At 39.5% G+C, this 136,083-nt stretch overlaps 20 protein-coding genes across 39 annotated transcripts in view; 10 read left to right on the forward strand and 10 right to left on the reverse strand.

Moving 5' to 3' along the window:
• The first annotated feature begins 2,245 nt into the window (after positions 1-2,245).
• On the forward strand, positions 2,246-7,830 carry pmm1 (phosphomannomutase 1). 2 transcript variants are annotated; one of them, XM_087808829.1, is made up of 9 exons: positions 2,246-2,307; positions 2,390-2,492; positions 2,875-2,992; positions 3,496-3,572; positions 3,994-4,085; positions 4,205-4,304; positions 4,534-4,609; positions 6,738-6,853; positions 6,985-7,830. In XM_087808829.1, exons 2-9 carry the CDS (start codon positions 2,409-2,411, stop codon positions 7,102-7,104), a joined length of 783 nt encoding a protein of 260 aa, XP_087664955.1. In that variant the 5' UTR covers positions 2,246-2,307; positions 2,390-2,408; the 3' UTR covers positions 7,105-7,830. The 2 variants fall into 2 exon arrangements, with proteins under 2 accessions (XP_087664955.1, XP_087664953.1); XM_087808827.1 differs by having other exon boundaries at positions 2,291-2,322; positions 2,394-2,492.
• Positions 7,831-8,057: 227 nt separating this feature from the next.
• On the reverse strand, positions 8,058-12,115 carry csdc2b (cold shock domain containing C2, RNA binding b). Of its 2 annotated transcripts, XM_087808831.1 has the most exons (5): positions 11,903-12,115; positions 11,309-11,370; positions 10,032-10,363; positions 9,432-9,554; positions 8,058-9,128 (listed from the first exon to the last, which is right to left on the reverse strand). In XM_087808831.1, the coding sequence occupies exons 3-5, from the start codon at positions 10,211-10,213 to the stop codon at positions 8,966-8,968; spliced, it is 468 nt and encodes a 155-aa protein (XP_087664957.1). In that variant the 5' UTR covers positions 10,214-10,363; positions 11,309-11,370; positions 11,903-12,115; the 3' UTR covers positions 8,058-8,965. The 2 variants fall into 2 exon arrangements, with proteins under 2 accessions (XP_087664957.1, XP_087664956.1); XM_087808830.1 differs by lacking the exon at positions 11,309-11,370.
• Positions 12,116-13,588: 1,473 nt separating this feature from the next.
• Positions 13,589-16,247, reverse strand: polr3h (polymerase (RNA) III (DNA directed) polypeptide H). Its single transcript, XM_087809156.1, has 6 exons — positions 16,008-16,247; positions 15,664-15,760; positions 15,498-15,584; positions 14,574-14,637; positions 14,257-14,485; positions 13,589-14,004 (listed from the first exon to the last, which is right to left on the reverse strand). Exons 1-6 carry the CDS (start codon positions 16,116-16,118, stop codon positions 13,954-13,956), a joined length of 639 nt encoding a protein of 212 aa, XP_087665282.1. The 5' UTR covers positions 16,119-16,247; the 3' UTR covers positions 13,589-13,953.
• A 718-nt stretch (positions 16,248-16,965) lies between these two features.
• spsb3a (splA/ryanodine receptor domain and SOCS box containing 3a) lies at positions 16,966-22,571 on the forward strand. Its single transcript, XM_087809730.1, has 7 exons — positions 16,966-17,054; positions 17,938-18,122; positions 18,195-18,375; positions 18,555-18,739; positions 18,805-18,907; positions 19,010-19,135; positions 20,812-22,571. Exons 2-7 carry the CDS (start codon positions 17,997-17,999, stop codon positions 21,201-21,203), a joined length of 1,113 nt encoding a protein of 370 aa, XP_087665856.1. The 5' UTR covers positions 16,966-17,054; positions 17,938-17,996; the 3' UTR covers positions 21,204-22,571.
• Positions 22,572-23,294: 723 nt separating this feature from the next.
• Positions 23,295-24,780, forward strand: mrps34 (mitochondrial ribosomal protein S34). 2 transcript variants are annotated; one of them, XM_087809302.1, is made up of 4 exons: positions 23,295-23,353; positions 23,745-24,102; positions 24,173-24,215; positions 24,382-24,780. In XM_087809302.1, the coding sequence occupies exons 2-4, from the start codon at positions 23,785-23,787 to the stop codon at positions 24,669-24,671; spliced, it is 651 nt and encodes a 216-aa protein (XP_087665428.1). In that variant the 5' UTR covers positions 23,295-23,353; positions 23,745-23,784; the 3' UTR covers positions 24,672-24,780. The 2 variants fall into 2 exon arrangements, with proteins under 2 accessions (XP_087665428.1, XP_087665429.1); XM_087809303.1 differs by having other exon boundaries at positions 23,311-23,353; positions 23,750-24,102.
• Positions 24,781-25,140: 360 nt separating this feature from the next.
• nme3 (NME/NM23 nucleoside diphosphate kinase 3) lies at positions 25,141-27,269 on the forward strand. The gene is made up of 5 exons (XM_087808798.1): positions 25,141-25,317; positions 25,950-26,080; positions 26,171-26,272; positions 26,583-26,695; positions 26,753-27,269. Exons 1-5 carry the CDS (start codon positions 25,248-25,250, stop codon positions 26,868-26,870), a joined length of 534 nt encoding a protein of 177 aa, XP_087664924.1. The 5' UTR covers positions 25,141-25,247; the 3' UTR covers positions 26,871-27,269.
• Positions 27,270-27,852: 583 nt separating this feature from the next.
• On the reverse strand, positions 27,853-47,040 carry mapk8ip3 (mitogen-activated protein kinase 8 interacting protein 3). 14 transcript variants are annotated; one of them, XM_087808487.1, is made up of 34 exons: positions 46,063-47,040; positions 42,950-43,070; positions 42,726-42,796; positions 42,482-42,573; positions 42,191-42,214; positions 41,043-41,094; positions 40,294-40,528; positions 40,128-40,230; positions 39,142-39,260; positions 38,729-38,740; positions 38,470-38,487; positions 37,360-37,417; positions 37,145-37,297; positions 36,815-36,872; positions 36,596-36,747; positions 36,336-36,392; positions 36,090-36,260; positions 35,036-35,162; positions 34,823-34,873; positions 33,909-33,998; positions 33,673-33,825; positions 33,103-33,268; positions 32,814-33,011; positions 32,563-32,743; positions 32,385-32,498; positions 32,039-32,119; positions 31,863-31,930; positions 31,576-31,724; positions 31,342-31,513; positions 31,164-31,277; positions 30,397-30,435; positions 29,251-29,415; positions 29,037-29,183; positions 27,853-28,761 (listed from the first exon to the last, which is right to left on the reverse strand). In XM_087808487.1, exons 1-34 carry the CDS (start codon positions 46,366-46,368, stop codon positions 28,634-28,636), a joined length of 3,945 nt encoding a protein of 1,314 aa, XP_087664613.1. In that variant the 5' UTR covers positions 46,369-47,040; the 3' UTR covers positions 27,853-28,633. The 14 variants fall into 14 exon arrangements, with proteins under 14 accessions (XP_087664613.1, XP_087664609.1, XP_087664607.1 ...); XM_087808483.1 differs by having other exon boundaries at positions 34,823-34,903; positions 35,036-35,195; XM_087808481.1 differs by having other exon boundaries at positions 34,823-34,903; positions 35,036-35,195; positions 40,989-41,094.
• Positions 47,041-48,681: 1,641 nt separating this feature from the next.
• Positions 48,682-52,188, reverse strand: jpt2 (Jupiter microtubule associated homolog 2). The gene is made up of 5 exons (XM_087809864.1): positions 52,022-52,188; positions 51,132-51,283; positions 50,739-50,890; positions 50,104-50,140; positions 48,682-49,605 (listed from the first exon to the last, which is right to left on the reverse strand). The coding sequence occupies exons 1-5, from the start codon at positions 52,075-52,077 to the stop codon at positions 49,364-49,366; spliced, it is 639 nt and encodes a 212-aa protein (XP_087665990.1). The 5' UTR covers positions 52,078-52,188; the 3' UTR covers positions 48,682-49,363.
• A 582-nt stretch (positions 52,189-52,770) lies between these two features.
• cramp1 (cramped chromatin regulator 1) lies at positions 52,771-64,463 on the forward strand. Of its 2 annotated transcripts, none has more exons than XM_087808344.1 (20): positions 52,771-52,867; positions 54,588-54,955; positions 56,059-56,261; positions 56,779-56,932; positions 57,105-57,188; positions 57,374-57,422; positions 57,551-57,636; positions 57,950-58,073; positions 58,413-58,494; positions 58,579-59,433; positions 59,504-59,681; positions 59,847-60,019; positions 60,093-60,167; positions 60,242-60,323; positions 60,925-61,035; positions 61,149-61,303; positions 61,515-61,704; positions 61,773-61,943; positions 62,132-62,277; positions 63,161-64,463. In XM_087808344.1, the coding sequence occupies exons 2-20, from the start codon at positions 54,589-54,591 to the stop codon at positions 63,272-63,274; spliced, it is 3,399 nt and encodes a 1,132-aa protein (XP_087664470.1). In that variant the 5' UTR covers positions 52,771-52,867; position 54,588; the 3' UTR covers positions 63,275-64,463. The 2 variants fall into 2 exon arrangements, with proteins under 2 accessions (XP_087664470.1, XP_087664469.1); XM_087808343.1 differs by lacking the exon at positions 52,771-52,867 and adding an exon at positions 53,988-54,208.
• Positions 61,997-71,460, reverse strand: LOC148065535 (transmembrane protein 11, mitochondrial). 3 transcript variants are annotated; one of them, XM_087808348.1, is made up of 9 exons: positions 71,313-71,372; positions 70,993-70,994; positions 66,029-66,189; positions 65,846-65,958; positions 65,564-65,774; positions 65,361-65,453; positions 65,147-65,299; positions 64,661-64,879; positions 61,997-62,263 (listed from the first exon to the last, which is right to left on the reverse strand). In XM_087808348.1, exons 1-8 carry the CDS (start codon positions 71,361-71,363, stop codon positions 64,674-64,676), a joined length of 990 nt encoding a protein of 329 aa, XP_087664474.1. In that variant the 5' UTR covers positions 71,364-71,372; the 3' UTR covers positions 61,997-62,263; positions 64,661-64,673. The 3 variants fall into 3 exon arrangements, with proteins under 3 accessions (XP_087664474.1, XP_087664472.1, XP_087664473.1); XM_087808346.1 differs by lacking the exons at positions 70,993-70,994; positions 71,313-71,372 and adding an exon at positions 66,694-66,848; XM_087808347.1 differs by lacking the exons at positions 61,997-62,263; positions 64,661-64,879; positions 65,147-65,299; ... (3 more) ...; positions 66,029-66,189; positions 70,993-70,994 and adding an exon at positions 67,953-69,076 and having other exon boundaries at positions 71,317-71,460.
• A 1,340-nt stretch (positions 71,461-72,800) lies between these two features.
• Positions 72,801-75,741, reverse strand: natd1 (protein NATD1). Its single transcript, XM_087808349.1, has 3 exons — positions 75,549-75,741; positions 74,746-74,864; positions 72,801-73,966 (listed from the first exon to the last, which is right to left on the reverse strand). Exons 1-3 carry the CDS (start codon positions 75,655-75,657, stop codon positions 73,850-73,852), a joined length of 345 nt encoding a protein of 114 aa, XP_087664475.1. The 5' UTR covers positions 75,658-75,741; the 3' UTR covers positions 72,801-73,849.
• Positions 75,742-79,096: 3,355 nt separating this feature from the next.
• On the forward strand, positions 79,097-88,473 carry LOC148065537 (uncharacterized). Its single transcript, XM_087808393.1, has 18 exons — positions 79,097-79,113; positions 79,759-79,840; positions 80,309-80,591; positions 80,657-80,750; positions 80,833-80,941; positions 81,320-81,429; positions 81,536-81,784; positions 81,838-81,857; positions 81,894-82,054; positions 83,091-85,616; positions 86,031-86,145; positions 86,464-86,569; positions 86,674-86,830; positions 86,909-86,995; positions 87,405-87,491; positions 87,627-87,762; positions 88,096-88,187; positions 88,390-88,473. Exons 1-18 carry the CDS (start codon positions 79,097-79,099, stop codon positions 88,447-88,449), a joined length of 4,491 nt encoding a protein of 1,496 aa, XP_087664519.1. The 3' UTR covers positions 88,450-88,473.
• A 4,922-nt stretch (positions 88,474-93,395) lies between these two features.
• On the forward strand, positions 93,396-98,295 carry kcnj12b (potassium inwardly rectifying channel subfamily J member 12b). The gene is made up of 2 exons (XM_087809034.1): positions 93,396-93,744; positions 95,906-98,295. Exon 2 carries the CDS (start codon positions 96,018-96,020, stop codon positions 97,284-97,286), a length of 1,269 nt encoding a protein of 422 aa, XP_087665160.1. The 5' UTR covers positions 93,396-93,744; positions 95,906-96,017; the 3' UTR covers positions 97,287-98,295.
• Positions 98,296-104,662: 6,367 nt separating this feature from the next.
• Positions 104,663-107,735, reverse strand: tufm (Tu translation elongation factor, mitochondrial). The gene is made up of 10 exons (XM_087809906.1): positions 107,681-107,735; positions 107,180-107,226; positions 106,964-107,102; positions 106,618-106,784; positions 106,286-106,555; positions 105,879-106,011; positions 105,573-105,677; positions 105,343-105,494; positions 105,135-105,254; positions 104,663-105,057 (listed from the first exon to the last, which is right to left on the reverse strand). The coding sequence occupies exons 1-10, from the start codon at positions 107,715-107,717 to the stop codon at positions 104,887-104,889; spliced, it is 1,341 nt and encodes a 446-aa protein (XP_087666032.1). The 5' UTR covers positions 107,718-107,735; the 3' UTR covers positions 104,663-104,886.
• A 620-nt stretch (positions 107,736-108,355) lies between these two features.
• On the forward strand, positions 108,356-110,334 carry hspbp1 (HSPA (heat shock 70kDa) binding protein, cytoplasmic cochaperone 1). Its single transcript, XM_087809231.1, has 8 exons — positions 108,356-108,487; positions 108,657-108,781; positions 108,918-109,128; positions 109,203-109,427; positions 109,502-109,657; positions 109,765-109,861; positions 109,938-110,049; positions 110,141-110,334. Exons 2-8 carry the CDS (start codon positions 108,662-108,664, stop codon positions 110,219-110,221), a joined length of 1,002 nt encoding a protein of 333 aa, XP_087665357.1. The 5' UTR covers positions 108,356-108,487; positions 108,657-108,661; the 3' UTR covers positions 110,222-110,334.
• A 1,713-nt stretch (positions 110,335-112,047) lies between these two features.
• On the reverse strand, positions 112,048-113,278 carry tmem86b (transmembrane protein 86B). Its single transcript, XM_087809502.1, has 3 exons — positions 113,216-113,278; positions 112,907-113,150; positions 112,048-112,586 (listed from the first exon to the last, which is right to left on the reverse strand). Exons 1-3 carry the CDS (start codon positions 113,264-113,266, stop codon positions 112,138-112,140), a joined length of 744 nt encoding a protein of 247 aa, XP_087665628.1. The 5' UTR covers positions 113,267-113,278; the 3' UTR covers positions 112,048-112,137.
• A 662-nt stretch (positions 113,279-113,940) lies between these two features.
• Positions 113,941-116,130, forward strand: aspdh (aspartate dehydrogenase domain containing). The gene is made up of 8 exons (XM_087809033.1): positions 113,941-113,969; positions 114,405-114,453; positions 114,509-114,653; positions 114,720-114,804; positions 114,874-115,023; positions 115,087-115,310; positions 115,369-115,508; positions 115,940-116,130. The coding sequence occupies exons 1-8, from the start codon at positions 113,964-113,966 to the stop codon at positions 115,975-115,977; spliced, it is 837 nt and encodes a 278-aa protein (XP_087665159.1). The 5' UTR covers positions 113,941-113,963; the 3' UTR covers positions 115,978-116,130.
• gys1 (glycogen synthase 1 (muscle)) lies at positions 116,042-123,922 on the reverse strand. Its single transcript, XM_087809031.1, has 16 exons — positions 123,814-123,922; positions 122,234-122,352; positions 121,651-121,832; positions 121,027-121,218; positions 120,559-120,744; positions 120,006-120,150; positions 119,232-119,349; positions 118,987-119,107; positions 118,815-118,921; positions 118,694-118,753; positions 118,427-118,619; positions 118,231-118,357; positions 118,067-118,162; positions 117,834-117,997; positions 117,672-117,752; positions 116,042-116,991 (listed from the first exon to the last, which is right to left on the reverse strand). Exons 2-16 carry the CDS (start codon positions 122,349-122,351, stop codon positions 116,746-116,748), a joined length of 2,136 nt encoding a protein of 711 aa, XP_087665157.1. The 5' UTR covers position 122,352; positions 123,814-123,922; the 3' UTR covers positions 116,042-116,745.
• A 1,706-nt stretch (positions 123,923-125,628) lies between these two features.
• Positions 125,629-135,172, forward strand: pold1 (polymerase (DNA directed), delta 1, catalytic subunit). Its single transcript, XM_087810015.1, has 27 exons — positions 125,629-125,765; positions 126,801-126,989; positions 127,066-127,179; positions 127,260-127,400; positions 127,473-127,598; positions 127,688-127,856; positions 127,973-128,087; positions 128,181-128,310; positions 128,428-128,594; positions 128,660-128,764; positions 128,828-128,968; positions 129,965-130,075; positions 130,142-130,333; positions 130,423-130,511; positions 130,825-130,941; positions 132,171-132,284; positions 132,350-132,497; positions 132,859-132,954; positions 133,022-133,159; positions 133,590-133,765; positions 133,920-134,072; positions 134,133-134,235; positions 134,301-134,433; positions 134,496-134,609; positions 134,677-134,729; positions 134,809-134,906; positions 134,967-135,172. The coding sequence occupies exons 2-27, from the start codon at positions 126,803-126,805 to the stop codon at positions 135,052-135,054; spliced, it is 3,318 nt and encodes a 1,105-aa protein (XP_087666141.1). The 5' UTR covers positions 125,629-125,765; positions 126,801-126,802; the 3' UTR covers positions 135,055-135,172.
• Positions 135,173-135,449: 277 nt separating this feature from the next.
• The window catches only part of LOC148065545 (GTPase KRas), a 3,241-nt gene continuing 2,607 nt past the window's right edge, over positions 135,450-136,083 (reverse strand). The window contains exon 5 of the mRNA XM_087810018.1: positions 135,450-136,083. This exon is cut by the window's right edge and continues 19 nt beyond it. Coding sequence (XP_087666144.1) covers positions 135,989-136,083 — 95 coding nt within the window. The 3' untranslated portion in view covers positions 135,450-135,988.

Genomic DNA, 136,083 nt, shown 5'->3' on the forward strand with positions numbered 1-136,083 from the left:
AGAATTTTAAAGTTGATCCTGAAAGAAACTGGAAGCCAGTGAAGAGTTTTAAGGATCTGACAAATGTGAGTTCTTCTACTAGAGCGGGTCAGAACTCTCTCGAGTTCTGAATCAGTCAAAACAAACTGTTGCAATAGTCCAGATGAGAAGACACAAATGCATGGATTAAATCATTATATAAAATATAAATAAATATAAATATTAAATTATATCTGTGTGTTCCAGAGACGGACGTTATTCAGACAGAGACGACTGAAACCGTCTCTCATTCCTCCTCAAATTTAATCTTCCAAGATTGACCACATGAGACCCCCTCTGGTGAAGCATAACATGACGTTGCCATGACAATGGGCTGGACACTCACCTCTGGAATAAAACAGCCACAACAACTCGCAAATAGAACAAAACTGTGAGGTAGATCAAACTCTGACAAGGCAAGCTCTGAATGCCATAGGCTTCATATTTGGACATTCAGAAAGCCGGAGAATGAACATCTTGAGTTATCCCGCAAGACTTTTGAGACCCAGACTCCTTTAATCCAGAGATCTGAGACAAACGATGGATTGAGACAATTTGTCAAGACAAGGATTGTTCAACAGACCAAATGGAGACTATTGATCTCTTGAGTCGAAGGAACACAAGAAAACACCTGATTAAAAGTCAACTGATTACATTCTTCAGAAGCCTTATTGGTTCAACTATATGTGGTTTGGATCCATAACCTGCACCATCCTGGCCCTTTGAGGACAAAGGCAATCGTAGTATGACTTGTTAAGAAACTAATGAAATTAAGATCCATAAAACCTAAAGCTCAAACTTATGTACGTAAAAAAACATCTCTTTGTGTCAATCAATAATCATGTTTTAAATTCGGAGATTGTCAAGGTCAAAATAAGTCTTATTTGTATTTGTTAAGGGGTATAAAAAAGTTTCTGATATATTTTATTGTAATATGGTACTGTAACATGTTTGTATAGAATCTATACGGCAAATAAGGACACACACAATCTATAGTATAGATTGTGTGTGTCCTTATTTGTCGACAGGGGTTCAAATATATATAAGTTAATGAATATTAAGGGACTAGCTTTTACCATTCTGTCATCTGTTAATGTCAGATTTATTTATCATTGATTTGTTTTTATAGTTACTGATTATAACATCATTACGTACCCACAGACTTAGGACCTGGTCAAAGTAGGACAAAGTGGATATAATTGATCACAGGAACTAACTGTTTGCCTTTTAAATCTTCAACAAGATCAGCTACAATAACAAGGAAATTGAAGCTTGTCAACTGAATAAAGGTTAAAGTTGTCTGCCGTCCGTGGAGAAGACATCGACTGAGGTCAGCACTAGATAAGCATGCAGGCACTAATGTAGCTAATGATTAGTCTCTTTACTATATCTCAACCAAATCAATTGGTGGGTTACTAATAACTTCCGCAACTAGCTGAGTCACTTATTGACCAGGACGACACCTGACTAGACTGTTTGGCCTTTGCAACAATGATGATTTGTCATTGGGGCCGAATATCTCCGTCATCAGCACTCCCTCGCACAGACGTAAAAACAAAGATAACCTACATTTACCAGCATAAGTTGGCCATAAATTAGCCTCCAGTGATTAAGTTTCACAACACTGATAACACTAAGCACATTATTTTTGTAAACTGCAGGTATAGTGAAAGTATCATGATGTTCTATTCTATGTTAGTCTTTGTATCCTTTGTCGTTGTTATTTTCTATGTTCTTTATCTTTAGACTTAGATTGTATCATCTTTTTCTTTCTCTGTATTTCTCTTTGTTCTTGTTCTTATTTTTATGAATAGTTGCTGTATTGCTATGTCTAATTGGAAAAACAATTTAATATCAACCTATTAAATCCAAAGAGGTTTGTGGTTCCTCATGTAATCTTTATAAATAATAAAAGTCGTTTAGTATGATTGTTTAACACGTTGAACATGTAGAAATGACAAGTTATCCATAAAGCTCCTTAAACACTGCCACCTTGTGGATATTTATATAATTGCGTGAAAAATAATCCAATATTGAAGGAGATTTTTCCTTTTTCCGTTAATGAATGAATGAATTAATTTAATTTTCCATCAATATCGACGACACATTCAGTTTTAGGTTAAATTCAACTCATGCTGCAGAGCGTGAGTTGTCCCTCCCATTTCTCTACGTCATGATATTCGCCACCTGTGATTGGCTGGCTATTAGTTGTCGCAAAAGACACGTGACTCGTTCACTACACGCTGTGACTGAAGAGCAGCTGTTATGCAGCCAAACCCGACCCGGTAAACAGGAAAGTCGCAGGTCCTATAGGAAGAGCTCTCAGAAGCTGGTCGTATCGTTTTTATTTATTAATATGTTTATTGTATATACAGCGTCTACAGTAAGGCATGGAGGCATCAAAGTTATTTCCTTCTGATCGCAAAACGCTGTGTTTGTTTGACGTGGACGGAACCCTGACGCCACCAAGAGAGGTGAGCTTCATCATTGCACGTGTTTTAGGATCATATTCTATGATAAACCTCTCCATTCGTCCTCGACCACAACATAACCTGTCGTTTATTTTGTCAGCGATGAGATCAGGTTTTGTCATTTCATCTGGGGTGAGGGGTGTGTGTTTTCAAAAGATTGCAACTGTGCAACGCATTTTGAAAAAGAACACACTGTCTTCATACACATCATGCAATCTGTGTTTGAGTGTGTAGTTCCTTGTCTAAGATCGCTAGTTTTTTTTCAATTTAATTTCAATTGTTTTCTGAAATACAAGTCTACTGCAGATTCTGTTTGCAGGCTTGGTTTGTTCTCTTTCAGATATAACCCAATATTTTCTAAGCTGTGCCTTTTGTTGTTCTTCAGAAAATAGACCCGGTCTTGGATGACTTCTTTCAAACTTTGAGGAGGAAAGTGAAGATCGGTGTAGTGGGAGGATCAGACTACTGCAAGATAGCAGAGCAGCTTGGAGATGGTGATGACGGTGAGCAGGAACATATTCAAGATCCTCATGAACGCCAGAGGATTTATGCAACGGTCATCGTCTACTGTTGGCCTCTGTCTTCAATGGAAAAACATCCAAAGGGTGGACAGAGATGCTCACCATGTGGCATAGATAAGAAGAAAACTCACAGATGAACCTCTGCTTAAGCCACTAAAAAGTGTCAACGTTGACGACAGGCTGGGCCTGACCTGGTGAACTATTCAGCAGTTTTTAATGGTTAAACATGTTACTAAGTAATGCAAGTAACTGCAGGCATAACAACCTCCTCCAAGTTAAAACAGGGAAATCAAATGAATAAATAGTTGGTTCCGAGAGAAATGCAGATATATTTTCTGGCCAGCGGGTAACTCATGTTTGTCTGCAGGAGCTTTGAGCCGTAGATAGGAGTCTTTTAGAAATGCAATGACTTGACGACTTTAATATTTTTACAATCTGTGTTATAAATGCAGATGCAAAGTAACAAGCGAGTTCTAATTTCTCAGTCATACAGAAGTTCGACTATGTTTTTGCTGAGAATGGGACAGTTCAGTACAAAGATGGAAGTCTCTTCTCAAAACATGTAAGTAAGCATTTTAATGATTACAATTACTCTTCATTCGTCCTCGACTACATCACACCGCTCGTTTATTTTGTCAGCAATGAGATCCGGTTTTGGGACATATAAGTTCATCTGGGGTGACGGGTGTGTGTTTCCAAAATATATCGTTCTTTGAACCTGTTTAGAAAGAAAAGTGCCTCGTCAACCTCATCAACATGTTGGATGTCCGATCTCAATCAAAATAATTCAGACCTAAAAAAAACCTATAGACCGTGGAACAATTAATTATGACCAATGCATAGATATCTGTATTGTGTTAGCTTTAGCAAAAAACATGAACTAATCTATTATATCTTTTTTAACTGTCTATGGGGGGGTAACATAAATCATGACAACTGTGTTACTTAAGTCTTAAATCTGTGGTTTATTGATCCTTCGGCAGGCCATACAGAACCAGTTGGGTGAGGAGCTGCTGCAAGATTTGATCAACTTCTGTCTCAGTTACATGGGGCTCATAAAACTACCCAAAAAGAGGTCAAGACACACGCATGCAAACAAACTACAGGAATGCTGAATCTTTCAATCCATGTGCATGTTTGAACAGTGGAGTGGTAAATACATGTGAAAAGAATTCCATTGTCTGTGACCTGCAGGGGAACGTTCATCGAGTTCAGGAATGGGATGCTTAACATATCGCCCATTGGACGCAGCTGCACCCTCGAGGAACGGATAGAATTCTCTGAAATCGACAAGGTAGTTTTTAAAAGCGCATTATTGCTACTTCAGCTGATAATTTGTGGAAAACATAGTATCAAAACAAAAGAATGTACATAATGTTCAGCACTTGATGTTCTTGAAGTCCATGCTAAACTCCTGTTAAAGCTGTTTCAAAGAAGCTGTTAAGAAGGGGAAAAAAGGAATTGCAACCTGACCGATGGCTCTATAGCAATTTAAGACCTGGCTTAAAATTCAATTCCCACAGAGGGAGAAAATCAGGGAGAAGTTTGTCGCCGCCTTGAAGGAGAAGTTTGCAGGAAAAGGCCTCCGGTTTACTCGAGGTAAGAGATCTTGACTCATGTTTTTAATAGGACACCAGGCTTTAAAACGAGGAAATCAATTATCATTAAGGTACACTAAAGTTTTTAAGGATTACATAAATAATATTGAGATTAGCTGATACTTTATGTTTATATCCTATTTGAGCAGTTTGTTTGACTGCGAAATACCTTCAAGTAATGGATCATCTTGTCTTACTCTTGCAAAATAGACGTGTGCATGTCAGACACTCGGCTACTCATATTTACACCAACACAAATATGACCTTCACTCGGAATAACAGCATGAAGTCTTAGTGAGTGCTCTCATGTTTGTCCACGTGCCGGACAAGGTGTTATCCTCCACCGATGACGTAGAAGCTTCACAATCAGGAAAAACAAGCGGCACAGATGTGCTTGTTTTTTTCCAGGAAGGGTTTTAAGAAAAGTTCCCTGAATAGTGTCTCATTACTGTCATGGTTTGTATTTACAGGATCTTCTTCTTATCTCCTATTATATCATTTTCTCTTTTTCTTTAATGAGGTTGTGACTTCATATTGAGATTAATTTGTAGTCTATACTTTTATCTTCGGTGTATCATGTTAACATACAGTATTCAGTTAGTAGCAGCAGCAGCAGCTAGTTTGAATTACTGTCAGAGCTCCATGAACATTTATGTTTTGTATGTTATTATTTATTGATTGTTTTTACATGTATTTATTTATGAATGTTTTTTTTGATGGATGTATTATTGATGCTGGACAAAAATAATTGATCGATCGATCCAGTCATTTATTTAGGCCTGCCCTGTTTGAGAGAATGACAGGAGTATGAATGTCATGTGACTGAGATGGTTAAAATATGAAGATTCAATTATACATTTCTCTAAACGTCTACATGGAAATGTTATTGTATTTTGCAGCGGGTTAGTAGTCTACATCTTCTAGAAAAGATCAATTGCAGTGATTTGATGTAACTTGATAATTATGGATTTATAGCATCATGGACCTGCACCTTTGACAATCACATTTTTGAATCACAGCTAAAATATTATGTATTAATTGCTCTATATTTCAAAATGTAACGTTCAAAAGATGATATTTTAATATTTTGCATCTTAAAATTTAAATGATCTATAACCTTTTATCTAGATAAAAACCAAGACGTGATTCAAACAATCTATATGGAACAAAATAAGTAAAGTAATGAAGCAACTGTCTACAGAAACTATAACCGTTTACAAAAGTTAACTTCAGATAGCTCATATGTAGCAAATGTAGGAGAGAAGAAAGAACGTACAGTATGTGGATGATTTTTGGCTAATCTCATTAGATTTTAGAAGAGTAACATGAACGTTTTGACAATACACTTTTCTAAATAATCTTGATAATCTGCTAGATTGTTGGAGGTAGAAAGTCCTGTTTAGCAAGATCAGGGAAATGAAAACACTGACACTTTAATAGAGGTGAATATTGAAGAACAACAGACTACATACAGAACAGTTTTAATTGTATTTTCTTCTAAACATGAGAAGGGATCATTTTAGGCATCATGGATTGTCATCTGACACGGAACATTTCGGTGAACACAGCTGGTTGACAGTGATGTGATCAAGATACTTTACTGTGGTCATGGGAATATTCTACTAATGTTAATGTGTAGCTGGTTGCGCGTGTGGTTGTTTGTCCGCAAATGTGCTGAAGCCCAGATGAGTAAAGAGACTGAAGGTGTCAGGAGGCCGTGTGCGGCAGACTGGACTCTGATCGGCTTAATGCTTTTGTTGTCTCTACATCTGACCGTTTAAAGGGAGAGAGGACTTAAATGTCCAAATCAGGGGGTTGTTGGCTAAGGACTTTGTAAAGACAGATTCCAAGGTTCAAAGATGATTGTTGACATTTGGCTGAGTGGAAAACAAAACACCATTAAATGCTACCTAAAAACAACAATTCAAGCACTGATTGTGGAATACTTTGGCAGATTAGAGAGGACTCATGTCAATAACTGGAAACACAAATATAGATGGACAGCCTTAAACGAATATTTAAGTCATTTTTACAAACCTGCCCATTTGACCTGATGGCGAGCGAGCTTGACCTTCTCAGTCAGAATTGTCCAGAGAGGAAGTGTACAATGATGAATTGTATTCATTCAGGTGGTCTCATCAGTTTCGACGTGTTCCCGGAGGGCTGGGACAAGAGACTGTGTTTGGAGCTGCTTGAGAGCGAAGGTCTGGATGCCATCTACTTTTTTGGCAATGAGACATCAAATGTGAGTTCTTGTTTAATATATGATTTAGCTTCCCTATGCTTCACAAAATCTTTATTTGCATTATTGAATTTCTCTACATTGTGACGGAAAAACCATTCATTCCAGAAATAATGGTGTGAAACTCTCCTCAGGGCGGAAACGATTATGAAATCTTCAACGACCCACGAACCATCGGCTTCACCGTCTACTCTCCCGATGACACGGCACGACTCTGTCGACAGCTTTTCTTTGACACTTCTCCACCCAAATGATAGTGTTGAGGACTGGACCCTTAGAGTTGCGCAGACACATGAGACCTTGATGCAAGTTAGCAGCCTCTGCTGTGAGTTACTACTGCTGATTTTTACATAGTTTTTTTTTAATGTTCTTATCAAATACAGGGAGATAACATTTTCCTTATTTCACATATATACATATTTTAATTGTGAAATGGTGGCAAAGGGAAAACGCCTAAAGCATGTATATGTGTGTGTGTGTATATATATATATATATATATATACATACATACATACATACATACACACACACACACACACACACACACATTTATTTTTAATTACCACAATATGATATACTGCTGTGGAATTGTATATTTTACTGTTTGACTAGTAGTGTTTAACCGCACAACAGAATATTCATATTTCATTATTGCAGAATCAGAATTACTAAGAGGTTTAGGTTTGTTTTGTAAAGAAGGAGAAACTCTTGAATCGTTATCATGATAATGTACAAACACTGGCTGGGATGTTGTAAAAATGAGTTTTATATTTATTATGTGTATCTTAAGAACTGAATGTTTTGTGTTTGTAACTCTTGCAGAACAGAACTGAATGCCAAATGTGTCATTGCAACTCTCCAGATATGCAAAAACATTTTTGTCATTAGTTTTATAGGGTTTTTTAAGTTTTGATGAAAGGTTGTTTGTGAAATTGTATTTTATTTAATGATGATTAAAAGTGGTAACTCGCTCATCAAATGTATTTGTATTTACATTTCATGTATTTTTTTTTCGGTGATGATTGTATCTCAACTTCCCACCACCACCTACCATTTTAAATGTTTTAACTAGTAGTTCTGAACATTATTTTACAAAATGTGTTTTTTTTTTGTGTTCTTTGATGCTAACTGTGTTTTATAGACTTAATTAACTGGTACAAAATGATGTCAATTAGTAAAGCGGTTCCAAAAAAAGACGACAAAAGGTTGAGAATCAGTTATTGTTTTTAATGTTCTGTCAAGGCTCAGTAGAAGCAGATCATCATCATCATCATCATCAACAACACACGAACGCATCCTTGGCTGTGACAGTATTTCAACAGTGTTAGGCAGTGACACAGAGACGGTGCATTTACAGTACATCATCAAAATAAAAAGACTGATACAACATACAGAGTTACACAGCAAATCTACAAACATTTCTGGGACAGTTGCTGCCAGAAATAAAGTCAAACACATTTTTAAAAATGCTATTTCAATAATCAAACGGTTACATGTTTTAAAAATCCATAAGTGATTTAAATCCTCTTGTAATTTAAAAACATGACACTTTCAGTGCATCTTTCAGTGACTCAAAAAAGTCAAATAAAATACAACTGTGAATATGAGCTTTTGTATTTTAACAATATGTTATATGTTTTTTTGTTTATCTATACATGCTGCATATTGTGCTATAAATATTAGGAATGGACTGAACTTCAAAAGGGAAAATCTAAGCGATTTGATCAACCCTACCGTAATAATGCCGAAAGTTAACTTGCCTCTTGCACACTATATTTATTTCTGAGACGCATTTTGGTGCCAAAACAGTTTGACTTTGAAAGATCATGTGAACAGCTGCTGAACTCATAAACAAGGGCATAACAGAAGGAAAAAAGGGAAGTTCTCAGATTTCGGTTTGTTGATTAGCACATTAACAAAATACACGTATGACCTTTTGAACCCAAAATACAGCTGCCAATCACCTTAAAACCAGCATTGAGAATCTCACCTGAATTGGAAACATACATTGAACTATTCAACAATTCGAGAGGAAGAAACAAGGCCCTCTGAGACGTGATGTCCTCATACAAACTATAAAGACAAATATGAGGATGTGTACCAGTCCTTGAGATCTACGAGTTGATGATCTGTCCAGACCAGGTCTCGTGTTTTGTTACGGGGTTGGGATGGATGATCTTGACTTCCACAGCCTGCACTTTTAAGTTTTTTGGGGGAACCCGGCAAATTTTATATGTGACCTCGTCGCCTTCAGTAGGAACGTACTCCCCCTCAATACTGGAATTGAAAGAACAGACAAATATTAATAAGAAGTAAGAATAAGAATTTTAAAAAGAAAAATAAATAATTGAAATCTTTTTCATGTTGGACGTTCACCCTTTAGTCCCGCATAACCTCAGTGGAACATGAAAAAAGCTATGAAAAGTCAAGTATCAACCTTTTGTTTCAATTTTTTGGGTCACGTATCACGTTTCTTCTCCCAGGAAACCAATGAATTTGCCTTTGGCTTAAACTGAATCCATATCCCAAAAGGTGTTTGCTAGTTAGCTCTCTGTGACCATGGCTGGCACTTGTACTCACTCTGAGATATGAACAAAGATGTCTTCTCCTCCATGCGATGGTTTTAGGAAGCCGTGACCTTGTGACCTGGAGAAGTTCTTACACACACCTTTAAAGACTGGACCTGAGTGGGCTCTCACAGTTCTGCAGGCAAAGAAGAAGAGAGTAAAATGAGTCACATCGAAAATACATTCTAGAAGAAAATGAAAATTGAATTAAAATAAATAAATTTGTAAGTCTTTCTAGTAAGTATTTCGAAATGTTCGTATTTCGGACAACTCTATATCTTCCGCATTTATTTCCCCCTCATGTCAAAATGATTGGTTAGAGTTTTCAGCATGGGAGCGAGCTGAATATCCACCAAATCCCCACATGTGCCGCCGTGTTATTGTGAGGAGGAAATCAATGAGGCTTGAATATTCAAGGAAGTACATAAGGAGGGAATAGACTAGGAGGAAATACACTTCTTGGAAATGTGGAGAATAAGTTCCTTTTCTTTTTTTTAAATATGTATTTCCCATAGCCTTATAAATGTGTGTTTTCATACATCAGTGCCAATCGATTTCTTAACCCCTAAAAGACAGGTATTACAGCATCAAATGAAATAGGAATGCAACTAACGCTGAGTAGGTTCGAGTGCGTTTGGTTGGCAGTGGGCTGGGTAGTTCCCGTGGCAGGGGTTTGTCCTTCTTCTCATCCCAAAGCCCACTCCTTTCCCTCAGAAAGGGAAAGGACACAGTGAGCGGTGCATTCGGAGATCTCAGCGGGGTGTTGGACGGCGAGGTGAGGCCGGGGTCTGCCATGTTCAATGTGACAGGAGGCAAAAAAAAGGCTGTTGATGTTCACTGGTTCCTCTGTAGGTCGGTCTCCTGCAGAGGGTCTGCTCAGTGTGGCCACAAGTTGGGCGGATATTTGGGTCAGCGCTGTCGCGTTGAGTCTATGGAGAGGACTCGCTGTGAGGAGAGAGACGGAGGGAGAACAGAGAGATGTCACATGAGTTCAAATCTGACAGAGGAGCAGAGGTGTCCGGTCTGTGAAAAAGATGCTTGCAAGAGACATGAGTGGTCAGTGAAAAATGAAAAAAGTAAGTAAGTAATATTTGTAGAGCACTTTTTCAGACCAGGCTCACAAAGCGCTTAAACTATCAAAACAATACCCAATAAAATATGTACTTTAAAAGACTAAGACACATAAGAAAAACACAGGAGTCCCAGAGAATCAAGGAAAAGGTCGTCTAGGTTGTGTTAGCAGACGTTGATGGAATAGTTTTTATTATCTAGAGTGTCAGAAACCTTGACCAGGCAATGAGAATTGTTTGAACAAGACCATGCATTGATAAGAATCTGTTTTGTATACCTTCCTATCGTCGCTTTTTTTCTAGAAAGAGTACAACATATATAATAATAATAATAATAATAATAATAATCTCTATTTATATAGCGCCTTTCTAGACCAGGGTCACAAAGCTTAAATTAGGTTTAAAAATTCATTCAAAAATATCTTAGTTTAATCATCATTACTTTGTAGATACGTTCTGTTAATAAAGAGTACTACCTCGTGAAAACAACAAGAAAATGATGGACCAGATGAGTTATCCTTTATACATATACAGCTGAATAAATTGATTCAAAACTACAGAATAGATACTATGGATTTTACAGAGAGTATGCCTACCATTAATTGTATTAATGTTTTGTTATTTTAATTGCCTTTTGCCATTTGTCATTCTAAGATTGGATTGATTGTGTTTAGGTAACGTTGAAACTGTTTAAAATACTGTTGTGCGTATTTCTATTGTGTTATGCGTTTTTTTTTTCTAAAATACTAGCGAACGTCAGAGTGTGTGAGGTTGTGCGCACGGGTGTGTGTGTGTGTGTGTGCACGCCCACTCCACTTACACGCGATGATGCAGAGGTGGCAGGCACGCGCGTGACGTCAGAACAGCTGCAGGAAGCCACCACTGTTGAGTGGGTGTCAGTGACGTCAGAGCATGAAAGCAAACTGATCGATTCCATGATGGTGACGCATCATAGAGCTATAGTAACTTCACTTAAAGACGGATTCAAATACTGACCGAGTCATGGGTCAACGTGACACGGGAGCCAGTTTACACAACATCTGTATGCGCAAGACAATATATATAATATCTAAATCAAGGGACAATTTGTTTTTTAAAATATAAATAACGTTTGGTAATCAAGATAAACCGGACGGGGTTTTACAGCTTTTCTCGCCATTTGAAATATTTATTTTAATGCTAATTTAAAATGAACAACCATAAAATAAAAAATAGACAAAGATATTAAAATATCTAGCTGTTACAACTGGGCAGTTGTGTGCTAGACTGGCTGTGTTTTAGTCATTTGTATGATTCGTCCAAAAACAAAGCACTACAGTGACACACACCTCCTGTGCAGCCACACCACCATCATCATCATCATCCTCACCATCATCCTCATCCTCACACAAACACCCATAGAAACGTCTCTTACCTCGGCTCTGCTAGCAGACAGAGGACATCCAGTTCCGTGCGCGGGTAGCGTGTTGTCAGGCGTTATTATATAACTAGTTAAATAAATAAGTCCAATAAATCCGCGCAGACCCGCGGAAAACCCTGACGTGACGACGTGTGCGCGGCTGAGACTGCGCAGCTGCTGGAGATTCCGATGGCGTGATGCGACTGCGTGTGCGTGTGTGTGTGTGTAAGAAAATGACGTCCATTATTCTCTGTCATGTGGTCTTTCTATATGAGGAACAATTCTTGCTGACGATCCACGATTGATGATCCACACTTCCGGTGATGTGCCAAAGTACCACGTGGTTTGAATTTGTTTCGATGGTTAAATAATAAAGTCGCACTTAACATCTTTGTGCAAACATGAATATATTCAGCCATAGCTAACTAAAGCTAACTAGCTAGCCAACTAATGTTTCTAAAATTATTATTTTTATTGTGTGTGTGTGTGTGTGTGAGTTGACATGGGTCAAGGTTAGATATTGTTGGCAGTATTTCTTGATGAGGGAAATATAGTTGTTGATGTCAATTCTATTTTCATTCAAATGAATAGATTTGAGATAACAGGCCAGAAGTGTCTGTATAATTCCACTGGAAACCCATCTGTACGGATGTCCTCTGGTGATACGGGCCTGTCTAAACAATGTACTTGTTCTCTACAGAGATTTGGCCATTTCAATGCATTAAGGAACTTCATTATGTCCTCTGTGTTTAGATTTACATCTGCACCACAAAGCTATTTATAAAAGTCCATAAATACATGGTTCATCATTCCAGGTCGGGAGGAAGTCATTTTGTGACCTTTCCGGTTTCATTTCACAGTCAAAGAACATAGAGGTTGAACTTGGGGAAATTGTTTGAGGTATGAGTGTGTGTGTGTGATTGGTTGTCCGTCGTTGTGTGCCCTGCGACAGACTGGCATTCTGTCCAGGGTGTCCCCCACCTCTCAACCACCGAATCTGGGAGAGAGATATTTTGGACTTCCCGACACGTTTGTAGGTGGCGTACGTCCTTGTTTACTACTCTGATGGATGTCAGCCTCACTAGTCATGTTCAGATGTTCACATCAGTTACATTAACAATCAATATTTAATCAAAAATTAACACACACACACGTGTTTGTAGTTACACAAGTGGATATTCAATTATTCACTGAAAAAACACTTATGTAAATACACCGTCACATGATTTGTTCTTTTTTGATTCGTAAACAAAACGCTTTATTTTATAAATGTCATAGGACTTTGCATGTGTCTGCAGCTGCGTCAATAGAGGCTCAGACGATCAGACCATCTTCACGTTGTCATCACAGTGCATTAGGTTACTGATTTACAGCTTTATTCTTGTTTAACTCCATTTTAAGATGTTTTAAATAAGCCCCTGGTCGTCTCTGTAAATTAACTATTTACGCCAATAACCCTGCATGTAAAATATAGACTCACAGACTCTGGCTAATCTAAATGATTTAAGTCTGCAATTAATTCCACGTTAACTGGGATGTACAAAGAAAAACTGTTTGCATTTGTGTGCACGTGCAGATTCATCTGAATTTTTTTTTTACATGCACCATCTCCTGGATTTGAGTGTTTGACCATTTTAGTAGAAAATCCACAATCTTCTTTGTATATCAGGCCCCATGTGTAAGAGAATGTAACAATCAGAGTTCTATTAAATCCCATTTAATAATTATATCGATGATGCATTTCTTACATCAAATTAACAGCAAAGGCAAAACATTAAAACGTCAACACATAATTATGAAAAAAAAAGTCCTGTCAAGAAATGTATAGTTCAAATGTCTGTCGTTCACTGTCAGCTTTTACAGTCACTTGATACATTTGGCTTCAACAGACCATCATTTTGTCAGGTTATTAAGTATCTTCTCTGAGGAAGTCACGATTTTCGTTTTTCAGCAACCAAGAGTCTCTGGTTTTTCGACGAGTAGCCTGTTTTTTAAGCCATTATTACACAGAAAGTGGCTTAAAATTAAGGCCTCCTGAGGATTCATTTGCAATCACAAGAGGGGAATCAATTGTTCCACCACGACAGCAGTCCAAGTCCTGGCTCACAAATTGTCCCCTGTCAGAACAGAAAAGAAAGGTCAAAAGTGGACATACCAATTTCATATTAACTAAATACTGCACAGCCAACTTAAAAAATAAAACTAAACCGAAAGGATTCATTAAAGTAGGTTAAGATTTCCCTTATAAATTAAAAAATATTGAATTTATATTGTAATTAAAATCATTTTGCATCATCCCATCCCAGTTGGAACATCAAATCCATGTGGAGTCAAATGAAATTATTGTATTGTAAATGATCTATTCTTACAATCAGAGTAAAGGGTGCCTCTTTTTTCTCTTCCTCTTTTGGCAATGCAACTGTCGATTGTCCTGCTTCGGCAGGAGCAGTAGGATCTGTTGCTGGGCCTGTTGGGGATGTATCCACAAAGATTTCATCCGTCACCCGAAAACGAATTTCCTCCCCTTGGTCCATGTAGAGGTCATGAGCGCCCTCATCCGTCTCATACTCCCAAAGCCAAACCTGCTCAGCTTCATCGCTGAAGATTTGGCTAAGGAAAAGTTTTAATGGTCAATTCTATCTATTTTAGTGTATTAACAATCTCAAAGTAGTCTCTTTCAGGATACAATTTTGCTGGCTGCTGCAGTGACTCTGGCGGGATCAGGATGTCGTCAAAGAAGCCCATCGTCACTGAAACAACAGAAGTGGTGTTAAAGATGTGGTCATATTTGGATCGTATACCTAAATCTAGACACGTGTTGCGCATCTGTGATCATTTTATAATGTTTGAAGCAACTCACAAAAGGGTTAGTTGGACCAAAAATCTAATTTCAGATATTTTCTACTCACAATTATGTTGACTAAGGGTTGGGAATATAGGGAGTTATAAGTATAAATGCAAGTCCATCTCAATGTAGCGACTAGTCCTCTGTTGTCGTATTCATCCAAAGGTACCCAGATAACTCAGTGGTGCTCGTCTGTAACACCAATCTTGTATTGAAGCCTCGACATGAGGAATTTATATATATATATGTATATATATATATATATATATATAGATTGTTTTTAGCAGACCCAGCGAGGCCATCAGCCTAAATCTTGCGCATACACATTGTCACTTGCAATGTGTTTGAAAGAGGAAAGACTACAGGCAGGAGCTGCGAGACTGAACTTCTGCCACAGACAAGCTTAAAATATACAAACTTATTAAAGTCTTCTCAGAACAATTCCTCATGTGAAGGCTTCAGTACAAGATAACATAAATAAGTGCACAATGGAGATATTTGGATGTTTTCAAGTGTGCCAATTTTGATGAAGATGACTGAGTGCCAGTCACTACATTACAATAGAATTGTTTTTGGCTATAATTAAAACAATTAAAGGATTATTCTGTAAATAATACAAACCATTAGTCAACATGAGGGTGAGTAGGAAATCAGTGAAATTTGAATTTAAGTTGAACTACCACTAATAGACTGCTTCTATAATTCAAAAACGTAGATCATAACATGGTAGACACAAAATTATTTAAATGATGAACACATTTTTACCGTGAACTCCCTCTTGACTGCAGTATTTTATCTTCCCCACCAGGATCTCATCAAGGAATGGGTGGAAAACAACATATCTAAAATGAACTGAAATAATTTAGGTTACAATTGAATAATTAACAATAGAAACTTCCCCTTTATATTGACTTGGTGTTGGTTATTCTACCTTTAGTGTGTGAGGCCCCATCTCCAGGGAAGATGTACGAGTCATCCATCTTAGTGATGTCATACAAACAAATGCACAGTCCCACATTGTAGACCACCTGCGAGGAGAAAAAAAAGACTGATCGATTGAAAAAAAGAAAGAAACATACTTACACCCGTAGCTCTTATTGTGACTTCTGTATTAATCAAAATAGTTATGATACATTTTATTTATATCATAGTTTGTTTCCTACATGTTAATGTAATCTTAATGTGGTTCCGTTTGACAGATTTAGTAACCGTATTTAGATACAAGTTCTACCTCAGATTCAATTTATTTGTTGCTACTTTAGGACAAAAACAAACCTTGTTCGCTAGTTTCTTGTTGAGCTCCTCGGCAACAGCATCATTCAGTTTTCTCTCAAAGTCCCTCGGAGGAATCCTGACCGTGTCAACCATCTCCACCAACACAAACATGACGAACACACACGCTTAGACACAGTCCTTCAAGACATTTTGTGTGATGCTATTTTACAACATCCTTCACTTGGTATAGAAAACCCTCAACTTAATTCAAGTTCAAATCGGTATAACAACACTAGTCGACCACCGCGTGACACTATCAGTATGTACGATTTACGACAGGTCGCAAAATTTAAAGGCGCCGCGTCAGAATATTTTTCAATAGATACTCCCAAATAAAACTTTACTTTATCTCTCAAATGCATTCTTCATTAACAAATACCCCTTTTCACTTCATTTTGTTTGTTCAATCATGTTAATGTCAGCATACGTTTAATTTTTTCAACGAAGTTAAACATTTGTTAAATATTATAATTATAGATTATAGATTATATATTTGTTGTTTTTCTAATTAATATATATAAAATAATAAATTTTCAGCAATTATTTTTAGTAAAATAAAACACTTTCTAAAGCTGCATCATATAATGAAGTACATTTAACAGTGTCCCTATGTTCAGCATCTAAATTGAATTGTATTTTCAGCGCAAATATTTTTAAAATATTTAGTTATGTCTACAAAGTTGGACTGTAAATAAAAAATAACACTTCATTATGTGAGATGAACAGTACCATGTGATGTCACATAATGGTTCTCTGCCCTGATCACTTTAAATTCAATATATACTATATTGATCTCACAGTGTATTTCACGCTTAATATTAGTTGTATGGGAACACTTGTTTTTTTGTTGTTGTTTTTTATTAAAAGTGCCAGCAACAGTTGTGACTGTAGATTCCACCAGTGTGATATAAATAAGTTGTGGAGGAGGAGACAGACCTCCTTCTCTCCGCCTGTTTTTGTTTACGCTCACATTCTTGGGAAGTAGGTCGCAGTCAAGACTCTTTCTTCGTTACCTGTCGATGAATCGATACTTCAGCGCCATTGATGGTATTTGTGTTGGTTTATGCGCGTGAATGTTTCTTTCAATAGGTAACGTTGTCACTACTTGTCAATATAGCCGCGCAGCATAAACAAGCTAACTAGCTAGTTATACGCTCTTAGCATCCTTATCGCTTGACCCAGGATATTACTGGCATACTTAACTACACGTAATTGTAATGTACAGAGATCATAGTGTATTAGTTGTGATGTGGAAAATACGACCTTTGCTGACTTATGCTGGTTAGCATTAGCGCGTTTGTTGTATTCTACGAGCGAACAAAACAGCATCATATGTTAGTGAGTCACCACATCTCAGAGCCTCCAGCGATCAGCCTTATGTGTTATTATGTTCAACATGAGTGTCTTGCAGACAGAAAAATAGCTGTTGACTTGACTGGTTAGTTATTTATATAATGAGTGTTTCAATGTCGTGTATATCATCGTCAAGTACATTAGTTCAACTATTAATTGAATTACTCAACAGGCATCTGTGACAGTATTAATCTTCCAAGCTTATGTGTTTTGTTCTTTATGTCTATATGTATATGCACACTTTATAGTCTGATGTCTTTCAGACACCTGGTTGTGCCATCGAGTTAGACTATGAGATGTCTGTCACTCAAAGGTGAAAAGGAATAAGTATAGTGTACATCATGTGACAGTCAAGCTATTCAGATGTCTTGTCAACTGACGTTGTTCATAAAGGTATTTTTGCAAAAGAAACCTTTGTAGCCATTTCTCTGCTTTAATTCAAAAAAAGCTCAAATGATTGTTGTGTCCAGCCAGTTCCATGTATTTGTTTATTTAAGAAGAAAGTTTCCAGATATACAGTATAATATCTCAAAGGGATTCATCAAAAGTCTCATGACTTGAAAAATCTATTTGCCAGATTTTCGGGGGCTATCCAAAATACAGAGTATTGTCTTCCCCTGGTGAGACTGTAAGGAAATGTCAAGAAGAAATCGAAACAGTCGTGCGTGGCGACATGTTTGGGGTGGTTTTCAACGGGATGCCGATGCACGTGCGCTTGTGTTGGCCTCCGAGGCTGAGGATTGGAATCATGGTCGTCTGGAGGTGAGCAGTCTTTTTCAGATTTCTTTTATGCTAAATCTCTGTTAATTAATACTTTTTTTTATTTTTTTTTAGTTCAGTGATTCAGACTCCGAAGCAGATTTCTCCCCAGTGATGGTTCCACCAGTGCCCAGTGCAGTTCCGGTCACTGGAGAGTCTTACTGCCGCTGTGATTCTCAGGCTGAAACCAGCTACAACACTCGTCTCAGAGGATTCTACTTTGTGAAAGATTGTCACTGTGGAGAGGACGACCAAGGTAAGATGCAGCCGAAGACGTTTTAAATGCATTACTAGCGTCAGACAGTATTGCCTCCATGGCTTCATTTTAAACTATAAGAATATAAGAAGCTACCTTCTTACCTGGAGCTTGTGCAGAGTAAACAATTATTATTTGCAGCACAGCAATAACATTAACCTTGAATCTGTATGGTGCAGAGTTTGACTGGGTTTGGGATGTCGGCAGCCGATCGACAGCCTTATTGAGTTGTGACGATCGCAAAGTTAACTTCCACTCAGAGTACAGCTGTGGCACCGCCGCCATCCGAGGGTCCAAAGAACTGGTAGATGGGCAGCACTTCTGGGAGATCAAGATGACTTCATCAGTGTATGGAACAGACATGGTAAAACTGCACTTTCTAACAAAAAAGAAGATTAAAATGCATAAACGTATTCTTTCTCTGTATAGATGATTGGCATCGGTACTTCCGACGTCAATCTGGACAAGTACAGACATGCATTCTGCAGCCTACTGGGAAAAGATGCCAATAGCTGGGGGCTTTCATACACCGGTAACGACAAAAAAATTAAACAACAGCAATAAAGTTTTACCTTACCTTACCTTACTTGTTCAACCTTACTTGCATCAATTTAATTCCACCTCTTCCATCCAGGGTTGCTGCATCATAAAGGAGAAAAGATGAACTTCTCAACACGGTTCGGACAGGGTTCCATCATTGGAGTCCATTTAGACACGTGGCACGGCACACTCACCTTCTTCAAGAATCGCAAATGTATAGGTGAGCAACGTTGTGGTACTGTTTTAATGACCCGAGTCTATTTATCCAACGGCATCTTGAGCTTTTTAAGTAAGTAAGTACATTATATTTATAGAGCGCTTTTCCAGACCAGGGTCACAAAGCGCTTAAACAATCAAAACAAAACTCTAAACTTATCAAGACAACACCGAGAACAACACAGGAGTCTCAGAAAATCAAGGAAAAGCCTGAACAAATAAAAAGGTCTTAATGTTTCTTGAAGGAGTCAGTAGACTCCATCAAGCGCAGAGAGAGGAAGATCGTTCCAAAGCTTAGGAGCAACAGCCTGGAAGGATTTCTCTCCTCTGGTCCTGAACCGTGTGCGAGGAACCATCAGTAGATTCTGCTCCACAGACCTCAGAGCCCGAGCTGGGGTGTAAGGCTGGATCAGATCAGTGATGTAAGGAGGAGCCTGACCCTGAATAGCTCTGAAAGTAAGAACCAGAATTTTTAAGTTGATCCTGAAAGAAACTGGAAGCCAGTGAAGAGATTTAAGGATCGATGTGAGTTCTTCTACTAGAGGGTGTCACAATTCTCGCTGCAGAGTTCTGTATCAACTGCAGACGAGACAGCTCTTTCTTGTTAAGACATGAAAACAAACTGTTACAATAGTCCAGGCGGAAAGACACAAACGCATGGATTATAAGCTCCAGATCATGTTGTGACAACATTTTCATAAGTTTAGAGATTTTTCTCAGTTGAAGGAAACAGAACCAGAACAGTGAATTTACCAGAGTCAGCCGACATCATGATGTCACTGGACACTTTCAGTAAAGCTGTCTCCGTAGAGTGATGTTTACGGAAGCCAGACTGAAACTTCTCATGGATGTCCCTCTGATCCAGGAACAAAGACAGCTGCTCAGACACCACCTTCTCTAAGATCTTGGACAAGAAAGGGAGCTTAGAAATAGGCCTGAAATTACTGAGGTCAGTTGGGTCTAAGCCTGGCTTTTTGAGCAGAGGCTCCGAAATGGCATGTTTAAATGCTTTGGGAAAAACCCCTGTGGAAAGGGAGAGGTTAACCATATTGGTAACCCAGGGCCCAATTACATCAAATACTTTGATAAAGGGCATCTAATGTAAAAACCCTACTTTCCCGACTCAAATTTTTCAAATGTTGAAGTTTCCTCTCCAAGATGCAGTAAGTCCCTCATCATGATGATGTTTTGAAGTTATACTTTATAAAGTTCTCTCCCATCTGAAATCTCAGAGAATGAGAGGAAGAAGAGGCCCATTATGACATCATAATGGTCCTCGCTCCTCCAGTAGCAGCAAGTTCCCTTGGAGGGGGGAGACTTCTAGGATTGATGGCACTGCGTGACAAACCTCGGTGCTTGACCAATCAGGACAGAGTGTGTTTGGTTATGTTAAAAAAGACACATCTTTGTCAAATACAACACCCAGGTTTCTCATGCTCAGCTTGACGGATTGACCTAAGTCACCCAAGTACTGACTCAACCTTGGAATTTTTGTCATTTAGCCGAAAAGTGTTTTCACTTAGCCATTATTTCATCTCTAGCAAGCCAAGATCCATTTAATACACTTAAACCAAAACATTAGTTGCTTAATTAACTACGGTAACTGTAAAGTTTTTATTGACATGGGTGCAGTGTTAATGTTTTGTCTTTAATTTACTTTCGTCTCTATCATTCGCGCAGGTGTTGCAGCCACAGAGCTCCAGAACAAAAAGTTTTACCCGATGGCCTGTTCCACTGCAGCAAAAAGCAGCATGAAGGTGATCCGGTCCTGTTCTGCTCCCACCTCACTGCTATACCTGTGCTGCGCTCGCCTGCGCCAGCTGCTCCCTGACTGTATAGACACACTTGATGTGTTGCCGCTGCCGCCAGGCCTTCGTCATCAACTGCACAACAAACTGGGTTGGGTCCTTAGTCTCAACAGTGGGTACACAGAAGATTCCACAGATGACCCAGAGCCCTCTCCTTGCTTAGTAGTTCCTCCTGTTGCTGGACCGTCCTTGTCTGAAAGTGACTCGGAGGGCTGCACGTCCGACCCAGAGGCATGCCAGAGGAAGAGATGTCGCTGGAAGTGACTTCAACACTGGCTGGTTCATGGATGTCATTTTCATGCCTCAATTTTTTTTTTTCCAGTAGCTGCAAAAGAAGTCTTCACAAACAATTATAGGTAGAAACTGTGACAGCAGAACCTCTGCCTTTGCATTTTTACTGTGACAGTCTTTACACGGCTTAAACCAACGGCACTGATATAAAAAAAAAAAAGAACAGTCCCTAAAACTGCTGATCCATCATCAGTGTTGTTTCCTTACCTATAGCGTTCGAATAAGGGGATTGTCAATACAATTTCTTACCTGGTTTCTCACATCTGCAAGTTTCTGTTGCAAAGTCACCGACTCCTTTTTAAATAATTGTTCTTTTTTTTTTTTAACTAAAATCTATGTTGGACTGACTGCAAACCTTTTTGCAACTTCATTCAAACATTTTTACTTCTTGAAAGAGCAGTATTTCCAACAACATGTGAACCTCATTTTCCAACCTTTTTCTTTTCGCTTATGATATTCCTGTATATTTTGATTCATAACATCATTGACGCTGCCACAAATTCAAGTGAGTCTTGTAGATCTGTTACATTTATGTCACTAATTTTTTTATTGGGAAAATATGCAGGGTTCTTTTGGTTTGAAAATGTTAAGTTAACCTTTGTGAGGTATTTAAAAATAACAAGATCAACATTTATTGATTACCGTCTGTGCTTTTTGAGTAGACTTGTAACTTAAACTTAACGCTGACAATCACTGCAAAATAGTATATTTTTTTGCTGTATTCATTTTCTGTTCTCGTTTGTTCAATTTACTGTCACACTTTCAACTGCTGTTCCACCTCAAACTCTTCTGGTAGACCTACTCAAAGTCTTAAGGCTCAATACAATACACTTGTGATTATTTGTTTTTTAAGAAGAGTTCTGTAAGTTTTAAGCAGGTGATTGATCCCATGTGATGGAGTCGGTAATGAATAACAGCCAAGAGTTTAAATGTTGTCGGTTTTGGATTTATTTCATTGTATAAAATTTGCATTGATGCACTTTTACTAACTGTTTGACTTTAACTAGGAGAATTGCGTGTCTTCTAAACCATGTTCGATTGATACACGTGTATATGAAAGCCCTTAATTGCCTTTGGGCTTGTCAGCATTCTTTTTTATCAGAATCAGAATCAGAAAACCTTTATTAGTCCCGCGAGGGGAAATTCGGTTTAACAACAGCAAGAGAAATAAAAACACCCAGAAATAAAAACGAGAAAGAAAATCTAAATAGAATAAAAGATAAATCTGCGCTATATAATATATACACAATCATATTTACATAAATAACAAGAGGTGCAGTTAAATAGTTATCTTGGTGTGTTCTTGTTGTGGAGCTGAGAATTAAACATAATATGCACAAATCTGTTCTGTTTCTTATTTTTAGGACAGGTGTCTGAACTTGGACCCTGTTCCACCTCAATCATTGGGGAAATGATCAGGCTCAGAGTATCTTTAGGTAATTTATGCCACAATTCTGAGACAAGAAAGACTGCACATCTGTCCCTAACACAAGCATCTTGTCTAACAAGAGGAATTGATTCTGTACTAGCATTATTTGACATATTTAATACATTATTGTTTTATTTCAACATAATGTTCTGCCTCATATTGATAATGGGCATATTATTGAATTAAACATTTCAACAACAAACATGCTTGTAGTTCATGTCCTGACTTTTGTCAAATATATAATTCACATACTCCCTTACATTAGGAGGTATATTTGAACCAATACATTTATTTTTAGAGATGTTTATTGTAGTAACTGGTAAATCAATTAAATCTATAAATGTTATTAAAAATAAATTTGGGTAATCTATATCCATTCTTAGATACTACCTATCAAATTTGATACAACCAGATAGCTGTTACACCATATTAATATGGTGTGTGTGTGTGTATATGTGTATATGTGTATATATATATATATATATATATATATATATATATATATATATATGTGTGTGTGTATATATATATATGTATATGTATACTGGTATATATAAATAGAGAGAGAGAGAGAGAGAGCGAGAGAGGCGAGAGCGGAACTGATGTTAAATGTTTACACACGGAGCCTTTTGACTGTCGGTGTACCGTTGACGGAAGTAACGTGGTCCATTGCGGAGGTCAAGTTTCGCTTCAGGTATTAAAAACAAAATCATTCTTTAACTATAGCGAACGCTTCGCGAGTTTCTGAATATTAACAAAACTGTGTATTGCTTGCTTGTAAAAATACGTCGCTGAGAGCATTATAGTAGATAGAACTCATTCGTATTATTTTTTTTATTGTACTGAAGAAATTGAGTGCAGTAACGGTAAAATAACTGAAGTTAGTATATTCCCTTTTGACCTAAATAGTTTCACCTTGCACATGCGATTTTATATGCATTTCAACAAATTGATTATGACGTAAATATGGTTTAAACGTATTATGTTGTAAAGTAATGTTAATGTAATTGACTGTGTTTGAAAATGATCTATTGAAGTCTACAACAACATGTATACATCAATGAATGTGCTATGTCTCTGTACAGAGCAGCTGCAAATAAGTGAAGATCGTGTAACATCTCCATCATGGTGAAAAAGAAGCGAATTCGTGCCATTGCTGAGATGGCTCGGACGATCCGTGCCTACAGAGAGCTGAAGAACCGACCACGGGAGTCTCAAAAATACGCTCTGGACTATGAGAACATGAAGCGTCCTTTCAATGGGAAAACGCTTCCTGTTCTGGCCTGGCAGGACATTCGCAATGAATGTCGTCTCTTTTCTCTAATGGCCAGCATGCGAATGTTTGGAGTGGGTCGCATGTTCACCCGAAAGTCTTGGCTAGAGGACCATGGCAACTCTTGCTACTGGGAGATCACTAAGGTCAAGGTGGATTACACAGCAGAGGTAAGTGTACTTGTAAATGTTGTACAACTCAGTTTATATTGACAACAAGTGTTCTTTCTTGTGGATAAAGAACGTGGATCATGGAAAAGCCTGGGGTCTCCTCACATTTAAAGGTAAGAATCTTTGTATTTAAAATAGAATTTGCCTTATTTGACCTAATGTGATCAGACATTTTCTGACCTTGTCTCACTTTATAAAACCAGGTTTCAAACGCCTACAATTTGGTCATCGTCACAGTTCAGGTGTCACCTTCTGATGGGTTGAATTATTGTCTGACAGGAAAACGGGAAGAAGAGGTCAAAGAGGTGGACAAGGTGATGTATCATGATTGGCGCATCATTCCCAAACACATGGAGCAACGATTCAGAGACGCAATGCCCACTCCTGATCCGCCCGTCCGCTACGTCCAGTATCCCCCTCTGCTGCGCGCCATGATGCTGGCCCAGTTCAAGAAAGAAAAAGGAGAATCGCCTGCAGAGGACCCGCTGTTGCCTCTGAACCTGGAATTGGTCGCTGCCAGAGACCGCAAAAAAGAAGTCAAAACTGAAGAAGAGGGGACGGCAGTATGACAACATGAAGCTTCACCACCATTTTAAATATCTCCTGTCATTGCGTTGCTGTCACTTGCTTAATGATTGTCTTTTTGATGTATGAAATCTATAAATGTTACATGAACAATTGCTTTGTCTGTCATCTTATTCCACTACACTCTTCTTAAATCAGATCTTTGATTTTAGTCGAAATATGTTGAACAGACTTGAACACGTGGCTGTGTGTGGAGATCATTTCTTGTTATGAGTTGTTTTTACTTGCATCTTATCAACAGACTTTGGACTTTGGAAAGAGTAATTTACACATTGCTCAGTGGGCTATTGGCCTAAACTCGGTGGGAAAAAAATGTTCCAAGGTGCAGCATATTTAGACGTTGACCAATCAAATGCTTGGAAAAGTTCATTAGTTCCGCCCCTACTCGACTCCGGACTACTAGTTTTGAGAACTTTGGAAAACGGTTTATATTGTCAATTTGGTTATTCGCTCATTTCACCATGCAATAACAGTTTATAATTTTCCAAGAATTAACTTTTAAACACATCTAACTAGCAATCGCTCTCTAACCAATTGCGTGCGTGGTGACGTCACCATCCATGGGGCTCCGTCCGAAGGCTGCAATGATCTGTTTCTTTCTGTCGTTATTCGCCACCTTCTTCCAGAAAGGTCAGTGGAAAACCATTCAAACACACTTCTTTATTGGTTTACTGATGATCCTGGTTTAATGTCAATAGAAGTTGAATGTGCGAGCATCAGCAGCGACAGGATAAATTAGCCAAGCAAGCTAAAGAAGTTAGCAACAACTTCGACACAACTTTCAATAATACTTGACTTCAACCACCCACCACTATTTCCTATGCGTATATGTGGTTTTATATCTTAATCATAACTTGGTTTTGGTTATTAACAAATTACAATTCTTTATTTAACTCATATTTTCCCACTAATCCCTCAGTTTAATCCCCTTTGTGTTACCGCTGTAAATTCAGCTTCATTTCATTGAGCTCACAATAGAATGTGATTTAACTGCCTCGTAAAATGGGGCCAGACCTGATATTAGTAATTGGTTAAAAGTTCCTATTTCGCTTTTCCAAAGGGTTTGATGTGGTTTGTTTTTATCTGTCATATTTTCTAAAATAAATTCTGTTAAAATGTACTTCAATGTTACCAATTTCCTAAAAGGCAATCTGCAGAGGAATTAAGTATCTATCTTTAGTTATATTTTGAATTCCTATTCTAATGACACTGTGTTTTACGTCGACTGCTTAATGGGTACATTTACCAACTCTTGCTTCCAGGCTGGACGGGTTTAAACGAGCGAACCTTCATCGCCATAAAACCTGATGGCGTCCAGAGAAGGCTTGTGGGTGAGATCCTGCGGCGGTTTGAAAAGAAGGGCTTCAAACTGGTGGGGTTGAAACTTCTGCAGGTAAGCCTGGAGTTCTGATTGAAGAGAAGTGTGTGTAGAAGTGTCATGGATTCGATGGTTGACGTGAGTGTTATTATTATTATTCGTCAGCCCTCGAAGGAACTTCTGACAGAGCACTACTGGGACTTGAGGAGTAGACCTTTCTTCAATGGACTGGTCAGCTACATGAGCTCTGGACCTGTTGTTGCCATGGTGAGCTCTCCTGAATTATTTAGCCATGTCAAACATGACTGTGTTAATTCTTCTGTTGCAGATTACCTTCAAAAATGTCACTTGTTATTAACAACGAATACCTATCTACTGGTTAATGTAGTGTTTTTAATTTCTGTCTAAATAGCAAAATGTTTTTTATTGAATACTATTTTTTTTCTAGCCAAATTCTGCTTCAGAACTTTGTTAGTTCGAGGTCAACACTCATGGTGAAGAATTGAAATGTCTTTGAGTTCAACATGTTTCATTTGTTTCCATCACCTGCTACAGTAACTGACTCGTATGTGTTCAGGTGTGGCAGGGTTTGGACGTGGTCAAGACCGGCCGCACAATGTTAGGAGAGACCAATCCTGCAGACTCGCTACCCGGAACCATCAGAGGAGACCTGTGTGTGGACGTGGGCCGGTGAGTTTTTGTTCCACAGGGAACATTTCAAAGTCTCACATGCTGTTGGGTTCGCAGGAATATCATTCATGGCAGCGACTCGGTAGAAAGTGCGCATAAGGAGATCTCTCTGTGGTTCAAGCAGCATGAGCTCAACTGCTGGGACGACAGCAGCAGCCGCTGGATCTACAACTGATCTGCTTTTTGAGAAGACACAAGATGTATAATAGGATGACGTTTCTATCAACAGTACTCAGGATTCTTCTTTACAAATACCTCCTCAGTACATTCCAAAAAGTGTTTTAACAGAGATTTGTACAGATTACTGTGCAACTTCTTTTTACACTTATTGTTAAATTAAGAATCTGTCCAAAGCACAAGCATGTCTTCCTTCTTTCTTGAGTAAAAATGACCAACATTATGATGCAAATCCAGATAATCTAATTTTAAACGACCTCTGCCATTTTTGTATATAAATGAAATACTTGAATTTACTATCAAAAGAGGTTTTCTTGGCACAAATGTTTGTAAAACACTCTCAAGATGTTTTCTAACTCCAAATGCATCAAATAAAGTTTAAAAGAAACTTGTACAAGTTTTCGTCTCATTTAAATACATTATTAGTTTGTTGTATATATTATGTCACATTATATGTTGGTTTTGAACAGGGTACATTTTTACTCTAGTAATTTTGTTTTATATCACAGAACCTGGTAATTTTGGTCAAATACTTTTTTATCAGAGTACTTTTTGTAATTAGTTATCTTTGTGTCAGTGTGTTTTTTGTAGAATCTACAAAAACTATACTTTAATATTTCAAGTAGACAATCCTTGGAGTACTTAGTACTTTTTGTGATCAAACATTTTTACTCGATTGGTCTTGTATCCCAACTTATTTAACTTAATTATTTCTGTATGCAAGTAAAACATTTTGTATTTTTACTGAAATGTCTTTGTACCAAAGTATTTTTGAAATTATCTTAAACATACTCACAATTTAAAAAAAATATTAAGTATTTATACTCCTATACTTTTGTGTCCAAGTACTTTTTGTACTTGAATACTTTTACTACATTAATTTATATCTATCTATACTAAGGTAGTTTTACCTGATTATTTTTGTATCCAACTTTTAAAATACTTTGTTATTATTATAACTTTATTGAAGAATCCGACGATGACGAGCACACGATTATGTTTAATTTGAATCCACAATGTCAAGGATGCATAAACCGTAGATATGGAACAAGAGGAAGAGGCCACACATTTACAAGAATCTCTGTACAGATCAATCACCTGTTCAACTGCCATCAGGAGGTTCTGTACACTGACGTTTTGGTTTGACGTACAAGTTTTACTCAAAAGTTCAAAGAAACTTTTACATCCAAAAACTTAAGAGGAAATTCCCAAAAATTTCTCCAAAAGATGCCTCATCTTAAAACCCTCTGATTGTTACTGATCCATGAAAGACATCCAATAATGGCAACATTTGGTTACATTTTTAGAAGAAAATATTTGTTGAACAGATTGACATTTTTTGTTCATAGTGTTCTTTTCAGGTTTTGGTTTGTGTTCTAAATGTACGTTGGCTTTCTACGTCTGGTTTTCCTCAAGACGTCATGCAGCGTTCTCGTTCGTGGCCCACACCCCGGTCAGTCACCAGCCCCTCCTGATCACACACTTGACAGACTTAGTTTTACAGTGACAGAGGTTTTGGGGGGTTCTGCTGTCTGGGCATGGGTGGACACTGTGGGGCATATGCAGGCCCTATATGCAGGGTAACTATATGTTTACAGAGATGATAGTTACAATGTCAGGCAGGTTAGATACTTACAAGGCGTCGAAGGTTACAAGGTGTCAGAGTGGGATCAAAGTTACACTTTCATTGTAAGAGTTTACGATTATTACACGCTTCAGGTAGCTTTTCGGGACAGGACGTTTGGACTTAAGGAGAGAGGGTCACTCTGGGATGTAGGAAACCTGCCAGACAATGATGTGGCTGCGCTCTGCCTTGGACAGGCCCGTCTTGATCTCAGTGGACGCACTGCTGTTGCTTCCTTCCTCCGCCTCGTCATCCTCTCCGTCTCCTGTCAACCAAACAGAAAGAAATGGAGACTCGGGTTCAAGTGTGGCTGCATGATATAGCGGCGGGGGGTCATAATGTTACGACAGATTTATGTATAGATCACATTTCCACAGAAAGTAGAAACACTAATATTAAAATATTGAATACATGAGATATAGTTTATGCCACTGCAGCTTCACTTTGTGTCTAGTGGTCAAAATAAGAAACAAGACACATAAAAAAATCTTTTTTCTCAGTTGATTGAATAACACGTTTTTTTTTGTCATTTCTGCTCACCGATCCGGAAGTCGATGTATCCCTCTCCTCCACTCAGCACCAGCACGTTCTGAACCGTCTGTGTCTCGGTCTCAGCCGGAGCGGAGGATCCCTGACCTTCTGACGGACTGTCCAGCACGCTGCCGTTCAGTGTGGCCAGAACGTTCCCTTTGACAGAAGAGATGAGGCTCAAAACTTTTTTTTTATAGTTTCACGTCAAGTGCGTTCTGCCTACCGGGAACTGAGACGAAGAATTTGACAGCGTCACGGTGTCCGTGGAAACAGAGCTGGGCCTGGGCCATGGAGCAGTACGGGATGAAGCTGCCGCTGCTTTTCTCCGAACAGTCGTCTCCGTACACGTGGATCACTCCCCCGGAAGATGTCGGGGACACCTTATTGGCTGAGAGCAGAGACACACAGTTTTGTGTTGATGTAGTGAACATGTCTGCAGCTCGCTGACCCCGAACACTGATTCAGCAGATGAAGAAGTACGTGCAACACTTCCTCCACACAACCACAAATCCATGCATGTTAATTACTCAGCAGTAGCTCAGAGTGAGTCAGCATTTTCACTTAAAACATCCAACAACCAACAACCTGCAAAGATGCTGCCAATTTTCTTTTCCTTCTTCTTTATTCGCCTTTCAACCATTTTTTTATTGCTAATTACCTTTTCTTATTTCTCTCCGTCCTCATTCAAGTTATTATTGTTTCCTTTTCTCCTTATTTTTCTCTCCTTTGTATACTCAATCCTGTTCCTTTTCTCTTTTCATCTTTTTCTCCATATTTTTCGACATTTTCTTACCCTTTACTTTATACCACTTACTGTTTTCTTCTAAATCTTTTGTTCTACTCCTTATTCTTCCTTTTTTTCTCTGTATTATTCTACTTCCTATTTGTCTTTTCTTAATTCTCCTTTGTATTCTTTTGTTTTCTCCTTTTCCTCTTAAAAATCTTTTTCCTAGTTTTACTGGCCATTTTGGTTATTTTACCTCCTTCATCTCCTCTTACATCTACTCCTCCTTTTTTCTTTATTCTTCAAGTTCTCCAAGTCTCGGTCATCCTCTCTTGTTTCTTTTTATCACCCATAACCTCTCAGTGTCTTCCTCTTATTTCCCGTCATCTCTGACATTCTTGGACCATCACTCTCTTCATTTGAGCAGCTCAATCCTGACCTCATGAGCGATTGATCATTCTTTATTTTCTTCAGATGTAAAGTTAAAAAGAAATCCACGCTGATCTCCAAATAGAGCCTCATCTACTAAAAATAGTAAGAAAAAACAAAAAAAAGACCTGACTCATGCACCTCTTGATTGAAAGAAGAGGACACCAAGGAAGGTATTCACAAACACAGGGTGCAGGAGGGAGGACACCCACTTACCCCTCAAACCCAGGAGCTGTCCCCGGTGAAGGACCACAGCTACAGGGGGAGGAAGAGGAGGGAGGAGAAGAAGAGGACAGTGACAGTTAAGATTGACTAACAGGGGGAGCAGGAGGTGGAGAGAAGACAAGAGGAGGAAGTTTTGTACTAAAGAAAATGTGTAGGATAATGGTTACAATATTTAAGAGTGAGACACTTTCATTGTTACATAAAAAAATACAAGTTATAATAATTTCTTTACTCAAATCACCACTTCAACTACAAAATGGACACTAGACAAAAACACCAGGATTTTTTACAATATATACCACACAGATGAGCACTTAAGGTAGTAACGTCCCCTGAGTAGCTGTTTTCTTTAAATCATTAGCAATCAGTCAGATTCCTATTGATTATTCATTGTTCCGAATAATCTATCAGAACAATTGTTCTAAATAATCTACTTGAGAATTCAGTCATAGATTTAGATCGTTAATTTAATCTTCCTTACACTTGCAAATGCGTCAAAGGGATTCTTATGTGATTGAACACACCACACTCTTGGTGCGTATTGCATGATAAATATACATTCTTGTTTTATGAACCAAATGTTCAAAAATAGCAATAGCCTCTCCGTCCTCTCAACTGATTGTGTCAGGGGGTGCAGGACTCGGGGCTATCACAAGATGTGGACAAAGGAGGTGGCTGTTCTACACAGTGATGTATCACAACCTTAAAAACATTTGTGTGACTTTATTCGATGTTTGAGTGTAAAGACGGAGACTAACTTTCTGTCAGAGGGATGGAGATGATCACGCCGTTTCCTGTTCCCACCCAAAGACGATTGCCACCAATAAGCAGGGCTGTGATCCGCACGAACGAGAAGCCGAGCTTTCCCGTACCTAAAGACGAGTTCATGAGTGAACACATTCACAGCTGGGAGAGTTGCTACAGAGGAAAGCTCACCAAGCATCTTGCTGACATACGGCTCGATGTCCACGTCTTGCAGGTGCTGGTGTGTGTGCGCGTGATAGAGACGGAGAGTGGAGTCCAGTCTGATGGACACCCACACACCGTCGCCGATCCAAGCCAGCTGCCGCACCTGGCTCTCCCTGCGAGGGTGAGCGTCGAATGACTTCTGCAGAGACAATGGAAGGTCATGAACTGGCTTTCACACTCATCACTCTCTGAGCGGTTCACCTCCGTCTGCATGCTCTTCGGCTGAATCACGTGGATCTTGTTCTTGTAGCCGCACCAGACCTTGTCATGGACCACAGCCATGCAGCGGATGGAGTGATGTGGGTGACCCAGGTCCATCAGGTGGTAGTTCGACAAATCCCACTGACCATCTGTCATGAAAGTTGACACACTTGTTTGAGCTTGTTATTTCTCCTCCGATGTTATCAGAATGGGCATCAAGAGTAAGAGTGATGTTATAAAACAAGTTTTCTCTAAATAAAAAATACAAACACAATAAAAAACAACACCTTCTGATCTGTGGAATATTGCAAGGGTTCCGTCTGCGAGGGCGACCAGGACACGTCCCTTCACATGCCTGCGAGTGATAAACAAACATTTGACGTCCTCGTGGACACGTCTCTGGCTCGACTCCGCCTGCAGCGGCACAATGACTGCAGAAGAAATTAATTTAATGGTCACTTACACAAGACTGAGCACAGAGTCCTTGAGTTTGATGGAGTGAAGACACTTTTTCCAGTTGCCAACTGCAGAGTGGACATAAAGCCTGGAAGAAAAAAGGACAAAAAATGTATTCATCTGCGTAGTAAAAGATTAAAGCTAGCTTGTAGCAGAGTTGAGAAAAACTAACAGCAATTGGGTTAGGATCATGGTTAAAAGTAGGAGATTTTTTGCAGCCAAAAACTCTAACAAAAAAAATTGAAACACAAATTCAGCTTTGGGGTCTCTGGGATGATCTGAGGTCAGTTTGTGTTGGAAATCATTTAAAATGTGATGTACATTTTCTGGTAATATCGTATCAGAATGCTCACCATCCGTTCTGTGCCCCGAGCCACATGGTTGGTGCTATACTTGTGTAGTTCTTTAAATCATCCCCATTTTCGGCATCCGTGTGCACGCTTGTATCCTCTTTGGATTGGCCAGTTCTGTACGAGAGCAGCACAATAATGATGAAGGCGTCTCTGCTTATCTGTCACGTGAGAGAACTACCTGTCAGAAGAGTTTGCTGGTCGAGGTGGATCAGTGAACACATGTTCAGTGAATGGTCCAGGAGGTCCAGAACCTAGTTCCGGGTTGTTAGCTGTTGACTCAGAGACCTCAGTGGCCTCGGTGGCTTCTTCAGTTGACTGGGCAGGATTAACCTTTCCGTTCACAGGGGGAGCAACAGGGGCTGGAAAACCCCCCTCAGTCAAGTAACAGTATAATCACTGCACATGCTGATTCATCCGTGATGCGTTTACCTTGATTTTTGTCGATGATGGGCGTGTCGGTACGGGATGAACAGTTGCTTCGGGCAACACTGCAGTTAGTGGCACAACCCACTAGTGTGATACCTGCCAGCATGCCCTCCACGCCGCCTGTGTCATCACCTGCAGAGGAACCACCATCACCCGGATCCAAGAGGATCTCACCTGCCGGATAGTCGCTCTCGCTGGCAGCTGGACAGACAGCCGCAACACATACATCAGAGATAAACTCCTGCTGAAGCTAACATCCTCCAGGTGGAGCTCCAGGATGGATGTTTCTTACCCGGCACGCTGGAGATGCAGAGGATGTGAGCATTGCTGACGTTGAACTGGTCGACCAGCGAGCCCGGCTGGTTAGCATCGATGATCACCACCTTGCTGGCTGAGTGGGTGCTAGTCAGGATCCACACGCGGCTGTTCATTGAGTCTGCTTCCTGAAGCTCCTTTGTCTAACAGTAAACGTTTTTTTGTGTCAACATAATTCAAGTTTTATTGCCTTTCCAAGACAATAATGGGCTTAAAAGATGTGTCAATGTGGAGTTTCTTACCTTGGGTTACTAAATGTTTTTAATTTCTATTATTATTATTATCTTCTTTGTGCATTCCAACCTTATTTTGGCTTGTAATGATGCTTTGTACTTTCATTGGTATTCAATTATATAAGAATATTTAAATATTGTGGGAAGTTTTGGAATTTGTGAAAATGATAAAGACAGCCTTGAATGTAAGTCATTTAAGAACTGTCTTCCTGATTCAACTCCCATTGTCAACAACACAACCTGTTACTAGTAATTTCTGCTTCGACTTTCCCCTTTTTTATCATTCAGATGAGATCTTTTTTTGGTATTAATACCTTATTTTTTTCTGGGGAGCCGTTACTCTTCTTGTCTCCACTGTCCTCGTCCGCACGTAAGGGGTCGCCGCCCGGCAATATGGCCTTCACTGAACCAGGCTCCTGGCTGCTGGCCCACCATCCTGACAGGTCTACTCCCGCTGCACACCAAAGCTGAAAATGCACAGTTAACAACAAACTTCAAAGATTACCAGCATCATGCATATTTTTTTTTCTTTTATCCAGCTCGCACTCACTTTTCTGTTTGGGTCCTTCTCCACCAGCGGACGACAATACACCGGCACAGGAACATTCTTCATGCGGTTATCATCTTTCTCGTTTGTAACCTAATAAGAATCAAAATTCGTTGAAGACATTTGGCAGGTAAATGTCCATTTTTATCAGGATGCCAGTTTCACAACCAGTTAAATGTGAATTAGTATTAACTAGTTTTTACTAACAAACTTTTACAATGCTTTTTTTTGCACAAAAAGCTCTACGTCACATTCAACTCATGGCCATGGTGCCCAAATCTTGACCATCATTTAATTTTATCTGGTCTGCAAAATATTTAAATACTTAGATTTGGCTCAATATTAAATTCAATTAAAAATGTAACTGAACACATTAAACTCACAACAATCGTGTATTACATATGTTGAAACTTACATTGTTCAAATGATCAACAATTCAACAACAACTCTGGCATTGGTTCTGCTCAGGGGTTTTCTTGCTCTTTGTGATACGCTGGGACCTGCCTTTCTTTTCTACCCTTTTGGCGTTATTTAAGCTGAAATGTGCCTTAAAATAAATAGTTGCTTTTCGACACTTGAAATAAAAATGTAATTGAATAAGGCTAGCTGCATTAAATTTACATGGTTTAAAGAATGTCACTCATATTCCCCGGGCAAATTCAACTCATCAATCCTGGCCCTCCTTGAAAATAGATGTACTGTGTTTTTCTATTACACAGATGCATCTAACTAGAAATATTAACCTCCCTGACTTCCAGACATTGCAGTGGTGGAGGTCATTCATCTTTACCCAGAGGCAACACAAGAATTAAAGAATCATGCTGCAATCATGTAATGCTCAAAAAGTCTTCTATCACATTTAAAAAATATGAATTGTGCTGCAAAGGTGCATGACAGGACTCGTCGGTCTAACTTGCCTGCGGTCTCTTCAGCTGGCTGTCCTGAGCTGAGTCCACCTGTCCTCCAGTCTGCGTGAGACCAGAGTTAGATCCACTTGCCTGACAACACAAGGAATATTTCTGAAGCGATTATGTAAAGAGTTTGTTTAAATTCATTACTAAATGTTAATACTAAGAAGGTTAGACATATGTGCAGACATATTAAGTTACATTTGGTGACATTATAATCACCTGCTTGAGGCGAGACGGCACACTCCAGCCGCACGCGTGCATGATGCCGTCATCACGTCGCATGTGCTCTCGGACCTGCCGGTACTGCTCGCGCCGCTGCTCACGGCGGGCCAACATAACAGAGTCACTGAGGAGCGAAGCAACACCATTACTGGCCAATCTGGACACAGCAGGGTGATGGAAAGGAAAGAAAGGGCGAAGCGTTAGCAGGCGGCAGAGAGTCTAAAGCAACAGCAGCAGCAGCAGCTACGTTATTTCACTCATTTGAAGTTAAAGAAGTAACCATTTTATGAATCAATTAAAATTAATTAACATATATCCATATTCCTTTTTTGAAAATTACATATATATTTGGCCTTCATTAAATATGATCATACTTGTTTTTATAAATGACACGATTAGTATTATATTTAATTATTTCAACATTATTACTGTGAAGTTAAAGTTGTTAGTGACGATATAAATGTGACAGGATGGGAAAACAAATTTCCAAAGCGGCAACATTATATATTGTGACTGTTCTGAGAGAGGTTTACAGGTTAACAGAAAAATAGCCTCATATGATAAAACAAGAAATCTGAGTAATCTTGATCTTTTAATTAAATATTTCTATTATATATAGTCTATTATCAGTCTAGTCTATTATATATATATAGTCTATTATCAGATTTCCATTTAGCTGTCAGAAACATTTCCAAATGATCAGGTTTCAGGTTTCTCTGTGCTTTATATTTGAGGGACCCCACATTTTAGGTCTACATGTGGCCCCGGGATGCAAATTTGACAGGGTCTGATATATGACTAACTATTTGACAATATTTCATAAAGTAATATATCACTGCATTCAATTATATTTATGTGGTAAATTAAGATGTATCAACATATTTTTATCTCCTTATGTATCGGTTTGTCACCTGTTAAGCCACTATCTTGAAAAAAGTTAGATTTTTCATAGATATATAAGCTTTTTGCAGCATCAGCTTACAAAGCATCATCGGAGCAGAGCAGCGTGAGCGAAGGATACATCTGCAGTAAAACAAATGTTGGCGCTCACTCTTCGGGGAAGAACTCGAGGGTGCGGTTGGAGGTAGAGATCTGACACATTGTGTGGCTGCGGCGCTGAGAGAAGCCAGCAGGGGAGGGAGACTTGTAGTGAATGTTGACGCTGTTGTACGGACGCTTGGAGGGGGGAGGACTGGAGGATGAACTGAAGAGACGAGCGAAGCTGGTGAAGAGAAAACAGAAAACTTAATTCAGGATTCAAACATTAAGGATTAGTCTGACCGATGCAGAAACATACAACTGCCAGATAGTGGACTTCTTCTTCTCCTGGATTGCTGGACTCTCACGGGATGCCCTGATTGGACGAGAAAAATAGTTAAACATCAACTATTTCAACTAAAAGAGAACATGTCCAACTACTTTTAATATGTCCATTCTATTGTGTTCAAGCAATCTACTTTGAATCTAACTAAAAATACTTTCAAAAAACTGATTCATGTAATTATAGCTTTTAACATTTTTTTTTTTTAAAGTAACATATTTATTATAAATATTTACCGGATCATCTCTGTCCACCGCACTGCCTCCTGCAGCTCCATCAATCGTTCCTTGTACTGGTTTCTCTCCATCAGGACCCGAGCCATCTCCACTCTCGTGAAGCGCCGTCGTTGAGTCATGGTCATGTCTCCATCCTGCATAGGTGATGAGAACTAAAGGCAAAACATTGTCTTACATTAGTGCTTTGACAACATGGCTGAGGTATGTTGCTACACTCACATCATCGGCTGCTTCATCCTTCAAGTCCCGTGATGCACCAAGAGCCTCTGCTCTTAACCTGCAAATTAAAAAAGTAGTTTCTGCATCATCAGTACATTACATTTTGGTTTATATACTATAATATATATATATTATAACTTTTTTAAATTAAAGGTTATACATTTTTTAAATTACATTTAAGTTACATTAGATTAACTTTCTAAATTCATTTTATTTTTCTTATTGATTTCAATATTAAAGATGTTGATTATTTTATTGGTTGTAAGAATATTTTGTTCTCATATTAAAATTAATGTAGATAAGCATTATATTTTTAAAGATTATTTTTACCTCCTGAGTTCTTCCTCTAGCTCTTTGACTCTGGCGTCCACTTTATTTTTGGACTGTCTCACCGCCTCCAGCTCCTCCCTCAGCACCTCCTGCTCACTGGACAGCTCGTCCACTTTGGCAATAAGATCGTTTTTTACAATGTTGAGAGCATTTCTGGACAAAAGACAAACGATTTGTAAGCAACATGACCTTTTAAATGTCCACACAATTCTTACTTGGTCTCTAGGAGCTGTTTGTTTTCTGTTAGCAGGTTCTCCACCTCCTTGCCCATTCCTGAATAAACAGTCACGTATTAACAAACTATAACTATAACATCACACATTTATCAATGACTTTACTCATGATTTAATGCCAAAAGGAACAAAAGTCGTGCCCTCTATTGGAGCAGTGAAATAAAGTGTACTTTTCTCATCTTGTGTCCATTCAATTGCATTTTTATAAGCATTTATAAGTATATTTAAAAATATTATTCAGGAATTCATTATTATCGTATTGCATTATTAATGCATAATTAATATATAACATAACATCATATAATCAATATAAATCGTGCAAGTCGAAATTTATCTTACATGAGTATCTTTAACCCTTGTGTTATCTCTGGGTCAAGGTGACCCGGAGAACTAAACAAGGAAAACACAAACACATTTGTCACCTTGACCCAGAAATAACATAAGGGCTAAACCATGTATTTTATTTTTCTATGTGTTAATAAAACCATAAATACATCTTAAAATATTCAATGGTAGATGATAAAAAATTACTGAATCAACTTCATCAATATATACTATCTTTATTTATTTATTTTTATTTCTTTCGTCATTTACGGCTCAGCAAAGTTAAAACATTGTCTCTTAAATCGAGCAGCAAGCACAGCATTATTTACATTTGCAAAGGTTCAGCAACAAAAAAACATGCCCATGATCCAAACTAAAGCTGAGGTGTGGAAATTCAACTCTCTTTTTCCAGATTAATAGGTTTTAATAGGTCGTTGAATATGAAATGAGTATGTTTCATTGATAACACTTAAAAACACCTCTCTAGTTTGTACATATACTCTATCATGGCACATGTGAAGTCAAGTCTGTTCAGTCTAAACAGTCGAAGCTATGGTCATAGAGATCTATCTGACTATTCAATAGTAGACTTTCAAGCATTTTTAGTAATCCTTCATTTGAACTAGTGTTGAAGTGCATGTATGATGTTTGCAACGTGCATTAACTAGAACAGAATGGAAAGTCACGGGTTGGACAAGAAACACAAAGACTGAGGACATACGAAGCAGATGAGAGTAAAGAATTATCATTGAGGCAAAGTCGCCTTACCGAAGAAATCGTCGCGTACTGGAGGCAACAGATAATCAGAGAGGAAGGAGAAAAGCAGGAGATACAAGATTCTCATTATAAAAGAGTTTTTAAAATGTATTTGTACGCTCTGGCAAAGTATATTGACATAAGACAGTAAGTGTGGAATTATTTTAAAACAAATGTAGTTACAATATTATAACCATTTAATGGCCAAAAGTGCTTTTCTTCTATTGTTTATTTGGACTTGAAGCAGGAGATGAAGAAAATAAATACGCACCTGAGAACTCGCCTACACATATCACCATCAGGACGACGTCAAAGGAGGCAAAAAGAAAAGAAAGTTTTAAAAATGGGCAGGTTTAAGAAGTGACATTATTCAGAGTTTTATCTTGACTTAATTGAGGCTCAAAATAGGTTCACTTTGGTGGCAGGTCACCTGTCAAACTTTTTGCTTCTTCTAAGTGTTAACATTGTGTCATGAATTTCAAAATCAGTGATGATTGGATGTTCAAGCCTTAGCCATGCAGGATCCAATAGCACACAGCGTCACGTGAAGCTGCAGCCTCAAAGCAACGCAAAGTAAAAACAAAAGCTACCATTGTGTATCGTCAGAATTACATTTCTTTTATTTAAAGTCCATACTGATGATCATGTGCCAGTGCACCGAGTGAACAAGGCTCTGGTTCATACCGAGAAGTTCAGCGCCGGCGTCCACGTCTCCAATGATGTCTGACTTGGCGTCTTTGATTTCGTGGTAGAGAGAGTCTGTGTTGATGCCAAAGGCCTCGTTCACTATTCCCTGGGACGGGCTGCGACACACACAACGCACTTAAGTCATTATCAAAGCATAGCAGTACCTATACCATCAAATATCCTCTTTTGATTCAATCTATGAAGTCACTACCTGTGGTGTTTAACCAACAACATTACAAAACGTGTCAAATGCATTTTAAAGTAATGACATAATGCATATTATATCATTAATATGATTTTATATATATATATATATATATATACATACTTTCTTTTTATGATATCTTGTTCTTATCCATCCATCCATCCATCCATCCATCCATCCATCCATCCATCCATCCATCCATCCATCCATCCATCCATCCATCCATCCATCCATCCATCCATCCATCCATCCATCCATCCATCCATCCATCCATCCATTCGGTGATGCTTTGCAAGCTGATGCTGCAAAAAAGCTACTATTTTCTATATCTATGAAAAATAAATAAAATAAAATAAAATAATGGCATAACTGACCAAATGACAAATCTACACTTTTAATTCAAACAAATGTTCCTTCATTTCTTTATTAAAATGATGCCTTTTGATTATTATATGTTTAAGTATTATTTAATCCATAAAAATCATGATTCATGCCTAATATCAAATTGAATATATTTTTTGTTATACAAAAACATTAAAGATTTTAAATAAACATCATGTCTTTAATAAACTCCAACTCAAAAAACAACAACTCCTAAAAAATAGAAAATCTATTATTAGGGATTTATGAGGGAGGTGGGAAAATGTATTATTCGTGTCTTCGCATGTCTATAATTATGCAAAAATATGTCACCAGTTTTGCAGAACTCTCCTAATGTTGTAATAGCATGCCAAGATAATAAATCGAAGAACTGCAGCTGAGGCAGTGAGTGAAGTACCTGTTCCCTCCTCCATATATTCGCGGGTCCACACACATGTCGAGCTCAGGGGTTGAATCAATGATCTCCTGAAATTCAGACCATTCATCGCTGCTCCCCATACCTGGAAATAACACAATTTTAATAAACTCATTGTTCTAAAATCGTTTGTCTTGAAGCAACTCACCGATGCTCACGTTCCTGGTCTCTTGGGAGACCTGGACCTCCATGTTCCTACTGAGCCGCTTGGCACTTTTCCGACCACGATTCGCTGCCCGTGTGGCATCAAAATCATTTTGAGGGGGGAACCCCTCGTTTATAGGGGTGACCGAGGCTGAGGGGACGGAGGAGGTCGGTGTGTTGGACTTGCTTCCTGTACTGCTGGGAGTTGCTGCCACTGAGTCCGATTCGGATCCATCCTCCTGTTTTCGGTCATATAAAAGATAGGTGTCACCTTACAGGACTCTTTAGGAACAACTTTTCTAATTAAATTAAGATGAATAGGCAAGATATAGTACAATCACATCATCGTGATATGATGTTTGTCTAAACATAAATCAGGTTTCGAACTGAGGAACACACACGGAGAAAGTTCCACGATCACAAAAACGTGGCAAAAACAACACAGAAATACTTCCTGCTTGCTTGAGTCAAGTAAAACGTGTCTTAGTTATAAAGTAGAGAGAAATTAATTTCTATCTTGACACAAGCAGGTTTTGGAAGTGTTCGTGTGGGTGTGGTCAGCAGGGTGGGCAGCATGAAGGCTGGCCCCTCCTCCCTACCAGCCCTACCCAGGCAGTGGTCATGGAGAAGGGTCACCACCGCCAAAGTCTGTCCCACCTGATAGGCAGAGCTGAAGATGGACCGGCCGAGCTCGCTGACCTGCCAGATGTCCTTCCCGGGCATCATCCTAGCCCCCCCAAAACCCCCACGTACCATTCCATCCCCACCGGGGTAAAGGCTCAACGACGGTGGGCGGTCCGCTTTGCTGTTTCCAGAGGAGATGGAAAAGAAGAAAGAAAGACAGTTAAATCAATATTGATGAAATAACCTTGAGTATATTCTACTGAGGAATCCAGCAGGACCAGATACATCCTGCCTAGAAAATCATTTCATGTTTCCTGTAAACCACAGAAATCATTCAAAATGTTGGCAAATAGGTGTAAACTTCAGAATTCTTTGATAGCAGCTGAAACCATCAAGTATTGTCATCAAACATAAAACCACTTCACCTTTCAAGCTGTACCTGTATGTTTCAGAAGCTAATCAAGGTCATCAGAAAACAAGCTAACAAGTTAGCTTACATAACCTTAAACACAAATTAGCTTCAAAACATTATGTTTAAATATCATTTTTGCAGTAACAAAATAATTATAAAGTAAATAAAGTAATATATAAGTAAAAATATTTGCCCTGAAATGAAGAGCAAACAGGCTACATTAAGCGTTACCTTAACATAACTAGTTTGCAGCAATAAATACTCAATACTTACGGCTAACTTTCTGATTGAACTAACATGTAACATTGGAAATAAAATCAAGAACAAGAATATAAAATAAATTAAATATATTACATATATATATATATACATATTTTCTACCTCTTTTTGTCCAACACATTGAATCCAATGCTCCAGCACATGCTAGCTACGAAGCTAACATAAGTTCATGGCTTCCGAAACTAAAACTGTGCAAAGACTGTTAATTACTAGTTTAGCTTATTAAAGAAACATGGTTTCATGAATGTTTTTTTAATAAAGCACACAAAAAGTGCATTTTCCCACATGAGTTCTAAAAATCAGGAGAAAGCTGAATAAAAACATTGATCTCAACAAAAACAGAATCCATGTAAAGAAAAAGGAAAATGTAATGTTTCAATAAAAAAATATATGAGAGGTGAGAAAGAGATTTGAATATTGTAAAATAAATAAATGTAGAGTTTTGCAAGCGACAATCATGACAGAAGTAAACTGTCCGCACAAGGAACATTAGAGAGGTGTATGTAGGGTTTTTGATTTATTCCAAGCCAGGATTGGGTCAAAAGGGGCAGGAAGAGGTTCAGTTGCAGGACCTTCATCAATTTACCTTTTCCTCCATGTGTGACGTTGACTGTGCAAACAGCACCACAGAGTGAAAGCCAGCAAGACAGACAAGACAGACAGACTGATTAGAGAGCGACAGACGACAGAACACACACTCACACACTCACCACATTGACTACAGTGCTTAGGGCATGAACTACATCTGCTCTCGCTTTTGAATACTCCGGTTTTCCAACTTTTTAGACAACTGATACAGTGATGGATTAATGCAGTCTGATGCAACCCAAATATGACAGGAAGCTGCAATTTGATTCCACATATTTTGTAAACTTACGTGCGTCCACAGCCAGGTCCTCCAGACTCGCTGTTACTTCCTGTTTGCTGCAGCTTAGACCGCTCTATGTGCTCAACGTAGGTCTGGATCATCTGAGGGACAAAATAGAGAAATTAATTTGCCTTTCAAGTCTCATTCATTTAACATCACTGACCCTTAAATTAAATGCATCTATCCCTTCCAGTATTTCATTACACAAAGATTTGTTGTTATACTGAGGAAGACGTCGGTGTCAGAATCTCACCTCAGTGTGACGCTGGTGCAGAGCGTTATATTCTTTCTTCATGTCTGCCTCTCGCTCCTCCAATCGAGAGACTACGAAAAAAAGGAACAGTTGATCAGATTTTACCAGCTCGACTTGCACGATAGATTTGTGATCAAAGGTTGGTGCAGCCATAGAATGTTAGGAGTCTTTAATGGTTGGATTCCAATATCACCAGAACTAAGGAGTAACGTAGTGTCACTCACTTTGATCGCTGTAATTCTTCGACTTCAGCTCCTGCTGTTTCCCCTGCAGTTCCAGAAACTCCACCTGCACCTGCAGATCCTTCTTCTCAGCCTCCAATGAATCCTCAAATTCAATGAATTTCTGTTGAGAGATCAGAGGAAGTATGAATATGTGTAATGGTGTTAGAAAATATAAAAATGGTGAAATATTATTGTTTTTTTCACACCATTGTATATCATTTTTTTTTTTTAAATGTTGTAACATATTTTGGTTTCAAAACTAATTAAAGCAGTAAAAACTTCATCAAGAGTCATGCGGTCTGTAAATTGTGCAACACCAGAGTCAAGTACTCAAATACAAGACAATACAAAACTAAATATATTCTTGTTCCTTCAGTTTCACAATATATCGCAATATATCGTGTCATTATCCCTGTAACATGATACATATCGTATCATCAGATTCTTGCCAATTTGTTATTCTTGTTTAAAAAAAATCATAATTTTGAAGAAATTCAAACCTAATGAAATCATGTGTAAGGCTCTGGAGTGTGAGTAATGATCCATAATCGCTTTGTGACCCTGGTCTCGAAAAGCGCTATATAAATAAATATTACTTACTTACTTACTTACTTACTATCAGGTTTTACATTTAAAGCATTTTATTCATGAGCTTCGTCAATGACTCCATTCATTTGAAACCAATTTACTGATGCAGTGATTTCTTGATTATTAAGAGTTTAATGCAGAATTCAGAATACACAAGGGAAAGCTTGATTTAGTTTAAGCAATTTTTCTAACGTATGTTTCTCGCACTTTTGTCCATCTGCATTATTAAATAAAATCTCAAACAAGTGAATATCACAGAAGTTTTGTACACTGCCTCTGAATGTTGAGTCATATTTACATCATCATCATCATTATGCTTTGTTGAGGAAGAAGTCTAATAGGTAAAGTGTTTATAAGGCCACTGTAAAGACTTCAAATATTAACTTCACTAAACGATAAAACAACTTTTTAGCTATTGTCCATGCAATACCTGCCTTCTCTTGATCATGATAACAAAGACAGCCGACAGCCATGACTTCTCCATGTGAACCTTCATACTAACCAGCCCGAGTGTTTGGACTGTGGGTTCAATCCCATAATCTCACTGATCCAAAATTGCATAATATAAAAATCCAGCCTGAATTCATCCAGGAATCTAATCCCTTCCTGTTTGAATAAATATCGTCATTCTAATTTTTAAATTAATTTATATATATTATATATAAAATGTTTTTCATTCATTTGTGTTGGTAATCCTGTGTTAGAAAAAACACACACAATGCTGCCCAGAAGTGACGCACAAATAACATCTGCTCACATGACAACATTTATGTCTTAACCAAGTGAATTATTCATGGTCGTGAGCCGACATCTCTCCAGGAGATTCACTCTCTAAACCGTTCAATGCCAGGGGACTGATAAAGGAAATACTGTGTAAATCATTGACAATTCAATGACAACTTATGGATCAGAGGCTGTTAATGGGGTGGGTCTGCAGTACACAGTGTTGGGAGTGATACCATTCGCCAATGTCACTTCCTGTCGCCACAGAAGGTAAGCGATACAGTTTAAATGACAGCTGTTTTTTTTGTGAACTGAAAAATCTTGGCCTAGCCTTTGTTTACCACTAGTCCAACAACACTGAAACATGAGACCCATTATTCTCCTTGCAGATTCTTTAGGTTTTTGGTTCTCTTTTTGACTCACTGCTCCACAACTCCACACTCCAATGCAGCTGCATTAAGCTTTTTTGTGTGTTTGCGCTGCTAGTCGTCACAAATCAGGTTACAGTGTCTGACTCCAATTGATTACTGAGGATCCCTCCTCACGAGTCCTCCCATCCCCCTTCATATCAACTAACTCTTACAATCAGTTTGTTGAACGGTGAATTTTTGTTTGAACTACCTTGTCAAAAACGTGATATTAAATGGTCTTTTATTGGGGTTTTTTTCAGTGGCTTGTCGCTTGAGAAAAGCCAAACATTTTCCTTGCTGCTCTATTCCCCCAGCAACCAAAAATAAAACACAATTATAGATAGAGATTTTGTTGTTAGTTTGATATAAAGCTAACCATGTTAGCAGAATGGCTGTCTCTGTATTTGGTTCTGTTTTTCTATTGCTTATGTTGTGTGTTATCTTACTTCATTATTCTGTATTGATACCACAAACAATTCTTATGTTACGTTAACAACTCTGGATTTTGATTCTAAATAATCTCAATGAAAGTGGGTTTGGCTAAAATATAATATTTTAACATTGAGGTCAGCTTGTGGCTACAATGTTAATGTTCTTTTAGCTATTTATTTTTCTGCCACAGTTTCTTATCATGCACATATATTTAAAGATGTGTTTACATAAATGAAAACTTCCTCACTAAAAAATACTGAATTGGGAAATACATTTATCACTAAAGTTTATTACAAAGCAAACCCAAAACTATTTTGATGCACAATAACAACACATTTTTATCACTTGAGTCACATGTTGTGTTTTTATATTTGCTCTGAACAAATCCTTCTAAAATCCAGATACATTTAAGAACCAGACGTCATCATAACTTATTTATGCCATTTTCGACTTTGCAACTGAAAATTGTGTTTAAATACTTTGTAGAACTTCCAGTTAATAAAATAAATACATGAATAACACACTCTCCTTGGTCGAGGTAACAATACATTTAACTACATTTTAAATGTAGTAAGTTAGCCAATGAAACTGAAAATAAAGTGACATTATATTGTGTGTACAGTAAATTTGATAAATACTTATTTTCAAACATCTCTCAAACATAGACGGAATAAACCATCATTTATTTGAACGTATGATGTCCAACCTAGACTGATAAAACCACTGTATACTGGATTGTTCCAGACTGAATTCTGAATTATTATTGTGTTTCAGTATATTTTGAAGGATACATAGGACATCACTTATACATTATGTTAAATATAAATATATCCACATGGAGTTGTATAAAGAATCTGCTCACAACCTTCGTCTGAGATGTTTTTAATGCTGGTCTATTCATTGAACGCATCCATAAGTCACAGGTGTGACACTTGTGTTGGGTTCGAGGCCCAGACTCACCTCCTCCGCCTGCTTCCTCAGAGACTTCTCCCGCTCGTACTGGGTGATGAGCTGCTCGTTGTCCTCCTTCAGCAGCTCCAGCTCCACCTCGTGCTCCTGGTTCTCCGTCAGCACCGCGTCCAGGTTCTCCAGCACGTTGACCACCAGCGGCATCAGCTCCTTCACCACCTCCTCGTCGTAGCTCCGGATCAGTCGCTCGAACTCCCGGTAGATGCTGTTGGCCAGTCCGGACACCCGCTCCGACATCACGGAGCCCGGGCCGTAGTCGTCCTGGTAGACCACCTCGTCGATCTGCAGCTCCATCATGCTGGCGGCTGCTGTGGTCCAGATGAGGAGGCTGAGATGGAGGACCTCGAGAGGAGGATCTCGAGATGAAGACCTCGAGAGGAGGACCTCGAGATGAAGACCTCGAGAGGAGGACCTCGAGATGAAGACCTCGAGAGGAGGACCTCGAGATGAAGACCTCGAGAGGAGGACCTCGAGAGGCCTGTGAGCGAGACTCTCTGGGATGGAATCACGGTTTTGGGAAGAAAATCAACTGAATGAAGGCATCGTGTCCCTGAAGGTTCTGCTGCTTTGGTTTTCACTACAATAATGTATATTTATGAAGAGCGCCACCTCCCGAGCGGACACGAGCGGCTCAGCTTTCGTTCACCGATCGGGAAATAATAGCAATGTCACGGCCGGTGGAAGTGCCGCAGGCCCGCCTGTGGATCGGCCCTCGCTGGGTCCATGCCGCGGGAAAAAAAACGCCTTCGTGGGTAATATTGCACCTGCCTCTCAACAACAGCAGCAGCCATGGAGCCCAGGCATCCCTGCTCACGAATAAATTAAGGAATAAATAACCGAGAATCCAAAATGCCCGCGTCCACAGTCGCTACAACAACATCCCATCCATGAGTTCTTCCAGGGGCCGGACGACGCTGCTGGCCGCGGTGATGGTGATGTCCCCCGATGGGAGAGGCTCTCTCGCTGCTCTGATGGAGGGGCCAGCTGACCGAGCACGATGACGTCACGGCGTCTGCATCGAGCAGCCGGGCTCGTGTCGTCAATTGCAATAGTCCCAACCGGAACATAGGCGATCGATTTCAAAATACAAAGAATTTATAAGTCACATCATGTATAGACATTGAGTTCAAGATAGGAACCACATGGTCTACAGGCCAAACTATATTATTTATGCCTGGTGAATATTTACAGCATGAAGTCAAATTACTTACAACTATTTGTTTTATTTTTTTTAAGAGTTTTCAAACTCTTATTACTAACTGAGAAGAAAATATGTCATTCATTTATTTTCTACCGGTAATTCCCTCATGCGGGTAGCGGGGTTGCTGGAGCCTACCCCGGCTACTCTTCGAGCGAGGGGTGGGAGACATCCTGAACCCCAGTCTGTCGCAGGGCAACATAATACAATACAACCATTCCACTCAAACTTAAACCCAAGGAGAATTTCCTCAATTTCACAATCAACATCTGTATGTTTTTGGACATTGTTTTGCTTGTAAACACACCTTTTATTTTTGTAGTTTAAACCGGAAGCCAAAACTTAATACTATTGCTTGGTTCCCTGTAAAGTGACACTTCCGAAAATGATATTCTAAAATGTTCCAAGAAAGGCTTTCTGACTAGAGATAGTCATTTAAACGATTAAACGATTTGAGAAAGGTACTCTGCACAAACATGCGAATCTTTGGTTTAGCTTGTAAAACAATGGAATTGGCCTAAGTCCAATCCTCCATTATTTAAATTAAAAATGGTAAAATTAAAAGGGCAAACGTAAAAGAGGAAATCCACTAAACATTTCTAAAAATAGTCAAAGACATGATTCATCTCGAACGAGGGAAATGGGTGGAAACATTGGAAGTAACACGTACATTATGAATCGAAGTACTATTCAACATACAGAAATCGAACACATCGAGAAAGTTATGCAGTTTAATAATATATAGAACAATTGTGAATCTGGTCTTTTTACCCCCAATTTATTTAAAAAAAAAAATTGACCAGTGAACTAGTAACATTTTGATATTGTAATAAGCATTTGCCCACCTTCTCATTCAGTAAATGTTGAACTGGTTCCACATTTGGTCATGATAACATTTAATATTTGACAGAGGTGTCTTTTATACTCACAGATGTTCAAGCATATTGCTATCCTGCTAGGGAAGCTTGGGTTATTGTTCTGTGAGAAGTCGGAAGACAATGAAAACAAACTGGTCAATGAAGCAGAATAACCACTTTTGCACCTACTTGTATGACAAACGCTTAATATTGCAGTTATATTTCCCATTATTGTTGGCACGTCTCGAAGTTTTGGGTGGTGTAAAAGATGTGTATTGCAACATAGTGCGAGTGAAGTATATCGTTGTGAACTTGACATTTTATATCTACTCACCTAATGGCTACAATTATAATCTGCAACACTTTTCAATTAATCAGCAATGAAACAAAACAGGAATTGTAAAAACTACAGAAATACAGTACTCCTCAAGCAAAACACAGCTGCTTTTTTTGTTGAGCATACATTTCCCAGCTCAAGAACTCAGGACACAAAAACCATTGTTAAGCATTCAACATTGTGACTGAAGTGTTGTAAGAGAACAAAATAAACACCGATTGAAAAACTTTTTTTTTTTTATTGCAATACACAGGATTGATTTCTTCTTAAAAAGGAACCGGCTGCAGTGGGGCACCATGATTGTGCGTCAGGAAGGGAAGGTGATTGTCAAGAAGGCCACCTCGACGCACGTAGGGTTGTATAGAGTTCACTTGTCCATTGCCGTTTTAATTTAAAACATAGAAGCCTACCCCAAGCAACAATAGAAAGAAACTTGTTTTTTTTTTTTAAAGGCAATTCAGGTCAAAGCAAGAAGAAAACATTACATTGGACTTTTGACAAGCCATTATTGTTTTGTTGGCTGACCAGAGCTGGTTGTCTGGCAGCAGATCATTAACTTGTCAACATCTAGTATTGTTAAGCTTTATGGACACATCTGTGAGTATTAAGGCTGTAAAATCAGAACATGTAACCGTATTTTAAGTTGAAAACCATTTTAATCTGATAGGATGTTTGGCATGATTGTGTTCTGGTCGATATGCAACAGATGTTGATTGCAATGATGCAGATTCTACAGTATCGAACACTGAACACAAGATTGGCTGAAAGTGCAACAAATGCAAACCACTAAGTCGAGAACTGTGCAGTGATCGATGAACGAATGAACGAGAAAGCAAAGAAAAGATGGAATGGCAAAAGCAGCGCAAAGAGAAGATTGTACGGAGCAAGGCACTCAGTGGATCAATAAAACACAACACTTGATTTTCCACCAGGAGGGTTCAGGACCCTGTTGTGGGAGCGAGGTTTGGGTCCCAGGTGAGGCTCATGCTTCTTCAGATTTTCATCAGGAGGGGCAGGGGAGGAGGTAGACCCAGGCTGAGGAGCTGCTGAAGCTGGAACAGGCTCTTTTTTAGCTTCTGCCACCACTACTGGAGGTGCAGATTCTGGTGGAAGCACAGGCTGAATCACCTTGACTTCAGGGGCTGCCAGAGACAAACATTTAATCAAAATAGGGCTTTTTAAGGTACATCACAAATCCATCCCTGTGCTGATGCAACACCATTTGTATACTTGTATGAGTGTGTGTGCATTAGCATATTAGGCAACAATACTGCCACCTGCCGTCCTATTAAGATAATTGCAAAAGGCATTTCAAATGCTAAAAGCGGTGTCAAATTATACAAGTAAAATGCATGTAGGTCAACAAACTGGGTAAAAGAAAATATTCACAAGATTGGTGAAGATTGCCAGCCTGGTGAAAGTCTTCTCTCTTAAGTGCCATTATAGTCCATTATAAATAAACTGTTGAATTGCATTATTTATGTTCCCATTTGACAAATATATTTTAGCCTTAATCTTAAACTCCGCTTTCAAAGATGGTCACAAAGTACACAATAATTTGAACTGCCTAACCAATATCTTAATATTTGAAAACAAAATGGCATTTAACAAATAAGGAACATTTGTTTTGAGAAGCTTACCTGGGGATTTAGGATCAGCAACAACTGTAAGATTATCCTGGAAAAAATTAACATGAAGGGTTAAATGATGCAGCAATCATGTTAAATTATATTAAAGTAAATGATGAATGTCTAGATTGAAGTCTCCAGGACTTGCATGGACAAAATCTTTTTTTTTTAAATACACCATGTTCTTTTGAACAGAGTAAGGCAGTTTGGGATGCACTGATCCGGCTTTTACGCTCCTGATACCTGGGATTAATGAGTTTGATACCCAACCGATCCCACTGTTAAAATATTTATATATACTTTCTTGCTCTACTGTGAGCAAACACTGGGAATACTTTGAATAAAAAGCAAAAATGACTACATACTGAAATACAAAGTTGGCATTCATTCAAATAAATAGTTTTATTTTCTAAAGGGTCGAATTAAATCTGCGACTAAATGTTTACCAGCATCTTGAGAACAAAGACCACGCAGTTAAATTGTAAATGATTGGCGGAAACATCCCTGAAAGTGAGAGGCTCTTTAGGTGAACACAGAAATACCAAAATGAAATAAACAAACACTTTGAGATGCTGGATGAGACAGATATCAGATACCAGGATCAGAGCGGTACATCCTTTAAAGGGATAAGAAAGACAAATGTGTACCTTTGGTTTATTAGGGTGGCTTCGGTTTGGGCTTTGGGCAGAAGTACCTTCTACAGGCCCAAATATATTGCTGGTTGGCCCACCAGGGGAAACAAGTCTTTGTGTTTGAGCTGGAATTTCAGGTTCCCCAAATATTCCACTTGTCTTTCCACCTATGGAACATAATCTAAATAATAATATCTGCAACAAGGGATTTAACATTCACTCGAGTAACTTTTTTCTCAAATAAATAATAATCATTTAATAAAAAAGTAAAATATTACAATAATTAAATTAAAATCAGACCATTTGAAAGTGTTTAGAGGCCAATATCAATACAATACTACAGCAATAATTAAAACTTAGTAAAACACTGATCGATTTAACTGAACGCATCTGATGTGCGGGTCTCACCTGGAGGATTGGAGCGTCTGGGCATGTTCTGAGGCTCCTCGGGTGAAGCAAAAACTTTAGAAGCCATTTTATTAGGCCTTCTTGCTGATGCAGAGTCATCTTCATAGCCACCGAAGACATGACTGGCTCCACCTCCAGGAGGCCGCAGCACCCTGCCAAAACATACGAAATTGTTTTGATGGTCACAATAACTATATAGTACATTATAATACCATTTACTTAATCAAATATTCGACTATAGTATGTGGGTACCAATTTAAACCTGTCTTGTACATAAAAAAAAGAAGAAAAAAAGCACAAAACATATTTATAACTAATTTAAAGAAAATGTGCACTACCACCGTAAGAATTGTCAAACACACAAGTGTCTTCATACGTGTTCATGTCTCATGATGCAAGGATCGGTGAATGAAAATAACCCGGAGGTTGAACACAAGATTCCAAAAGGGGTTGTTACAAATAACACACGCAGTGAAGGCGCCACGCGCACGACACAACTCGTGTGAAGTTTATGACCGGCAACAACAGACTCTGCCCAGACTTTGAACTTTAAACGAGGTCGGGTTCCGATCCACCGCAACAACGTGGCTCGGCGGATGTTGTTAACAGTGACACAGACACACTGTGGTGGATTCACGCTTCCGTCACAGACAACGCCTGACCGGTTAGCTTCCATGCTAACGGTGCGAGCTACAGTTGACAACCAGATCCTCCTCGAAGCACAATATGCGACTTTAAATGAATTAAAATCAGACAAATCACGTTAGTAAACGTGATATGGTGGTTACAGTGGCATTTAAATGACAGCTGTGTCACGGTGACTAAATTACACGCAACTGCGCACTTTTACGTTGCTACCAAACCTACACAAGCTATTACGAAGTCGTCACCTGGAGCTCGGTTTTGAGCCAGAATCCAATCCCTGAAACATGTTCGTCGAAGTCATCGCGGTTTTGTTTTGGAGCCCTTGCGTCGACGAACACGACTTTGCCAACTGGACGAGTGGCGAGTTCCGCCCAGTTCAACTCCGTAGTCAAGAATTCCGGTCCTCCCTTGTGACTGGAGGTGCGCTCGATTTCTACACTTCACATCCCGCTAGGAGAACCGGTGCGTTTTTAACATATAGCGTGTGTTTTTCAATGACGATCCGTTCACATAACATATTCTGAATTTCTCAGTTTTTAAAACATTTTTTAAAACCACAGCCATGCCTGTTTTAAGGTCAGTGAAGTGCATACGTTCACATAAGTGAATTAATAGAAAATATGGATAACTCGTTTTATAAGTTAGTCAAACTCAATAGTAAGTCATTAAATATGAAAATTAAATAAAAACATAATAACCTAACTGAATTGAACTATAGATGCTTTTCGATTGTTGATTAATGTCATCTTTTATCCCACATAGTCGCCCGATGATTGGTGTCATTTTACCGTCTTTGGGGCGTTTTACACAAATTAAAACGAAAACCAGGAAGAATGTCCCGATTGGTCGTTGGGTGTGTTTTGCTTGTAATTCATTGGAGGAGCAATCTGTCAGTTAATCGCTTGGTTCACGCCCCTCTATAGTTCTGACCACTCAGGCGCTTTGTTTTCGTGTCAAGGTGGGCGTGCCCTAACGCGTGCAAAACTCGAGCCATAGGAACTGTCATCGCAGAAAAGTTGGAAGGCGGCTGTATGCTAGCGATGCTAACTGGCGTTTGGACTGAAAATAACGACGGAAAACCTTCACTTAAGGTGAACATTTAGTATCGACATGGCAATGTAGACGCAAGTGAATATTGTGCTTTTTCTATGCGTTGCTTATTGGCAGTTTTATTCAACAACGACTCGTTCGATTTTCGTTAGCTGGAAAATAGCTACGCTAGCAAGCGCCAAATGAATGGACGTGGTTGTTTACATGTCGTTTATGATGGAACCCCTAAAATACGAAATAGTTAGTTCATTAAATGACATTGTAAGAAAGATCGTCCGTCCGCTGTTAAATTGACTTAACTTAAAATACATCTTGAGGACTGTTTTAAGAAAAAAAATTAACTAAACGTAGAAGAAGGTGATACAAACGTACCAATACTTTTTTCATTTGTAAATATTGTACAACATTTGTGGTTTTAAAAGGGAATTGTGTTTGTAGCTCACACATGCAGTGTCTGGCAATAAATACTAGTTTTATAACCGAATTCCCATTGACAATTCAAGAGTTGTGACATTGAGTAATTTCAATTTCACAGAAAGTGTACTTGAACGTGAATTGATATTGTGTTATAAAGTTTGTCGTTTTCCTCGAGATTCACTAGAGTTCACTTATAGTTCAACGTTTACATTTTAATACCAGTTATCAATATGTTTTTAACTTGAATGATGTTGTTTGGAGTTTGGGGATAACTTAATTATTTTACTGTTTAATCGGTCTTCTTTTGTCTTGTTGTCAAGACAAGAAAGCATGTGCAGCATAAACTGTGCAAATACATGGATGAAATATTTAAGGAAACTTTGTTGAAAAATCTGCAATGTGTTGTCTTTGTTTCATTAATGCGTTTGTTTACTAGTTTGCAACTCACACACTTAAAACACTGGTGTCTCCATTGAACATGGAACTGACATTAGTTTAAACGTTTTTCTGAATGTTAGGGGGGGTTATTGCAAACTAGTTTAAACGCTGATGTTTAGGGTAAACGTAAGGATTTATCTGTATGATTAATTGAGTTATTTATTTCTGTATGGCTCTGTGACGTCGAGTTCAGCAGTGAACACTTTAGTAAAACATGACATTTACAGGCAGAAATGCTGGCAAACCATCACAGTTCCTCGGCTGATCTTTCAAGAGTGTTTTCTTGAGTACATTTTCAAAGTTACATTAATTTTTATAAATTTTCACTGACTAATGTTACTGATAGTGAACAGTTGAGCTGCGCACAGTTGAGTTCAGTCGAGGCTGGAGCAAGAAGAGGGCAAGAGAGCCGGAGACTGTTGGAGCTTTTATTATGCCCAAATTGATCCTTTATTGCTTATTTAACCGGTCGGATCCATGGTGAAGAGAAAGAAGACGCTGTCGACAACCGAAGATCACGAAAATGGGTAAAATTTCGTTCGAATTTAACACTTTAATCAGAGGTCGAATGTGCCGAGGACTGTTGGTTGTCGTTTCTGCAGGGCGCTAAACGGAAAAGCGCTCGCATTTAAATTTAGTTGAAATTCAGCCTCGGACGTTTACTCACTGGAAAACGAACCACTCGTTTAGCATGTGGGTTAGTTTCTGCACAGTTTATGGTGTTTTGGGTGATTTATTTGGTGGTTTTAAATGGATATTTTTGCTGTTGTTTGTCGGGACTAGAGAGGGGATTTGAAACAAACAGCGGCGGCCATGTTGAGAGACAGTGAACGTCGTCTTTAGAAGTTATTTCTAATCAACGTTTCGCTCTCAGTCTTTCAATTTTCGCTGGATGTGTTTTGGCAGCATGACATCGGGATCCAAGGAGGGGATCGATGTCGATGGGGGAAGAAATCCGGCCAGGAAAGCCGAAGGTTGCGACGAAGAGGAGAGCGGAGATCCAGCGAGCGAGGAGCGCAGTACAAAGGGAGACGACGGAGTGGAAATTCTTAATCCATCAGTCTCGGGTCTAAGTCCCGGTTCAAATCCAGTCTCTCTGCTCGACCGAACCGAACCCGGTTCGAACCAACAGCCCCAGTCCTCTACGGAACCAACCCCTCCTTGTCACGACCAGCATCATTTTCTGCGATCAAGTGTTCGACCTCCAAGCAAGAGGATCCGGAAGGATTCCATAGGCTCCACCATCAATGGACACGGAGGGACAAAATCCAGAGGTACTGTGTGTGGGGTTAGCTGGGGTCACTTAGTTTAGACTATATTTAGTAATTATGACATTAAACACCGCAAAATGTCAGGAGAACTGGTTTCTTGTGTCCTATTTCAGTGAAATGTCTGAAACTCAAAGTGGGATAGAAAGTGAGGAAAATATCATCAGCAATAATGTATATCATGTGAAACCAAACCTGAATCATTCTAATAAGCTTTCTTGTTAAACCCTTTTAAATGCATTCATTATAAATACTATTCTCTCTTGTACATTCTCTATATTCTGTAAAAACACAAACAATGTCTGTCCTTATTATAACTTTCTTTATCAATTGAAGGTGTAGAGAGTGTTTAGTTCTGGTTCTTCTGGAAGATTGGGACAATATACATGTTTAATATATATGTGGCTCAATGTTGACATGCATGTGTTAAATAAGATGAACAATTTAAAGCCACATCTAATTTAAACTTTAGTGTACCGGTTCACTCTAGAATGTTCAGAATCTGAATCTGAAATATTTATTGCCACTGTTATGAATACTAAATACACTTTTTTTTTTGTGGAGGCAGTACAGAGTAAAATAATGTAACAAGATAACAGAAATAGGCAATAGAAAAAACAGAACCAAGCACCAAGGCAGTCATTCTGCACTGATAGTTTCAAAAATATTAAGAGATGCATCAATATATATGACAAGCTCAATTTAATCTAAGTTTTAATCTGATACTGTATGAGTGCTGCTGTCCTGCCTCCCACAGATTTTGCATTGGCAAATAAACATCTTTTTTTGGATTATGGTTATTTAGGGATGTCTAGTTACTAACTCAGGACTGGCTTGTGAAAGCGTCCATCTTAGATCAGTGTCTTTGTTTCCTTTTGGATTTGTGCACTTGGATCCATTTGGCTGACCAAACCAAACGCTAGGTAGGTTTGGACATGTTTTGACTCCAGCCATATGGACTACTATTTTTCTTTCTTGCTGCCAAATTGAGCCCAGTGAGGGAGGGTTGCCAGTTGAATTCTGGGGACTTTACATAAACGGTCCACCATAGAAAAACATGTTGTTCTTTCCTGCATTCATATTTTTGTTTCTCTTTGTTTTTGTTGCAGCATCAGAAAATGGGTCCTCCTCTCAGGGGTCAGTGGGTCAATCAGGGCCCTTGGCCAACACCTTGGGGGGAGTTTCTAAGGCCCCAAAAGGCCAGGGTCCTTCTGATAAGGAAGAGCAAGCTGGTAACCAGAAGAGGGCTCGTCGGCAGTGGGAGTCATGGAGCGCTGAAGACAAAAACAGTTTTTTTGAGGGGCTGTATGAGGTATGTTTTTGAGATCAGTTCAGATATAGGAACATGGACTGTAGTGGTATGTTACAATCAACCTCTAATAATAATCCCCCTAAATGTTTTAGTTGGTTTAAATCAGTCTCCTCAGGCCCCACATAGGACTTGAAATGGAAGGGCTAATATGGGCTTGTTTATTTAATATTTACTTAAAATGGTAAAGCGTGGTCTACCTTTTCAAGGAAGAAATGGTGTCGAAACTATCCTGATTTAATCGCAAGTCTTTTTCTCCAAAATGCAGTAAGTCCCTCATCTTGAGGATTTGAAGTTATTACTTTGTAAAGTTCTCCCCCATCTGAAATCTTGGCAAAGTGGAGCCCACTATGATTTAAAAAGGGGCTCAAATCAACATATTAGTTGCCCTTTAAGAATATGGACTTCTAATAAGCATTCTAACAGATGAAAGAAAACATGAAATTGTTTGAATGAACTGTGTTTGAATGCAAGGCTATTGTCCAACAATCGGATACATTTGCTATTTTTTCATCTCTAGCATGGGAAAGACTTTGAGGCCATCCATAATAACATCGCTATGAAGTACAAGAAGAGAGGGAAGCCAGCCAACATGGTGAAGAACAAGGAGCAGGTCCGCCACTTCTACTACCGCACCTGGCACAAGATCTCCAAGCACATTGACTTTGCCAATGGTATTTTTCACCATCAAATCACCACTTTATGAGAGTTGCTTATTTTTGAGTTTGCTGTTTCTTTAATTTAACTTTAAGTGTTTTCTATATTCATATGTCACATTTAGCTGCTGCTGCTGTGGGCTGTCTTATGATTTTCACCTTCAACACAACTTATGTTTGCTCTCCTTAGTTTACTCTAGAGTGCTAAAGAAGTCCTCTCAAGAACTCTATGGACTCATCTGCTATGCCGAACTACGCAAGAAAGTTGGAGGATGTGAGTAGAAGCGAAAGCCTTGTTTACGTGCATCACCTCCTGGAGGTATTTGTGTTTTGCTGCTGTCCCGCCCTGGTGATGTGGGATGTGATTAACGCTGCCAGATCGAGGTCAGGAGGGGACAGCAGCTCCTGGGGAAACTGCAGGACACATGTAAATTTATCAGCATGTGTTGTATCCTACAGTAATGGACGACAAGAATGTGGCAAAGCTGAATGAGCTGATCCAACAAGGGTAAGTCCATATTTGAGTCATGTGACTATGATGCACCTCAAGGTTAAATTTTAACAAAGATGACCCCTTGTACACACGGTTAATAGTGTTCTACGGCAAAACGTTGCATAATGTTGTTCTCCCTGCAGAGCCACCACTGTGCGCTCGAAAGGCAGAAACCTGCGGATCAAAGCACCAATGTGTCGAGCACTGAAGAAAATTTGTGATCCAGATGGTAAGACCCCAAACACAGAAACGTTCAAATGTTGGGGAACAGGTCTAAAAGAAATATGTGAGAGGGATGTCAGAGATATTGGGGGCGGTGTCTTGATTACAACAATAGCAACGTGTGGGCTAGTTGTGTTTCCGTGGTTACTCAGAATATGGATGGCTGAAATGTAGTGACCTAGTAATAAAATGATAGAATGCTGTCTGTTTTGTAAAAGTTCTGGGTTACAATTCACCCACTAAATTCTCAAGTTCCGAACCATCTCACTATTCAAATATAATAACCTTGTTGGTGAGTTAATTTAGCTGCATCTCTACAGGTGTAAGTGACGAAGAGGACCAGAAGCCGGTGCGTCTTCCTCTCAAGGTAGCTGTAGAGCTGCAGCCACGAAGCAACCAGTCGTGGACTCGAGTCCAGAGTCTTGCCCACAACCCTCGACTAAGGTGATACCAGTCGGGCACAAATGTTGCATTTAATGGATCATTTTTTTGTCTGAATTTCATTTAAATATGTACCGGTGTGGATCAGGAGGTGATTTACCTCAAAGTCTTATGATTGAGCCGTGAAGAATAATTCAGTTGTTATGTAAAAGAAAGATTATTAGTCCAGGAATAGCACTGTGTGAAGTAATTTTAGCACAACTGTGCAGTGGCCAAGATGTTGTTCTCACACATTTTTTAGTTAAGTCTGTGTAGGGAGGATCTTTTCCGTATGCTGCCGAAAAGTTCTTCTTCTGCAGTTCTTCTCCCATTTCAACATGTGTCATTGACATGTAATTCCAGGATGGTGGTGGAGCTCCACAGGAAAGTGTCCTGTCTCATCGAATACCTGAAGCAGAAGTGGACGTACCACGACCAGCGAATTGTATCCTTATACCCAGTTTTAGTCAGATTATGATGTAAAAGTGAGGCTCACCATCCTGATTGACCTTGACCCTGACCTTTGTAGCTGAAGAGTCTGATGGAGCGTAAGGTTCTGGAGGGGGCTTCTTCCAACTCTCCCACCAAATCCATACTGGAGGAACTCTTCCTCTTTCCAGCCGAGAGCTGTGCTTTAACCACTCTGCCCGGCGTGGCGCGGGTGGTCCACTCCAAGGCCTCCTGCACGGTCCATTGGCAGGAGAGCGGAAAGAACCGGCCAAACACCAAGGACCTGCCAAACGTCCAGATCCTGGGAATTCCAACGGCAGGTCGTGCTAAACCTGGAAAAGGAACTTCCACATTGTCAGTGAGCGTGTCTGAGCCCTCACCAGAACATTCAGCGAAGACAGAAGAGAAGACTCCACTCTCTGGTATCTCACATGCTTCATGTTTGCCAGTGGTGCACAGAGAGGACACTGTTGGTGAGGGAAACAAGACACCTGTAGGTGAAGACATTGCATGTGGATCATCCGTGACCAAAACAACAGATAATCAATGTATGAGCACAGAAAGCTTGTCAGAGTTCAGCAAAGAGGAGCAAAACCTTGGCACCTCCTCTCCCGAGGCCACGCCATCTCCTCCGGTCAAGCTTTCCATTGCCACTCCAGATGAGGGACTTGGGTCTGGTGCTAAAGAACGAACGATTGAGCAGATCCGAGAGGAAGGCTGGAGCGCTCGCGATGCTGAGAACGTCACGCTGGCTGAGCTCTACCTGATGTTTGGGAAGCCCGGAAAGTTGCAGCTGGAGTACGATTGGCAGACCCTGGCACATCCGGACCATGGCCAGGAACACACCACTGCCATTTTAAAACCGAACCCCAGCCAACGGGTTTTGCGTTGTCTGCTCAGGCTGGTCAATTCTGAAGTCAACCCGAAACCAGTGGTAGGAATACTCTGGTTATCTCAATGTTTTCCTGATGTACAGTCAGTTCATGCTTTTTGTCCTTTCACAGGCTCTTGAGTTGTGCTCAACTGCCGCAAATCCTCTCAAAAACCAGCACGACGAGCAGAACCAATCTCTCACTCCTCCAGGAAAAGCTTCTGTACCAGGAGTACGCAGCCCGGGCTACAGTCGACAGCAGCCGAGCACCAGAGGGGCGAGGGCGCACTTGTCGAATGTCGGGGGCGCAGGTATCGATCCACTCAACATGTTTATAAAAGAACAATACAATACAGAACTATTTTGTCAGAGAAAAGCTATGAGATCTAACTGATAAAATCTTTATTGGATGATTCCATCCACAAAGTTTGATATTGGACCAGCATTTAAACCGTCACAACTCCTCGTCTTCTCAGGCGGACGGAACCTCCCTCGGTCTTTAATGGGCTCCACGGTGGGCAGCGACCCGGAGAGTGGCGTGTTTGCTATACCCACAACACTCCCCCCCAACAGCTCACGACACAACCGAATGTTCTCCCCCAACAAGGAGGCGGAGCTTGCCTTGAGGCAGCAGCTGGACTCCATCAGCGTGAGTTCATCTTCCCCGTGATATGACGTGTCTCGTGTCTGAATTTTGTGCTGACTCGCTCCGTCTTCCTCAGATGCACTCTGACCTTTTCCTCTCAAGGCAGAGAAAACCTCGCAACAGACAACTGCGCAAGCCACTGGTGGTTCAGGTGAGTTTCTCCTAAATGAACCCGACAACAGTAGAGAAAATGTGGAGTCGTGAAAAATATTCTTTGGCCGACAGAGAACTTTGCTGCCGCGGACGACTGGTGACACGTCTCAGCACGTCTGCTCCTTCTCCATCCTGTCCAATTCTTCTGCCACAGGTACGACAAACGCTACAGGTACAAGATGAGAGAAGAAAAGTATATCACATGACTAATTTGGATGGCAGGATTGATTAATTATCCAGTTATTATTCATCTACAAGTCAACATTAGGGGTGTGTATTGGCGTAACTTATCAAGACACAAGTTATAACTTCTGTTATTATTTTCAAACCAAAATATTTCATCCTTAAAAGCTGCTGGAGTCGACTATCAGTCATCGACGGGATCTCGCAAGATTTCTGTGTTCCTTAAAGGGATATTTAAACCACATGTCAACTAAGTAGAGTAATCCGTGTTTAATCTGAGTCACAGGCATAAATGTATATCCAAAGACATCCACACTGCTCGTATATATTTGAAAATATTAAACAAAAAAGAGGGGCATTACAGAATCCATGTGCGACCATCGTAAAGACATACATTTTTACCTATAACTCTAAAATGGAATGGATTTTTATATTCTATATTTTATGTTTTTTAAAGCCAAAGAAAATAAGAATTAAAATTGTAAAAAAAAATAAAAATAAAGTGTTGATATTTTCTCACACCCCTAGTCAACATGAAACGTGTGTCCTAGTCTGTACATTTCTTTCAACAGGAACTGGATCTTTTCGACCAATCCAGACGCAACTGGCTCCTTCCACAAGACCCACTCAGGCCAAAAGTACTTCTGCTGCATTAACATCTGCAGTGAGCAGCCAGCTCTCCAGTACGTTACATTACTGTTAGTGGACATGATTCCACTTGACTTTTATCTTCTAGTATTCTATAGAAATGTACCTGTTGTTGCTATTGGTTTTAATCACAAACTTCTTCCTGCAGGTGCCATCGACCTGGCAGCAAAATCAGCAGGAATTATTCCCAAAAGTCCCTGTCGAGACACGGAGACGTCCTCTGGTGAAAACCCTTTAATCCCAAGTGAACCACCCGTTAAAGACGACTTGGATCCACAACTTCTAGAGCACACCGGCACAGAGGTGAGTTCACGCATATACATGTCACCAAACCATCAGTATCTCGACGTACTGAGGAAACAAAAACTCTGGTTATTCGACCTCAATTGTTTACATTTTAATGAAAATTGTTTTTATATGATTTAATGTCTGCTTTTGACTAATGTGTAGCTCGTTGAAGATGGGAAATGTTTTGCTAAATTTGTCTCATCGTGTCTCCTGTGCGTCTCCACAGAACGGCCTGTCTCACCCGGCCCTACCAGGGGCTTCTGGAGGAGCAGACTCCCTTCTGTCGCCCCCAAGTGTCGCGTCACTCTTGGACATCTCCCTGCCCGGCCCCCCCGAAGAAGCTCTGGTGCCTGGAGAGCCTCAAACACACATCAGCGACTCCATCATTGAGCTGGCAATAAACTCGGCCCACTATGGTGAGTCCACGTCTTTTCGGAAACTGATTCGTAGCAGATCAACTAAGTGTCCGATGTTCCACATACAGGCGAGGAGTCGGCGCTCTCTCCAGCAAAACTCAGCAATAGCACCGGAGATGCTAAACTGTTGACCTCGTCTCCTTCTGTGAGTCCATCCAGAGGTTGGATCCCCTCGCCCAGCCACGACCCCCAGTGGTACCCCAGTGACTCGTCGGACTCCACCCTAGGATGTCTCCTCTGTAAGAGTTTTAAATTCCAAATCAAACTCAATCAATGTGCAGGAAACGCATCATGGCTTCAAATCTTTATTAACATGTAAACATTTGTTTTGACACTTTGTTTTGATCATATGTTGGAGATAAAACTGTTCTTAAAAGAGTTTGAAATTTGGCTCCTCCACCCAACTGTCTCTTGTGCGTCTCCACAGCCAGTATGGTTACGCCTGATAAGAGCAGACGGACCCCCTTGACCCCCTCCGGTCCCTCCAGTGGCACTGCCTTGTTTGGTCCCAGCTTACTGGACTGCAACTCCCATGATTCCTTCCAGTCCCGTGGCCTTCCTGATGTGGCAGAAGTAAGACTTTTCCATTATTCTTAATAGACATGAGAAGGAGATTCTAATTCATCGTTCTGCTTGCTTTAGTCAGAAGAGGTTTACCATTACTAATAAAACCAATTTATTAGAAGTACCAACACTAGACAGTGAAGACTGAGCTGCAGTACTCACAAATAACTGTCTAATCATTTAAACTAAGTCATAAAAGTGATTGTATAGTGATATTTCAGTCACTCACCCCCTGATTTCTTTAAATTGTTTGTCAAGATAACCTGAGGTACCTTCAGACAGAGATATGGGATGTACACATTAAAGTTTCCAGTGTAACTCTTGGTATGCAATATATCAATATTAACGAGGCACTTTAGTTTGTTCTTTCTTTTTATATAAATGCATCCCTTTCTAGGGTTTGTGGTATTTTCTTTAGTTTTTTTATATTTTTTTTTAGAAAGGAGAAGACTATCTGTAATTGGATCCTAACAAGCCATTCATAGTTGTCAAACTGGTGAAAATGTTTGTTTTTTACAGAAAAAGATGGTCCCACTTTATTTTATTGGCTTATTATTTAAGATACATTTGTATTTAAATGTGCACCTTTTACAGAGCTTTAATTTTAAAATGTATCCTATTTTTATTAACCACTTGAGGAAAGTTTATTCATTTATTTAGCTTTTTTTGGTGAAAATGGAACTGTTCAATATGACTTCTGTCACATGCTATATTTGGCTTTGACTGAACATTTGCGATAAAATATTGAGATATCAATAGTATATCTAAGTTAAGACCAAATGTATCACGCCCCGTCCCTTCTTGGTACAGATCAAATCTAGCTTTGGCTTCAAGGAGTGGATTTTAAAGACCATATGGCTCTCATGTTGTACTCTGTGGTCTCGTCCTCCAGGTGGACTCTCAGCTGGCGTGCATGATGAGCGAGAGCAGCGTGGACTACATCGCTCGCTTCAACGACCTTGCTCAGCAGCTCGCCGTCACCGAGTCATCCGTCTCTCCTCCCTGAAGAAGCCAGACCTCCACACCAGCCTTGCCCCTGTGTGTCTAAGTGCAATAATGACTAGAATAATGACCCCACCGGTCTGGAGCTACAGTGTTCAGTTGAAACTAAAAACCCTTTAACAGCGACAACACAACCTCATGTACAGGACGCTTCTCTGCCATACACACCCGGTGTGTTCTACTCTGAATCTGCCAAACAATGCAGTCACAAGTCACAACTCTGCACAGGTTCACACTCGCTGCAGAAGTCGGTAAAGTCTTCGGCATTTGGCAGCTTTTTGTTTACCTCAACAAGATGTCAGAATGGTTTGAACTCTGATGCGGGACTTTATTGAAGTTTGGTCATTTTATAAGCAAAGTGAAACTGGCTTTCTCTTTTTGTTGCACTTTTTAAAAGAAAATATTGTCACTTTTCTCAGCAAGAACATGTCTCCCTTTAATTTATGGTCATTTGTTTTACCATGTTTTTAAAAAATCATTTTAAACCTAAAAAGATTCCACTGATATGTAAATCCCGTTACACTCCATCACATTTTTAAAATTTCACCTTTTTACTATTGTGAATTCTCCAAGTTGGCAACATACTTTTAAAAGTTATTTTAGAGTAATCAAAACTAATTCAAGCTACATGAGCGACTGATCTGTTATTCAATATTGAACTTCGTTAAGTCTGAACTTTTCACTCTGACGTTCCAGGAGGATGTTAGAAGGGACTTTAGAAAGATTCAACTTTGGTATAACAGAAGGTCAGCAACAGGTTCCAGACTCACTCAGTTGAATGCTGCATTTTTACTGCACAGACATGCTCATCAGTTTTCTTTCAGTTTTTTTGAAACAAACGTTATTGTTGTTATGATAGCCATGACTGCGGACATGTAATTACTTTAATTAAATAACAGTAGAATAAGGTGATCACAGATGTCTCCTGACTCAACACCGTCACATCTGTGAGAGACATTTCAAGAGATTCCGCCTGCGGGATTATATTTCTGCTGGGATCAATCGTTTTACTTTATTCCTGTTGAATTCTGTTTGTACAAATTCCAGTGTCAATGCTTGTTTTGTAACATAGTGTAAATAGTTGATGGGACTATTTATTGTTAAAAGTTTTAAGCCGAATGGAATTAACTTAAGATCTCCAAAAAATGAACTTTTTTTTACTGTGTGTATAAAGATCATTATTAGAAAATCAATATCTGTCCGTGTGGGTTTTTAATTGTCTGGAAGACATAGTATAACTAAAGAAATATCCTTATTATTGAAGGTCCCTCAATATGAAAGCAAAAATGAACGTGTCTTGAAAACATGAATGAATATCTTTACCAGTGCAAACCACAATCTTCCCAGATCATATCAAATATTGTGAAGCAACAAAAAGTCAGTTTCTCACCCGCAGATGTGGATCATTCAGTTTTGGGTTTCTGCTCTTTGCGAGCGCGTGACACCATCAGTCTGAAGAAGAGAGCCGGCCACAGTGTGCGGAGGTAGACGGCCAGAGCCACCAGTGGACCCGCCAGCACCACATCTTTGCTCCCTCGACCAACTGCCTGCAGGACGGCCTTCGCCACAGAGTTGGGATCTCGCCCTTTCGCTGTGGTCTCGTCCAGAACTGGCAGAAATACATTTTATAGAATTCATCCAAGACATAGAATTCCTTAATTTGTGGAATGACCGTCTTTTAATGAGCATGTTTCTCTTGTGAAACTGCCAAACTGTGAGATCTATTGTCTGAGTTTTCATAGAAACTTTTTTTTTTTTTTTTTTTACACACAGACTGTAAAATAATGTGCCAGACAAAGTATGTTTACCGTTACAATGGAAAATAACCTATTGAGGTGTCAGTTTAGAAAATTATTGCCGTTTATCTTGTTCTCACCTCCGTGCTTGGAGCCGTCTCCTGTGACTGCATTGATGGATAAATTAGTTCGAACATATCCCGGGCTTATCACAGTCACTGGAATCCCAAACTGCTCGACCTCTGCCCTCAAGCAGTCAAAGTACGCCTGGGTGGCGTGTTTGGATGCCGAGTCTGATGACGGAGTAAACGGATCAGAGTTTGCTCCAGTATGGCGCAGCACACTTTTACTCACATGCAGATCTGAAAGGAATGGATATCTTCCCCTGGACGCTGCTGATGACTACGATGTGACCACTGCGCCGTCGAACCATGGAGGGCAGGAGAGCTGGGAGGGTCGCATTTCAATTGAGCAACAATACTGGCAATCATTTATTGTGCATCATTAGAATAAACAGGAAGGGTCTTGAGGCAGTCCAGCATGAATTCCTGGCTCACCTTGAGTCAAAGCAACTGGCCCGAAATAATTTGTCTCCATCACCTCCCGCTGAACCGATAGGTGCGTCTCTAGTATGTTGCCACGGTAACTGATGCCAGCATTGTTGATGAGAATGTCAACGTGTCCATAACACTTGAGAATCTCCTCCGCAGCTTTATCCACCAGAGAAGTGTCCGTCAGGTCAAAGGTCACGATGCGAGGAGCGTAAGTCTGGAAGACATTAAGAACTACAGCACGTCCCGTTACCTCACAAATAAAAAGAACCGAGTCAGAAGGTCTACCTGCTGCTGGACGTCAGCACAAGGCAGATCTTGGACGACTTTCTGCAGACGACAGGAGTCTCTGCCACATAGTACGAGTCTGGCCCCTGCAGCGTGGAAGACTCGTGCGCACTCTGCAACATAAAAACTTACCATTAAAAAACCCCAGATCAACCTAGTAATGACATTAACAGGAAAACGGACCTTTACCCAGTCCAGAGCTGGCACCAGTGATGACCACCACAGATCCCTTCAGATCTTTTTTGTTTCTGTGCCTCACAAGCTTCCGGAACAATAAAAGTACAGCAACACTTGCTAAGATCAGTGGCAGCATTCCTCCTCCTGGAACACGCTCCATCAACAAACTGTGGAAACAGCATTGAAATACATAAAAAGACCAAATAAACCAAGTGTAAAAAATGTGCTTTCATTTTTGTTTTAGGCGTCTATATTCATTCAATCAACATAATATAAGGACAGATTATCATTCATAACGTAAAATATTTAAATATGCAAATCATTGTATTTCGTTAATAAACTTAGCTAATTTAAATAACACAAAGACTTTGAAAGCATTATATTTTATGACAATGAAGTAAATTAAATTACCATCTTTTTCAAATCAAGGATACTAGCAAGTACCCGTTGGAATATAACTTCAAATTAAATATTCCTTAAATGTTAAATATAAACGTCTGTGATTTAAAAAATAATAAACAGTTAAACGCTGATCAAAATAGCAACACCTGTCACAGGTTTAGGACAAAAACGTCCTCGTTCACTGCAGACAGCTAATGCTAACCGCTGCTGTCACTCACTCGACTCCGTCATGTTGTATAAACTAGTAACTTTGAGTCAGAGTTACTTACCTTAAGTGGTGAGTAAAGTTAAGTGGTGAGCACAGGATTCATTTTTCTTCGTTATACGCTTGGGTCCAGCTGGCCAGGGCAACGAACACGACTAGGATTAAAGCAGCAGCAGGTTTTGAGTGCGCGTTTACACTGGGCACGACGGTAAAACAAAATAAAACGACACTACCGGTTTCAAAATAAGAGAAAGAAAATTGTAACCGGACGTCATAGACATATATACATAGACACCGCATCGACTGCAGACGGATGTGTATAAAGCGCCGCCATCTTGGTACAGGGTCATCAGAGGCAGCGACGCATTCACAACTACAGGGAAAGAGGTACGTTTCGATCTTAAAATACAAATATTCGCCGAATTCTGGACATATTTTCAAACGGTTTGGTCCGTATCTATCGAATTCATCAAATTCAAAAAATAATATAAATATATATAATGTCTATCTACTTGGCCTGAGGTTCAAGAAACAAACGCTTGACCTACAATTCCTCTATAGACATAATGCACTGTAGGCGCGAGTGGCACTGTACCAAGATGGCCGCCTTGTATACACACCTCTCTAGTGGGCGGGAGCAGTGGATGACCGGACGTTATGTGTCGGGGGCGCCTAAAGTTTGTCCTACCAAATATGAATCAAACTGGAATCAATCATGTTGTTTAAAATACAAGATTTAAATTTATTCGGATTGTAAGAGAAAAAATAAAATAGATATCGTCCCCCGAATTCCGGTATTCGAAAATTTTAGTCAAGCATTATTTTTACTTGAGTTCCTTAGTTATTGATTTCTATTAATTAAACGAAAAGGCTTTAATATTATACTACTATAGAACACTTACATACACACATTATCAAGTGTTGTAGTTTTATGAATATATTTTTTTCTGGAGGTCTTTTTAGGTGCGTTCATCCTGGAGAGGAAGAGTCAACATGTAAGTCAGGAAAGTTGTGTTTTCACATTCGTTGCCCTTTGAGTTTCACTCAACGTTTACAGTGTTTATCTTTAATGGGATAATAATATACAAGGTAAGACACGTTTGTCATCACAAACATCATACCATTTTGATCCTTCAACACCACAATAGAGATTAGGTTGGATTGAAATTCAGTGCCAGAAATAAATTGGATGCGTAGTTCTACTGTGGCACCTTATCCGTTAGAGAGCAGAAAGATATCCACATATTCATGGAAAATAAAACATTTCACTTCTTGAAAAATGGGTGCTATGAGGAATTCAAAATAAAAACCAACAAAGTGGCGTCTTGGGAGACCAAACATATCAGCCATTTAATTACTGTTGTAGTAGTGCAATGTATTTAATAGATTGGGTGAAGTCGAAGAGCTCATGTGACGTGAGAAGATAAGTCATATCGTTGACACGTCCTTTTACATTTCAACAAAACTAAATCTCTGCACTTTTCCGAACATGGTGTCAATTCCAATCAAAGAAAAAGGTCAAATAAAATACAGAAAAATTAAGTTTCAAATATCCTAAAGTTTAATGAAAGGGTGTTGATACTGATCAGCAAGAATGGGGTACAGTTAAAGTACGAAGGAAAGAGCTGGTAGTCAAACATGTCCGTCGCTCACACCGCTTATGAACCTTTCAACATGAAAAGGAGGATGCAAGAGGAGTGCGCGACGGAGGATGCGCAGAGTTACTACAGAGACACGTGTGACATCATTGTCACATAGAAGTAAAGGAAACATGATGCAAAAAACAATTCCGTCTAGTTTTAACTATATCCCTCTGATCAAAGTTCAAAATAGAGGCAGGCGCCACATCAGCACAGCTGCACTGCTGGGCATGATGCCGTTTGTTTTTTCCTTTATTTTCTGTGGTTCTCACACCCTCTTCAGATTGCACTCATACGGCATAGAGTTCGTAGATCTTCTTGGCGCAGTAGGCCAGGGCAGCCAGTGCTATCGTATTATGGAGTCTCTTTCTGTGGATGTCATCCCTGCGCACCAGCACCACCGGTGTGGAAGAGGTGAGTGTATGCAGGGGCAGCCGTGAGAGTTTTTGGCTGTCATACTCCACCTGATACTTGCAGCAGGGGTCAAATTGCCATGAAATTCCATAGAGAGCAGCACAAGCCACGCTGAGGGCGCCAGCCGGCAACGCCACATAGCGCGAGTACTCTGGAGGCAGTGAAAGCGGCGTTAGGAGACAGGCTGTGCCCGACAATACAGCCGTCTTGTGCAGGCAGTTGCCGACAGCGATCCACCGGGCTGTCTCATCCCCGATGCGCGTCGGTTCGATGACGATGTATTTGTACTGTGCCTCTAGCGCCTGCTCCAGCTCATACTCAAACTGGTCCTGTGAATTCTCTCCATTGTAGATCTCATGGACGATGTAGCAGTCTGTCGCCGCCATCACACCTCTGACACAAAGGAGAAGACAAAACATACATGTCAGATCCTGTTCAAACAATTGACCATGGGAGTCAAATTTGCTTTAAAAGAGAGATAGTTATTAAGTCATTAATTATCACATGTCGGTTTGAGGCCACAACATGTTACTTATTTCTCATTTATATTATACAAACATTGAGGAAGGAGGAAACATTTAAAACAACAAACACCTGAAGGTCATCCTGACTTGTTTAAAGAGTTCAAGGTGAATGAATTTCAGTTCGCTATAACTTATGTCAGGTTTAACCTAAAATGAACAAACGTTCTATTATTTGACTAGAGAGCCACTTCACTACAGATAATGTTATCACAATGTGATCATACAGTTATGTGGTCATATTATTTGAATCAAATTTTATTTTTCCTTTACAGTAGGGCTCTCCAAACCGGTCCTCGAAGGACCGGGGCTGGTGCAGGTTTTTGTTCCAACCGATCAAGCATGTACAGTTTAACCAATGAGGTTTCAGCTTAAACAAGCAACACCAGACTGACAATCAACCGATTACACTCTGAAGATTCCTGGTTGGGTTAAAGGGGGTGATCTTGATTTGTTGGAACAAAAACTTGCACCACCCTGGCCCTTTTCTGGAGACCCCTGCTTTACAGTATTAGTTGGATGATACTGATCCAATATTTGAAAGGCAGAGAACTTTTTTTATACTTGAAGGCTGCTCATCAGCACTGCTTGAATTTATAAAAGTTAAATGCTTTCTTATTTAGTTACACATTTATAAGACAAATGTTTTCCGTTTGTTTTTATACTTGAAGGCTGCTCAGAATTTTTTACAGTTTTTTTAACCATGGTATCGAAATACTGTACTAGCATTCACCACATAAATTCTGGTATTGTGCCAACCCGAATGTTTACGTAATGTTAATATTTAAATACTTTTATTCTGGATAGTCAGCTTAAACTATAGAACAAAAGTTTGTCTCCAATCTAAAACTATTCTGGTGTTGTACTTGCTAGTTCACTGGCACAAAAAATTCAATGATACAGAAGTATACACCATGTATAACTGACGTTGCTAGACTGGCTAATTTAGATACAAATTGTCTGAAAATATATTTACTTTGTGAAAGAGAAAACCTAGGCTTACACCAGGAAACATTTTGGTCGGGAAGTAAACTCGAGGTTTTATTGTCCAGCCGTGCTGACTAAGAGAAAAAAAACAAAACAAAACAGCCTGACAACAACAGTGTGCTCTGTGAAAGCTTTAAAGTGGCTGTTACTGGGATGCATCATTCATATTCATTTTAGCTGCATATATTTGCAAGTAAAATGGTTTTAGCTTAAACAAGACCTGGCTTCATGATGCACTTAATTTAAACATATAACTTTCACTACCATTCGAGTTTTTGCTACATTGGTATGTTGCTCACAAGACACGCATATATATCCTTTAACAATTATATAATGTTCTAGTCACTGTATTGCGATTAGAAGATGTTGCTAGTTTTAACATTAACCTCATAAAGGTCCAACGTTTGGGGGAAATGTCATGAAAAATTGATTCTTAGACCATTTTAATATTAGAGGTCACAAAAACATACATTTCACCTCGTAATATTATCTAAAAGGGACATTTTTAATAATAAAAAACTAAGTTGCGATCTATTGTGGTAACGAATTTAAAATGTTGATCGGATTTGCAAGTAGCCTTAGTGGAGAGATGTCAACACAAGAGGCCTGGAGATGTTTCAAGATAACAGCAAGGCTTATCGTACTGACATAGACATAAAAGTAGTGACAGCTTCTAAGAGAAGATTCAAATTAACCTGAGAACAAAAAAAAGTGAATCGGTGAAGTATGTGTTTGACACGTTTCTGCAACACCACAGAAAGTTCAACGATTGGACAGTGAAGTTACAACTGACTTTTGGACTGCTACCGCGTAAACACGAAGCTACCAAGTTATGGAAACACGTTAAGGTCACGACACGTTAAACGCTGACCCATGTCCTAAAATACAAACGGCCTGTATAGTATCGAGAGGTGTAGGGTGCGAAATACAAAACATCACATTAAATGTTTCCTTGCTAACGCTAACTAGCATAGCAAGCTAATGTTAGCTAACGAGTCAGATCAAAACATCCCATTGTATTGTAAAACATTACGTTGGTCAAGTTTGAGTACGGCCAGAAACTGACACGGATGTTCAATACAATTTAACTTGTTGGTTTATTGGTCAATATTTGGTGCAACTGACCTCTCCCTGCTTACTGGGACACCGCGCCTCCTTCCCAGCGACGCCATGTTGGAGATGCAACCGTGATTGCAGCTGACGACAGCTGGCGCAACGCCTTGTGGGTACTGTAGTGTCGACAGGAAGCAAATTAGCAGACTACACGCAATATAAACGCCAACAACCACAATGCACCAATAAGAACGTACCTGCCGTTTTTTTAAATATCACATTGAAGTCAGAAAGGTCAGTGGAGGGTGTTAAATAAACTTTTTCTAATCCGAATTATTGTATTTCATGCTAGCACAAGAATGTATTGAATTACATAATAAGGGCATTTTATATGTTCATTAAATTGCTAACCCATTATTGGTGGGAAACATGCTCCCATATTTAGTTTTTGTATGCAGGCACCATGTCTGTGGTCTGTAACCCGAAGCTGCAAATGAAACAACCAAGGTCATAGGAAAACAAATTCCAACCCCCCACGATAACTCTGGAAATCGTCATGTTTCTAGTCAACATAAATGGGAGAGCCAACAACCATAATGCAAAACACGTTGTAGTATGTGAAAGCACCTGGGGGAAAGAAAAACAAAGATCTCAACTATATTTAATCATTTGCATTAAATCTTGTTCTTGTGGTGATTGACTTCAGGAAAAGTCCCCACCACATCAACCGGTGAGCATCCAGGGCTCGGACATTGAGCTGGTGGACAGCTTCAAATACCTGGGTGTTCACCTCAACAATAAACTGAACTGGTCCACACATATCAACGTGTATAAGAAGGGCCAAAGTCGCCTCCACCTCCTGGGGAGACTGAGGTCCTTCGGAGTGTGCAGACCACTTTTAAGGACCTTTTATGACTCCGTGGTAGCCTCTGCTATCCACTACGCTGTGGTCTGCTGGGGAGCAGGCAGCACGGACCGGGACAGGAAGAGACTGAACAGGCTGGTCACGAGGGCCGGCTCTGTCCTGGGCCGCTCGCTAGACTCGGTGGAGGAGGTGGGAGAGAGGAGGACACTTTCCAGACTTTCCTCCATCAGGGACAACACTCTTCACCCACTGCACCTGACCGTGGAGGAGCTGGCCAGCTCCTTCAGTGGCAGGCTCAGGCTCCCCAGTGTAGGACGGAGCGTTATAGAAGGTCCTTCATCCCAACTGGTGTCAGGATATTTAACTCTTTACTTTAAATATCCTGATGTTAATCCGTATTGTGTTTTTCTTCTTGTGTGTTTTTATTTTTTTATTCTATTTTATTTTATTCTGTTAATAGTGTTAATTTTTAAATATTGTAAATAATTTGTATATTTTTAAGATCGTTTTAGTTTATTATCTCTTTTATTATTTCTTTTTTTCCCTTGCACTTTATTCTCTTTGTGCTGTTGTAAAAGTGTGTTTCCCCTCTGGGGATGAATAAACGTATTCTATTGTTCATCTGCAGTACCATTTCTTCTGCTACTAATTTGAATAACGCCTCAAAAAAGAGTATCAGAAAATGCAGAAGTAAAGTGTTGAAATAATTTATTCAAAGACTTATGTACAAACATGACATGTTTCACACTCAAAATGAAAAATCTGATATTTCTTTGTAAATCAATTATTGTTCCATGTTACCACCTGAGGTTTATCTTCCACATCAGATTGTCAAAAGCTGAGCTTACAATGAATCCATCTATATAAAGAATGAAAGTTTTCCTTGAGTCTCAGTATTTCAACATGAGCTGGCTTTGGAGTGAATCAAACAAGATAATGCCGGATAGTAAAATGCTCTAAATAGATACAACCTCACATATTATATGTTGCACAGTGTCAGCTCCAGAGGTTATAAGGTCTTAGGCTGCAGATTGGAATAACTGATTATTCAAGATGCCCTTTTCAAAATAACCTTGTGTGTTTTAAATTCAACACACACACACAACTGTATTTAAGGAAATACTCACACCACTTTAGATACATCACCATTTGGTTGTACTGACTACATATAAAGGGGAAAAAAAATAAACATTTCATGGTAATTCAAGCCCAATTATGTGATTTACTCATAATGACATTTAGCGAAACTTTTTCACTATATTCGTTTAAGCTTCAATAAAGAAGTGACAATTTCACATCAAACATATCTCTGCATAAACAGATAGCACTTTTATGAAACATGTTAATTTTATGTTACCTGCATTTAGTGAAGTAAATAAAATAAAATAGGTCTTATGCTGTGAAAAGAGAAAGAAAATAATCAACGACAGCAAAAATAAGGAAAGACACCTGGGACAAAATGAGTGTTGCTCTGGTCCACAGGGGTGGTCAAGTCGACATTAATGAGGATTCATTTTTACCAGCTTGGCTAGTGACTTTACATCCTTTAAGTCTATGAGCTTGAGTGGAAGTCACCACAAGCTGGTTTTGTTTCCATTTATTCGGATGTTGTGGATGGAAACGACACATCAAACATGGATCACAGGGTTCCTGCACTTGTGTCAAGATTAAGTTACATTGCAGTCCGTTTGTTGTCCGACTTCAATCCGTGTTAATCGTCTCTCCTCTCTTTGATGCAGCTTATTGATAAATATGATCAAAGTATTGAGGTTGAGGATTCTCTTTGACATATTTCTGAATGTACCAGCAGGTGAGGTGAGCTTTCAGGTCCTCCTCCACTACGAAATCCATGGCCGCCTGCCATGATATAAAACACATGATTCAACTTTTATCAGATTAGTAATGTTTGAACTTTTTTTCCGATTAAAATAGACATCACAATGTAGATGAAATGCACCTTCAAAGTCACAGTTGACCAACGAAAGTACAAGAAGCTGCCAACACTTGGCAGGCAAGTGAGGTCGCCAGATGACCAAACTTTTGCCGGCACAAGTTTTGTTTTGTTGTTAAAGCTGTTGGAAATGGCCTCGGCAGAACTATTTGATTTAGAGAAGAAGGCATCACAGTGTGAGACATTTTGCTGAATCGGCTTTGCTTGCGAATCAAGAGCAACAACAAGTATGTCAAGTGAGCGAGTACCAGCCGACATCCCTGACACCCGTGATTGGTAGTAAACAGCACTGAGAAAATCCAAATGTTTATATATTTAAGTTGAAGAGTTTGTTTTTATTTCTACGCTAGTCAGATTCTTATTCTTAGAAAATATGTACATTTTTTTGTTTTTAACTGTTATTAATGTTTGTATCAGTTCGAGTATCAATTGATTTGATTGTATCAAATCTTGTGTTGGGCAAACTTTATAATTATTCATTTATTTTGCCTAGTGAACAATGCAGAAAATAATGCACAAAAATTAAACAAAATTAAACTATTTTTCGACAGATTGTTGGGCCCTATATTACAGTAAATCTAAAACGCAAGTTAATTAATGCTATTTAACGTTTCCTAAAGGGAATGTTTCATAACAAACTTTAGGCACTTATACTGTAGGTGTTATGAGAGGTGTTATTCTCTACCTTGGCCAGATGTTTGGCAATTCCTCTTCCTCTGTAGGCATCTGGCACTTCAGTGTGTTGCAGGTCCACTGTCTTCTTTCCCACATATTCGTACAGGAGAACCGCCCTGTCGTGAGATCCTGAGGCAAGACACACAAGTTATCTCGGCCCTTTTTCCTGGTTTTAAATGTGACTCCGCCCAGTTCACCAAAGTCTCTGAGCTCTTTGACCCAGTTTTGCTGGGAGAAACCAAAAAACAAAATCTGAAGACTAAGACTGTAACAAGTGAAATAGCTTATAACCACAATAATATGATATAAAAAGGTTATTTATAGAGGATCAATAGTCTGATTGTGTGTGTTTGGAAATAAAGTTGCACTTAAACAGGAATAATGTTTGAACTTGAGGGAAATGTGCACTCATATACATTTAGAGAGAACAGGATCACAATGTTGAATGTGCACAGTATATACTTGTCTGCTTTGGATTTATTACGTTTTAAAAGTGCACTCTCGTCACACGTTTTTTGTTTAATTTTGTGAACTTTAATCTGCCCATACGCTCTTTAACAGGTTTGGTTTGAGTGTGTTTAGGGCAAATGTCTTCCCCTGTAGTTTTAAGACATTAATGTTCTAGATTCGACAGATTTAAAAGCTAATTGGTCCAGTTATCACGTGACAATGTGTCTATCTAAAGCACCAATCAACTAACTTTATAATAGGACAACACAATTATGAAACTAGACACCATACAGTTACTATTATCGTAAACTGAGCTGAAGCTAAGGTTAGCTAGCATCTCTGCTATTGTTTACATAGACGCACCGTTGAATCTGATGACAAACTGTCGCCGTTTTTTGTCGTGTTCGACTTGGATCGGAGTGTTGCCTGGGTCGATAGCGTTGGCCGGAGATGCAGGGGCTGCCTGAGCCATCGCTTGAGTGGGCTTCTTGCTACCGAGCCGCGTCGCTAACCTGAAATGGTTTCATGAAAGATGAATCGTGAGAGCCAAACATTTCATGCAGGCAAATCAGCTGTGGGGTCACGTGACAGACGACCAGCCAATCCGCTACAGTGATCTCAGCGAAGGAGAAACAGAAACATTTCAGTTTGTTTTATCAAATATGTTAAATAAAATTAGATTAAATTGACTTATTTTTAATACCTCTTGACCTTCGGGAAATTAGGTTTCCAGTAAAGAGCGGACAATAGAAGGCACAGTAAATTATATAAAAGCAAGAACAAAGAGCAAAGACATAGCAAAGTGCAAATATAAAGTACATCGATCAAAAGGAAATAACACCAAGACCTAAATGGACACAACAATGGAATAACATTATCAAACGTAAGACGCTAATATAACATATAACTATAACATAAGACACTGTATCAACCAAGCTGCATTAAAAAAAAAAAAACACTGTTTAGAACTGAAGTGCACTGGAAATAGTTTTTATTTTTCATTGATGAGTACGACTGAGTATGAGTGCAACTCAAATAATTTTCATTTTATTTTATTACGATAATAAAGTCGTATAAAACAAATACTGCAAATGCTACCAAAAAAAAACAAGTACAGAGAATTGGTTAGTTTACAACCAACAAAACCAATAATAGAGTTCAAACTGACCGTGGAGTTCGCCCAGACCAGTATCCAGTAAATTTGTGTGTTGACAGTCAAGCATCAAGACTAGGAAGACACAGTTTGAACGGTCAAAATGTATTAGAAAAATAAAGGGGAAAAGAAAAAGGAGCAATGTGCAATATTTGAACCTTCAGAAGACACAGCATTATCCGAAGTATGTGAAGTATGTGAAGCAGCAACAAGTGCCCCAATACAAAGAAAATATAATTATATTGGTAAAAAACAAAACCAATGAAGATAATATAACAGTCCATGGATGGTTATATGCTGCTGATGCTGTAAACGAGGTTGAATTAAAAGATGTGTCAGAGACTTAAAAAAAATTGTAAAGGTGGATATGAAAGGAAAAGCCAGGTAAGTGAGTAATCTAAAAGAAACCTACAAATGACGATGTGTGTGAAGGATGATGTTTCTAAATACGTACAATTCCATCTTAATCTTTTATCATCGTCAGGAAGGGTCACATCCAATGATACCTTTAAGCGGACAAAAATGAAAGATCCAACTTCAGATTTTGTTTGTCATTACTTTAAGCGGATGATAGTTGTGAGCAGGCAGAGGCAGTTCATTTTTATAAATCGGGGTGCGGGCGTCTGGTTGGGCAGCTTCTGCGGGTCCTAGTGGGTTTGAAGACCAGCGCGGACCAGAGATCTCAAGTGTCAATCATAGAAGGCACCGCGCAATATTAACCAATCAGAAGCAACGTAAGGCGTCTCTAACTAATCACAACACAACAGCGTTTTAACATTTTAATACAACAATGTCATCCCTTATTTTTACGGCAAATTTCCCAAACTTCGTTTGAAAATAGGAAATCAACTTCCGTCTTTCAAATTAAGAGCCGCGCGTCAGCTGCCCTATAGTCCTTCATTACAAGGGTCATACTCTGTACAGTTTCAAATGCACATTTGTTATAATTTATTCATTGTCTCTAATTCAATATTTTATTCATCAAATTATTGTTTCGAACATATTTTAAATTCTCACCAAGTTAATAGGTTTCAGATTTAAATGGCAAAATTAAGATGTGATAAATCAATACTTTCCATGGGTAACAATCATGGACTGGATCTTCTTGAAGATATTGACTATCCCACAGAATATCATATCAGTTGAATTTAGAATTTCGAGAAATTGATAATTAAATCATAATATTGTAGCTGGGACACATGTAATCGTCAAAGATTACTTAAGCGCACAGTCCGATCAGTATGTGACACTGGCCAGATGACAGTAGATCTGATGTTGCTCACAGTAGTACAAGGGGCTGCTCAGTGATATGTTGGATTTGCTCAGATGCCCAAAATTAGAGGGAAGATCGGTCACATCAAAGACCTACTCAAGAGACTTATTTAAAAAGACTCACCCTGATCGGCACCCAATACGCAGAATTCAGGAAATATTGACGAACCACGGAGGAAACTTGTGGTCAGTGAGGAAAGTAGAGAGTGCACAGCCTTTATCAACCTACTGGGTCTAAACGCATGGCGATGACAATGTTTTAGTTTTCAGCAAAGACTGTGGGACAGGTCATGTCAGAGGAAGGCTATCAAATAAACCCAAACGTGATTTAAATTGTTTAGGCTCTGAAGAAATACCGTGAAGTCCACAAACCGTTACAGCAATGATGTTATTTCCTTTGATCTGTGCTATTTAGATTTGCTCTTTGTTCTTGCTTTTATGAAACTTGTTGTACCTTCTACCGTGTACTGGAAATCTAATTTCCTGAAGGAGATTTCAGAGGGATTATTAAAGTCTACAGATCTTTCATCACTGACTTTTCAATAATTGCTAAACCTCTGTATGATTTATTATAACACCAGACACACGAAAATGGTCGTCCTTCACAGTTGCCACCATCTTAGTCAGTAAAATAGACAGACGTTCATCAGCAGATATTGGAACGACTGGTAGAGACACTGTCAGGCCCTCCAATTATGGCATATGAAGATTTTGAGAAGCTCTTCGTCCTACACATTGATACATCAGAGGAAGGATTGGGGTCTGTGCTGTCTCAACGTCAAGCAGCATTATTGAGAATGATCAGATATGGATAGAGCACTCACTCCAGCAGAAAGAAATTACAGATTGCACAGGAAAGCTGGAACTATTCTGTGACTTTCTCTTTCATGCTCCCCCACTTCAATGACAATAACCCCTGAAATAAGTGATGAAGGCAGCAAAATTGAATCTGGTGGGTCATCGATGGGTGTCAGAACTACAGAATTTTACTTTACTTTGAAACATCCCCTAGTATTGTAATCCGTGATGCTGAACCTTTCTGGTTCGTCGCCAAGATAAAATTGACAAAATAAAATGTTGGGTCACGTTAATAAATTATAAGAATAAGAAGAAGTGGGCCATGAACAGTAATATTGGGGGCAGGATATATTTCATTGTCGTTTTATAAGATGGATATTTTTGATTATAATTTATGTTTACTTAACGTAACTTTAAAATAAACGCAATTTTAAACGCCTGAGTTTTGTTTAAGGTAAATCAAGATCACATGAGTAACCGTGTCGTAATCCAGCAAGGACTCAACTTAATCCCTAAAGTGCTCTGTCCACACTACCTGGGATTACTGAATACTCTGAGACTTCTACATACTGTGTTTGTTTTTTTCTCAAATTGGAAATAGTTAGTCGTCCAATCAAAAGTTTTCATTATCTTCAAAGCCTTTTTTGTCGTCAAGAATAGGAGATCCTTTCTTGAACCTGTGGAAAAGATGTCCAAGAAGCCAAGGTAAGCAAGTTCCTTAAAAAAACATTAGGGAAAAATGTATCTTTTATTTTTATTGTATAAAGAATCCAGATATAGCAACATTTGTAGCTTGCTTTCTTGAATCTTTCCTTTTTCAAAATTACAATGAAATGACATGTTTTGGAGAAATACAGGTTATTTTTTCAATTTTCATTTTAAAACCAAACTTTTACTTCTGTAAACATTTGTGATTGTTGACTTGTTACTATGAAATATGTTCAGAGTTTATCTGCTGCTTTCTTTATACAGTAGTAAAGAATATAGACTTAAGTAAATTTCAACAAATCTAAATGAAAAAGAAACTGTTTTTATTATTTCTCCTGAGAAGTGAGTTTAAACAGCTAACGGATGCTACCTGTACTCAGGTCAGACTCATTCCCAAATACAGAATGAACTATGACTCAACAACCCCCTGAATGTGACTTAAAAACTGACATTAGTACAAAAATCTATGAGACATGTTTTTGCTATAGTTTAACTGGGAGAACCAGGAGAAAATAATAGAAGCAAAATAGGATTTGATTGTTGAGTTTTGCAAAGTAAGCATGAAAGAGATTATTTTAAATGTAACACATAATGTTAAAAAATGAACAGTTTAACGTTTTCACTGCCTCAATTAATGATCAGTTTTAGCCCTTTCTCTTACATGAGGTGGCCGGAGCCTGTGAACATGAAGACCAACAAGCCGGGGCAGAAGAGAGCAGGAAAGGCGAGTCTGCGCTGAGCACATTTGGGCTGTTAAAAGAAAATTGAACTGTCTCCTTTTTTGCTATGACTGCATTCAGGTTGATTTATAAATGAGTTAATAGTTGAGATGGGAAGAGGGCAGTTAAATCCTGCACAAGGCGCACAGTCAGGAGTCTTAAGCCATTTTATAATTGATTCTGTGTCGTGTCGTCTAGTCTAAAATTGATAGCCACTGCAGCCCATGTGGTTGCATCTCTGTAACGGAGAACAACACAACGGTGACCAAGTGTTGAAGAGGTGTGGACTGTGATGGCAGAGTCAGTCAGATGGCACTTAAGCAAATTAAGAGATCTCCAGGATTAAAAAAAGTGTCTAGTGGAGACACGAATGAATGTGTCAAGGGGTTCAGGGATTAGCTGTGGAAGGTGTGATTTTATTTTTTTGCTGAAATTGTTTACAGTATTTAATGATCCTTTTCTGACATGTGAAGGACCAAGTGATGTTGCCGGTGCACAGCAGGGGCAACTCTAGCCGCAGCACTTTGATCCCAAGTGTTGCTTTTGGAAGTTCTAGCTTCAGCAGCCGGACAGACGAGTCAGGGGAGAGAGGAGAATATCACAGTAATGGACCCCCCTTAAACCCATCCATACCACCCCCACGCCTGGCAAGCAGCCACAGCTTCTCATCCCTCCACAACTCCTCCTTTCCTGCTGCACCCTTCATGAGGAGAAGTCGTTCACTCAGCAGACAGGACCATCGACACGCCAGAGACGGTGAAACCACATCATCATTTTCATCAAACCTCTGAGTTTTCTTACCACGATTCCTTCTGGAACAGATTCTGGATCTAGAGCACATTTACGGAGACGCCACCTGTTGGACAACAAGTTCCTAAATAGTGGCCATCTGTCGTCTTCTGATGAACAACTCAGGTTTGTTACTTATGGAGATACAATGGCTGTAAAAATCTGGACGATGCAGAATGTTTTAAGGTCATATCTTCGGTCATTACAGGGATAAGAAAGGCCAAAGTTTTGATGAAAACGCTGAAACCAGCAGCATGTCGGGACAATCCTTGTCTTCTCCTTGTGCAAAACATTCCAGCAGCAAAGTAAAGAAGCAGGTAAATATGTTTTAACAGCTAAAGATTTTGAGAAACATTTGATGATGCATAAATACAGTTTTCTATTTTTCATAAAATGATACACTGTTATAGTAAATCTAATGTTTTTGTAAAACGATCATCACCCACAAAAAATATTTTTAAAATCAAAAAATAAGTTGTTTCTCCTTTCAACACTGGATGTTTAATAACACTTTATTATCAAATCTATTTAATTAACCAAAAAATTTAAGTTTGAGATAATTCAATTATTTTTTGCATTTGAAATATAATTAATACCAAAGAGCTCAATAATGCGGCCGATCGCAGTAGTGTTCCACAACTCACAACACACAACAGCGAAGAAGAAGTTGACAGTTTGTCGAACCCATTTCACAGACGAAAGATGGCGTCTACACTCTCTGCTCAATGACCTCTGGTATGAAACGAAACTGGGTTCGAGCCGTGTTGAAGAATGTGAGGACAAGTCCGACACGTGACATCACCAGGTTACACCGACTCAATAATTGTCGGATAAGACGTACCAACTACTCTAGCTGTAGAACAGTTTAATTTGCAACAAAATGACTTGTTTTAATTATGTTCGGTCCTCAGCTCGCCACCCAAGGAGCATGCATGCTGCGAGCCGTTCAGCCTTCAGGAACACAAAATTAGTTCTTGTAAAGAAGAATGTCCACCACCACCAGAGACAGTGGAGGAAATCAAACAGCCGTCTCAGGTGGAGACGAGTGGCCCTGTGAGTTCTGAATCCGCCTCTCCACTTTGCTCCATCACCTCATCGTTAGCCTCTCCTGCTACACCTCCTACTACCTACCAACCTCCTCTTCAGGAGAACACCCAAGAGTCTCCTCCACTTAATAAAACCAGCATTGAAGACGTGGTCATTGGTGAGTCAGCACACAACTGCATGCACGATGTCACCTGTTGATCATTATTTTCTAACCAACCGCAGTGAGAGACACAGAAACACAGGTGGAAGGAAGTAGTAATCTCCAATCCACAAATCTGCTTCCAGAGGAGGAAGTTGCATGTGACCAGTTGCAGTTAGCAAACTGCGGTAGTGATTGTGTGGAAGAGAATGACAAACTACCTTGTGGAAGACTACACAAAGAGGTGCGTTCCCGTGTAGTACTCACAGACCATAACGTATTTGACTTTCACAGAACAGTTGGAAATGAAAAGTATTGCTGATCCAAAACTTTACTTGAGAAAGTCTGAAAATTGTAAAAGTGATAAATATTAGTATTTTTACTTTACATTTGATGTAATTTCCAAAGCAACTGTGATGACAATCAATTATCTAAATAAATAAAATGAACATAAAATAAAAAATAATTTTATTTTGATGCAAATATCATCCGTGACTAGAAGAATTGCATTTCCAGAAGAAAGTGCAGTGTGAATGCTGAATCTGATTCATCTGTAAACTGAAATGCTTGAAAGTATTTGACTAGTGTTGTAAGTAAAATGAGTGGAAAAAGTTAAATGATGGCAAAAAGGAGAAAGACTAATATTAGACATTGAAATAAACTTAAAAAGGTTGCGAAGAAGAAAAAGAAGGAGAAGAAGAATAAAAAAAGAAAGAGAAGAAGAAAAAAGAAGTAGAAGAAGTAGTAGAAGTAGGAGTAGAATTAATAGCAGAAGTAGAAGTTGTTGTAGAAGTGGTATAATTAGTAGTAGAAGTAGAAGTAGTAAAATGAGTAGTAGAAGTAGTAGTAACATTAGTAGTAGAAGTAGAGGTAAGAGTAGTATTATTGAAAGTAAGTAGAAAAGGGTTTTTAAAGTTGAATGAAGTTTCTAGGTGTGAGTAGATGAATGTACCGGAAAGTCAAAGTGGAAGGAGTTGAAACACGAGTTTCCAGCTGAGTTGATAAACGTTTGATTTGCTAAATTGGGATAAAATTTGTTGGAGAAGATGCAGTACAAAATGTAATCTGAAGAGAAAAAGTGGAACTTATGTTTCACACCAAATGGAGAGGAGAGTGTGAAGAGCAAATAAATAAAATGTAGTATTCCAGTATGATATATGTACTTTTAAAAGTATAGGAGGCTATTGACATACAGCAACAAAGGCCAATTTAACTTTAAATTATATTTTTTTTAAATATTTAAATATGAATATCAATTTCAAACATCACTCTCTCAACAGATGGATCACTCAGCCTTTAAGTTATCGTCGGACAAAACATTTCATCAGCTGCAGAAAATCAACCACGATCTTCGCTGTAAGCTGGAGGCGGAAAAGAAAATTAATGTCGAAGCCAGGGAAGCAGAGTTAAGGAGACGCGTGGATCTACTAGCTCAACAAGCTCAGATGCTGGTCACAGGAGACGCCACTGCACTCGCACAGGTTCAGGTGGAGCAGGAACGACAGCGCTTTTATGACCAGAGAGCTCAGTGGGAGCAGAGGGTCAACCACTCGGAGGCCCAGCTGAGCATCAGCGAACAGCAGAGGAAAGAGTCGGAGCTTCTTTCTGGGGAACTGAAGCGGGAAGTACAACATAACAAAGAGGAGATGACAGAGCTGCATGGTCAGCTTCATGACGTCATGTTAAAACTGCAAGACAACGAGAAAACAAAGGCAGAGAAAGAGTCTCGTCTGCAGAAACATCTCATGCTTCTTCAGGCCAGTCAGGAGAGAGAGAGGATGAGTTTCTTTGCTAATCTTGCCAAGGCGGAGCAGACGGCTGTAGGTCTTCAGGACAGGCTGGACAAAGCTGAGCAACAGGTAGAACGTTTAAACCAAACTCAGTCACTAAGTAAAGAAATCGAAGATGCTCAGCAACAGCTCAGGGAGGAGCTCGGATGCACCGTCTCCGCCATGCAACGTCTGCGGAGTGAGAAAGAGAGAGTCGACACACATTGTCTAGACCTGCAGACGCAGCTCTCAGAGGCGGAGGAGGTGGTGAGCAAACTGCAAAACCGCTTAAAAACCGATGAGACGCAGTACTACAACCTGGAGCACTCGTACGAGAGAGTCTCTGAGGAGCTGCAGCTAGCTCTGGGAAAGGTGCACCAGAGGGAGGCTGAAACTCAAGAGATGCGAGAATGTTATGAAAGACTCTTGGATAGGAAGGAACAAGAGCTCAGCGAGGTGCTACTGAAGATGGAGGTGCTGGGAAACACTCTGGAGGAGACTGAGGTCAAACTAAATGATGCTTTGGAGACTAAAGAGGATCTTGAAGATGGTGTTGCCGAGGTGAATGCTGACCTATCAGACCAGACAGCTGCAGGTGACGACCCACAAAGGTTCATGGCTGTGATCAAATTCCTCGAAAGCAAGTTGTTCATCACAGAAGAGAAGCTGAAGGACATCACGCAAAGACTGGAGGAGGAGACCAGCAACACTGACCCACAACTTCACTCAAGGCTGACCCAGAGCAGAGCAGCTGCACAACATCTCAGTCTGCTGCTTCACAGCCAAACCAGACAGAGTCAGAACTTCGCCCAGGACATAGAGATCCAGAGCAGAGTGCTTGTTGGGAGGTTCCAGGTCGCCCTGAACAACCTTCAAGCCTGCAGGGAGAATCTTCCATCAAGTTATAACAGCACTTCATTTAACGTGGCGGACTTCGAGCGACAGCTGGCTGATGTTGTGACTTGTTTAATGCAGGGGAAGAAAGTCGCAGAAAAGCAGCAGAAGCAGTCAATTCAGGCCATCAGAGATGAAGATAGAATCCTTCAGGAAATGACCACAGTTGCAACGAGAAACAGCCTCGCTGACTCAGGTGTGGGTTGGAGGTTGAATACAGAGAGAGTAATCGTGGAGGAAATACTGGCTGTGCTCCAGAATGGTTTTGGGCTGCAGGTGTTAGCAACACAAGCGGGAGACGTGACACAGAGGTACAAGTCTATAACCTCTCAATTATTCGCTCTGAAAGAGTCAGGAGTGGCAGGACATGACGCTCCAGAGAGAGCCATCAGAAGAGTCTGCACAGAGGCTGAGCTGGTTTATGCCACCTTCAAACTCCAGCAGCAGTTTGACACTCAGCAGGAAGCATCAAACAACAAGACTCAAACGAAGAAATCATCAGAACAGGACTACGCAGAAGCAGACAGAACGTCTTTAGAAGAAGATCCTGACTGCTTAAAGAGAATTTTAACTGGGCTCAGAGGGCGGGCTAACCTGTTGGAGACCCTCAGTGAGAGGCTGGCAGCAGACAGCAGGTGTGATGTGAGCAGAAACTGGGAGGATATGAGTGACAGCTGGTTGCTCGAGGAAGCAAAGTGGATTTATCTGTCGAACAGGTTGTACGTAGATTTTGACACACAACTGAAAAAACACAAGCAGCAGACGGCCTCACTAACATGTGAGCTTGAGTCCCTTAAGAAGACTGTTTGTGATCTACACCAGAACAACCAAGGTCTCAAAGATCAGCTGAAACAGGCCCAGCAAAATATCACATCAGGGGAGACCGGCAACCACATACTACTGGAAGACTTGAAGGGAATCCAGGATAACCAGGAGCAGCGGACGAAAACATTGGAAATGGAATTTCAGAAGAAGATACAAAAGCTGCAGCAGATTCATGAGGAAGAAATGAAACACTTGCTCAAGTGCTGCGTGTCTAAAGAGAGAAGTGACAACTACTGCAAAGAAGGACTGACTGAGAGTGACTCCTTTTCCTCACCAGAACTAAGAGATGTTGGCTTGCAAGATATCAGAAAACTCGAGGTACTTGACAACTATAACAGGGGAGGAAAACTAAATGTATGAAAGAAGGTCTTGTACGCCTACAAAGCTGAAAATGAAATGATAATTTGGTCTTTCTCTCTATGAAGGTCTGTGTTTACTTCACTATATGTTAAACATAATTATTTTATGATTATTTAGCCTAATTAATGTGGTCATAGTGCATTGTACTTGAGACCTTCACAGAAAGCTTCACCAATAATTTGAATAATAATCGTTAAAGGATCAAACAGAAGATGCATTTCTTCATTCACTTATCTAATCTCAAACAGAATCTGAAAAGTAATAATAATTGTGTTTTTTAAGTGTTTTATACACTTTACTTAATCTATTTCGGAAACAATTTACAGAATTTTGTCAGATGAAAGCCTTAACTCTGTATTTGTTAACTGACAGAAGATGCACAGATATCTGATGTCAGATCTGCAGCAGCAGCACCAGATGCAGGTGGAGGCTCTTCAGAGGGAGAAAGAACAACTTCTACAGGAGGAGACGTCAGCCACGATGGCAGGTAAAAGTATTTTATTTGTTAAGCTAATGACATGAAAATGAATTTGTCTTGGTCATATCACTTCTAATCCGTGGCAATTCTTCTAAATTGTTTCATCTCATGAAGTGGCATCTGTGCACCAGGTCAAATCCCTATATACACTATATAGTGTGTTAAAGCCCAGCACTGCTCATGACGTCAATGTCAATTACCATCTCACTTTGGAGGTTAATGCTGTATCACCTAACCTTACATGTCCCGTACAGCCTGAAGACGACACTTAGCTGCTGCGTAACCTATCACAAAGTGTAAAGTGGATTTTTGTTGGTTATGTTGCAGCCATGGTTGCGATGAAAAGAGCACACAAGGAAGAACTGGAGAAGAGTCGATGTTCCCGAGACATCCTGGAGACTAAGGACCTCTCACAAGTTCAACTTGAATATGAGTAAGTTGAAACTCAAGTTTTTACCTTCGTAATCCTGATATTGTAAATTACTATTACATTGAATACATCATCTCGCTCGGAATGATGCATGTTCTGTGCTCTAGGAAAAGGATCCAGCTACTTCATCAGGAGCTGGAGTTGTTGTCACTTCAGCACACTCAGAAATGCCTAGAGAACTCTCAGCTGTGCCAGGAGCTGCAAGGCCAGAGGAACTCCTTGATGCAGTACCAGAAGGAGAACAAAGAACTCAAAAAGAACCAGGTATGAAACAGAAACAAACTTATGATTCACTTCATTAATGAAAAGAATTTCATGTTGTGAAAAACGTATTGTTCTTAGAGGGAGGATAATGAAACAGCTCATTGCCACGTCTCTGTTAATGGAAAACATGGAGGCTCGCAGATGAACCACTACTATGAGATGGAGGTAAGTGTGATGACAGCAGGAGATTGTCTACATGAATCATTTGAAGAGGGACAGGATAATTAGTTAAGAATTCATTGAGAAAGAAGAAACAATGTAAAGTACATTCAGCATGCTAACTTAGCCAATATGGAGAATTTTTTGGGTAGTTCTTAAAAGAGCTAAGCAAGCAATTGGCAGCAATCAGAAGCAATACAATTGAGTAATACAACATTAAAATCTACTTGAATCCTGAAAGAGCTACATTAAACCATCAAAACCCTCTATTGCTTGTTTATCTACCGTAATAGCAACATGACGATCAAATAACTCTAATGCTGTGATAATATATATCGAGTGAATAGAATTACATGATTCAAATGAATGATTAAATACGTTTTTGAAAATCTAACATCAATGTTCAACTACGCAGATGATTCTGAGGGCGAAGGAGGCAGAGATGAAGTTCCTCAACCAGGAAGCTCAATCCCTGAGGGACGATCTGAAATTAGCTAGAAAGGTTTGTTGATCTGGAAATATACAGTATTAAATGTACTCTTTCCATCAAGACAAAACATTTATGCTTCTAAAATCCAACACAAACCTGCTACATCTGAAAATCTTCTCTCCACTCTTCATCGTTCTTGGTTCACAGGATAAAATCTACGCCCAAAACAAACTTGAATCGTTCTATTTAACCAACCTTGTTGATGCACAACAAGACAGATGTGAAGACTCAGAGGACCCCACCGCTTGGTCTGATGGCAGAGAAACCTACATGAGCAGCTCTGGTGAGAATCGTTATAATTGGGGTTATTGTCATCTAATAAAGTTTTAAGAATATTGACTAGAACTTCCAAAACAAAAAAAGCAATAAACAAGACTGAAAATTATTCTTTGCCAGATTGTTTGCAAATGATGAAGGCTATGGTTGGATTAAGATCCTGATTTTTCTCCCTGGTAACTTAAAACTGAACTTAACTTAAACTGAAAACATATTTAAAGTAGTAGAAAATTATATTGTATGACCCACTACTGTTTAATTTAAAAATATATATATTTGTTGGATTATATGGTGTGATAAATCTGTGGGTCTATGTGTGTCATTTCTAATGTGTTGTCAGAAGAAACTTTAACAGATGCCAACAACAAGTCTCCATTGAGGACGAAGGATAAAAAGGCTCTAACACAACTCATCAGAGGAGTGAGCTCAAAGGTACACAGTACAATACAATATACATGGTCAGGAGAGAGGCCAATATGGAGAAGCAATAATCCCCTCTATGTCGAGCACTTGCACAAACAATTGTATTTATCACTTCTACTTAACAAATGACATAGAAATTTACGTTCGGTGTTTAAAACAATACATGACAAAAAAGACTGACTTCTAATGACATCTTGTGTTTTTCTTGCAGAAGTTGACAGAAGGCCTCTCTCCCCAAGAGCGGATGAATTTGTTTGAGACAGAGTTCTGAAATAAAGAACTTTCCGATATCAACATGCGGGATGTGAAATAAATTCTTAAATTCTTTATTATTTTCCAACTTTGAGGAAGAGCAGATTATGTTTTCATGGGGCAACTATTGTCGCAGTTACACTAGAGTGCCTCTAGAGGGAGACACTTACATAGTTTTCTAACTATTCTACTCAATAAAAAAGCAGCTTTCATCATGTGAAATCCCATTTAATGTTTGTGTGGTTGTAATTTTGTAAGTTGCGATAAAAAGTTTCTTGTCTACTCAAGTGGTTCTCTGTATTTATGATGCACACATTGTAGTCACGGAGAGGTTTTCTCTTGTAGTATGTTATAGAAGGGTATTTGAGAAAAAAAAGATGGAGTGAGGTGCCTCAGGAAGTGTCTCATGAGGGTGAGCCAGTTAATATAAATATCGTAAGAAAGGTCCTCGTGAATGATAATACCTAGGCTAGCAGCTTTTGAATTAGCAGATCATTGCTTTAAAGTTTAAACCATGGACTCCGATTTGGAGGTGCTGATTTTCATCCCTGCTTCAATCACACCGTCTTGCAATCCTTTCTAGCGAGCGCTGAAGGTCACAGTCCGATGAAGCCAAACCAATATTCCCGGAGTACCCCCCGCCCCCTTCTCCAGATCCACAAAACACATGTGGAGAGTTATGGCAAATTTGTATGAAAAAAAAAACTTCATTAAAAATGAAATGCAATGTGTGACGTTTTTGTGACTAGTAGTATGTTACAATATAAGATTGTATTTTTGTAATGCCTTGGACTACTGCCTTCCAAAAATCTATTTCTCTGTGGAGAACCATAAAGCAAATAACTATATACAATATCCAAGTATTTACCTTTCAGGAGACACAATTGGTTTGAAAATATAAGTTACAGCTTTGTTGTAAGATGTTAGTGTCAGCTGTTGCTCAGCCCTCACTGGTAACTTTCCTTGGAAGCCTTGTAAAAGCTCCATAAACATCAAAACTCATCTTTACCTAAACCTGTAAGAGACGTCTGTTGAGCTCAGGTTGAACCGCGGCGCTGATTTTTACGTGTTATTATAACTTAATCAAACTCAAAAAAAAGACTCATAGGGTATACTTCAAACATTTTTTTTATTGTGTGTATGCATGTACTTTTATAATTTGGCCCAAAAATGTGAGAGGCCTTCATGATTGATCAGTGGGTGTTTAAAAACAGCTGCACCTGCCGGACTACAAAAATAAGTGGCCTATTTAGTCTTGCATACATCAATTACTGCAACCAATGCCGACTTACTCTCAGGAAAATTATTTTTCTTCTTGCACCGACTAATGGTTATTATGTTTAAAAACAATCCATGGAAGAATAGACAAGATGCTGGTTCTTGAACATAACTGGGTCAGGATGCATTTATGAATGTGTCCTGAAACAAACAGAGAGGAATGAAGCAGGATGAATGGGTGTGATTTGGCAACAGGCATCAATTTTGGTCCGAGGTCTCTCCTTTCACTCTTATGTAACATATCGGGAGTGTCTATGCATCTGAATGGGTTAAATTCCTCTGCCCAGTGACTTCAATAGTCAGGAGTAGTAAACACAAGGATCGATGGCCTTTCTGCAGAACACCAAAACATCATCGACGTTATTTTAGGGTTGAGACCCTATTCAATAAGTGACTCAACGACAACTTTGTTTTAAGTTAAAATTAAACATCTATTCATTATATCTTGCCCATATGCTAACCAAATTTTTTAATATTTATTTTTGGTATCCAAGTGGTAAAACGTCAATAGACAAACACTTAAAATCCAATAGACAAACAATAATAATGAAAAGTAGGGCAACTAATGTTAAAACCCAACTCTGCTGACTTACTAACATGTTTCAAATGTTGAAGTCTTTCAAGATGCAGTAAGTCCCTCATCATCATGGTGAGAACATCGAGGGTCAGACACACTGTCTAACGATTATTTAAATGTCTGCTTAGACGTTGTCGCCCCTGCTAAGACTGTCCACTGTTACCCTAATAATAAACATAGGGTAACTAAGGAGGTCAAGGATGTCCTTAAGAGGAAGAAGGTGGCTTTCAGGAGCAGGGACAGGGACGCCATGAGGTCAGCTCAGCAGGAGGTGAAGCGATGCTTGAGGGAGGCAAAGGACACCTACAGGAGGAGGTTAGAGGAGAAGCTGAGTGGGGAACAAATAAAAGAGAGCAGCACGCACAAGACCCCCTGCAGTTTGCCTGTGTAGAAGATGCCATCCTTCACCTCCTGCATTGGACCTACTCCCACCTGGATAAAGGTAGCGGCTCAGTGAGGATCCTGTTCCTGGACCTTTCTAGTGCCTTCAACAACATCCAGCCCACTCTGCTCCAGGACAAACTGACAAAGATGCATGTGGAACTTGGTCTGGTCTCCTCCTCTTGGACTGTCTCACTAATCGACCACAGTATGTCAGGCTGAAGGACATCACGTCTGACTCTGGTGTTCAGTACAGGAGTACCTCAGGGGACAGTATTGGCCCCTCTCCTCTTCACCATGTAGACTTCAGAATTCTGCCACAACTCCGAGCTGAGTCTCGTTAGAAATATATATTGCATAAGCCTAACGAATGTAAGGAAACAAGTCTCTCTTATAGTCTCTCATATATTAAAAAAAAAAGTTTTCCAGCTGTCATAATGTAGATAGATAGAACTTTATTGATCTCTCAGGAGGTCTCCTTCAGGAAATTGTAAAAAGTAGTAGTCACTAGGAGCCGTCATGTTGAGCAACCACCCCAAACTGTCAATAATGTTTTTTTTTCTTCTGCACATCTATATTTTGATTATAATTGTGTTCGTAACATGTTACAAGAAGTCACCAGTTTTGACTAGCAGCTGTGTTTTACATGATAGATATATGTCCTGTATTTGTGATTTTTTAAATATATTTATAAATTAATTCAATACATTTAATTGATTGTTCAAGCATAATTGTGTGATATGTAATATCATATATTTTTCTAAAACTGTTTTTCATTATAAGTTACTAATGTATCAAAAGTAAAGCCTGTTAAACTATATTTCTATAATATTTTTTAGATGGCATCATTAACAAGCAAACAGAAGATTGCTCAATATAGACAGCATGTCAACTCCGACCCTGCAGCAAGAGAAGAATATCTTGCTAGGAAAAGGTAAAAAAAATACTCTAGGTGAACTAGAGTCACTAGAACTACTAAATAAGAATCCAGGGTAAATTAAATACATAGTTTGACTGTACTCTATATGGAGCTATTTTACATTTTACTTGGTTAAATCTCTCTATGTCATCATCACAAAAAAACAAAATTAAAGTACAAATAGGTATTCTTACAAAACCTTTGCCAAAATGTTTATAATGTGCACCTGCTGGTCAACAAGTTCTACAGGAGAGGGTTGTTGAAAACGAAGAGCATTTATAAACGGTTGTGCATGATAGTGGTTTGTAAGTCAGTTTGGTCTTCACAGCTTCATAGATCACTCACAAGACGTCATCATTCTTTTGCAAGAAATCCTTGTGTTGCACTTGTAACTACTATAGAAATATTTTTCCCAATTGTGATATTTGACCATTGAAATGTCTTTTCAATAAGAAGCATTTAATTTTCTTGTTTAATTAGCGTGTATAATTTCAATGGGATTTTATGCCAACGACTCTGTTATCATATGTCATGAGAGGTGAGCAACAAATGGCAACCACTATATGATGTTAAAAACTAAGTATCCATCAATTTGGGCTCAAATATTAATCTGTGGCATAATATTTTTAAATGGGTAGTGATGATTCAGTTTGATTAGATTTAGGTTAAAAATGGGTAATGCCACTGAATTGAATAGTGGGAGATACTGCCTTATTAGAAAAAAACCTGTATAAAATCATGCTCATGGAAAGGGCTCTTACTTAAACAGTGTAGTTGTTCAACTATGTTTAGATTTACAAGTATATATATGAGATTATACCCAGGTGTCCTTTTGAATAGAGCACATTATAAGACATAACAAGTGTCTTTGTAATAGCCTCTTACTGGTGTCTCACTGGTCTAAAGGCTAAAGATGGTGAACAAATAGTTAAAAGATGAAGAAGATTGTATATTCAGCGACCTCAACAGGATCAAGCATGGCCCACTTTTCCATAGTAAGGGAACCTTTAAATATCTCACTGGTCACTTTTGGGAAGGCTGCTAGCTATCTGGTCTGATAACTCTAAAGACTGGGGTAACACTTAACACTACATTTACATATAATGACAATCAATTTATGGACTTTAATATAGCTGCTGATCAGTCAGGGGAGGAGAGAACAGAGGGATGTATTTGTATCAGAAATATGTGTTAAAGTAAAGAAAAAAAAAAGATTTGGAGACAAAAATAAAACTGACATGTGTTTGAGCTCACAGAAAGCGCTTCAATACATTTATTCGACGTGTCAGTATTGTTCCACATATCAGTGCAACAAGTAATAATTATTCAGAATTCAGTCTTTGTCTGAGAGTTCACACTTGTGACGAGCAAGAGAGAATCATCTAGAAACTGCCTACATAGGCTTTTGTTCTGCGAGAGCTTCTCAGATTAGAATGAGTCAAAACGTAGACCACACCACCCACTCTGTGATCTGCTTTGTCCTAACTGAACATCACAGGGAGGAACAATGATCTGCTGTGTGTCCAATGTCTTCAGCATTCACAGTTAATAAAGTAAAGGTGTAGAGAAATGTAATATCAATTGTAAACGGCCAGTGTGTTCATTTCAGCGAGTAAGACTTACTCAGAGTTACTTACAGACTTATAGGAACTAGTTCATTTCATTTTTCGGGTCACTACTACTGAACAAGACTTGAGCAACACTTGCTCTGGGAAGAGCACGTTGTCTTCAAATGCCATGTATCTTCAGTGACACGGTGGAAGAGGGAGGGGGAGGACGAGAGCTGAGCAGCAGTTCAGTGGATGTGGGATACAGAGTGGGATCTGCAGCAAGATCAGATAGCGGATATTCTAAGAAAGTGAGCCACACTTGGAAGAACAGACTCGTCTTAGATGTTTAAGTTGAACTGTTTAATCATATCTTTTAGTTTATCTAAGAATCTTCTCAATGGGACATTTCAAAATTAGCACAAAAAAACGGACTGGAGCCTTTTTATACTTCGTCCAAAATAGAAACAAATATGCTTTTAATGTGCGGCTGTGAGCTTGTTCCCACACAAGAACTTAGTGGAGCCATAACAGCAAACGAGAGGAGGACACCTGCTGAGGAATGAAGCAACACAAAATTCTGGAATAAGTGTACAATAGCGTGACTTTAAGGTAAGATATTTCTTTGAATTATTAAAAAGTTGATACATTTTTTGGTTAAAAAAAAACAACACTTTTGAGTTTTGTTGAGAGATCAAAGCTCGTCGTGAGTGGAGTTCCTCAGAAAACTGTGCAGCCACAGTAAACAATATTAGATAATAATAGTTAATAATATCCCACAGACAATCAACATCCTGCTTTCTAGCGACCAGAACACACAGAAACATGCAGCAATTTCACCAACAAACATGGCCTTTCACACAGGGTCAAACCAGAGCACATTTTCATTCTCCTAACATGAATGTGAGACGCTTTCATTTCAATCCTTCATTGAATTTTATATGCACACAGAGAAATCGACGTTTAACACATTTTCAAATTTTCTATTAGTAGCTTAATGTGTGGAAATGGCGTATGAATCATTATCGAGCATTTTTATAAACCTTTCAATTGTTTTGAATAGCCTTACATTACAAAAATATAGATGAGATGTTTAATTTGGCTTACTTTTCATTATTTAAGGTCGATAATAAAAACTGTATGTCATTAACCCTATGTTCTAATATATTCCTATACATTTTGTTTTAGTTCTATTAAAGATATTTTTGAGCAGAATAATGTTTTATTTAAGTTAAAATATCACTAGCATTATATTTAAACTTAAATAAAACATGACGGGTGTTAGTTGTGGATTTAGAAATTCTCTTTTGTTCTTGTCAATGAATTCGTATTAAACTGATACAATAATTAAAATATTTGAAACGCTAGGAGGACCTTTAGCTAAAACATATTTTTCGGAATGATTAGTGTAGCAACATATTAAAAGCAGTTTGGAATGTAAAACTAATCAAACTATTTTGGGGAAAAAAACTATTACAAAACATTTATAGGCTACAAAAGTATCAGTTTCACCTGCTGAATGTTTATTGTTTTTTCCGTGATATTTGATATTAAGAAACCATTTGCTACATATGAGTAAATATTTCTAAGACTACTGATCCAATGTTTAATACATTTAATCTTTTATCATGTTCAAATAACAGTGGGAAAACAGTTAACATACTGTTGTAGAGACGTATTCTGATCATTCAGATTTATACGATCAGATTCTAACACGAGTATACATTCATGTTTATTTGTTTTAAAAAAAAACATCACTCCACATTCCACTTTTCTAAAAAAAAACTTTTTAATATTTTTGCTCATTCACTTATTCAAATAGTATTGTCTCCCTCAGTTGTGTTGTAAATGTAAAACTTTTTTCCATCAAATTAAAGCCTGTGCTTTTCAAAAATATTTGTACTGCATTCAAACTGCAATATGTAACCTCTAGCCTAATCCACACTGGTACAAATATATGCTTCCCTTTTTTTCTCAAGAGTCTACTGAAACTCACTTTGGGTTGTTGATTTTTGCCCCATATTATTTACCAGCCTGGCCTCTCGGGGGAATTACAAACTGTGTGAGCCATGCAGTGACTTTAATGGTTGTGCCAGCTGGAAGAAACCAAAGATACGTCACATAAAATGGCAGGGTATTGGATTAGCCTTCTATTTTTGTATCTTGTTGATCAGAGAAATCTGTTTCAATACCCATGCATTACGAGGAAGTGCGATAACATGTGAATAGAGCCCAAGCTTTGTTGTAGATTGTAAATTTGTAGTTGAATTTCAAAAGCAGTTTTCCGTTCTGACAAAGTGAAAATATCAAGCCTCTTAACGCTAATTCAAATCATGACTGTCTAACATAGCAGTAATCAAACATTTAATTTACCTCTCTCTCTCTCTCTCTCTCTCTCTCTCTCTCTCTCTGTCTCTCTCTCTCTCTCTATATATATATATATATATATACACACATACACATTTGTTGATATACCTTTTTGTTATCCTCATTTTCTTCCATTTTCTTCCATTAATCTTCCCCATCATATTAAGGACACTCATAGTCATAGTATACAATGTGGCACCTGGGTATATTTAATTGTCACAACCTGTTGTAATATAAAACAGCTTTTTGAGTTTAATACTATATTGTATTAATAACTATGCATTTACAATTAAACATTATACCTTACCTTACCTAAAACAGATTGCGAAAAGTTACCGTTTTCTTGAAACTTAAGACTGTATTATCTTCTGGCTAACTCTAGTTTCCTACCTTGACTCCATCATAGGTACCACCAGTGGTCCACACTTCTGAACCCATCTCCTGCAGACTGGGCAGTCTTTGCCAGCTCCTGAACTGTGTATGAGCAAGGAAGACGCCACGGCTGCCCCCACTGAGGCATGAGTGTGGGAAGAGCCCACCACGACCGCTTCTTGCCCTGCGAAGAAGAAGAAGGCATGAGACTGAGTACCATGCCTGCCATGGGAAGCTTTGGCAACGGCAAGATCCACACGAGACGAAAAAACCTCAACCGGTTCGTCAGCAAGAACGGTCAATGCAACATCCATTTTTCCAACATGGATGAGAAGTCCCAGCGGTACATTTCCGACATCTTCACGACATGCGTGGACATCCGCTGGAGATACATGTTTCTTCTCTTCAGCCTGGTGTTTGTAGCATCCTGGATGCTGTTCGGTTCAGTGTTCTGGATCATCGGGCACCTTCACGGCGACATGGAGTATCACTCGGAAGAAGAAGGTTTTGTTCCCTGTGTCACACAAGTGAATAGCTTTGTGGCGGCATTTCTCTTCTCCATTGAGACCCAGACGACTATTGGCTACGGAGCTCGCTGTGTAACGGAGCAGTGTCCAGCAGCAGTCTTCATGGTGGTCTTTCAGTCTATCATGGGCTGCATCATAGACGCCTTCATGATCGGCGCCATCATGGCCAAGATGGCGAGACCGAAAAAGCGAGCGGAAACTCTGTTGTTCAGTCGTAACGCAGTGATCTCCATGCGTGATGGAAAGTTGTGCTTCATGTTCAGGGTCGCCAATCTAAGAAAGAGCCACATCGTTGAGGCTCACGTGAGAGCTCAGCTGGTCAAGCCTCGCTACACAGAGGAAGGAGAGTACATCCCCCTGGATCAGATCGACATGAACGTGGGCTACGATAAAGGCACAGACCGGCTGTTCTTGGTCGCCCCCCTGACTGTCATACACGAGATAGACGAGGAGAGTCCTCTGTTTGGCATCAGCAAGCAGGACCTGGAAACGTTGGACTTTGAGATCATCATCATACTGGAGGGGTTGGTGGAGGCCACAGCCATGACCACGCAGGCCCGGAGCTCATACGTGCCATCTGAGATCCTCTGGGGCCACCGCTTCGAGTCCCTCGTGTTCGAGGAGAAGAACCAGTACAGGGTAGATTATGGATTTTTCCACAAGACATTTGAAGTACCGTCAACGCCAAGGTGCAGCGCCAAAGACATGGAAGAGAGGAAGCTCCCCCCCTTGGGACCAAACTCATTCTGTTATGAGAACGAGTTAGCCTTCATTAGCAAAGATGAGGAGGAAGGGGGTGGGAAGAATGAAGGGGATGGAAGAGGTTCTTCAGGAATGATGAACGAGCCAGCGAGTTGTGACCAACAAAGCAAAGAATCTGACATTTGATCTGAACCAGCTGCTTGATTAAGCAAAAACGTTTTAGTTGCAGTGCATTAAGATGTAAAACCAGCCAATGATTGTGTCCACTTACATGAGAACCATTGATATTGAAGCATACCAGTCTTTGAGCTTCATCAAAAATGGCCAACTGTTTCACCAACACACCTACAGCAAAACCTACATGTTTAATACCATCTATAGAACAACAAAAAATCATATAAAGTGTAGGTTCAGAACATAGTCTAATTTATAGTAATATTTATTAGATCTGAATCATGATAGAGAAACAAAGATCAAATGTAACATGTTGAAGTTGTGTTGCTTAGTTCAGGATTTCAACTCAATGTGTGGAAGTGTTTTTCTCAAACAGACAGCTGTTTAAATAATGACGATATTGTTGAAAATAGAAACGCTGTTCTGTATTTTTGTCAATAATGTGTGACCTTTATTTGTACTCATCAGTATGTGTCTGTTTGTACAAAACACCTGTGTCTCAGTGTTGAAGGAGGACAGTCAACTTAGCTTGACGAAAGCTTTAGATACGCAATTAAAAATGACTGATCACCGTTTCAATTTCCTTTAAAGGGGGGCGGTTTTTGAACACTCAGTTAACATAAAAAAAACATTTTGTTCCCTTACTCCATTGAGTTTAACAAACTGCTTGCGGGCCTTGAGTGCAATGAATAACAAAATAAATATAATGAATAAATAATAGCAAAACTGTGGATTCACAACATCTCCAGTAAATCTGTTTATCTGATTCTTTGTGGGTCAAATAAAGCGGGTGAACTGAACCTCCTAGCAGTGATGAACCTCTTCTGTTTGTCTGCGTCTCTGCTATTTCAGCACATCTGAACTCATTAGTATTTTTATCGCTTGCTGACTCTTGCTCAAAATATCGAAAGAGATTGTCCCAGAAAACGAAAGGTGACTTCAATGCTACGGAGCGAAACAACACTGGAACAGTTGGTCTCGCCCCATCCGTGCACTTTACAATAGAAACAAAGCAGTATTTATTGACATGTTTCTTCAGTGAGAGTGCTGTTTGCTTGATGGACAACTACGTGTATGAACTTTGGCCTTTTTCTGTCTTCCTGAACATGACATTAAAGGCAAGAGGACCATTTCCTCCACCTGTCTCTCATCACAATAAAATCTGTCAAAGCCAACTTCTCCTGCTTTTATGTTGCTTCTCACAATAAGGACATTTAATTTGTTACTAAACTACATTACCTGTTCGGCAGGTGTGTGTAAATGTTTAACACAAAACTACATGGGAGGATGTTTTTAAACTGTGAGCCAGAAGGAACTCTGCGATTTCCCTAAACAACTTCTGAACACAACATGAGTGCTTTATACTGAGCATCCTTACCCTCTATTGTGATCACACTTTTGTGGCAGAAACCAGAGGAGATACTCCTCACTATTGAGCCATTGCACTGGCGTCCAATAGGAATTCATTCTGAATGTCAACTGAGAGTAGACATAGTGAGTGGATATCCAGAACTGCTTTTGTCGTTCAGATGACCTGGGAAAATCTCAGTTTGAGGGAAATTTCTGGAGGATGATTTCACCATCAATCCGAATAAGGATTAAAATGGATGGATGATGAAGAGAGGTTTTTCTTCTCTCATCTGGAAGACCTCCAAAAGAAGGCAAAAACATGGCCTTCCTACACAATGCCAGAACATAACTGGCTCCTATTCCAAGTCTCTAGTGGATGACAGAACTCATAACTTTTCACACTTGGGTGAAAACTGATCCAGTGATTATTGAAGGTCATAGCCGAACACACCATCCTGTGATGGCACCTTGTAACCCTGTAAATGAACACAGAGAGCAGGATCAGTGTTAACCTTGACAATCCTACTACAAACAAGCCTGCCTTTATATAAATGAGGTGGTAGATGGTAAACAGAAGAAATTACTCCAGGAGCGCTTCTCATTTCTGTCTTGTTCATGTTGAACCACATGAGCTGGGATGGACATGCATAGCTATCCGGATCTGGACAAGTGTCAGGACCTGAAGAATCTCAACTATACAGTAGAAATGCAGTGTGTCACTTGAGAAGTGCAGGCGGGCGGAAAGTGGGAGTGGGCCAGCCGTTTGATAAACAGAGAGGAATGGAGTGATGAATGGTTGTGATATGCGACAGTAGTTGGGGTCAAGGGTTTCCTCTTTCACACTTATGTAACATCTTTCAAGTGTGAAGCAGTCAGTGCTTCCTGATCCGGTGTGTATTCTTTTCCAATCCCATTCTAAGAACACACTGCACACATTTAAAGAGCATGTATTAAAGTGGATTTTTAAAAAATGGCATTATTTGACATTTTTTCATAGGAACCTGTAACTCAAGGATAATGTGGGATCATCCTCATGTGGAATCAAATAAGAGATGTGCAGCACTGTAACTCTAAGACGTGTTAAAGAAGCAGTAAAGCTAAAGTAACTGAGGTGCTGATGAAAGCAGAGTTACAGATCCAAAGGTCTCAATTTGCAAGGTGCACAGCAAAACAAGACTTTTTAAATTACAAACAGAAAATATGTAATTCTAGGAAAATATCTGTCCATCCAGACGAAATCTCAAGCAAGTTTGTATCACTCAAGAAATTAAATGACAATAACTAAATGACTATCGTTTTCATGCTGTCGTCCTAGAGCCAATGCCTATTTTTGTCTTATAATTCATTGTGTATATTTCTCTCTAATAACTCTTTCTTTCTTCCCGTTTTCAATCTCCTTGTTTTTTTGTTCTTCATCCAATTCATGTTGTGTGTTTGAGTTTCTATGGATAGTGATGCGGACACTTTTCATCGCCTTTTTTTGTCTGATGTTTGGTTGTTGCGTTTGTGTCTAGGTCTGGCTTTGTCTTTGTTCAGAACCTTACAGAAATAAGCACAACATTATAAGGTATATGGCTTAACCTGTTTAAAATAGAAAAATAAATAATTTGAGAACATAGAATAAAAAAAAGGTGCTTCTCCAAACAAGGTAGAAACCTTTCCTGACAAACCATTAAGAAAAATAAATTAATTTTGAAATGGTTTCATCTTGTTTTGGCTGTTCATGTCGAGGCTTTGGCTTTTATTTTCTGTTCAATGCTCTACATTTTTTCTAAAAACAATTTTTTGTGTGTAAGGAAAGTACGTGATCAACTAAAACAAACTTTAATAGAATCATGCAGCTCAATAAGACTTTGTCTATATATATTATAAATATATATTTACTTTATTTATCTGTCTAAATAACATCTGAAAAATAGACGTTAGACATGTGTATGTGTTTCTGTCTGACATAACAGCTTCTGCTTTGTGAGGAACAGGCTGCTTTCTGCTTCCTGTTGATGACCTGTGCCAGAAATACACAAACCTAATTACAATATACTGTAATTATATATGTGTGTGGGTGTGTGGGTGTGTGTGCGTGTGTGTGCATGTGTGTGTGGGGTTTGGGTGTAAAGATGTTATCTTGTTCTGGTCTTATTCAATTAATGTGTGATCTGTGTGTAGAATAAATTCAGCCTCATCACACAAAATAATTAACTGCTGCTTCTATTAGCGTATAATTAAAATATATATTTTGTGAGTGCTGTTAAAGATATAGATTAACTTTATTAAGAGGATTCTGAAATAAGATGCTCTCCGCTGCAGTGTCGCAGGATAATACATTAAATGTACGGAGTGGGCTGTAAGCTGATGAAGGGGATGCTTTTGCGGATCTTTTTTCAGCAACTTTAAGGAGCTACGAGCTTGAGACGCATGACAATGTTGTAACATTGTAATACCTCAAAGAATACCAGCATGAATATGATCGTACAAAACTTGCCACTCAATCTAGCAATTAACTCTGAACCCCACTAAAAATCAAGGAAATGTAAAAAAAAAGTGTGGCTAGATTTGGAGTTTTTGGGCACCAGAGTGGAAAAGGGATAGTGGTGGGAATTGTGGTGATAAAATCTTGTTTTTGGCGTTCAGAGGATGAGAACAGTTTGCTGGTATGAAATCAGTGTTTGCTGTCAACCTTCCCCACATGTATCACATTGTTGGTATTAAATTCCAATTTCCTTCTCTTTGACGGTAAAACAAGATGGTTTGTGTTATTGTTCAGAGGGTGTGGAGTGATTGAAGGTCAGAGAAGTGAACTGCTGAATGGAATGATCCACCCCGGCTAACACTAACTGGGAAATAAAGTTAGGACCTGGTTATATAAAGTCAAGTTCATTTAGTGCAAACACTGCTAAACATTATCAACATTATTCATATGTACAAATTATCTTGCCGTCTAAATAACACACAACTAGTCGGCCAATTATCTAAATATTGATTAGAATAAAAACAAAGAAAATTCAAATTGGATATATTTTGGAGGTGTAGAAATGAAGTTTTTTAAGGACAATACAACAAAAAGGATATTTAAATAGTCAGACTGTGATAGCATTAAGCTAGAATACATATTTCCTCCATTCAGATGGAAACTGGTTAAAAAAGAAACAATGTGAGTTGTAAAATGGCTGTGGGCAATAGCTACGTCACCAGTAACACTGCTTCAGTTAGTTTCCATCAACTGTATTTTCAAACCTTTTCATATTATCTGTTTCATTTCAATTAAGAATTTACACTATTACTGCAACACAGTACCACATCCTATGTTGTCCAGTTTTAGGAGAGGGTGGTGAGGGTGTATAGGATCTTATATCCCATTACGTTGTTTTGCTTAAGGAGACATGAGTTCTACAGCTGATCACATCAGTCAGTTGAGCATCGTGCAGCCCTACCTCGAGCAGTCTAGGATTTCATTACAGCAACAGGCTGATTCCATTACAGCCTCCGACTCAAATGTCCACAGCAACCACAGAGCAAGAGAACTTCCTGGCGGGAAGCCTTCATTCTTTCTATCAAGGGCACGATGGTTCGACAAATGTTTTTCAAACAAATTAAAAAGATACATTTCGTTTAATCGTTTTTATTGACAATCGTTGTCGTTGTTTATTTTCAGTTATAAAAGGCAATACGTCGCGTATATAGGTGTCATTTTAAAACGCAACCAGGAGAGGGCGCTGTTGCGCATGAACCATCTTCTATCGTGTGACGTTTTTCTATATTCCTTATTAAACACTGTAGTGGTAATTGTTCTGTGTTGGTCAGTAGATGGTAATACCTACATACTTATTAGAACTTGTTGTTAGTTAATGCTAGAATACAAGAATGTCTATCCCCATCGCAGCTCTCTCTTTATCCTTATTTATAACATAAATAATATATTACATTTGGCAAGACTGCACAAAGAAGGGTTAAGCTAAGGCTAATGACACAGAAGTACTGCCACTGTAGTAAAACTATCCGGTGCTTCCGCGTTCACTGCAAAGCTTTTTCGAGGCTAAATTTAGAGTGCGCCTAATGACAGATCATTACGGTAGTAGTAAAGCGGTTTAGGTGACATTTCCGGTAGCCCACTATTCGAACGGAAGTAAAATAATAAATCCTTTATTCAGGTTTTCTGCTAACTAAAATGTATTTTCAATTTTTATTATTTATTCATGTATTTTTAATGAAGTAATTTAAGCCAAATCGCATTTACATTTTCTAACCATCTGATCTAAACAACTGATCGACCTATATTGTTTTTTTCTAAATAAACACCGTGTCATTATAGATAAAGATCAATAAAATAACACATTTGTTTACCATTGCAGGACATATTTAACGTAAATTCTCATGCATATTAACGGAAATAATTCAAAACATACTGGTCTCTAACCAATACAACCACTGTCATCATCGGGAAGATTGCAGCATTGTCCCAGTCTATCAATGATGGCACTTTAGGGGGCGCTCTTCATCCTCATACAGGCCACAATTACCTGTATATCACATGTCAAGCCTAACACTCGTTAGGTTCAGACACTGAAAGCCTTCAGTAGCCAAATCTCTAGGTAGTGGAAGAGACTTAAATTTCAAGTTACTTCTGGGATTTGAATCAAGGACCTTACGCCCCGAAAGCCAGGATCATACCCCTAGTCCATCATACATGAAACAAAAGCAATTTTGTTCCTATAACGTGAAAGTGACTTTAGAAGCATGAGACAAATATATGAACATGGTTAGAACCGGAATTATACTAGGCAATGTTTCCTGTTTTTTGTCTTGTTGCCCTTTTTGCTATAGTGCATCAGTGATCGATTGCGGGGTCAAGGAAGGTGTGTGTTGCATTTATCCAGGATTGGTTTCACCTGATGAATCCGTGTCTGCTCATCTTGGCTTGGCTTTTGTGTAACCAAGTAAGCCTGGACGCTCTTGCTTTGGATTCATCTAACCCAGTTTACTCATCCTGGATGTCTAAATCCTACTTTTGTGCAATAGGCCTCTGGACATGAAGAATGACAACACAGATTATAATCAGAATTAATCAAATATAGTTTATCAGTGTAAAAAAAATATACATGCATACAAAACAATTGTTAATAAATACTTTCAAACAAAAATAATAAATAATAAATAAAATAAACACAGCCAAATCGGTGGGATGGCGGCGCCCCAGAGCCATCTATGGGCCAGTCGCAACTGAATTAGTGATATACTGTAATTCACAATTTCCAGAAGGTCCATAAAGTTTATCCATCTAATGATCTGAAATATATTAAAAGGGTGAATATCTAAATTAGTTTGAAACAATCCATAGATCTGGCACAAAAACAATGGATATCAAAAAATATTACATTAATAACAAAATTATATTATCCAAGACAGGTTGGACAGGTTGATCAGGAGGGCTGACTCTGTGGTTGGAATAAAGCTGGACTCACTGGTTACAGTTGCTGAGAGGAGATCACTGGACAAAGGACTGTCCATCATGGATGATGACAGTCATCTTCTGAACACTCATCAGTGAGCAAAAAGCAGATGGAGCACGAATGCTCCTTCCCAGATGCAAGACTAATAGACTCAGGGACTCATTCATTCCGCGGAGTATTAGATTGTTTAATTCTGAGTTTAGGGGCAGGAGTGGAGCGAAAAGATGATGACATTGTTAATCTTTTATCTATGTTCTTTATCTTTAGACTAAGATTGTGTCATCTTGTACTTTCTTTTTATCATCCATCGTCCTTGTTGCTGTGTGCTGGGTGGAGAAAAAAAATTCCAGGAGACCTCCAGAGAGAGAGATCAATAAAGTTTAGCCATCTATCAATCTAAAAATCCTTTAAAACAATAAGGTATAAAGGCAGACAGAGTGTTGTACTGATGCCCTCCCCTTAAATGGCACTCAAGATTTAAATGCAACTTGACTCATCTGAACATACGATAGCTTTACAGCAGTTCAATTTAAATAAATAAATACATTTTCACTATATTACTAAAATATCTAAAAAACACAAGTATAATAGTCGTTTTTTTAAATAGATTTTATTACGCAAATGACAAAATGCTCTGGTAATTCAACATGTTTGACAATATTCCTCATAGTTTTTTTTGGTTTGATGGCATCTTTCAACAAAGCCATATTTCCTCGTGTTTATTTTATACCATTAACTATGCGTGTTAAGGACTTGAGCAGACATACATTGACGGATCCTCTTCTTTCCCGAGACGCAGATGTTGTGGGATCCTCTCAGCCCCAGTTGCAACTATCCTGGTCTGTCATTGTTAATATATCGGTGACCAGGCCGGTGCCAATTGTTTTGTTTCCATCTCTCAGAGTAAACCTCTGGCCTTTTTCTAACACCATCGGCTGACGGAGCGTGAGCATCAAGGAGGAGTCCTCTCCTGGCATGACCATTTCCTGAACAAAAAGATTTTTTTTTTTTTTTTTACATAAACAGAATCTCTCCATATAAATTAGGAACTGTGAAGACAGACCTTCTCAACAGGCAGGGTGACTCTACAGGCCATATCCCAGGTCAGTGAAAACATGACCGGCATGAAGTTGGTCATGAAAGGTTTGTGTCTGCCTCCTTCTTCGTGGCTCAAAATGTAAACCTGAGCCCCAAAATAAAAAAACAGTTGCAGGTTTGGTTTGTACTTTTTGCAATATAAATGTAAAGAAGCAGGACAAAGTGTTCGAGACCTGTGCCTTGACTTTCTGGTGTGGCAGAATGGATCCTGGTTTGCACATCACCATCCCTCGCCTGAGGTCCTCTCTCTTTAATCCTCGGACCAGGGCGCCGAGGTTGTCTCCTGCCTCTGCCCGGTCCAGAGACTTATGGAACATCTCAATACCTGAGACACAACAGAAGCCACCACTAGTAAGACTTCTTCAACCATCTTTACATAACAGTAAAGATTAACTCCACTCACCTGTCACAACTGACTTAAAGCTGCGATTGTGTCCAACAAACTCACACTCATCTCCCTTCTTGACCAAGCCCCTCTCCAAGGTGCCAGTCACCACTGTACCCCTGCCTGCAGAAAAAAAAGAAGCTGTTGAATTCATTTATCACCTGGTGTAGCAGAAGCAACAAGAAGCCATACAACAATGAAACTTCTAATCCTTCCCACAGCCAGACGGAGACTCATGCTTTGCAGTTATTTTGCGATCAGGGAGACAGAACAACACAAAGATTGCATGACCTCCAGAGATAATAAAGAAGCCAATGTCATTACCTGGGATTGAGCACACTCCCTCAATTGGAAGAAGGAAAGGTTTCTCCAATTGCCTTTTTGGCAGAGGAACATAACTGTCGACAACATCCAGAAGCTTCAGAACTGCATTAACACCAAGGTCTGGATTGCGCCCCTGATAAAAGACAATACGTTTTAACACTCTAGTCCCTTTGCCTGCCGATACTTTGATGACTTTATTTAAGGGTTGTTAATGCATTGATAGGAAAAAGCAGAGAAAAACAAGAATTGCATGAATGTCAGCGAAGTATATCCACTAATAAACACAAATGTTTTAATTCAATATAAAATCCCTAAATAGGATTAATCTAATGTCGAAATAAATTACTTAATTGGATACATGTTTGAGAATATTATGCCTCCTATAGTATCAACTGAATTCTGCTCACCTCCAGGGCACACAGAGCAGATCCAACGACTACAGGTGCGTTATCGCCGTCGTAGCCGTACTCTGTAAGAAGCTCACGGATCTCAATCTCCACCAGCTCCACCATCTCCATGTCATCCACCGCATCTGCCTTGTTGATAAAAATCACCACATGCTCCACACCGATCTGCTTGGCCAGCAGAAGGTGCTCCCGAGTTTGAGGCATCTGGCCGTCAGTGGCAGCCACCACGAGAATGCATCCGTCCATTTGGGCTGTTCCAGTGATCATGTTCTGAAAGGAAAGGTGCAGGGTTAGAAGTCACGTGAAAGTCAAGCAACAATTTGTATAATCACCTTGACGTAGTCGGCATGACCTGGGCAGTCTGTGTGAGCATAATGCCTGTTTGCAGTGGAGTACTCCACATGAGCTGCGTTGATTGTAATTCCTCTGGCCTTCTCCTCCGGTGCATTGTCAATTTCCTCGTATTTTTTAAAGCTTGCACCACCAGCATCAGCTAGAACTGAGAACCCAAACAGAAAAACATTTTTTTTAATATAAAAAAGCAATTGTTTGCATTATAATGTCTAGTAGAAATAGCAACAGGAATAACTAGAAGGTTGCAGGAAGAAAAGAAAAAAGAGAGAGAACAGGAGGAAGAGTTGGTCTGCATCTTGAGAATTAAATGCATTAGGTTTTTACCCTTTGTGATAGCGGCTGTAAGTGTCGTCTTTCCATGATCAACGTGGCCAATTGTTCCGACATTTACATGAGGCTTGTCTCTAGTGTACGTCTTTTTAGCCTCTGCAGCGAAGGTCCTCCGACATAGTGGTATAGCCCCCTAAATGGCAGTTGGATTTAATCGTTAGAGAAACTCTTGTCAAAAAGACATGTCCTGCCAAATGTACACAAGCGCACCAGTTTAAATGAGGAATGTAGCAGGCCTGGCGATGAGAGATGAAGGGCTGCAAACAGAAATCAGAGTATTCAATCACAAAATTCTGTTCACTACTTAAATTAAACATTTACATTTTAGACTTACAGGGCAAACGGTTGACTTGTAAAAACAAACATTATAATAATTGACCATTTAATTCAAGAAGCCAATGTTGTACTCTTTGCTACACTCACATGGGAATTCTAGATCTATTATTTAATACATGTTATACATGTTAATACGTGCACTGAAATAATTGAATATCATTCGGTTGCCATGTATCTACTGTTTAACAACGTTAGCTAACGTGCCACAGTAATGTGACCTTGCAATGAAACATGCTCCGTGTCCATCACTCGTTTTTCACAGAATAAGATACAAATATGTTGCTTAACTGATATCACACAATATGCTATGATAAATATTCAGGTTCCAATAAATGTCTTTTTTAAAGTCAATTTTGTTAAGATTAAAGGTTTTACCGGAGGAACAAGCACGCAGACCCAAAAGCGCGGCCATCTTGGAATTTGGGACAAAAACAAAGACAACTTGAACAGCAAGATAGTTAAGGGTGTTATATGTACGGTGAGCTACGTCTTAGAAGAAGAAATTGTGAAACGGGTTAAATATAAGTCTGTGTTTATGATAACGAAAGATGTATTGATCATGTGTTGATAGCTTGCATTTAAGGAAACATTTTATGTTGTATTTTTCATTTAGTTAAAAAAAAATGATAGTATCGGAACACAATTTTTATATTCTATTATGATCCCATTTAGATGTCTTTGTTGAATAAATTAAGTGTTTGTCGCTAATATACAGATGTGTGTGCAACTATGATTATGCAAATAACCATTACTTACTTACAGTTTAATTTAATATTGCATCCATTTGTAGTGCAACTTAATCATCTTGGATCCATCGGTACTCTTTGGTAGTCAACCTTTGACATTTACCGTAACTGTAAGAATACATATTGAACTTTTAAAATGTTTTAAAATAGCAGTTAAGTTTCTTTTCAGTTTTGCAGGAAAATTTGCTTTTGTAGTGTTCTATTGATTTAAATTTTGAAATTACACTCAAAAACACATGTGACAAACTGTGACACATAACATACTGCCCTAGAAGATGTGCCTTTACGGTAAAGCATTGCGGCATGCGTGTAGCACTCGGAAGGTAGCTCGAATATTCTAGCGTTTTCTAGGCTGACTCAGTGATCCTTCATAACAGGAGTTACCAGATTTGTCTGTCACTAACAAGCGTGTACACTGCGAGAGAACTTTGGGACGGTGAGCGATTAAGAATTTTATACAAATGAAAATAGCGTTTTAAAAACAATGTTTTTATTCCGGCTACTCATCTAGACTCCCAACTTGTCAACATCCGGCAGCAGACTTCTGCATGTTCAACTCTTACACACTTCATGATGATGTTTGTTGTTGTTGTTTTCTTAAACAGGTACAATGGCAGAAGAAGAACACGGCAGAAGATATCCTCAAAACCTCCAGGGGGTCCTGCAGTTGGCAGTGGAAGCTGGTTCTGGTGCTGAAGGACCTTCTTCTCTCGAGCCCATGTCTGAAGAGGTTAGAACCAGTTATTATTGTTTATTATTCTGTGTGAGTAAAATTGTATAACCTTGTGATGTACGTCGGAAGCCTTGTCTTTAGGAGTCCAGTCAACGTGTTATTTTAGAACATTCTTCTGTTCTTTTGTCAACAGAGGAAAGAGTTTCTGCGACACGCTTTGGCAGATGTATGTCAAGGTCAAATGGATGAGGTGCAACAGATGAAGAGGTGTTTGGCTGTCCTGGCTAGAGATGGCAGCGATGAGAGAGGAGGAGTAGAGGAGAGAGAGGAGGATGGTGAGGATGAGCGAGAAGCTGCCTTCGAGGTTCTATCAGAGTTATGTGAGAACCTTGACAATGCCAGAGGTTTGTAATATCATCTGAATATAGATTTTAAGGTTATTACTGTTTTACCTGTTGTTGTATTTTTTTAAATACAGACCTAAAGACTCTTGGTGGACTAGACCTATGTGTCTCCAAATATTTGTGTCACGACCAAAGTGGCTTGCGGTGGCGTGCTGCTGAACTTATAGCGTCCTGCGCTCAGAATTTGCCTCAAGTCCAGGAACATTTGTTGAACCTCGGTGTGCTGCCAAATCTGCTCCAGATCACAGACTCGGACTCCAACCCAACTGTCAGAGTGAAAGCCTTGTACGCCATCTCATGTGAGCAAATACACAAGTTTGACTTCCACACATCCGTGCAACTAATGCAGACTTCTACTGCTGTGTCTCTTCAGGTCTTGTCCGAGAGATGGAAGCAGGACTGCAGGTGTTCCTGTCCAACGACGGCTTCTCTGTGCTGATGAGGGGAATGCAGTCTGAAAACGAGAAGCTCAGGACCAAGTCTGCTTTCCTCCTGCTGAACCTGCTCACGTCGCACCCGGAACAGGAAGGTAGAGTCGTGAAGGACTTCAATTAACCACAATTATGACCTCGCTGCCAGACTAAACAAAAGACTTTTGCGATTTCGGAATTTAAAGCCTTCAAATTTTTTGTCCAGATGTGGTCGTCTCCATGGGAATGGTGCAGCAGTTGGTCTCAGTGCTGCGGACTCCTCACTCCGCTTTCCACGAGCACGTGCTTGGGGCACTTCGATGGTAAAGCCACTTCCTCTAGTCTCTGACACCAAAAAGGTTCATGTCAATGAATCTCTCTCTCCTGAATCCACGACAGTCTGGTGCAGGGATGTCCGCGAGGACTTGCTGACTGCAGAGACCCCTCCCTGGGCCTGGAGGACTTGCTCAGACAACGGGCAATGGAGCTCAAAGGAAAGGAAGAGTGTCAGGTACATTGTAATATAGACATGTTATGGCCACTTGAACCTTCAAAAACAGAGATGATGTAACTTATTTATATGATTTTCTATCTTGGAACAGGAGGAACTGGACTTCTGTGAGCAGCTGATGACTGAGTGTTTTGGTGGACAGACGTCAGATGATAATGGAATGGATCGGTAGTGTCATTTACTGGATACACCACTTTTGTCTGTTACATTTTTTTGTGTAACTATGATCCAATAGCTGGATTTTATCTCTGTAAATACATGTACTATAAAACAATTCAACATTCACTTTGGTGTTTTCACGGATGGTTATTGAATCTGATTGTGTTGTTTTTGATATTAGAATTAGTATTAGACATTATTTAAAGTTATTTCAGTTAAAAAAGGCAAAGTAACGTAATCAAGCATTACCTTACCTTATGTAGAAGAGAGTCCTGGGGCCTCATGTACTAAAAAGTTCTTAGATCCTCTACTAAATATGTCCTTAGGCTGAAATCCAGACAAAAGTATTCAGATGTATGAATCTGTGCACGACAAGAATTTAGGCACTTTTCCTTCATACATCCCAGTCAACCTAGGATTAATGGCAGACTTGTTCTTCCCGTTCCTCGCTCTCATTTACATATTTAAATAATATTTAAATTAAGTAGAGTCCGTGATTTTTCTCTCTGCGATCAGAAGAAAACAAATGAAAACATGACTGTAAACTGGTTTGACCATTTATATTCGTTGATTTAAACATTTCTGACATGGATCACATACTTACATTTAAATAGTGCATACGAGCTCCGGTGTAAATGTTTATATTTTATATACACAGTAATTAACTAATACTTTATTTACAGACGATGAGGGGCTTATTTGAAACGTCTCAAAATGAGTTTAACAAGAATGAAAGTGTGAATAAGTTAAAGTGCTGAGTATTGATGATGAAGATGAAGATGATCTGATCCTCTGAGATTCATAGAAATGTGTGACGCAGCTGCAACACACGCGAGTTCTTATTACATTTATAAAATAAAAACGTTTTGTGTACAAATGACAAATGAACAAATCATGTGACGGTGTATTTATATAGGTGTGTTTTTCAAAGAGAGCGCTCCGATCACGTGATCACACGGCTTCAGATGCGTTCATTCTGCTTCTCAACTTTGATCAAACGTTGTTTCACAAAAATCTTCATGACTTTTGTTGACTTGAAGCCTCAGACACGAATAATTTTCTTTGTTATATTATAAAAACAAGCTCATAATTCCTTTTTTTCTGAATAGTGTAAAATAACGGATTAAAATATTCATTGTAAAATGATCGATGTTTTCTTAATAAATACAGATCATTCATTTGGTGAATGAAAACATATTAATACGTTTAATAAGTGAACTGCTGTGTGTTCATGGTGCACCCGGTTCGCCTTGTGTCATACCATTGAATGGGCGCATTTATGATCAAAAAACCACTTGGTACATCAGGGCCCAGAGAACTGATGAGAGAACCAGAACGAGTATAAGGGAACCATTATTGGACGGTAGTCGGATTTATAGATTAATCCTCTTTAATCAAAGTGTCAAATGAGTACACATGTCAAACATCAGGCCTATTTAATGACGTTCATAATGCCAAGTAGTGCTGTCTAATGAATGTCGGCCAAAGTCTTAACCTACTTATAGGAACTATAGAAACCTTTTTCACAAAGTTAATTTACAGTCAATGCAGAATGTTTTCACACTTTTAAAGACTCATTTTAAAAGGGGTTACAGTTCTTGTTGTTTTTTCCTCATCAATCTATGCAGAATACCCCAAAATGATGAAGTGGAAAATGTTTTTTCCCCTTTATATTGTGAATAAAAAAAAATAGAATACTGACATCTCACATACGTATACATAAGTAAAATCCTTTACCCACTGTGACTCATTTTTTAGACATTTTTGTTAGCCCGTGACATTTCTAGAACGACACAAGCAGGTGTTTTTTATAGTATTTAAAAATAAAACAAATGCAAATATTCAAACATTTTTTTTATTTCTAATGCAGTTATCACACTTAAATATTATCCAATTCAGGTTGATTTTAAATATTAAATAATTAAACTTTTAAGAACTTTTCCATTTTGAAAACTCATCCTTGTTCTCCAGTGCTCGCATGTCTCCCACACTGATCAGCAGTTGAGCCAGGTAGTAGGTTACCATGACCACAATGTTTCCATTTTCCACTTCCATCGCCTTAAAAAGCTGAATAGCCAGCAATATGTCTGACACCATGAATATCAGACTTCCGAGGAGCGTTATAAACTGTCCACTTCTGATCGCCAAACACCCCATGAGTGTGATGAGGAGGATGTAGACGGCCACACCAGGGGTCAGGAGGTTGGCATGAGGGACCTTTTGCAGGAATGGATACAAGTAGACGTAGAAGGAAACTCCAAACAAAAAGAGGATGAGGTACAGTAGGCGGTTCCAGGAGGACGAGGAGTAGTTTGTGTAACGAGAGGAGAGGAAGGTGATGGAGTAGAGCAGGTGTGCGATGGCAAACGCTCCCATTCCTGGAAAAAAAAAACATAAGCATGCATTCATTTATCATTATTGGATTTAGAATTCATAGTTCTGCATTTTCCATCCTCATATGTAGGAAATGTTTGCTAATTATGTGAAAAATATACTTAATTATGAATAATCACAGAGATTGGAAAAAAAAATAATACCAATGAAATTAAAAAAGCACAGCAATAGGATAAAACTTAATGTTTGTAAAAAATAGGGACATGTGCACGAAAATAGGAGATATATTTAAAGTTAACATTTTCAAAAGTAAGATTTAATTTAACATATTTATATTTAATATGAGGTGAAAGTCTGATGTTACCGTGCAGGAAGAGCTCCGACCACACCAGGCAGATGTCACCCACAGCGGAGAGGATCAGTCCTCCTCCCACTTGCAGAACACTCCGGCCTCCGTTCCAGTACAGCACAGTGGCGGCTAGCAGGAGCGTCGGTGCCGATTTGATCCCGGCCGTGGTGAGGGACGCCGGAGAGTCGGGAGTCCAAATGTAGAAGTACAGAGTGGAGGCCATGAAGAAAGGCAGTAGGGAGAAGAGGAGAGCGCATGACTGAAGGAAAAGAGACTAGTTAATATCCAGAGAAAGAGTGTCGCCACAGACTCAAAGATTCCTACCACATTTCTCCTCTGGCGCCGGTCAAAGGCATCTGTCTCCAGGATGTCCATCTTCTGACCCAATTCTGGTTTCTGTGACTACGGCCAACACTTCTACACACTCACAGCTTCTTCTGTTCTGGTGGTGTTTGACTGAACTTTAGACTGATCCTGGCTTTCAGATTGCTCTCTGATAATCCATGTTCCTGACAAAGAAATCCTGGCCTTTGACCTATTCTGCAGCAATATATTAGTGACATGAACAAGAAGTTCAAAGTTGAGGACATGACATGGAGAAACAACCTTCTTATGGTGGTTGTCGTTTCAACTTTTACTTCAACCTTCAAGACAATTCAAGAGATTCTTAAACTACAGACATTTCACTGTGCATTTATTGTCATTATGAGTGATTAAAAAGAAAGTCGGGCGGATATCTTTTAATTAAAATGCCAAAGGAGGTTACGTGCCTGCCTCTAAGCAAAACAAAAGGAGAATATTTATCAATAATATGGTAATGTTTTTTTTTAGGAAAGTTTTAAAGCTTGTATGGCTTCTCAAATCTCACAAGTAGACACAAATCAACCTTTCTGTGACAGTCCTGGATGAATGTGTTGTTATTGTTGCATTAGTGTTGTGTAATGGTTCAATATTCAGACTCATTGGGAAAACTACCAAGCTTCTGTCACAGTTGGTGAAGACTTCAGCATTCTTACTCGGAACCCGCAGGTTCGATTCCTGGGTAGGGGAATGCGAACACGATTCTTGAGTCATGAAGGTAGTTTTACGGATTTAATTTTGCTTATTAATACAACGATGTGAAAATAAGTTCCTCTGCAAACGTATATGCTTTCTATGCGCTCTTCTAGTCATCTTGATTGAGTAACTACAGTGGACTATAAGAATGTTTGAGTATGCATGATGTTTGACTGACAAAGACTGTGGATTTTACTTGTTCCGATTCTCTAGTTGTTCCACACAGTTTTAAGTAGCATCGACCTAAACCTGTGGGAGGAGCAGTTTACAATGATTGACTTCTGCAGGCTAGACTTTGGACGCTGCTTAACAACGTCCTGAGAGTGTCAGGCGTACAGAGGCCATGGATTATCAGGTGAACGATGTAATAAAGGCTAATGTAGATGAAACGTTTAGATACTAGGAGAAGATTAAACACCACAGTAAGTTTTTATTTTTGATGTTTGTGTCTCTGCAGGACATCTCAACCGGCTTGAGGATAGGGGTTGTAGGATTCGGGCACCTAGGTAGGACTCTTTTCTATGTGTGTTCCGAGATCACCGGCTCACCTGTGTTCTGCAGGTCAGTTCTTGGTGCAGAGGATCCTCAACGATGGAGCTGCAGCTGGTTTAAGGCTGGCTTTCGTATGGAATAGAAACCCTGAGAAGCTCAGAGGTTTGGTCCCAGATGAGCATGTTCTAGAGGACCTTGCCTGCTTTGCAGACAAGTAAGTTCAACTTTAAATAATTCCTCCAAATGAAAGTCTTCAATTTTCTGTCTATGTGTGTGTTAGGCTCTGTGATGTCATCGTGGAGGTGTGTCATCCTCAGATAGTCAAAGATTTTGGTCTTCTGTTTCTGTCCAAATCACACTTTATGGTGAGAAACTAAATATATTCATTGTTTGACGTTGTTTATGACATTCTACCTTGGTTGTTCTCCCCTTAGGTGGGCTCCCCTTCTTCTCTTTCTGACCCAGATCTGAACCACCAACTTCGGCAAGCGGCTCATGACAATGGAAAGACTCTATATGTGCCCAGTGGTGCATTATGGGGTGGCCAGGACATACAGAAGCTGAATGACAGTGGAGGACTGAAGGTAATGCCAGCCTAGCTTCAGAATCACTTGATCAGTTTAAATATGAATCTCATGCATTCCCAGGCTTTGTTCATCAGAATGTCGAAGCATCCTTCCTGCTTCCGGCTGACTGGAGACGTCCTCTCTGACTGGACAGAAGACGAGGGCAGGCGTGTGTTATACAGCGGCTCAGTTGCACAGCTGTGTCCGCTCGCTCCCAACAACGTCAACACCATGGCGGTGGCGGCGGTGGCAGCCGGGTCTCTCGGCTTCTCAGGAGTTCGAGGAGAAATCGTGTCCGACACGGCGTGAGTGAATGTGTAGCCGACTCGTACCATGAGCTTGAGCCCTGTAGTTCTGCTTCAGGTTAAGAGACTACCATGTGGTGGAAGTGGAGGTGACTGGGCCTGATGGATTCTCTGTGAATACGGTGAGGAGAAATCCAGCCCGACTTGGAGCAGTGACCGGCAGCGCAACATACAATTCCTTTTGGAATAGTTTACAAGGTGAGTTCTACAAAAGTGGCCTTTGAAAGACAGTATATAATGTTATTTAAGGAGAAATAAAATAAAATAAATACATATTTGTAAGAAATAAATGTTCTCATTTGGTAGTAGAGCATCTTAAACCTTAGAGATTTAAAGAACTAGAGCAGACCAAAAAAAACAGTACACCATCAAACAGATAATACAACTTTCATGATTCAAAAAGTTTGTTGGCTCACAGTAAAAAGGCATCTTAAAGAGGAATCCAACCTGATCTACCAGGGTGACAGTCTAACCACTGGGTCAAAAGTTGGCTAGCTTCTTGTTCTTGTGAAAAGGGGAATAATGATTCTTTGTTATCCACTGTCTGGCTCAGTATAACCGTCTTATTTTACAACATTTTTCTTAATGTTTGGCTTCTTACCTTTTGCCATTTTCTGTTTTTCTTTCAGTTTGCAAAGGACATGGTGGAAAAGTTTATTTGTGCTGAGTCTGCTGAAACATTTCACACACTTTTCTTCATTAAAAAAACAAAGAGGCAAATAAGAGGCAGGTCTTTTTGTTACTTTTATTTTATATCATCTGCTCCTGGATTGTAACAAAGAATAAAGTCTTAGTTCATTTTTGCACCAAATCCATAAAACATCTTTGTGCAATGATTTGTTCCACAAGTTATTAGTTCATTATTATTAGTGTAAGGAGTAGCCTCGTCGTAGAACGTGAGCACACTTCTCAAGGGCATGTGATGTCAGCAGTGAGCTGACAATGACCCACAGTTTTTTTTGTTTTACTTTTCCTAGATATCTAGTCAGCAAGGCATTTTGGGGGGAAAGTGCTGCAATAACATAAAAATACTTTTTTTAAACTGCGAAAAACAAGTTAGTTGAAGACAAACGGGATGAGGATGACAAGCTGGTAAGAAGGAGGGTGTTTGTTCGGCTTAAAACTTTTACTCGATACAATTATGACACCAAGTGCATCCAGTGTTAGTACCATATGAAATACAGCCACTGATTTACCAAATATTTCCATCCGTGTTCCTGCACTGACTGCATGAAGCAAAACAACCTGCTGGTGTAACTTTAGTTGTGAAGCCAGCATACATTTCTTAAAAATGAGGAGCACACAAATCTGAAAGACACAGAGTGTTTCAAAACTCATAACAAACCGATATAGCTCTTACTGCACACATTTGCAGTGTGGGAGTACGGAGAGTAACCACCACAAGAATGTCACTAGTTTAAATATTTTGTGTGTCTCAGTTTTTGTCACCAACTTCCCCGTTGCTGCTGCCGTTCACACTGGACGCAGCGGAAACCTTGTTTTTGTACGGTAGACTGTAGGGCTGGCGAATGTTTACCCGGTCCTTTTCGGCCTCTTCGTCTTCATCGTAGCGCTCATCTTCGTCGTTGTCCTCATTCTCACTATGGTGGGGTGAAGAGTGGCGGGACAAGGACGGGGACGGCGGCACGGAGGCTGGACGTGGGTATCGGAAGCCTGAAGTCTGCAGATGATGTTCAAGTTGGAAAATACGTCAGCCTTGTTTTTTAATAATATATTATATTACAATTTGCTACCCTGTCATAAACTCTCCTGTGCCACGGGTGTTCCTGCCGTATTAGGTCAATAGCGCCCTCTTGTGGTTTTATCAATCACTGTCACCTGAGCTATTAGTCAACCTTTTTATTTTTACATTGTGGCCTTATATTGAAAATTTGAAACACAATTATGAAAATGGCCACAGTTAGAAATGTTTATTCCTAAAAACTAAAGTTGACTTTACAATACTGAACTCCTACAGTTTTAATGAAAGAATACCAGATCAAAGTTCAAACGTTCAATGAATCACCTTGAGTTTAATTTGAAATAGATAAACACCTTCTAAGTGTAGCATGTAGCAACTAAGCTAATGCAGATAGACGACTAATTTTATATAGCCTATTATTTATAAAAGTGGTTCAACAGCCTTCGTCTTAGTTTTGGAAACTATATAAGCATTTTTTGATATAAGACTTTAAAATTTCAACATTATTTCCACAGAGTGCAAAACATATATAAAAAAAAATGTTATGGACCATCATCCCCATTTTGTATACATTTTGTAACAGTCTAGTCGTTTAACACTATATATTTTGCCTAATTTAGGTTATTGAAAAGTCTGTTTAAATGAAAAGAAGAACTTACCGATGTGGGCTCATGGAGTTCATACATGTAGGTGTCAGGAAAAGCTTTAGCCAGCGCCATGTGTCGGGCCGATACATAGTACTGATTTGGAGTAGGAATAAATGTAAATAAAAAGTATATAAATAAAGATAAGATGAGTCACCCTGAGAGAGAAGTTCTTACTCTGCCCAGGTATTTCCAATCCAAAAGGTCACTGAGACGCTCAGTCCGGTTCCTCTGGATGATTCTCTGGCGTCGGCTCTGCTTACAGAATTGGAAGAGGAAGGAGGTGAGTTGGTTACATGACTCGTCCACGCTACGGAACCGTCGGTCCAGAATGTAAATGCCTGCAAAAGAAAGACTCATGGTAGTTATTCTGAGGACAGACATAGGAAGCTTTTGCAGATGAAACTGACCGTAGGCTGATGGGTCTGCAATGTGTTCTTCCATGAAGCAGCCGAAGCCCGACAGGTTTGTTGAGATTGATGGAATCCCCATGACAGTGCACTCGGCTAACCAAACAGGAAGTTACTTTTAGAATGTCTTTTTACTCTTTCTAGCCTTCATGACACAACATCACCTGGTGTGTAGCCCCAGGGCTCATAGTAAGAGGGGAAGACGCCGAGGTGGCAACCTCTTACAAAGTCCTCGTAGTCCATGGGCAGCAGAGGAGAGGTGGACGACAGGAACTCTGGGTGGAAAATTATCTGCGGTGCAGAGAGTTCAGTGAGGGGTCAGGCTAATGTTGAGACATTAATAAAAGACAAACGGCGGACCTTGACGCGGTCAGAAGAGCTGTTGAAAAGGCCCATGCGCCGGACGCTGCTGAGGATGGGGTCAGAGCTGTCATCTAGCATGTTGTGGGTGCAGATGGGAGGCTGAGATTGTCTCTGGGTGGCAAAGATGGCTCGTTTCATGATGGTGAAGTCCTCCTTGTCCAGCATCTTGGACACGTCGGGCAGCTGTCCACTGTGGAAGCAGTTTAATGGATGTTTCAGTTGAAGTCGTTTTTTAAAAATTAAAATTGTGGTGAAAATACTTACACTAGAAGCGACTCATAGAGTTTCTTTCCAAATCGCTCCTTCACCGTCTGTGCAGTGTCCCTGTTGAGTTTACATGATTAGACTAAACCAAATGTAAACTTTGAAACGAGAGGAGTCGCACCAGAGCTGCTTCCTGACCGCCTGACCCTTCAATGTCTCCACATTAAAGTTGTTGGTCCTAGCCGGCATGATGAAGAAGGCAATGACGGTTACGTCACTGTGGTTGACCTGCAGATCAAACTCAAGCTAGCATGTGGACATCAGCATCGGGGGGGAAATAAACCGACACCAACCCTCAGTAGGTAGTTGAGTCTGGCAAGAGACTCCAGGAAAACATCAGCGCCCTTGTTGGAAAACTCATAACGTCCAGCAATGAAGAGGAACAAACACTTGTCCAGGTTAAAATCAAGGTGTCTGAGGAAAGATATAATCATACCTGTGATCTTTGTCTATAGAGAAGGATATTTGAATGTACTATGCACTTGAACAAGACTTTACATCTTGACTAAAGCAGATATCCAAGGTTCTCATCACTGACCCATAAAAGTGTCCCCTCACAAACTCTTGGATACGATTTTTGCTCTGAGCGTGGAGGTTTTGAAACTCATGGACGGCTGAAAACTTCTTCACATTAAGGCCATTTGGAGTGACGATGTCTGTGTGAAGACAAGAGAGACAAATAGCTGTTAAGAACGAAGCCAGGTGATAAGGGACTGGAAGGAAGAGAGTGAATGGATGAAATAGGCAGTCACATAATAGAGGCATCTGGAGTCGTCTCTATATAGCCGCATCATTTTAAACCTTTTCCGGTCTGACCCTGAGATAACACATGGGTTTGTGGTATCCCCTGTGTTGTCTCTGGGTCAAGTTGAACGACCTCCACCACTCCACATGTATTTCTGGAAGCCATGAAAGGTTGACCCTGAGGCAGCACAAGGGCTAAATAGTGGTATGTTAAATTGTGGTATTGGCATAATTCAGACTTTTTTTTATTTTATTTAAAAATATATTTAATTTTAATAATTGGAAAAACTAGCATATACTATCAGAGAGATTTGATACTGAATTTAATGCAACTATGTTCTACATGGGACTTTTTCCCAGACATATACGTTTGCTGAAATGACTCAAATCTATTTTCATAATAACATTAATATTTAATTCAATTCAACAAATTTTATTTGACATATGCATTACATTTACAGATTAGAATAACCAACAAAAATGATTTCTGACACAAACTTATGAAGTCCATCATGGTAAGAAATATAGATAAAGGTCAGTTTGGGTAATTGTTCTAAATGCTCCTCACCTGGTTTCCTCTTGAGCAGATGTTCCGCCTCGATGGCTGTGATCTGCGACACAGTGGTGAAGACATGAGAGCAGTGCGCCGCTGCTCGCTCCAAACAGTAGCGATGGTAGATCTGCCTGTCGCCTGCCTCCTTGTCCACGTTGAACTGAAGCAAAAATATGAGTCAAGGTCAGCGTGTACATCTCTTTCCCACAACTTTGGTTTAAGTTTTACTAAGCTTGTTGAAAAAGTTGTGAACTTATTTTGAACTTTAGCAGAATGAAAATCTCATTCTAATTTTTAAAACATGCATTTCTCACCTCTTAGCTTTACTTATTTCATTTTAACGTAAGTAACAAGGTAAAAGAGATTTGTTCAATTACTGAGGTTTTTTTTAGATTTTCTTTTACAGTTTTGAATTAAATAACGAGAACTTTTTTTTTTAATATATACAAAATTCCAAGATAACCTGTCAATTAAAATGATCTCAAAACAACTCCTAATATTAAGCACTACTCTGCACAATATAACTGTTGCATTTCAAATGTCTGGCACTTCTCACGACAGCTCAAACCTCAGCAAGGTTGTTGTAAAAGTCCACATTTCCAGCGCACAGATATCGCCCCAGCAGCGTGGCGTGAGTGGTGAAGATGGTTGCGACAGGCAGCTGTCTGTGTCGACACAACACCAGACCGAGACCCGCCAACCACTCGTGGAATTGAGCCACAATGTGTGGAGGCTCCTCGCACTGCGCTGCATACTGAGGTTGTAGAAAAATGTGAGGCATTAGGAGGGAAACACCAACATGTAATTAAGTAAGTAAGTCATTTTTATCTATATACCGCTTTTCCAGACCAGGGTCACAAAGCACTTAAACAATTAAAACAATATTCAATAAAGTATATACTTTAAAGGTCAAGATAAAACTGATAACACAACAGGAGCTGCAGAAAATCAAGGAAAAGCCTGAACAAATAGAAACATGCAGGAAACATCGATGGACAAGAAATGATTCATTGATACTTGGAGGTTAGTCACACACCTCTCCGAGGAGCCAGGCTGTCAGGAAGCCGAAAAGGACAGCGTCATTAGCCTCACGGTCAAACCACGGCACCCCGATGTCACAGAGGTCCCACAGCTCGCTCTTCCAAGTGTCCAGAGACCAGGCAGTGAAGGCCACATCGATCAAGATCACATAGGGACTTCCTTCAATCAGCCAGCGACCAAAATAGACCTAAGGAGACACAATGAATTAAGATTTGTCGTCTTTAGAACTCTTACGATCCTTAAAATGATAAATAAAGTGAGGCCAGTCTCATCTTTAACCAGAAACAGAAATTCAAATGTAACACTCCCAAATTTGAAAAACCTATCCAGCCTTGACCCATAATTCCACATCAGTGACACAAAGACACACACAAGTCTATTTCTGTTTTCAGGAGCGCTCCAGCACGAGTGGGGAGGGGCTGACATTGATATTACATCTAACCTTTGTAGGGAAATGTCACAAGGGTTGCACATGCTGTCACAAACTGAAGGCTGAGCTGAAGTTTAATTTTGGGTCAACAGTTGTTCAGGAGCTGCTTAACATCTATGTAGGTAGGATCCTAAGACAGAGGGTCTTTCATAGACGAGGTGGGGTTGTGTGTGTTCACTGTCTGGGTACCTTACACCCGCTGGAGTTCATCTTGTCAATAGTCCTCTTCAGTGCCGGGTTTGTTGGCTCGATCAGCTCCACCTGTGTGCGCACGTTGCTCTCCACATATGGACCCACCAGGAAATAGTTCTCCCCCCATTCCTCGGCGGTCAGGCGGGCTTTGGTCTGGATGACGGTGTAGATGCCTCCCACTTCACACACATTCACAAGTGAGCACATGATAGACCAAGACAGACAGAGATAGACACTTCTGCTAGTAAACAAGAGCCTCGGAAGAATAAGGGGGGATTAGTTACACTGTCCTTTCAACAGTATCTTTTTTAAATAAACATTTTAATGTATCTGCTTAGGGACAACAACAAGCTTTTCTTACACATTTAAAAAAGATGCACTTGATGTGCTCGTCAATGATAAATTGACTCAGTGATAAAATGAAATCCGGGTTAAAATTCTCAGAACATAGTTCGCTCCCAAATGAAAAGTGTATTTAAATGCAGAATAATTAAATCATCAAAATGGAGAAGATATGGATTAGAATATTAACAAAGACACACAGACCTACTAAAACTAGGGTCAGGAAATATTGGTTCACCTTTATTTGCGACTTCCCAAGCAATCTCAAAAAGAACAGCATCCTCCAAATCAAAGTCCTCTTCCCACTCCTCGAGTCCCGAGAGCGATGTGACAGAGAGGCTGCGAGCCAGCGGCATGCTGGGAAGACAGAAACATCAGCAACGTTTGAGGAATAAACCACAAGCTAAAAACACAGCAATTCGAGTTTAACAATGATTCCACCTGCTTTTGTCGGTATTTGTGCAATAGCCTTTATGACAACATTTGCCTTTCACCACTACAAGAAATATTATTTTGATGACTTGCACAACCAAAATCGATAATAGTAATAGGACTGTGAGAAAATTGATCGTCTCTTCTAAATCTTAGAATTAAATTTGAGATAATAAAGGAACTTGATCGAGGGTCAAACAGCGAGTCAGAACATTCACATGCTGTATGTATAATGTTTAACCACCTGGTGACTCTGCAGGCTTTCCACTTATTTTAGATGTCAGGTGTAGATAGTGAGTGCAGTTGTGTTTGTGTTATTTGTCTCCTCATGTTTTTTTTTGTACCAAATTCAATAATTTATCAACATTTTTCATTTGTCAACAATTCGAACACAACGTTTAAGATAACAAACACGCAATGTTCATACAATGTGGGTTCCTTGTGTACAGTTACTGCTTGCACAACTTTTTACAAGCAGGGAATGGCAAGGAAAAAAAAGGCATAGTAATAAATAAACATAGTTAATAAAGTATTTAACTATTTATATATTTAGGTATAAACTCGATACGGCTGTTTGAAAGTGACCTTGTGCCGGTTCTTAACTTAATTCAATGTATTCAACTGTTCCTTTTTGTGTGTCGTGTGTAAGGAGATAGCAATGTTCAGGAAATTGCCCAAGATTATTGCTCAAGAGATCATTTCTAATGATTGATTTCTGCAAGCAAGTACATGTAAAAGAAGAGAGAGAAATGTATTTTTTTCTCTTTCTTCATCAAATGTGTCTGTTCATAAATATTATTATATAATGATTTTTTTTATTGTTAATTATCCAATCCTAAAGGAATGTTTTGTTGTGGTGTTGTTTTAAACGCTCATGTCTTGCTTGAGAGTTGTGGTAACTTGGTCAGTATTACGTGTCAATTTTACTTAAGGGTTCTTATAAAATCTGACAGTTTCCATAACAAGTACAGCAAGCTAACACGATACATTTTAAATGTTAACGTGATCTGTATTTACTAATCATTTTGACAAGATATAGCAGGATCTACATTTAAACGTAAACAACACCACTTTGACATTGTCCAGGGACCTCCAGTGCCATGACGATCAAGGCCCACAGGTTAGCAGCGACGGAAGTCAACAAAAGCTCGCTGAAATAGATGTTTCCTTTCATTTCTCAGCGTATCTGCGAGCTGAAGCACTACTGTCACCATCTCAGGCTCATCTGTATGTCCCGTATGTTCCAAGTTGTGGGACGTGACAGCGAGCACACGCACACACACACACACACACACACACACACACACTTTTACTTGACGCCGCGCGAAGCCGCCGAAGAGTGACCGTTTCGACATAGTTAGCACAGAAGTCCACATTTCTACTCACACTCCTTGTTGGACAGTAAGTTGACGAGGATCAGACGCACATTAGCAGCTGTCACAGTCCGTCCCTCTGCACGAGCGCAGCAGCGGAGAGTGGGCGGGGCTTTAACCGGACTCAGCGTTTGCATGGTCACGTGACCAGACGCAGCCAAGCGAGGCTTGAATGAATGACACGATTATTTTTTTGGTAATATACATTATATACTATACTAATTTATATAAGAACGTTAAATGATCTCCCTTTAAAAAAAATATTTTGTAATTTCAGACTTATTAAACAACAAAATGCCGTAAAATGTTTACTTTAGTAGTCATTTTGAGCGCGAAGAAAAAAACGTTATTTAAATACATATAAATATAAAATATATATAAAATAAAAACAGCGACCAAAATCCTCAAAATAACAGTTGGAACAGACAAGTAAAAAATAAATAAAAGTCATAATTGGAGATGGCGAGATGAAGAGAGTTGGAGCTTTCGGAGAAGAACATTCAGCAGGATTTTGGCAGGATATTGACTGGAGAGAAAATGTGTGCATAATAATAAATACAAACAAATAAATAATTTTATAGTAATATTATTTATTGTGTACGTTGCGATCTAAACTCGATAAAAAAACAAAGACCTCCATCGAGATTCCATCGATGAAGAATAGTTAATTTGAAAAGTGATCATGTTATTTACATCACCATCTTTCGACGTGAAACGTCTGAATTAAATTGGTTTCTGTCAGACAAACGTCTTAGATCACACAGACGTGTGTCGTGTTCTGTAGTATTACCGACCTCAGTACTTCAATAATATTTAGTTAGTTGTTGCTTGTCAAAAAATCATAGCTATTCAGATTAAAACATTCTTTTAACACATAAACATGTATAAGAATAAAAACATCTGCAATCTTTATTATTGTGCTAAAATCAATGTTTACCATAGTCAATGAGTGACAGATTTTTGTTTCCAGGAGAATATTTTTGCAGCCTGGAACATTTTTTACAGCCTGCAGGTTCACTTCTGCATTATTCATGGCCCTGGTTTATTATTGGTACTAGTCTCTCTACTGTCTCCTCCTCTGAACACAACGTGAGGAGAGCAGGGCGTCTCTCAGACTTGAAGACTCTATTGGCGGAAGACTCCTAAAGAAGATTCTCCCTGGTGAGTGAGTAACACTCCATCCTCACACAAGAGAGTCAAAGTGAAGGAATTAGCATCAACAGTGTATTTTTTTTCTCTATTTATTTGTACTCTAGATTTTAAAAAAACAGAAGAATGTGTGACATAAAGCTTCCAAACCCAAATATAAATCACCATGTGTTTCAACGGTGACCAGGCTTTTTTCCATTGCTGTCTGGATTTCCAGCCAAAATCCATTGGCACTTTCACTTAATCTACACACAACAAACATTCAGAACAAACAAACTTCATAAAAATCACAAAACTTGTATTGCCATATGATGTATGTTGGCATTTCTGGGTGTTCCTAAGTCACGCGCCATTTAATATTAACATTATAACTTATTTAAAGCAGATAATACTATATTACTGAATAACAACTAAATATTAAGAATAAATATTTTTCTTTTAGCGAGCGACACAAATGTCATAAAGTGAAAAAAACAACATTTGCCACGCTATTATTAAAACTTAAACTGAAGTGTAATGAAATAAATTGGTCATTTTTGCGCGAAAACAGACGTTTATTTTCCGCTTTCGTCACCATCTTTTACCAATGGTTGCAGTCTGCAAGCTCCCGCTTGTCTGTGACGTCAGCGTGTCATGATTGGGTCGTGCTTACCGGAAGTAGATTTCTGCGCGGTTTCCCTCTCCGAGTTAAAGTCGACTGGCGGGAGCTCTTGTCGACCAGTGGGCATCGAGTTGTATTTTTTTTTTTTAAACTTAAGTCCTGATCTCAATTCCTGGCAACAGTCGTGTTGCCTAAGAGTTCGCTTCTACGTTCAGGTAAATGTCATATCTGAGAGTTTTCGTAACAGTTTATGTTAGCTTAGCTTGCTTAACACAGCAGGTGGACATGTTTTGATGACAAATGCCAAACTATATGCATGTCGATCGAAAAAAACAAACAGACACAGTTCCCTTCTTGACGGTCTGTCGAAGTCTGCGTCACTCGAGTTATTCTGGAAAAGCTTGACGGACTTATTTTCTTAAGGTGCTGCTCAGGGTGCGTTGACACCATATTCTCTATGAGTAACTAAACAAACTCTAGTTGTTAATATGAGGATTAAAAATCGACACACTAGTATATACAGACGTAATGGGAGCTCAATTATCTAATTGGCAAGCGATTGACACAGAATCGCACACAATCGGGTTCTTACTTTCAGAGCTATTCATGGTCAGGCTCCTCCTTACATCACTGATCTGATCCAGCCTTACACACCAGCTCAGGCTCTGAGGTCTGTGGATCTGAATCTACTGATGGTTCCTGAACAGGCTTCTGGACCAGAGGAGAGAAATCCTTTCAGGCTGTTGCTCCTAAAATTGGAACGATCTTCCTCTCTCTCGTGTTTAATGGATCTACTGACTCCTTCAAGAAAAACCTGAAGACATTTTTATTTGTGCAGGCTTTTACCTGATTTTCTGGGACTCCTGTGTTTGTCTTATGTATCTCAGACTTTTAAAGTATTTATTTTAACTGTGTATTGTTTTTGATTGTTAAAGTACTTTGCGACCCTGGTCTAGAAAGGCGCTTTACAAATAACCTTAACTTACTTACTAACTTTCTTGCTTACAATGACAATTAAATTTGTTCGATGTAATGAGCACGATTGGAAACTGTCACCATCGTGGACTTCTTTTGTTCTGTAGCAAATTGAAAAGTCACATCTGAAAAGAAAACGTAGCATAGAATGAAATTTATCAGAAAAAAACCTTTGTGAAAATAGAACATGTACTTTTGAAAAGGAGAAACCTATAATAACAAAGGCATTTATAACAAATACTTGATTAATAAGAAATGTTATCGTTTTATTTCAGACATGGATTTTAAGAGGCGTAACGGTGGCCCAAATTTGGGTGGGCAACCAAATACGAAGAAGGGTAAGATGACAGGTGAATGGGAGGACGGCCCTTCACACTTTGAGGAGGAACTTTCCATGTTTGATGATGGCGATATGGAGGCGGAAGAAATTGAGGGACAGGCTGGCCATGACGTGATTCCAGTTGGTAAGTTGTAAAAGCTGATTTATATTAATCTTTTGCTGTTGATTTCATTCCAAACGTATTTGCTATCTTTCTGAAGGCGAGCTCTTCTCGGCAGACCTGAACCCCCGCTGGCGTAGACCTGTTGCACAAACACTAGACCCTTCCAACGACACGCTTGTGTTTCAGCAGGTGGATCTTGACTATTATCTGGGTATGTTCCAGTCCTCTCCTTTTAATCATGTTATTTTCAATTCAGCCTGTAGTTTGCAAGACTTCTTTTGTTGCCTGCAGGATCATCAGTTGCTGGGATGCCTGGCCAGTCGCAGGGAAAAGTTCCGATCATACGAATGTTTGGAGTCACAGACAGTGGCAACAGTGTTTGTTGTCACATCCATGGCTTTGCCCCTTATTTCTATGTTCCTGTACCAAACGGTGACCCACTCTCGATTTGACCCTGATTCTGGTCCTGCTTCGATGAATTAATTTTTCCCTTTGCTTGCTCAGGATTTACATCTGATCATTTGGGCGACTTTAAAAGAGAGCTGAACTCTGTGGTCCTCAAAGATATGCGCTCGAATAAAGATGAAATCTCAGTGACGGTGCTGGCTGTGGACATCACACGCAAAGAAAGTGAGGTCACGTGATGGTTGTTGTAATTTAAAGGGAGAGAAGAACCTGTTAAAAGGCACACATCTTCAATTGTTGCTTCCATCTAACAGATATGTATGGTTACCATGGAAAACGTGTCTTGGACTTCTTAAGGATCACTATGGCAATGCCTCGACTTGTCGCACCTGCAAAACGCCTGCTGGAACTAGGATTTAAGTTTGGACAGTTCCCCATCCAGAGTTATCAGTCCTTTGAGGCCAACATTGATTTTGAAATCAGGTAAATATTTGTGGCTTATGAATCCTGTTAATTGGTAAAAAAAAAAAAAAAAAAATTGAATGACACACCATGAAAAAGGCAGGTTTTAAAAGTCATTTCTTACCTGGTCTTATCAGGTTCATGGTGGACACCGATGTGGTGGGCTGCTGCTGGATTGAACTTCCTAAAGGAAAGTACAGAATACGAGAAGAGAAGACCTCTGGGGGCTCAGAATCTCAGAATCGAGGCAAGGTGGGTGACCTACGGCAGACAATATGGAAAGTAAGGGGGAATTTTTATAGTCTTTGTGTCCTTATTTTTTCTCCTTATTTTGATAACCTGCAGGAGACCTTGTGTCAGTACGAGGTGGATGTGGGATGGACCGACATGATCAGTCATCAGGCAGAGGGAGATTGGCAGAGGATTGCCCCACTGAGGGTCCTCAGCTTTGACATTGAGTGTGCAGGAAGAAAAGGTTAGTGAATGATTAAAATTAACGTTTGAACTATTTGTGTTGCTAAATTTAAAAAGATTGAGGCACGTCAGTAAATTGTGTTTGTGAATTTTATTTCATAGTATTTGTGTTCGCTAGGCATCTTCCCAGAGGCTGACAAAGACCCAGTGATCCAGATTGCATCGATGGTGCAGCGGCAGGGAGAGACTGAACCCTTTATCCGTACCGTCTTCACTCTGCAGTCGTGCGCGAGCATTGTGGGCTCTCAGATCCTGTGCTTCACTCAAGAAAAGCAGATGCTGCAGGTATAGTCTTTTCCTCTGTTATATTTTTCCCTTCACTCATTCTTTTTGTCTGTTTTGATGGGCAGAGTTGGGCTGAGTTTTTGAGGACGGTGGACCCGGACATCATCACCGGGTACAACATCCAAAACTTTGACTTCCCATACTTGCTCAACAGAGCTGTTGCCTTGAAGGTTGGAAAGGGTTTTCATCAGTCCCGAGACCTTGTTGTTTAAGTTTCCACTCTTTTAAAATAGGTGAACCTTTTCCCTTACCTTGGCCGAGTGCGAGGGATCAAGTCTGTGATAAGAGATATGAACTTCCAGAGCAAGCAGATGGGCCGCAGAGAGAATAAAATCATCAACATGGAGGGACGAGTCCAGTTTGATCTGTTTCAGGTGGGTGCTGGCTGTTGAAAAAAGAAAAGAGTAATTCAGGATTTTAATTCATCATTTTATTCGAATGAACATAAGGTTCTGTCAAGGACCTCAATTGGCTTCAGTCTCCAGCAGAAATGGAGAAGCTGGTTATTTATTCTTATGATAATGTGACGATGTGAACGATGGATGATCCTTAAGAGACTTATGAAGCGTAAAAGTTTTTCAGCATGCCTCACACTTCAGGGATGTGCGTACTTAACATCAGCTTTGCTGCATAACTTGCAAGCTATTAAAAGTCAGTGACGCTGTAAGTCCTTCTGGTCCTTCTAAATTGTATGAAACGGCTAAAGAGCATGTTCTTGACCTTGATGATGGACGTTTGTGGGAAGCGCTGTTACCTCTGCTTTAATCTCTCCGTTAATAATGACCTTGAATTTAATTTAAACCCTCATCTGTTCACTGCACGCAAGTGTTTGTTGCCTTTTTATACATATCCAGGCATGTTGGGTGTTTTGCTATGCAATGGATGACAGCTGTAAGATGATTAACCTTCATGAGCATCAGACTCTGTAGTTTTTCGATTTAGATCCTTATGATTCCTGGCAATTATTAAATAATTAGTTCCATCATCCTCAACTCATACAAAGTGTAAAATTACTCATGATGAGTTGTATTTTTAACTAGTTTTTTCTATGAAAGTCCATGAGCTACAGCTGGCAGCTTCACCTGTTGACATTAAACATAACCCACCCATTTTCCTGTCACAGCAGAGCGGGTGGCATTACATTACATTTTAAAATTCAACACAATTTAAATTTAAGTATATTTCCATTAAAAACCACCCAAAATATATTTATAGGTTAAATGATCAAAGTAGATTTGGGTCTAAAGTTTTTGTTTATGACTTTGAATGACACTTGTGTAAGCAGCTGTGTATGTTTATACAATTCTAATACGGGTTGATTGAACTCTCTTAATTTTTAAAAATTAAATTGCTGTTCTCTCTTCTCCCAGGTTCTCCTACGTGACTATAAGTTGCGCTCATACACACTCAACGCTGTGAGTTTCCACTTCTTGCAAGAGCAGAAGGAGGACGTCCAGCACTCAATCATCACTGATCTCCAGGTAGACAAACACGCGCCGTCTACAGTCGAGTCAAGTTCATCCATGTTTCAAGCTTTTGTTTTTTAGAACGGAAATGAGCAGACACGCCGCCGTCTGGCGGTCTACTGCTTGAAGGACGCATACTTGCCGCTGCGGCTGCTGCAAAAGCTGATGTGCGTGATCAACTACATAGAGATGGCCAGAGTGACGGGCGTGCCGCTTGCGTACCTGCTCTCCAGAGGTCAGCAGATCAAAGTGGTCTCACAACTGCTGCGACAGGTATGGCTGGATTATCAGCATTCAATCTACCACCTGTTTTCAAGGTAGTTTTTTTTTGTTTTTGAGAACCTACATGTTTGTGTGTTTAGGCCGCAAAGCAGGATCTAGTGATGCCTGTGGTGAAGTCACAAGGGGGGGAGGACTACACTGGAGCTACGGTCATTGAGCCGGAGAAAGGGTGAGTTGTGGTCTAGCATGTGGAGGTGTGAGGCGGCACATAGAGAGACATGGTTTATGAATTGAACAGCTTTACAGGAACAAAAATTCGACAATATTTTTATTTATTTTTTAAACTTAAAAAAGTGATCATTATTAACATTTCTGGTTCCAAACAATAGGCATTTAAATTTAAGGTATTTGCGGGTGGCCTTGACCTCTGTTTAAACTTGAAGGTTTCAGAATTTCTTTCTTTAAAATGTATTTAAGCATGAGTGACCTGCAGGCCCCTGTGAGTTATTTAATATTTTTAAGATTAATCTGTGCTCCTGCAGTTACTACAGCGTTCCCATCACGACTCTGGATTTCTCCTCACTGTATCCCTCCATCATGATGGCTCACAATCTCTGCTACACCACGCTGCTCTCCAAAGGCTCCATCGAAAAACTAGGGTGAGTATTTTCCCAAAATGCTTTGTCAGGAATTAAAAAAAAAGAACTTGAGATGTGTGTAGAATATGTCAATTCAATTTTAAGTGTCAAGATCTCAAGACACTTCACAGTTTAAGTAAGACTATATGGAAGAAAAGGGAAACGGATCCCAGCAAATCAACAATGAGTCAATACAGTGTAACAGTGGCGAAGAAAAACATTTATCAGAAACCATGAGCAGAACCAGGCTGTGCTGAAGATCTCCTGCTGGGAGGGTGGATGGGTTGAGGCGTTAGACAGAGGGATGGAGAAAAGGAAGAGGGAAGATGAAGTGAGAGAGAAGAGGAGAGCATAGATTAGGACAGCAGAGTCCAGGGGAGGGTCAGAGAGAGAAATCTGGGTCCGTTGATATGCAGGAGATCCTAGATTCAGCTGGAGCTCCGGGGGAGATTGATAAGAAAAGTGGGGGTTTAAACTGTAGCGGTGATTAATGTAATGCAGGAAATAAGAATACAGAGCGAGGGGGAGAAAGCTTTTGTCTAAAAACTTCCCCTCAAGCTAACCTTTTTATCCAAAAGTAAAGTTTTAAGATTAGTCTTAAACCTAGAGAGAGAGGGTCAGCTTTCCGGACTGAAGCCGGTAATTGTTTCCACAGCAGAGGGGCTTGAAAACGAAAGGCTCCATATCTACATTTGGAGATTTGTGTGGTATAAATAATTAAAATCTAAATTTAACAAAAGTAACATCCTAGAAGGTTGATAAGTTTGGACTTGATCTGTGATGTATGTTAGTGCTAGACCATGTAACGCTTTGTCGGTTAAAAGAAGGATTATAAAATGTATCTAAATTCTACTGAAGCCAATGTAAAGAGGACGGCACAGGGGAATGTGATCAGGCCTCTTGGGCAGAACACGAGCTGCAGAGTTGTGAAAGAGTTTTCAGAGACTTTCTTTTAGAACATCCTGACAGAAGAGAGACAATAGTCTAGCCTGGAGGTAATAAAAGCATGAATGAGCTTCTCAACAACATCCAAATAAAAGGAGAAAGTCCATAAAGGAAAGTCTGAGTCTGTTTTGTCTTAGTTCAGGAAAGTGTTGCAGTACTTTATCTATAATAAAGACTGTAGAGTTGGATGTCGTCCGCATAACACTGAACATTTATTGAGTGTTTTCCGATCACAATTAATTCTTTAAATAAAGTGGCAACAATAGTTTAAGACATAACATTTAAAGTTATATGCTTTTTTTTAGACTTTCAACAGACGACTTCATCAAGACCCCCACTGGTGATATGTTTGTAAAAAGTTCTGTCCGTAAAGGTCTACTGCCAGAGATCCTAGAGAACCTGCTCTCTGCACGAAAGAGGTTTGAGACGATTTATGACTTTGCATTTGTGTAAGGACAATGACCTCCGTCCGTCCTTCACTCAGAGCTAAAGAGGAGCTGAAGAAGGAAACTGACCCGTTCAAAAAGCAGGTGCTGGACGGTCGACAACTGGCCCTCAAAATCAGTGCAAACTCCGTCTATGGTTTCACAGGGGCTCAGGTTGGTAAGCTGCCCTGCCTGGAGATCTCACAGGTGAGAAGATTGCTTTGAAAGTCATAACATCAATATCTGCTCTTACTCGTGTCAAAATGTAACGCTAATAAACCATTTTAAAACTGATCATGTGACACATTAAAATATGTGTATTTACCTTTTGATATTGTGTTTTCTGGCAATAAATGTCAGGAATTATTCTGAAAATGTACAGTACAAAGGAACTGAGAAGTGGATGTAGGTGGCGAGTTCAAAAAAAGATTTGCGGGTTGGTAATGCGAACTGTATTTTACTTCATTTCCCCTTGATGCGCCTGGAGGTGACATGCTCAAATGAAGCAGAAGTGGGGAAAACTATGATTAAATAAAAAGGTAACATGTTCTGTTTTTTCTTTGTGTAGAGTGTCACTGGTTTTGGGAGGCAGATGATTGAAAGAACCAAACAGCTTGTGGAGTCAAAGTATACCATTGCGAACGGTTTCCAAAGTGATGCCAAGGTAATGGATTTTCCTTTAATCAAGCCACGACACTGTTCAATCATACAATTTTATCCTGTTGTTGAAGGTCATTTACGGAGACACTGACTCTGTCATGGTCAAGCTGGGAGTTTCCACAGTGAAGGATGCCATGAGTGTCGGGAGGGAGGCCGCAGAGTGGGTGTCATCTCATTTCGTCGCACCAATCAAATTGGAGTTTGAGAAGGTAAACGTTAAACCTAAGGAGGTTATGTTTTCGTCTGATATCAACATGACTTGATGTCTGAAGATATCTTGACACTTTTTAATGGGCCAAGAAATTAATTAAAAATAATAAATGTCTTCTTTTATCTATCTCTATTTTTGAATAATTCATATATTGAATGGCCTCGCCTTACTTTTAATTTACCAACATCTGCTTGTTTAGCCAATCGGAACATAAATTGTATGGCAGGCCTTACTTTAATTTATTATGTATCCATTGTTTTAGGGTAACTACATTATCTCACTTAATATTTGAAATCCTGGGAGTGTAACTTGGTTAGTGGCATGCTGGTTGTTTTTCTTCAGCAACATGGGTTAAATTGCCCTGTCAAGACGATACCCCAAAACTTTTACTTTTAATGTTCTTGCTCACTAACGCCCCCTATTGTCAGGTCTACTACCCATACTTGTTGATCAACAAGAAGCGCTACGCTGGACTATACTACTCCTCCAGTGCGGATACCCACGACAAGATGGACTGTAAAGGCATTGAGACTGTCCGCAGAGACAACTGCCCTCTAGTGGCCAATCTAATCAACACCTGTCTACAACAGATTTTGATTGACAGGTACGAAATGGTTTAATGAGTGAACTAGTGTTTCAGAAGTGTAAAAGACTTTGGAAAGAATGGCTCTGTGTATTGTTGTCTCCATCTACTGGTCATTGCAGGGAATAGCACGAGGGGTTAACAGGGTTAACTAATAATGATCACGTGGCTGCAGGGACCCTCAGGGAGCTGTGGATCATGCCAAAGAGGTGATCTCCGACCTGCTTTGTAATCGTATCGACATCAGCCAGCTTGTCATCACCAAAGAGCTGACACGTACTGCTCAAGAGTACGCCGGCAGGCAGGCTCATGTGGAACTGGCTGAGAGGTAACTAGCTGATGTTTGGACATGAATTCTGTTCCTCAACATCTGCCGTCGTCACGTCAGGATGAAAAAGAGGGATGCTGGCAGCGCCCCCAACCTGGGAGACCGAGTCCCCTACGTCATCATTCAGGCTGCGAAGGGTGTGGCAGCGTACATGAAGTCAGAGGTCGGTTGGAAACGAATGACCTTGGTTGACCATTTCCACTTGTATAAACCCACTTCCTGCTTCAGGACCCAATCTACGTGTTGGAGAACAACATCCCCATCGACACTCGGTACTATCTGGACCAGCAGCTCTCCAAACCTCTGCTGAGAATATTCGAGCCTATTCTGGGAGAGGGCAAAGCCGAGAGCATCCTCCTCAGTGAGTCCTCCTTCCTCAACACTCTGTGATCTCTGTGACCTGATGCTGACTCTCGTGCTCAGAGGGCGACCACACCCGCTGTAAGACCGTGCTGACCTCCAAGGTGGGTGGCCTCATGGCCTTCGCTCAGAAGAGGAGCACGTGCATCGGCTGTAAAGCGGTTCTTAAGACGGATGGTATGTAAAAGAAATGGATCTTTTAAATGAACATTTGTTCAACTAAATGACTGAGGTGTCTAAACAGATGCTGTGTGTGACTATTGCAAGAAGAAACAGTCTGAACTTTACCAGAAAGAGGTGAGAAGAAAATGTTTCCTTCTCAGCTGTTCTACTGTTGCCTTGTTATTGTCAATTCATTGTGACCATGTCATTGTAGATCTTCCACCTCAGTACGCTGGAGGAGCGCTTCTCTCGTTTGTGGACGCAGTGCCAGCGATGTCAGGGGTCTCTACACGAGGACGTTCTCTGCACCAGGTAAGTTCACAGGTCTACTCGGCGTGTTGATCCAAACTCACTGCTGCTCTTCTTCGGCAGCCGAGACTGTCCCATCTTCTACATGAGGAAGAAGGTTCAGAAGGATCTGGATGATCAGAGCAAACTGGTCGCACGGTTTGGCTGGTGAAAAGGAGCTGGTGCACCTAAGTGATATAAACTGTAAATAAATGTTTTCTACAATTCATGATTATTTTTGATTTGTGCAAATTTTCAAGTTTGCCCAAAACTGCTTCACCAAGCTCAGAAGTTGAATTCTTACATTTCATTGAAGGTTAAAATGGAAATAGTGCCTGATTCAACAAGTTGGTTCAATACTAAATTTGTTCAGATAAACTTGTGTAAATTTCAAGTGGTGCTTAAAAGATCACAAGTAATTTAGAGCACTTTTCTAGACCAAAGCACTTAAACAATGTCAAGATAACACAGGAGTTCAAGAAAGCAAGGAGAAGCGTGCACAAATGTTTCTTGAAGTAGTCAGACTCCATAAATTGTGACGTCTTCACAATCAGACCAACACTGATAAAAATCTTTGCAGCATTTTATTGTTGATCATCATGCAGATTTAATGCGTATTAAACATTCACCAAATATAAAGATTCTAGAAACATAGCAGACTCGAGTGATAAATCAGCTATGAATTCATGACTGTTATTGCAGCATTGGTACACGATACATTTCATTGTTGAACCTTAAAGTTAATAAACTTGAATCTTAAAAGCTTAGAAAGTGACTGGACATGAAGTTTGACCTGGAACTGAAAGGTTGATCAGAGACATGAAAGTATGGCGATTTAAAAAAAAACTAACCCAAATTGATCTGTGAGCTCAACAAGAGTGACATCGGACGAAGAGAAATATTTTAGTAAATACAGTATAGGTTCAGCACAAGAATACAGAAAAAAAAATCCCCTTTTCTCCTTTAGATTTTATGATTTCTAGATCAGTAGATTCACCATCGACACAGACTTGCTACTGATGATACCTGAGGAATTTAAGGGTGTTCCAAGATGAAAGGTTCAAGTGTGCAAATGTGGACATGAAGAGCCGTGCAGGGGTCGTGTGTTATAGTACTGTGCAGCGCCTCTGTGTGTTCTTCTTGCTCTTCTTGTTGCTGCGGTTGGTCTCCTTGTATCTCCTGATCTCGCGCACCAGGGAAT

Source organism: Callionymus lyra, chromosome 15 (genome assembly GCF_982586985.1).
Source record: "Callionymus lyra chromosome 15, fCalLyr1.hap1.1, whole genome shotgun sequence".
NCBI classification, from domain to species: domain Eukaryota; kingdom Metazoa; phylum Chordata; class Actinopteri; order Syngnathiformes; family Callionymidae; genus Callionymus; species Callionymus lyra.

Coding starts and splice junctions, on each gene's coding strand:
- pold1 (XM_087810015.1), top strand. CDS start 126,803: ATGGATTTTAAGAGGCGTAACGGTGGCCCAAATTTGGGTGGGCAACCA. Junction 127,857..127,972: donor AACATTGATTTTGAAATCAG/GTAAATATTTGT, acceptor TGGTCTTATCAG/GTTCATGGTGGACACCGATG. Junction 128,088..128,180: donor AATCTCAGAATCGAGGCAAG/GTGGGTGACCTA, acceptor GATAACCTGCAG/GAGACCTTGTGTCAGTACGA.
- aspdh (XM_087809033.1), top strand. Junction 114,654..114,719: donor CTTGCCTGCTTTGCAGACAA/GTAAGTTCAACT, acceptor TGTGTGTGTTAG/GCTCTGTGATGTCATCGTGG. Junction 114,805..114,873: donor TGTCCAAATCACACTTTATG/GTGAGAAACTAA, acceptor TTCTCCCCTTAG/GTGGGCTCCCCTTCTTCTCT.
- LOC148065535 (XM_087808348.1), bottom strand. CDS start 71,363: ATGGCGTCGCTGGGAAGGAGGCGCGGTGTCCCAGTAAGCAGGGAGAGG. Junction 65,300..65,360: donor CATTCCTTTCAGATCTGCAT/GTGAGTAAAAGT, acceptor CTCCGTCATCAG/ACTCGGCATCCAAACACGCC. Junction 64,880..65,146: donor AGACGGCTCCAAGCACGGAG/GTGAGAACAAGA, acceptor TATTTCTGCCAG/TTCTGGACGAGACCACAGCG.
- LOC148065537 (XM_087808393.1), top strand. Junction 81,858..81,893: donor CACACAACTGCATGCACGAT/GTCACCTGTTGA, acceptor AACCAACCGCAG/TGAGAGACACAGAAACACAG. Junction 87,763..88,095: donor AACCTACATGAGCAGCTCTG/GTGAGAATCGTT, acceptor ATGTGTTGTCAG/AAGAAACTTTAACAGATGCC.
- hspbp1 (XM_087809231.1), top strand. CDS start 108,662: ATGGCAGAAGAAGAACACGGCAGAAGATATCCTCAAAACCTCCAGGGG. Junction 108,782..108,917: donor TCGAGCCCATGTCTGAAGAG/GTTAGAACCAGT, acceptor TTTTGTCAACAG/AGGAAAGAGTTTCTGCGACA. Junction 109,129..109,202: donor GAACCTTGACAATGCCAGAG/GTTTGTAATATC, acceptor TTTTAAATACAG/ACCTAAAGACTCTTGGTGGA.
- nme3 (XM_087808798.1), top strand. CDS start 25,248: ATGGGGCTCCGTCCGAAGGCTGCAATGATCTGTTTCTTTCTGTCGTTA. Junction 25,318..25,949: donor CGCCACCTTCTTCCAGAAAG/GTCAGTGGAAAA, acceptor TCTTGCTTCCAG/GCTGGACGGGTTTAAACGAG. Junction 26,081..26,170: donor TGGGGTTGAAACTTCTGCAG/GTAAGCCTGGAG, acceptor ATTATTCGTCAG/CCCTCGAAGGAACTTCTGAC.
- natd1 (XM_087808349.1), bottom strand. CDS start 75,657: ATGGCTCAGGCAGCCCCTGCATCTCCGGCCAACGCTATCGACCCAGGC. Junction 74,865..75,548: donor GTTTGTCATCAGATTCAACG/GTGCGTCTATGT, acceptor GTCTTGCCTCAG/GATCTCACGACAGGGCGGTT. Junction 73,967..74,745: donor TTGCCAAACATCTGGCCAAG/GTAGAGAATAAC, acceptor ATATCATGGCAG/GCGGCCATGGATTTCGTAGT.
- pmm1 (XM_087808829.1), top strand. CDS start 2,409: ATGGAGGCATCAAAGTTATTTCCTTCTGATCGCAAAACGCTGTGTTTG. Junction 2,993..3,495: donor GCTTGGAGATGGTGATGACG/GTGAGCAGGAAC, acceptor CTAATTTCTCAG/TCATACAGAAGTTCGACTAT. Junction 4,610..6,737: donor AGGCCTCCGGTTTACTCGAG/GTAAGAGATCTT, acceptor GTATTCATTCAG/GTGGTCTCATCAGTTTCGAC.
- tufm (XM_087809906.1), bottom strand. CDS start 107,717: ATGGCCGCGCTTTTGGGTCTGCGTGCTTGTTCCTCCG. Junction 107,227..107,680: donor TCTGCGTGCTTGTTCCTCCG/GTAAAACCTTTA, acceptor TTCTGTTTGCAG/CCCTTCATCTCTCATCGCCA. Junction 105,678..105,878: donor GGGAGTGTGCTCAATCCCAG/GTAATGACATTG, acceptor TTTTTTCTGCAG/GCAGGGGTACAGTGGTGACT.
- polr3h (XM_087809156.1), bottom strand. CDS start 16,118: ATGTTTGTGTTGGTGGAGATGGTTGACACGGTCAGGATTCCTCCGAGG. Junction 14,486..14,573: donor CTGCAGCAGCCAGCAAAATT/GTATCCTGAAAG, acceptor CCAAATCTTCAG/CGATGAAGCTGAGCAGGTTT. Junction 14,005..14,256: donor AGGCACCCTTTACTCTGATT/GTAAGAATAGAT, acceptor CTGTTCTGACAG/GGGACAATTTGTGAGCCAGG.
- cramp1 (XM_087808343.1), top strand. CDS start 54,159: ATGGTGAAGAGAAAGAAGACGCTGTCGACAACCGAAGATCACGAAAAT. Junction 57,189..57,373: donor ACGCAAGAAAGTTGGAGGAT/GTGAGTAGAAGC, acceptor TGTATCCTACAG/TAATGGACGACAAGAATGTG. Junction 61,705..61,772: donor AATAAACTCGGCCCACTATG/GTGAGTCCACGT, acceptor TTCCACATACAG/GCGAGGAGTCGGCGCTCTCT.
- jpt2 (XM_087809864.1), bottom strand. CDS start 52,077: ATGACTTCGACGAACATGTTTCAGGGATTGGATTCTGGCTCAAAACCG. Junction 50,891..51,131: donor CAGACGCTCCAATCCTCCAG/GTGAGACCCGCA, acceptor TATGTTCCATAG/GTGGAAAGACAAGTGGAATA. Junction 49,606..50,103: donor TGCTGATCCTAAATCCCCAG/GTAAGCTTCTCA, acceptor TGTCTCTGGCAG/CCCCTGAAGTCAAGGTGATT.
- mapk8ip3 (XM_087808474.1), bottom strand. CDS start 46,368: ATGATGGAGCTGCAGATCGACGAGGTGGTCTACCAGGACGACTACGGC. Junction 42,797..42,949: donor GAAGAATTACAGCGATCAAA/GTGAGTGACACT, acceptor TTTTTTTCGTAG/TCTCTCGATTGGAGGAGCGA. Junction 29,416..30,396: donor ACAGCTCCTGGGTTTGAGGG/GTAAGTGGGTGT, acceptor CTCTGCTCTCAG/CCAATAAGGTGTCCCCGACA.
- tmem86b (XM_087809502.1), bottom strand. CDS start 113,266: ATGGACATCCTGGAGACAGATGCCTTTGACCGGCGCCAGAGGAGAAAT. Junction 113,151..113,215: donor GGCGCCAGAGGAGAAATGTG/GTAGGAATCTTT, acceptor CTTTTCCTTCAG/TCATGCGCTCTCCTCTTCTC. Junction 112,587..112,906: donor GTCGGAGCTCTTCCTGCACG/GTAACATCAGAC, acceptor TTTTTTTTCCAG/GAATGGGAGCGTTTGCCATC.
- mrps34 (XM_087809302.1), top strand. CDS start 23,785: ATGGTGAAAAAGAAGCGAATTCGTGCCATTGCTGAGATGGCTCGGACG. Junction 24,103..24,172: donor AGGTGGATTACACAGCAGAG/GTAAGTGTACTT, acceptor TTGTGGATAAAG/AACGTGGATCATGGAAAAGC. Junction 24,216..24,381: donor GGGTCTCCTCACATTTAAAG/GTAAGAATCTTT, acceptor ATTGTCTGACAG/GAAAACGGGAAGAAGAGGTC.
- kcnj12b (XM_087809034.1), top strand. CDS start 96,018: ATGAGTGTGGGAAGAGCCCACCACGACCGCTTCTTGCCCTGCGAAGAA.
- spsb3a (XM_087809730.1), top strand. CDS start 17,997: ATGTCAAGAAGAAATCGAAACAGTCGTGCGTGGCGACATGTTTGGGGT. Junction 18,123..18,194: donor GGAATCATGGTCGTCTGGAG/GTGAGCAGTCTT, acceptor ATTTTTTTTTAG/TTCAGTGATTCAGACTCCGA. Junction 18,376..18,554: donor CTGTGGAGAGGACGACCAAG/GTAAGATGCAGC, acceptor TGTATGGTGCAG/AGTTTGACTGGGTTTGGGAT.
- csdc2b (XM_087808830.1), bottom strand. CDS start 10,213: ATGGCAGACCCCGGCCTCACCTCGCCGTCCAACACCCCGCTGAGATCT. Junction 9,555..10,031: donor CGCACTCGAACCTACTCAGC/GTTAGTTGCATT, acceptor CTTTGCCTGCAG/AACTGTGAGAGCCCACTCAG. Junction 9,129..9,431: donor ATCTTTGTTCATATCTCAGA/GTGAGTACAAGT, acceptor TTTCAATTCCAG/TATTGAGGGGGAGTACGTTC.
- gys1 (XM_087809031.1), bottom strand. CDS start 122,351: ATGCCGCTGGCTCGCAGCCTCTCTGTCACATCGCTCTCGGGACTCGAG. Junction 120,151..120,558: donor TTTACAACAACCTTGCTGAG/GTTTGAGCTGTC, acceptor TTTTTGCTTCAG/TTCAACGTGGACAAGGAGGC. Junction 118,358..118,426: donor GCTCTTCTGACCGCGTCAAG/GTCCGCCGTTTG, acceptor TCTGCACCGCAG/ATAATTTTCCACCCAGAGTT.